Below are 144,179 nucleotides of genomic sequence, written 5' to 3'. Positions count from 1 at the left end.
TTACGAAAAACTAATGTGCTAACTAAAAGAAATCCCTAAAAAGTCTTAGAAAATACATTTTTAAAACTAGGTGTATATACATACTGCAGTTTAGTAGTACAAATAAAGCATTGTTTCTATTATTTTATAACTAATATTTATTTTTCAGCTAACCAGAATAGCTGTACAAACTGCAGTTTTATTCAAATGGCATTTTTTATTTTATATAAATTTATAAAAAACATTTAAGCTTGGCGTTTGTGTGCAAATTATATACATTACGTTTTAGAAAAATAAACGATTTTAAAGTTTGTATATTTATTGCTAATTTTATTGACTATCTTATTTTTTTTTTACCCGTTTTAACTTGTTTTAACGTAAACCTAAATCTTTATTCTTAAAATAATTTTAAATAATTCTTACCACTATGAAACTACTCTGCTTAATTTGACTTCAAACATTATGATTCCATAATTTTCCCCTCATATTTGTAAAACATGTTTCTTAAACTTACTTTAAATTACGTATATTTATCAGCTTTCTATAATAGCCGTAAAAACTTATTATATATAAGCGAGATTCCTGTTACCATTATTTAAAATACTAAATATTTAAAGTTTACTAAATAAATTTTTATTAGCCTACAAGACGTCAGCATTTCCCCTTTCGTTGTTTTATTAAAAAGAACTAATTTTGATTTATTGCGTTAAAAGTACTCTGATATAATTTAAAATTTTAATTAAATAATATTTTGCATGACCTGAATCTTAATTTTAAGTTTTAACTCAAGTAAATATTAAAATAAAACATAAAACAAAAAATTCAAGTAAATTTTTAAATGAAAATTTAATTCAAATTTTAGTTTTCAGTATATTAGATTAAATGTTGTAAAAGAATAAAGTTTCTGAAACAACTTAAATTGGTGTTCAATATAAGGTCACTAAACTATAGTTTTTTATAGCAGATTATGTTAAAAATACTAATAATAATGATAAGATAACAACTGAAAAATTTTTACATTAAAGGTATTTTAAAGACAAATGATATGAAAAAATTATGAATTTATTTTATGTTATAAAAGATCGTATATTTTCTTTACTTAATTATAACAACAACCTCCAAAAAAAAATATTTACTACACGATTGAAAAATATTTTTAAAGTTGTTAAACAAACTTTATAAAAAAAATAATCTTTAAGAATTTAATTTTGTACCATCACGCACTAAATTACATATGATAATTATGATTAGTTAAATATCGTATATTTTCCTAACTTAATTATAACAACAATCTGCGAGACAAGAATTTACTACATCTATGAAAAATAGTTTTAAAGTTATTTAACAATTCTATTTTCAAAAACTTGCTTAGAAATTTAATTTCTTATTATCACGCCTTAAATTACATATGGTGCGAATTATGATTACTCAGAGTATTTTTATTATTTATCTAAATTATGGGTCAAAACTGCATGAAGACACTTTTGCACGGAAAAAAATTTGTACGAGAGTAATAAACAAAAAAAAAACGTAGTTACAAAAGAAAAAGTATTAATAAAGGTACTTGCCAAGGGTAGGGTTAGGGGTAACAATGATAGTATAAAAAAAAATAAAATATCGATCAAATTAAAAAAAAATCTATAAAAACACTAAAAAATTATGAATAAATACATAAATAACTAGTAAAAAAGTATAAATTTTACGACCGAGGGTCTTTGATATTGATAACAGTGATAGTAAAAGTAAAAATAAAATCAAAATAGAAAACAAACTAAAATAAAAGAAAAAAATCGACTTGTGCAAAAGTGTCCCTTTGTGTATATTTGACACCTACCCGTAATAATATATCTTTCAATAAATTTAAGACCTTTAAAAAAAATATTGATTACGCTGTGTTTACATAACTTACTTAGGTTAAAATATTAGGAAGGTGAGTTAGTTTTGTTGTATATTATTATAAACTTCAGTTCTGATTAAGATTTAAAGCAAAATTTGATAATTATGTTTTTAACAATTTAAAAAGAATTGGAAAAAACGTTCCGTTAAAAGCTTTTAACGTCTAAATGTTATTTAGTTAATTTGTATTTGAATTTTCTAGATAATATTTTGCTCTTCTTTTAGTATTACGTCACTTAAAATTATTGACTTCATACATTGTTAAGCACACGTACATAAATATATTTGTATTTATCCCTACTATTTGAAAAAAAAATCTTTAGGTTTTTTAAAATTATTTTATTTTCTTTAAACCAGATTTTCGAAACTTATTTTTCAAATAGCCTCCATTGAAGAAATAAAGAGAAATCTACAAATATAGCCTTTTCTAACAATATTCCTAAAACTACTATTAAAAACACCTACAAATAGTTATAAATTAACAATATTCATCTGCTAAAATAGATATTTAAATATTGAAAGAGAAACTTTAATTTTACAATTAAACTCCTAGTTTTTAGTTCAGTTTTTTGTTTAACTATATTTTTTATTTCTTCTAAAATAGTATATTGTTGATAAAATAGTTTGTGTATCAACTAAGTTTTAAAGAATAAACTTATAGTTAAAAAATTAACACTTGAATCTGTATAAATTTAAGTTTCTAAAAAATAAACAAGTTAAACACAAAAGTTTTTTTTTAATAATTTTCATACATACTTAGTATATTATTTTCATAATCGAAAGTTTTTTCCGAAGCAATTTAAAACATATACTTAATAAAGTGTTATCAAGAAGAGCAATAAAAAATACGCAGCTTAAAAGAAAGAAGCTAAAATATACCTAAAACTTTTTTTTTAAAGGGACAGGAAAAAATATATCAAATGGTCACTTTTGCACTTTCGCACGAAGTGCCTTTTGTACAAAGACACTTTAACACTGGTTGAACTTTTCTTCTTAACTTCACTGTTATTCCTAACCCTTTACCCTTGGTAGGTATTTATTTTTGTTATTAACACATATTCTTTTATATTTATTTCGTAATAAAGTTTTTTTATGCTTTAACTGTTACCCCTAACTCTTATTCTTGGTCAGTAATTATTTTGTTACTATTCTGCAAAAGAATCCTTGTTGCACAGTTGACACGTCCCCGATAAAAAACTAAATTAATATTTTATTTTAGACCTATTTTACAGTTATTGAAAAATATTTACTAAAAATAATAAAAAAGAACTATATAATATTAGAAAATGTAAATCCCTCGGAACTTTAAAGTCAAGTGGATTTACTGTTGTTTATCAGCTTATTCAAAAAGCTGTAAAAGTAGCTGAGGAAGATGATTCAAAAGTAAGATTTCTATTAAGTTTGTTTGTAGTAGCCTTCAAGTATTATTTTTTGAACTAACCGAACTTAAAGTAATTAAATACTATCTATATTTTGGTGACGTTTTCTTATTTTACCACATTTTAAGAGTTCTTGTAAGTACAAGATCTTTAAAGAAGGTAAGGTTACATCAACATATAAAAGTTTGTTTAACAAGCTACTATAAGTTGGAGCCGAAGAATAAGTACCATATTCACATAAATAAACTATATAAGTATTTAATTGTATGCATTGTGGTATTTTGTAAAAAGGTGATAATTAACTAACTTTAAAAAATATTCCCTAACTAAAAGCTTTTCTGTTCAGCTATATAAAAATTGTTTTAAGTACTAAAACTAAAAAAAAATTACTGTATAAAAATTTCTAAGGTATTTAAAAAAAAACTATCTATTTAAAAACTTAGCAAATTTTAAACAAACATAGATAATTTTATTTTCAATTCATTTTTGATTATAACGATCTCTACTTGCAAAAATGTAAGCTAACAAACATAAAATTAATCTAGTAACCGCTAGCTCACTTCGCACATTGTGTCCATAGAAAAAACGCGTAAAGATACGAGAGATCGTAAAGTACGAGAGATACCAATTACACTTACTAAAATGGCTGTTAATAATATTGCTTCTAGTTAAAATCAGACTGGAGACTTTTCCACTTTTAACAATATATTTGCTTTATTTATAAATATGAAAACAAAAGATAAATCTTTAAATATATTGTTAAAAAAATATTCAAATTTATATAAAATAATAATACTTGTAGAAAAATTGCTGTGCAAAGCAAGTAAAACAGAAGAAGAAATTAAACTAGAAAAAAACGTCAAATGAAAATTAGTCATATGTTTACTAAAAAACTAATTTAGATTTGTCTTAAGTGTAAGCTGTATATTCATTAGGTATCACTGCTACTTTTTGCTAGGAAGTTTCATTAGATTTCTTTTTAAGATGATTTTTATATATAGGGCAATAATGCTGTAACATTTATTTTTGTTTTAAACTCTCATTATTCATTATACTTTCTTTATTTAACACAGTCGTATTTCTTTCAGAATTTTAATTTAATCCTTATTACATATTTACAAAGTTTCTGATATACTGAGGTATAACTAAATGTTTATCAATTAGTCAAGGAACATAAATTTACGAAGTCTAATGATATAGATAAGTTAGTTAGCATTTAAAAACATGTTGTAATTTTAAGTATAAAATAAACCTAACTTGTGCAATATTAAAAAAAATCAAAATTTTTACTTTTAATTTTTTAGAAGGCCATAATTAGAATTATTTGTAGTAATCAACATAGAAACACTATTATCAACAAAAATGTGATAATTTTAGCAACAGTAGAGCATTAGCAATTAGTAATTTTTATAAAGAGCCTAAATGTAAGTTTATTTTAGCTTAATTCAAACTTTACTTCATAGCTTACTTTACTTCAAACTTTAAAAAAAAAAAAAACATATTGCGCTGACTTTTAGAGTGGCTCATTTTTTGCTTTTAGGTCAACATTTGGCCCGCGGATCCAATTTTGCCGACCCATGATGTAAGTAATAACGTTATAAATATTTACCTTAACTAAGTAGTATAAATATTATTCGTTTATAAAGCTTTTTATTTATCTGTATTCTAGTAACTGAAACTAGCAATACATAATTGATTGATTCAATTATATAAAAAAATATTTTTTATCAGGTAACTGATGAAGTTTTACTGTAACTAAACGGTTTTGTTAGTTAAAAAGTAAATAACTTTTTTAATTATAGGGTTGATCACGCAAAATCGGTCATCAGACCACATTTTTCGGTAGACTGAGACCGGTTTCGTCCTTTTTAGGACTCATTAGTCAGTCACAACCGAAAACTTGTAGTCATCAATCTACAAACGGTTTATCATGCTTTCACATGAATCAACCATTTGCTAGCAATGATCAGTGACGTCAGCATTGTCATTTGCCGTGCAACGTTTAAAACATTGTCCACTAAGCAAGACATCTGGCACGCTCGTTTTAGTACGATCAACAAAAAACATCGGCGAAAGTACTACTGATGAGTCCTAATAAGGACGAAACCGGTTTCAGTCTACCGAAACTTGTAGTCTGATGATCGAATTGGCGTGATCAACCATATAGTTAAACTTGAGCTTGTCTCACGGCAAACGAAAGTCCAGGCTTCTGCTTTGCTGACTTTCGCCGATGTTTTTTTTATTTAACTATTTTATAAAGTAAAATTGTATTGATATTACAAATTTATTATTGATTACTACTATTTATGTTTATTTTTTTTTTTTAAATGTATAAGCTTGAAGTCTAAATATCTAAATTGACAAATTTAACAGGTTTTTTCTCATTTTCATTAATATCACTTATTGCATTAAAGTTAAACACTTAGTTAAACTAATAAATTTTAATTTGTAGTTCTATTAATTTTTGTTTGCGATTTTTAGATTAAAGAAAAATATAGACATTTAGCTAGTAAAAGCTGTACAAACTATTATGCGACGGTAATGATTTTACTTAAATAACTACAATGAATTTATACTCAGCATTTGACTACAACATTAGTGTGAAACTTTTGAAGGTAAAAAGATATACAAAGCTACGTTTGTCTGTTTATATAACGTTTAAATAGGTTTTAAATGTTTTAAGGGCATTTTTAAGCCTAATTTGTTTATTAAGAAAACTTAAAAAAATCAATACTTTATGTACTTTAATATGTTATTATTTACTAATTAAACTCTTATACTTCAAAAAGTAGTTTTAATAGTTAGTTTACAAAAGTTAATAATTGAATTTTATTTTAAAAATTTGTCAAAGCTCATTGAATGTATTTCATCATTAAAAATAATTAACTTGAATTAAAGTGTTTTAAAACTGCTAGTTTTTTTTTTATTTTTAGTTAATTTTTTAAGGTAATCTATTATCAACGCTAATCTTTTATTAAAAAATATCTAAACAAATATTGTATAAATCCTAGTTCGATAGTTAAAAATAAGAGTTATTAATGCTATAGATTAATGAAATAGTTAAAGCTTAAAGAACTATTTATGTCAATTGAGTAAAGCATTTTTTGCTATTACAGATGATTATTACCTTTTTGACTTTATTGTAGTATGCAGTTTAATAATAGTTTCACTCACAAGAAGTAAAACTATGGTATGGTTAACTTATTTTAAATACTTTGCAAACTATTGTAAAATATGTTGTAAAAAATTATGTTAATCTACCTACACTAAGAAACATTTGTTTTATCATCAGTATACTAGAATACCTGTAGAAACTATGAACGTATCGACTTTACATCGAAAAAGTGTGTAATAAAATAAGAGAAAGTTATGTATGGATTTGTAGGTATATTTTTTAAATTGAATTGTCTTATGTACAATTTTTAACGATTTTAAGCGATCTTACTAAGATGCATACAATCTGCCTGCCGTTATTTTGTTTTTTTAGCTGAAAATACTACTTATACTCTAGATCTAGAATACTAGTTACAGTTGGTCACTAAGAAGACAATTTATAATCTAATTAAAACAGCTGTAAAAGCATCAACAATGACAAATAAAATAATACCCTAATAAAAAGTTCTTTTTTAAAAACTCAGGATGTGATAATATTCTTTATTATAGTTTTTTGATATTTCTTTCCGCTTTAAAAATATATTTTTTTACAAACTGTAGTAGTACATATCAAATCAAATTCAGTTTGAAAAAGCACAAAAAGCATTACCATCCGTTATAACTTTTTCTTTTTACCATATTGTAATTATTATAATAATTACTAAAACAATTTCCAGAATTTTAGTTTTCTAAGATAAACTAATTTTTACAAACTTAATAATATAACTATATAACTTTATGTTTTTATCCTTTAATTAATTTTGTTTTATAAAATAAACTCCTATAATTTTAATTTTTAATATTATTGCTGTTTTATTTTAAGCTTTTTTCCTAGTTTGTAATGTTAATTAAAAATTGATGATTAATTTTATTTGACTTGAGAGACCCAGAATAAGCAAAAACAATTTTCGTAATTTTTTAAAGCTATCCACTAGTGGTGTACAATTTACATTTAATTCACAATTGTATTCCCAACATGATGGAATAGCCATGGGCTCCCCGTTAGGGCCAACTTTGGCAAACATATTTATGGGCTTTATAAAAAGAAAGGTGGTCTCTAAATACAAAGTAACTTGTTATAGATATGTCGACGATTGTTTTGTACTAGGAAAAGATGAGAAAGAGATAGGTGAACTTTTTAATGTGTTAAACAAAACACATTTTTCAATAAAATTTACTTCGGAAAAGGAAAACAATGATGAATTAGCTTTTCTTGATGTTTTAGTAAAACGACACAAGAATCAATTTTTGACAACCGTTTTTAGAAAGAAAACTTTCACTGGTAACTACTTAAACTTACATTCATTCTGTAGCATAAAGAGAAAAACAAATTTAATAAGAACGCTTTGCCATCGAGCACACAAGCTCTGTTCAAGAGAATAATTTGATGATGAAATAAAACAGATAAAATTGATATTAAACAAAAATGGTTATCCACAAGAACTTGTTAATAAAACTATAAATTTACATCTTAATAGTTTGAACAGTAGGGCCGGAAAAATGCTTGATTCCTTTAGTATTGCCTTATGTCAATAAGAACTCAGGAGTGTTAGAAAAAGAGATTTGTAAATTAGTAAGTAGGACGTATCATTCGGCCGAGCCGATTGTTATTTTTATATCGAAACCAATGTTCAGACCTGGAGGAAAAGATCCGATAGCAGAACTTAAAAAAAGTATGGTAGTTTACCAGAACTGCTTCTGTGAAGCTAGTTATGTCGGGATGACCTCAAGACAATTTGGCAAAGGAATAAAAGAACATCTTCCAAAAAGTATTGATGAATTTTGTAAGAGTAATGAGAAAATTAAATCTATTAGAGTAATAAATGCTTCAAAAAGATCTGCTATTTCTGAACACTTAGTAAATAACCTTGATTGTGCTAGTAATTATAATTTAAAAAGATTTTAAATTGTAAAAAATTGTTTTAACATTTCGGATTTAATTAAACTTGAGGCTATTTGTATTTTATTAAGAAAACCTAAGTTGTGTAAACATAAAGATTTTGATTATACTGTTTCGTTGTTTTCTTAAATTGTTTTATAAGTTGTTGCTCTGTTTTATTATTTTTTAGTTGCATTGTAATTAGAAGTACTTATGTATTATTAATTACTCTTTGCTTTATTATTATAATTACGTTGATTGCATTTCCACTATATAATTTAGATTTAAAACTTTATTTTTATTGCTTAGTATACAACTGATGAAAGAAGCATGAAAAATATTTTGTTCTAAAAAAATATTGAGTCTTATTTATATTGTTTGAAAGAATTTATTTTAATGTCAAATAATGTTTAATCAATATTATTTCTCTTAAATTAAATAACAATAACTAAAAAATAATAAAATTAAGTTTTTAATTGAAATTAAGACAAAATTTATCAAAGTTTTTAATTTAAACTTTTTGAATGATACACCGATAAAAAACAAATCATTTTTCATTTTTGTTATTAATTGTACTTTTAATGTAAAAAAACTTACATTAAACACATTTTTAAGAGCTACTTTTTAAATTTCAATATTTTCCGTTATGTGAGGAGTTTTATTCATAAAGTAGAACAATTCCAATATTTTAGAAAACACATAACATTTTATTAATTTAAGTTTTAAATTTAATAATAACTTAATTTGTTATTTAAAGAAGCAAGAATGCTAAAAATTATTAAAAACTAAATTTATTTAAAAAAATTGAAGCTATTAAGAAGTAGTTTTTCATATATGTATTTTTATTTCGTTTAGCATTAGTTATACAATTAAATTACGTTTTAAATTATGCAATTTTGTTAAACTGAAATTTAAATTGTTTAAAATCCCTACTAGTTTGTAAATTTTTTTTCTGTAATCAACTTGATAAGAATCGTTTTATTTATCAGCTAGCTAATATAGCTGTACAGTCTATATCGACATTTAAACATACTGTTTAAATATCTTAACAAGTATAAGATAATACAGTTTTGGCTAGTAGTTTGTGTTAACTTAGAAAAACACAAAGTTGAATATTTTATATTTAAGTATTTATGTATATAGAAAAATATAACTAACTTAACTTGAAACTTTTTTTAATCATTTAAATAATGGATATGTTATGTTCAGTTTCTATCTTTTTATAAAAGTTTCGGTTAAAACCTATAAAGAAGAATAAACAAATCAATTAAAAGTTAAACATTTTATTTTTTCTTACCATGATATCATTGACAAGATTTTTCCCAAACTTACGATAACGCACGTCAATTTATATATGTAGAGGTTTTTATCAATCTGGAATCGACATTGTTATAATGAGTTTGTAAAGTTATTTAAGTTAACTGAATGAAAAATTTATCACTCGATTATTTAAAGTTTCCCTAACTGATTTATGAGAATATTTACTTAAGTTTTTTAGTTGACCTTAGAAATTTTATGTATTTATTACGTTCTTATAATTTATAAATGAATAATAAGTTTTTAGTTAGTAGCTCAATAAATATGTAGCTTTTGTGCAGATAAATTTGTTATAAGTTATAAAATATATAAAGTTACAGCCTAATAAAAAAAATTTTAAATATATTAAATGACAAAAGAAAATTTCAAGTGTCTAAATAACCAAAAAGTTAAGTTGATCATATTAAGTTTAACTTCTTAGTTTTCTAATCTTTGAACAAAAAAAAAATCTAAACTTTTACAAGCTTAATTCTTTTTTTAATCAAAAATTTATTTAAACTAATATACTATCATATTTATTTATCATAAAATAAATATATAATTGTTACAAACTACCGAAAATATCACTAGTACTTAGTTATGTTTACATAATTTTTCTACAAAAGTTTTTTTCTATTTAAGAATAAATACTAAATCTTAACTAAAACTTTAATTTATACAGATAAGAAGATATGATGAACTTTATAATAACATTATCATGTATGTTATGTTATAAACAAATAAAAACTACTTGTAAAAAAGTAACTTGTTTTATATAAAGTCAGAAACTTCTCGTTGAAAAAATAAAATTGTTTTAAATAAAATTTTTATAGTAAACTAAAGTGTAGGTAAAAATTTGTACTTTGTGTTTTAATATCGGTAGCGCCTTTGTAATGCTCCGTTAAACAGCAAGTTTTTTTACATTTAATTTTAAAACTTTGTGACTAAACTTCAAATTTCTCACTTTATATTTGGTTTAAAATGTTTTAAACCAAATATAATATTTTTAATTTTTTTGGGTAAAAACTGCGAACTCAAGAGGAAGCCATAACTATTTTATAGGCATTGTAAAACAACTGACTTAATAATATTGTTATTTTGTTCTAATTCACAGTATGTGTTTTTTTTTTTGTTTTTAATTTTTTTAAGGGTTCCAGAAATTTTCATGACTTTGTATACGTATAATAAGATAAATTAGTCTCAAATTAAATTTTCTAATATTTTAATCTACCTAATAAAGATAAAATTAGAATAAAGACTGTCTAATTAAAATCAAAACTAGTACTTTTTATAATTTAATATTGTATGTTTTTTGTGCTTATATGCTTAAATTTTTAAAAGTATATTTTAAATTTTAAACTAAATTAAATTAATTATAAAAAGGAGAGATAGCTAAGTTCCAATATATTTTTTATGACTGTTTTAATGTTTTACTCCAACCCGCATACAATTCCAAGCGAGTTTTTAAAATGAATTTCCTTAAAATAAAACTATATAAAAATACACACTAATCAGATAACAAGATATATCTTATTTAACTACTACTGACGTCAAAATATGCCTACAATACGATGTAAGATTCAGTACTTATTAAATAAATATAACACTGTTAATGTAATATACATCTTATGTTCAACACAGTTTGTACAGCTACTTTATTTAGCTGATAAATAAACATTTTTAAACAGTAACATGGATAAGTACCAAAATAGATTTTTGAATTTGAGTAAACTTGGTGAAGAAAACTTGACTTGAAAATTAAGATTAAGTTTTTTTAATTCAGTCGATTTTTAATACTTTTTTCACCATATAAGGCTATCTAACTAAGATAGATGTACAAAATTCCAAAAATAAATCACATACTGTCAAGTTATTAACACTGTATAATTTAGAACTAACGTAGAGCTCTTAATATTCGAAAATATTCAGATGTTTATAATAGTTACAAAACATCGTACATCACTAAAATATTATAATATACAAATTGTAGATTTTTTTCACTCAACATTTAATACTAAATAGATTGCTGTGTGTTATTGTTAATTTTTTTTTGTGAATATATTTTAAGATTAAATTTCAAAAATCAAACAAAAATTGGTATAATAAGTATAAAAATAAACAAACTAGATAACGTATAAACTTTTTATGAACATTTAATAAACAAACAAAAAATGATCCCAATTAACATATATGTCAGGTTATGAAATGGTGAGAATGATTCCGATCGTCTATGACCTATGTATTTGTTTAAAAAAAAATGTGAATAAAATTATATAATTTACTTGAAAATAGGAGTCATAAGGACATAATTTTTTTTTCTATATTTTAAGAAAAACAAATTAAACTTTTTTGTTTTAGTTTTATCTCAAAGTCAAATTTTTGATAGTAAGTTAAAAATAGTAAAATAGCAAGATAGAAAGTAAAAGTTTTATGACTGTTAAAATTTTAAAACTTCCCTTCCCCCCTTCACAATTTATCGCCCCCGACTTACTAAAACTTCTCCCTTGGGGGGCGAAATTGTCCACTTTATAAAATCCTGATATAAATACAATGTTGGTATTCAAACTAAAGGGTATAACAAGATTCATATTTTTTATACAGAAAACCTTATTTTAAGTTGCTAAAAAATATCGAAATACGAAAATTTTAAGTTAATTATGAAACTGTACAAACTAAAACAAAATGAAAACTACTTGCAATTATAAAGTTAAACATAATTTACTTATAACCTTATATAGATTTTTTGCGTAATTATGCAGAATTAACAGATTTTTTTTTTTTTCAAATTCTAAATTCTTTTTTCGACAATTAACTTTTGGTTTTGTCTTAACCAGCTTGTTTTAGAAGCTGTAAAAAATAAATGAGTTTGAAGATAGCAAAACATACTTAATTAAATTAGTTCGTGTATTATGTCAAAACTAGAATGTCAGTGGATTCTTCTATGTGACATCAATTATCTAATTATTGAAATTAACTTAATGTCATATTTGTAGTTTAAGCATAGCTGTATTCCACAAATTATTTTTCAAACTGGTATTTCCAAACCATTTGTTTATAGCAGAAAATAAAGACTTAAAAAGTTTTTATATTAGTTTAAACTTAACTTTCTGTAATTCGTTTCAGAATAAATATTTCAAAACATGCTTTGTTAACTCTTTAAAAAAGATAAACAGTAGTTATTAAAAAATGTTTAACTTTACTCGATTTATTAGTGTACAAATATATATATATATATATTTAGTTAATTAAAAAATAATTTAGTTACGAAAAGTACTAACATGTTAATATAAGTTTTACATAAAATTTGTATTTTTAGTGTATGCTATACAAAATCACACATCAAAACTTCATAATCGTATAAAAATATTTAAACTATATGAAACTATAATTAGTATTTCGTTAGTTTATTTCAAAATTAACTTCAATATATTTAAAATAGTGTGAAAGCTTTTTTAAGCAAATAAAAGCTATATGATCATTAAAAAACACAATATGCAAATGCTCTAGAATTTTTTCATATTTAAAAATTTTTCATAAAAAAAGAGTAAATAAAAGTTCTAATAAGTTGAAATCTTAGACTAATGCTTTTTTCATTTTTTTTCTGCTATAAGTGTTATTAACAAACAAGTTTTAGTTTTGTTCCTTCTAACTAAAAAAAGACTTTACTAATTTAAAAAGAGCTCAAAAATTATATTGCTTAAACTTATTATTAGTAACAAATTTTGCATACTAAAAATCGATAAATTATCTCAAAATGATATTTTAAAAAGTTAAATGAGCAACGCATTGTGCATAAAAGTAATAAAATATTTGTATATTTTCTTCTTGCTTTCAACAAATGAAAAAAGCCTTAATGTCAGTTTATGATTCAAGGTCTCAACACGAAATACAATTTTTGGATCTTGAACGATCAATAAATATCTAATAATAAAAATCATATACAAATAGTTTAAATGTACCATTAAATTGCTGAGCAATAGTAAAATTGGTTTGATTAGTACTTATACTCATAAAAATGAATCTAGAAAATTCGGTATTTTTTTTGAAAATCGCGTATAAGTAATACCAATTGGAAAAAAAAGTTGATAAGAGGGCCTACAGTCTTATTAAAAAGCTTTTACGTTACCTATGACTTTTTTCCGGTAATCAGAATACACTGCAAGGACATTAATAACTTTTATTTACTACTTTTAAACAAATAATTAAGGCTTTTTAATTATATTATAGGCAGTCAGTTTTAGTTTTGTTTATATAGTTGTTTTAAAAAACTGGTTAAAAAGCATTTTTTGGTTTTTAATCTACAACATTTATTACTGCTTTTAGTGTTTTCTTTAGTTTATAGAAGGAAAATTAACTTCAATAGCTTTAATACTAACTTTAAGAGACCTAATATAGTTAACTAATTTTTTAAAGTTTAAATGCGGGAACCATTAGAACTTTACTAATTTAAAAAACGTAAAACCATATTTGTGAATAATAAGTAAGAAGATATTCAATTAAAACTTTAACAGTCGTTGTTATTTTACCCACAAATAGAATACACAGCATAATATATATATATATATTAAGACTAAAATATAAGTCAATCAATCGCTTAATTTGAGTTGGTACAGCTGTTCTATTAAGTTAATTAATGGAACTATGTAAGAAATGGACAGGTCACGAAGCGACACTTTTACACCAAGAGTCGCTTCTGCACTGTTTGTTTTTTTTTTTGTTATAAACGCTGTTATATCTAACCCTTACTTGTAGTTAGTAATTATTTTTTACTTCTTTTTTGTTAATATAATTATTTTCGATTATTATTATATTTTTTTCTAATACTCTAACCTCTAACAATCACTGTTAGTCTGTTATTTATTATTAGTTATTTTTTCTTATGCGAAAATGACTAGCTATGTTAGGATATGTTTGAAAAATAAAAGTATCTTTTTTTATCAGCAAGCTCTGGTAGCTGTACAAACTAACAAGGAACTTTATAAGTAACCTTCATTTAGTTTTTAATTTAAAGTAAATCGGGAGCGTATTGTTTGTGGTTAGAAATGTTTATTATATTAATCAACAAAACTTCTAAATATTGATAGTAACTACCAAGTTTATAATAAATGAAACAAAACCTTAATTTATTAAAGATATACACATTGTGTCTTTAACTTTTTGTTAAATAAAACCGTTTGTAAATCTTTACGATGAAGACCTCTCTAAATCAGAGGTCGGCAAACTGCGGCCCGTAAAATACTCTTCAGTTTCAAAGATACCTTAAACAAAAAAGTTACACAAAAAACATTTCTCTTAAAAACTTACAGTAAGGCTATTATTTTAATAACTTTTCATTACTAGTGCATTACTTTTGTTTATTTAATACAATTTTAATTTAAACTTTTTCTAATATGATTACTACAAGTTTTTTGACACAACTGCATCCCACGGAAGACATTTCTTTATAAAGTGCGGCTTAGGAGAAGATTTTCAGGGAAAGTTAAGATTTATAAAAGGCTGCTGACCCCTGTTGTTAATAATTGATAAAAAACAAAAATGATATACAAAAATACGTTAAAAACTATATTATCACAAATTAGATAGGAATTGTTACTATTTAACCAAATGTTGAAATACAACACCAATAAATTGTTTATTTTTACACAGTTTAAACTTAAGCAGCTTGATGTTTATGGAGTTAACGAAGTTCAGTTTACTAAACAAATTTTTATGTTTGAGTCTTTATGTACAGTACGGAGACAATCAGTTTCTTGTCTTTAACTAACCATATTACTGCAAAAGACAGTTTAGTTTCACAGTTTTGTTGGTATTAAAATGTTCTCGAGTTTTTAGAAAAACAAGAAGTGTGTTTTAGTTGTTTAACTAAAACATCTTAGATTAGTTAATTATTTATAACAAAATTATTAAATATAGTATATATTTAAAAATAAAAAGAAAAGTATTTATACCTAAAACGAATTAATTTAATGAAAATTGTTTTTAAAGTATGTTTATGATTGTGAAAATATTAATTTTATATAAAAAAACGTTGAGAAAAAAAGTTGAAGATTATATTTCTAAAATGTAAAAAAAAAAATATTTGAAATATTTTTATTTTAGTACCTTAATTTTGCGGAAGTTAATGTTTTAATGAAATAGGTTATATTTTAATACATGTTTATGCTTAAGGTCTTAACTACGTGATCTCCAGTAACTTACTGACTGCTATACTTACGAATAATAAATAATATGCTAACAGTATAAGTTACAAAACTATTTCCTAAGTTATGAATTTTGAATAAATTCAATTAACTTTATTTTAAATAATAATTTTTAGTTCTGAAGAAAGAAACTATTAAATCACTACACAAACAAAATATTAAAAAAAGTATTAACAATCGTAAAGTTATATAAAATGCTAATATCAACTCCGCGATGTAGTCGTTTTCTTGATTCTCGAAACTTGTTAATATAATGTTGAATTTATTCGTAACTTGATGTAACGCGGAATAACTTATTCACCAACTAAACAACTAACTAGCGTCGAAATAAAATTAACTCCCTAAATAATAATAATGTTGTTTTGGAATTGGTAAAATTGTTTTGAGAAATCTTATCGTTGATTTTATTGTTACAAAAAATTCTATTTTATATCACACGCTTTGAAAAAAGAGAATGAAATGTTAATGTCATTATAATATAAAACTTGTTTATACATTTTTTATTTTTAAATATAATTTCAATACTTTTTCAAAAAACACATTAATCTAAGCCTCGAGTACAAGTGTAAATTAACAAAAATCACTATATGAAATGTTATATATAAATTAACTTGTGGTTTAGTTGTAACTATATGCTATAAATAGTCTTCATGTAAATATATTTTATATTAACAAACATTGTTTGTAACTATCGATTTTGATTTTTTAAGCAATGTAAGTTTAATAAATAAAGAAATTACTAACATATGTAACTAAAATTTTTTGATAAAAGTAAGTTTGTATATCTGATTAAGTATTAAATCTCAACAAAAAAATTTTGTTTAATGAGAGTTGAAGAACATAATTTTTGAGAAATATATACTCACCAATCATTAAACTGATGTAGAAATAAAACGACATATTTTTAATTAATATAACGTTTGTTTTTGTTTTTTGTGAAGTTTGTTGTTAATATCAATAAACTCGTTTTAATCTAAAAAGTTTGTTTAAATCTTAAAGCGTGAACAATGCTGCCAATCGATTTTGTACAAATTTAAAATGTTAACTACCATAATTCAAAATCAAATCACAAATGTAACATTCAAAAGTACGTAAAAATGCTACAATCGAGCAAAAATTTTATCTAGTATCAACTCTTAAAGTTTGTACGGCTATTTTTGATAGCTAGTTGTAATATATTTAGCTATGAATAAAGTAGTTTGCACATATACTATCAGCAATAAATTATAATTTTGTACAGTAAGACTGATTATCTTTACAAGACTGTTATATTTAAACAATATATAACTTCAATAAAATATTTTTATATTAAATATGTATGTATTTCAGCGAGTGTAAATAAAAATTGAAATTGTCATTTATATCGAAAATTAATAAAACACGAGTTGTTTACTTAACTTATTTTTAACATTTTGAGTTTTGTAGTATAATAGTAAGCTTTTCATTAACTATTATGATAATCTAAGTATTATTATGTAAAACTTAATACAATTTAGCACCTTATATATATAAAAATTCTTACTTTTTCATTTTGTATTTTCACTAAGAGTTTAGAAAAACAAGCTCTTGAAAACGTTTACGTATTTTATTTACTGTAATTTAAAGTTTATGTTTTACCTAATAATATGTTTATAAATAGTCACAAATAAGATTAATAATATAAAATATACAAGCTATTTTTTTAACATTATATAGTAGAATATCAACTTTTAAAAGCAACTATTGTTAAAATATTTTACCTGTTTTTTCAATTTTAGTTCACAGTTTCATCTTTTATACTTTAGAAAACTGCTTCTAACATTTTAAACTGTTTGTTTTCGAGACCGTTCAGCATTAGTTTTTTAAAGAAACTGTTTACTTAAATCTTAAACAATAATGGCTTTCATTATGGTGAATGAGTATATTTATCTGTTTTATCTTCTTATCGTATTTTACAGTACTTATCATTTTACAGAACTCCGTGAAAATGTGTTAAATTGAAAGTGAAACGACTTTTAAGTCATTAAAGAAAATCAGTTTGCAATTTAAACTATAAAAAAACAGTTATACTTTTAAACTTATACATAGTATTTACACCTGTCATCTTTTGTTACTTTAACTACCAAAAAATAAATAAACTAAATAAATTTTATAACTAGTGATCTGTTTAACAATTTTTTTTAAATACTTAATTTACACAATAAACAAAAGTTCTATTCAACACCACCAATAAAAAAAAAATTACTTGGCTTTAAAATTTTATTTTTATTTTTTCTGTTATTCTACGGGGGTATCTGTCTAAATTGCACGCGGGGACAAAATTGCATAAGTTTACAAAACTGCACGAAAATACTTTTGCACGAGGGGATAAAGTTGCAAAATGATAAAATTGCACGAAGATACTTTTGCACGAAAAGTCATTTTTGCGCAAATACACTTTCGCACGATCAGACGACTTTGCGGGGAGAAAATTTTGCCTGGATTTTTTTTTTATTTATTAATTTTTTTTAACTATCACAGTTACCCCATACCCTTAACCTCGGTCAGTTAGTTTACATTTTTTTTTTAATTTTTATTTTGGTGTTTGTTTTTCATCTTTTTTTTTTTTATTTATTTATTTATTTTTTTTTACTATCACTGTTACCCCTAACACTTACCCTTGGTCGGTAGCATTTTTTAAAAATTGTTTTTTTTTTTTTTCATTTTTACTTTCACTGTTACCCTTAACCCTTACCCTCGGCGAGTAACTTTTTTTTTTATATTATGTTTTTGTTTTATTTCTGTTTTTTTTTCTTTATTTTTTTACTCACGTGAAAAAATTAAACTCGTGCAAAATTGTCTTCGTGCAATTTTGTTCCTTCGTGCAATCTTAGCTTTTTGCGAATTTGGCTTCGTGCAATTTTTTGAAGTCGTGCAATTTAGTCCCAATGTTTTGTTTTTAAATTATGTTTATATATTAAATAGTTAGTTGAAATTAGAACAAGTTATTTCATAGTTTATTATAAATTCATAAATATTAAACAATAAATATCATTTAAGCTAAATAAGTTACGAAAAAAAAGGATCCATACCTTTTGAACAAATCATACTTAAAGATAGTATTTTGTAATTTCCTTATTAAAAAGTCGAAAAAAAAGATAAAATTTGTCTTGCAGATGTACGGCGGAAAGATGCGAGACAGGGAAACGCAAGAAGCAGAGACGAGTAAGGTCGGCAAACCGAATGAAGCTGAAAAGTGTTTTGTCTTTAAACGAGGATATGAAGACTGCATCGGCAATTTTATTTCTTGGCAATGTTTATAACTGTAGATTTAATGCATAATCAACTGAAAGTTTAGTACTTAGTTAATATTTCTACAAAGCTCTTGAAGCAGTTGTTGCTAACAACTTAATAGCACTTTGTTTTCTATAAACTGTTTCACAATGTTTTTTGTTTTTTTGTATTTATAAATCACGTGCAATAATTACCAGTTTAAGTTAAACTGAAAGTAGTGTACATTTTTAAAAATTTTATGACGTAGTTTGTAGCACCCACAATCACTTCAATAAAACTAAAGTTTAATTTTATTAAAGTTAACTTATTAACAGTTAGCCTAAAACTGTTTTCAACATTTTTCTAGGTCTAATAGCTTATTAGATACTTAACCTTTTATAAATTTCATTAGATCTTTGTCTGTTTGCTTTTTAAAAAATTGTTTTGCTTAAAAACGTAGTTTTTATTTTATATTATTATTATTATTTAATAAAAGTAGTAAAACTTTAAACAATATAATACTCGACTTCTTCTCCCTTAAATTTCTTTACCGGAAAGTGTTAAATTTTTTTTTAGTAAACCTGTATAATTTTAAATAAACTTTGCTTTTCATTTTAAACATATAACAAAAAACACGTATTCCAAGCCTATATAATTAATTGGTTAAAATATTATAAATCCCTTTAAATTACTTACCGAAAGAAAAGTTTTTAATACACATTTTCAAAATCCAATAAAATATATTTTGTGTAATTCAATTACTTTTAAAATGTTTTTTTTAAATGTTTCTGTAAGAACTAACAGCAATGATACAATAAATTTTAGGGATGTTTTTGAAGCTTTTAGCAAAACTTACTCGTAGTTGGTTTTTAAGAGTTAGTTAGCATTCATTTACACGTTTATAATAAATAGTCCACAAATTTTTGCTTCTTTATATATCAGAACTTCAATTAGTTCGTCTGTAAAACTCTTTTTAATTTAACGCTCACTGTTTTAAAAAAAAGATTTGAAGAAATGTGGACTTAAAAAAAAATATACTGTTTGTTAATAAACAGTATAAACAGTATAAGTAGTAATAAATACATAACATTAAATATAAAGTAAGATTTTTAGTTATTATTTTCTTTCAAAATACCTTATAACAATCAATTAAATATATATAGTATATACTTAAAAAGATGGTGATTTTTAAAAGTTTTCTTAAACATTAACTATTTAGATTAGACCATGACTAATTGGTTTTAATGATAATAGGTACCTTAGTACAAAAAGAAATATAATAAATATTGTGTTGTTTCATTTCTTAAAGTGTGTTACATGTAAAAAAGGGTAAAGAAATTTGTAATGATGAATATAAGCAAACTTACTAGTCTGTACACATAAATTATAATGCTTTTTTTTAGTAGAGATTGTTTGTACTTATTTTGAATTTTTTGCTGAAACACTACTTGTACAATAGAATTATAAAACTACTTATTTAAAATATGTATCAGCTCAATATAGTTGCTGTCAAAATTTTAGAATAAAAAGATGTCCTAAAATCTAAGAATGATCAGCTTTGTAAAAAAATCAGTTTTTTATAATGATTGTGGTAATCTTAAGATGACGTAATATGTGAATAAATAAATATTATTACTTTATTACCAACCAAGTTGTATGATATCAGCTTTAATTAACTTAATTATTTTTATTGTATTTTTATTTCCACTTTAAATTAATTACATTAGCAGTTGTAAAATACAACATATAATAAAGTCTATTTAAAATATACCAATTCGAGGAAAATTGCTGCATTTTTTTATATCTGCTTTTACTAAACCAATTACGCTCTATTTTATAATTTATAAACTACCAGAATAACAAAAGTCATTTTAGATAGTCTATTTAACTAGTTGAGAAGAAATTAAAAAAGAAATTATAACAAAAATGTTAAGTAACACCTTAAAAAAGGCTATATTATATAAATTTTTTAAATCGTTATTATTATATGTTAACCTGTAATCAAGAATGTGTTTTGTCGATTTTAATTACACTACTTACATCAAATTCTAAATAGATAGGAAGAAAAAAAACAACGATAAAAATTGTTATTTAAAAGTAAAAAAAAATATATTAAAGCTAGTTTAACACATTTAAACTTAAAACAGCTTCTTAACAACAATTATGATAATTCTTTAGCTTTGCAGTCTTTTAACAATTTTTTAAGAGTAATTTACATTTTTAGACATAATTGCTTATTATAACTATAAGTTTTATCTGAACATAACTTACTAAAATGATTTATTAGAATAAACTGATAAGTAACAAAAAGTATTAAACATCGCAAGATAATATGTATATAAAGCAAAGAAATACTTAAACTTGCAGTAAAGCTACTAGTAAAAGCATTTTTTTGTTAAAGTTTTAATATGGCTTACTTCCATTTGAGATTCTTTTTCCAATAGAACAAACAAGTAATTTATGGTTTTGAAGTCAAAAATTAACTATCAAGCACCATCTTAATATGTTCAGCTAAAAAGAATAGCTGAACAAGTTAATACTATCAACTATAATCAAAAAATGTAATGATTTTCAACATATTTTATAGCAGTTTTATACCAACAAATAAAAATAAAAGCTTGATATGTTATACAGTATTAATTCAAAAAACAATGTGTTTTGATGCTTAACCTTGTAAGCATTTTTAAGAAATTACTGATGTAACGTTGCAAAAAGTTAAGAACGCCGCTATATAATCCAGCCACAGAAAGCAATGGGAGATCCTAGCCATAGTCTGCAGCAGTAAACATTCATGTTGAATAGACAGTTATATTGTTTTCTTGTGTTATTTTAAGTGTTTTGTTAACATTGTTACTTTTAACATTAATTTAGCTTTAAATCCTTAATAATTAGATATTACTTTGTTTTTTATAATTTTAGAGTTCATTCATGTTAGATTGATTCGTGTGTAAATTTTGACCACACTTAAGTAGTTTCTAAAGTATGATGTTTATATATATATATTTATTAGTGTTTGCAATTGTTTTTTAATACAACATGATAATTCAATGTCATGCCTAGTGTTATATAAAGTAGCCCTAAGTATTTTTGAATATAACCATTTAGTATATGTAAAGTTTATTATTAAAGGTAGCTATATCCAAAGGTTACAATGTATAAAGTATGTTAACCTTACACTTTTAAAAGACACACTAAGATAAATTACTAAAAGAAACATTGGGAGTTTAGGTGATAAAATTAAAGGTTCTCTTTAAAAACTCAAATGTTTATTTTAGCAGTATAAATCTTGTCAAGTTATAACTATGTAGTTCTAAAAAATTAAATTACTGTACATAGGAACTAGTGCTAATTTTTACCCCAATTAAATAACTCTTTAAATTCTTTTTGTTTCGTATATATGTATTTATTTGTTTTTTACTCTCGTGTAAAAAGACCCTTCGTGCAATTTTTTTTTCCATGTAAAAGTGTCTTTTTGTGCGTATGTGTCCCCTCGTGGAAAACTTTTTTCACCAATTTTTGACTTGTCCCCTTCTAATAGAACCACCCATGAGTGATTATTGTTATTGTTAATTATTAACATTATTCAGATATTATAAGTATTTTACGGCTTGATAGTACAAAGTTAAATTTTTAAGAAATTATAATATTGAAACAGAAATTGTTTAATAGTTTAAAAACTATTTTTCTTTAGTTTATTAAATTTTGTTGTTCTAGGTTGTTGTTATAATTGAGGGAAATAAAAATACGATTTTTTATATTGTAAAAAATATAATAATTTTCTCACGTTATTTTATTTAAATAAAGCTTTCAATGGAAAATATTTTTTGAATTGTTATCTTATTATTCAGATTTTTAACATAATCTGTTATAAAAAAACTATTGTTTAGTGACCTGATGTTGAACACCAACTTAAGTAGTTTCTGGGACTTTACGCATTTATAACATTTAATTTTCTATACTGAAAACTAAAACTAAACTAAGTTTTTATTAAAATAATTAATTTAAGTTTTATCTGAAAAATTAAACATCCATATTATTAAGAAAATTGTTAAAACAAATTATTTAATTTTTCTAAGAACTCTTTTAACGCAATGAATCTCAAACTAGTTCTTTTTAACAAATCAATATAAAGGTAACTGCTGACGTCTTGTAGGCTAATAACAATTTATTTAGTAACATTTAAACTATTAGTATTTTAAATAACTGTAAAAATAATCTTGCGTTTTTAGTCTAAGTTTGGACAGTTATTCTAGTTAGTTGATAAAAAAATAAATTATTTTAATTAAGTCAAGGAATGTTTTCTTTTTAATATTATAAAATTAATGAAAGTATAATGTTTTAAGTCAAAATAGGCTGAATAGTTTCAAATGGTAAGAGCTATAAAATCAAAGAATTTATATTAAAAAACTAGGTTCAGGTTAAAAAAGTTTAAATGAAAATTATCTAAAATGTATTATAACTGCTGTATAACTAAATCAATCATTATAACATTCAAATTTGCTTTTTTATTCATCAATTCATTGAGCTTAAGTTATACAGTAAATACCGATTTATTTAATATTTTCCATTCATTTTCAATTTACAGATTAAGTTGTTAAAACAAGTCTCTTAATACATTCTTAATATCAACCTAATAGTTTTGAATTTTTTTACGTAATCAATAATCTATACATCAGTTTTACTATTCTATTTTTGTTTGGCAAAATCAGATTTTTTTTACTGAAACCTTGTGACAACCAGAATTACTAATTCGCACTTGTACGTATAGTTTTATTAGTAAATGTATACAGACTAAGTTGTAGAGTTATATCAAATAGCTGATAAATAAACAGGTATTATAACATTAACTATCTATTTAAGTAAAAAAGCTTATAATATCTTAAATCAACTATAAGATTTTGATATAGATAAACTTGTAAAAAAGCTTCAAAAACTACTTTGTTGAAAATTGAACAAATTATGCAAACATCTAATAACAATCATGAAAAATTTCTGAAAAGTTGCTTTAAATACTTTTTTATCAATTAATCAACAAAAGCTTAAATTATTTTTTACAAATAAATTAGTTGTAATGTCATTCTGGATTACTTACATTATTAAACATTTTTATTAAACTCACCACAAACATAGATTTTAACATCAAAAATATATGATTACACTCACTTTTCTGAAATCTGCCATTGCCATGTGTTAGTTTGTACAGCTATTCTAGTTAGCTGATAAAAAGTAGTGAGTTAAACAAAAAGAAATTATGTGAAAGTAAAACAGTATAATAAAATTTGAGTTCTTTTACACATAAATTTTTAATTTGTTAAGAAGGTTTTAAGTTTTTTTTGGAATTTTGTATTTATAAATACTTGGAAAGGAACAATATAAAACTAGCTTAAATATGTTTTTCAAGTATTTAAACATACATAAGAAATCGCAACAACTTTTAATAAATTGTCATGGACAAGACTTTAAACCTATCTATATAAAGAAAATAAATTACATATGCGAATAAGTCTTTAGCTGAAACCTATACTACTATCAGTACAACCAATCATTTTATTAAAGGTACTACTGTTACTTTTACAAATATAAAAGTGTTTATGTATGTAAGCTTGTTCATGAATGAAATGAGTAACTTAAAGAGACGTTTTAGTAAAAAACCGACAAAATAATATCTAAAAAAAGTTTTAAACATAAACAGACTGAAAAATATTTAAACGTCTAAAGCATCAGTTGGAACTTTTTTGTTCCAAATCTTTCTGAGTTGTTGCAAACACAACTGCCTAATTTTTGTTTAACTCTTAGTCTGAACTAAGAGATTATTTTTACAGTTATTTAAAATATTAATAGTTAAATTTTACTAAATAAATTGTTATTAGCCTACAAGACGTCAGCAGTTACCTTTATATTTGTTTGTTAAAAAGAACTAATTTGAGATTCATTGCGTTAAAAGAGTTCTGAGAAAATTTAAATTACATAATTCAACAATTTTCTTAATAACCTAGATATATAATTTTTCAGATAAAACTTAAATTAATTATTTTAATAAAAACTTAGTTTAATTTTAGTTTTCAGTATAGAAAATTAAATGTTATAAATGCGTAAAGTCTCAGAAGCTAATTAAGTCGATGTTTAACCTCAGGTCACTAAACAATAGTTTTTTTATAGCAGATTATGTTAAAAATCTGAACAATAAGATAACAATTCAAAAAATACTTTCCATTTAAAGCTTTATTTAAAGAAAATAACGTGAGAAAATTATTAATATTTTTTTTGCGTTATAAAAGATCGTATCTTTATTTCCCTTAATTATAACAACAAACTGGAAAACAAATACTAAGTACACTAAAGAAAAATAGTTTTTAAACTATTAAACAATTTCTATTTAAAGAAATATAATTTCTTAAAAATTTAACTTTTACTATCACGCCGTACAAAACTTATAATATCTGAATAATAGTAATAATCAACAATAACTATAATCACTCATTGGTGGTTTTATTATATAGCTAAATGAAGGGGAAAAGTCAAAAATTAGTGAAAAAAGTTTTCCACGAGGGGTCTAATACGCAAAGAGACACTTTAACATGAAAAAAAAAAACTTGCACGAAGGGTCTTTTTACACGAGAGTAAAAAACAAATAAATACATAAATACAAACAAAAAGTATATAAAGAGTTACTTAATTAGAGTAAAGATTAGCACTAGTTCCATGTACAGTAATTTAACTTTTTAGAACTAGTTATAATTTGACAACATTTATACTGCTAGAATAAACATTTGAGTTTTGAAAGAAAACCTTTAATTTTTAACACTTAAACTCCCAGTATTATTTTAGTATTTTATCTTAGTGTGTCTTTAAAAGTGTAAGGTTAACATACTTTATACATTGTAACCTATGGAAATAGGTACCTTTAATAATAAACTTTACATATACAAAATGGTCATATTCAATAATGCTTAGGGCTACTTCGTATAATGCTAGGCCTTATAATGAATGAACATTTTGTATTAAAGAACAATTGCGAACACTAACAAATGTATAAATAACATCAAACTTTAGAAACTACTTTAGTATGGTCAAAACTTACACACGAATCAATCTAACCTCTATAAACTTTAAAATTATAAGAACAAAATAATATCTAATTACTAAGGATTTAAATTTAAATTATTATTAAAAGTAACATTGTTAACAAAACACTTAAAATAACACAAGAAAACAATATAAGTATCTACTTAACATGAACAACATGTTTACTGCAGCAGGCTGTGGCTAGATCTTCCAAAACTTTCTGTGGCTGGTTTATATAGCAGTGTTATTAATTTTTTGCAACGTTACATCAGTAATTTCTTTAAAAAGGTTCTTAATTATTTTATTTTGTTTAGCATTAAAATACTTTTTTTTTATTTTAATACTATAGAACATATCAAGCTTTTATTTTTATTTGTTGGTATAAAATTGCTATAAAATATGTTAAAAATTACAAAATTTTTGACTATAGTTGATAGTATTAACTTGCACAGCTTATCTTTTTAGCTGATCATATTAAGATTGTGCTTGATAGTTAAATTTTGACTTAAAACCATAAATCATTTGTTTTTGACATTTTTGACATTTGGAAAAAGAATCTCAAATGAAAAGTAAGCCATATTAAACTTTTTGCAAAAAAATGCTTTTATTAGTAATTTACTACAGGTTTAAGTATTTTTTTGCTTTCGTATGTTTAATACTTTTTGTTATTTATCAGTTTACTTAAATAAGTTAATTTAGTTCAATTATGTCCAAATAAAACTTATAGTTATAATAAGCAATTATGTTTAATAATGTAAATTACACTTAAAAAGTTGTTAAAAGACTGCAAAGCTAAAGAATTATCATAATTGATTTTAATGAAACTATTTCAAGTTAAAATGAGTTTAACTAATTTTAATAAAAGTTTTCGTACTTTCAAATAACAATTTAAATTGTTGCTTTTTTTTATCTATTTAAAACTTAATGTTATTAGTGTTGTTGAAATCGACAATACAATTTCTTGATTACAGGTTAATATATAACAAAAACGATTTAAAAATATGGCACAAATTCTAAAACTAAGACTACCTCTTACAAAAAAATACATGCTCAGTAAGACTGCATTTAAAAAAAAAAAAGTTTAACTAGACTTAGTGCGGCAACCCTAAACCATACTAAAACCTAAAACTTGTTATTGAAAGGATTGCATCTTTTTAGAGCAAGGTCTTTGTTGAGAGCTTAAAAATTTATCCTGAGTCGCATCGAACTAGTCTAGTCATCCTTATTTATTATTTTTAATAAAAAAAATTAGAACACAAATAAAAATCTTGAACAAAACATTTATTTAATTTGTGCTCAAACAACAGATCAATTAGTAAAATAAAGGTAGTTTTAAAAATAAAGTGTTAAAATTTTAAAATTAAGGAATTTAAGTAATTAGAAATTTATTAAGCATACCTAATTAGGTTTAGATTTACAAAAGAACCCTAGAATAAAATGAGCCAGCCTGCGATTTTTAAAAATCTTTAATGAAGTTCTAACTATCCTCAATGTGTTGCAACTCTATGTTAATTAAAGACTACAGTTTTTTTTTTTTTTTGATTTCGTATATACTATTTAATCAGTGATCAAATATATATTGATAAATTTAAATTATTTCAAACTAAAAATTGTTACTTAAAACTTGTTATATACTCCTGCCATGCACCTATTTAAAAAAATTTGTTAACAAACTTTAATTAATATTATCTTAGTTAAAGTATTTTTTATTGAAGAAAAATTTTTAAATTTTTCTGTAAACATAAAAACTAGCTTTAAATTATAAATATTACTGAACTAATAACACCATTACTATATGAAAATCCTTATAGAAATAATTGTTTAGTTTGAAAAGAAGGTAATATTAATAATTAAAATAAGGCAATTTATTAATTAAGCAAAGTATTATTAGTAAATAAAAAAATATTAACCTATAATTTGTACGTTTAATCATAGTAGTAACTGGATCACAGCTTCCTCCACATCAGTCATTTGACATTAAAAGAGCTTTAATCATTTTCATTCAGGTTGTTTCTTTAAGACATTGTTTATACAAAGGATGATTTGTGAAATTAAAAACCAATACAGATCATGAATGTAAAATGGCTAATAAACTAAATGCTAAATTAACCACAATGTTAGGTTTAAGTTAACTATTGAACTATGTCGCATATACTGAGTAAATAAAATAACTAAAATTCTTTTTTTGTGTAAACAAAAAATTCGTGCACCCATAAACAAGTGTCATGTACCCTCTAAAGGCTTCGTGTACGAAATTTCAAGATGGACATAAGTGTGCTTCAGTGTCCACCTTAAAGACCACTGACCTAAGCTATTAGTACAATGGCGTTTTGCAAGAAAGCAACCAACGCTACGTGAAAAAAATTTTATTAAATTAATTAAGTTTTAAGTGTTATCAGTATACTTTTAAAAGCCAGTTTTTACAGCTATTCAATATAGCTGATTAAGATTTAGTTTTATGAACTGTACAATAATGTGCAAATACTACTAAGAAATGATTATGGTCTAATAAAAGGTAAATGTCAGGTGTTCAACTTGTCAGCATCATAAAAGAACTAAAATCACAAATGTGTTCCTATTTTTATAAATATTTTTTTACCAATTTTATACAGCTAACCGAAGAATCCAATAAACTATAGCGATAAATATTTTAAGTATTTTTACTATGTTTCGATGTTTGTAATTTATAAGTAGTACTGTTTTTGTATCTAATCTAATACTAAAAAAAGGTAAATGTAACTTTATGTTTTGATAAATACATTAATAAATGTCATTTAACTAAAAAATATCTAACCTACTTTGATATTAGTAAAAAAAAAATTAATAAAAAGCTGAGTTTATAAAGACTCATATGTTTCTCTTACTACGAAAAAGTTTCTAAACATTAAAAATAAAAAAATATATAATTTTTACACGATTTACAACCGAAGCATACTTATTTCGAAATGCATCTAAAATTTTAATAAACAAACTTTATTATAAAATTAACATTAACCATTAGAATAAATTTAGATAGAAATAACAGAAAAGTAAAACTCGTAACAAATTTAATTTAAGTAGAAAGTAGAAACAATCAGGTAAATTCCAAATTTGTTCTTGTTTGCAAACGTAATTTTACCATTGAAGGACTCTATGCTGCACTTAGATAAAAGCTAAGTTGGATACAGACCCATTTTTTCTATAAAAAAAGGCGACATCTTGAAATTGTAAAGCTGCTAGTCATCTTAAAATAACTCAAAGTAACCTATGGTGTTATATACTAAATAAAAGATGAAAACAATTATTAATGTTGCGAAAAGGTCATCTACAAAAAAACATTTAATTAATGGCATTAATTAAACCAATAAGTATCAAGTTATCAAGTTACCAATATAATAGTTTTATATACCTAGTCAGATTAAAAGCTATTTCATCTTTTTGTAACAAACCGCAATTCATTCAAAAAAAGTTTGAAAATAAAGTGTCTTTCTTGTTGTTTTTAACCAATTCGTTTAGTTTGTTTTTGTTTCTTAAGCTAAATACTTTCGTATTTATTTTGCTCTAACAAAAAGTAAATTATTTTATAAGTTTATTAATTACTTTATAATGTTTAGCTGAAAACTGTGTTTTTTCGAAACGTTTGCAGTACGTTTTTCTTGAAAAGCAATGAATAGATAAAAAATGTAAAAAATAACTTTAAATTACCGAATCCAAGATTTAGACTCCGATTCGGTCGAATCCGACCTTTTTAGACTCGTATTCAGATTCGGCCGAATCCTATTTTCAAAATAAGATTCGGATTCGGATTCGGCCGAATCCTATGTTATAAACTACTGCAACCTGAAAAAATAATTTCATTATGTAATATTAAAGCAGATGCTTGTATACTTTTAGTTATTAATTTTTTATTAATATTTTATCGTTTATTTAAATGATAATTTTTATTTTTGATATATATGTAATAACTTCATACATTTTTTTTTTAATAAACAAAGCTTTAAAGATAAAATATCGGTTAAAAATAAAATCTTATTTCATTTGTGATGAACCGCTGTAAGCACTTGCTTTTTTCATTGTTGGACTCTGATAACTAAAAGAATATTAAGAGCTTTTTGCATTTATGAGAAATATGGCTTAAGATCAATGATGCAACATTTCATCAAAACACTTTTGCCTAGTGATTTATAAAAGTAGTTTTTTTTGTAAAATTGGTTTCGACTCTTTTGTTAAATTTAAATGAACATTTTGTATTTTCCTTTATAATAATCAAATATAGATCAACATTAAAATTATTTACTTTTAAATCCTGCAAATCATTAAAACTTAAATGACCAAAATAGCTAACCTATCATCTTGAGTCAAATTAATATATTTACTTAGCTTACTTAATAATCTGTCTAAACTAATTAATTCATTTTCAACATGTTTACATTTTAAACTCTTAATATAGAATTTACTCTGTTTAAAGAGGTTGTGATTAACTAGGAGTGTTAGTTTGAAGCACGTTTTTTAATTTAAAATTAGTTTAACTGTGTAAGCTTTTCTACAAAAAATAGTTTATGTCTTAAATCTATTGAACAATTAATTAAGGGATAAGTGTCAAGTATACACGAAGGGACACTTTTGCGCGGGTCGATTTTTCTTTTTTTAAGTTTATTTTCTTATTTGAGTTTTTTATTTTATTTTTACTATTACTCTTATCCATAACCAATACGATGGGTAGAATGTTATTTTTTTATTTAGTATTTATTTATAACTTTTATTTTGTATTTTTAGATTTCATTTTAATTTGATGGTATTTTCTGTTATTTTTTGTACTATCTTTGTTACCCCTAATCCTTATCCTTGGCAAAAAACTGTTTTGTACTTTTTGATTTGTAATTAATTTTTTCTTTTTTTTTACGCTCGTGCAAAAATGACCCATCGTGCAAAATTTTTTCCGTGCAAAAGTGTCTTCATGCATTTTTTACCCCTTAACTTTATTTAGATATATAATAAAAACACTATAAATAATCATAATGAGTACCATATGTAATTTGATGCATGATAGTACAAAATTAAATTCCTTAGCAACTTTTTTAAATAGAATTTGTTTAATAATTTTATAACTTTCTTTCATTGGTGTAGTAAATGTTTTTGTTACAGGTTGTTGTTATAATTAAGTGATGAAAATACACGATATTTTATACCACAAAACAAATTCATAGTTTACTCACATTATTGTGTTTAAGTAAAGCTTAAGCATAAGATATTTTTGAATTGTTATCTTATTTTTAGGATTTTTAACATAATCTGCTGTAAAAAATTTTTATTTAGTTACCTAAGTTTGAAAATTAAATAAAGAAGTTTCAGAAACTTAACGATTTTATAACATTTAATTTAACAAACTGAAAACTAAGAATTGAACTAAATATTTATTTAAAAAGTTACTTTAGTTGTATCTAAAAAATACACATTTAGGTCTATAAGAAAACTATTGATTTAGGTATTTTGAATTTTATCAGAACCCTTTTAACGAAATTAATGCCAAATAAGTTTTTTTAATTAGCCAACGTAATGTATTTATTGACGTGTTTGTAAGCTAATAACAATTTTTATAGCAAGTTTTAAACTATTAATATTTTAGACGAATGTATAAATAAGCTGCTTCTTTTTGAACAAGTTTGTACGGCTATTCTAGTTAGCTGATTAAAAATATATTACAATAACTATAACTTAAGGAAACATTTTTTAAAATATGAATGGAAAATTATGGAAATATAATCGTTGATGTCTAAATAAGCAAATCAATTTTAAAATGTTAATGCTTATAAACTTTGATTCACTAAAACATTCTTTAATTTTTTAAATTTGTTTTATTCTTAAACGAAGAATCAAGGTCAAGTTTCTAAAACTTAATACAGTATAAACTAAGTTTTATTGATGTACTCCGGACTACTTTGGTCTCTAGCTTCATGGGAAACCGCCTCTGCAACAGGTTCGGCAGTTTCGACAGGAGTCAGATTAGCAGTAGCTTCGAAGCCATCTTTATTTTTAGTTGCTACCTCGGTCTGCGACCGAGCGCAAGAGTGTGTAAGAGCTAATACCCTATTCATTTCAATTACAATTTAACTTTAAATATAGACTAACAAGTATCTATATGCTTTATTATACAATACAATCAATTACACGATGAGAAAATTCTTGCAATTCACAATTCTAGTTGAGCTGTAACAAATGGTTGCTCGTACAGTTTACTGGTTCAGAAAGTAGGGACTTATACTTCCTTGTTGACACCGGATGTAGCGCGCAAGATAAAAAGATATTCAAATTCAAATAAATATTCAAATAAAGAAAATTAGAAATAAAGTAATCTGTTTATGCCACCGAATGCGTGGGCTTATGGGTCGAGTTCAATGTTCAAAATGATCCAAACTGGAAGTTGTTGCTGCTTGTCTGCTGCAGTATGCGTAGGCTTATGAGTATGGCACGTTAACAACTTAAATCAATTTGTACGCCCCGTCGACGTTGCTAAAGTGATATACAAAATGTATATAGAACAAGATATCAAAACTACGAAGTTATGAAGTTTAGTACAAAGTAAATGTTTCAGACAAACAAACAAATACTTGATTAAGAATGTTTCGTCGGAGTTCATCTAGTTTTTCCAAGATAGCGACTTACACTCAAAGCGCCAAGAGAATGTTTTCCGAGAGTTCAGCTAGCTTTCCAAAGATGGCGGCTTACACTTCGGACTGGAAACTGGCGTAGTGATGCTTCTTGTTAACGTCGAAATCCAAATACCCCCTGCTTTCTCGTTTGCTCTGCTGTTTATATACGTCTTTCTTACATAACAATCGCCTGGTCAAGACATGGTCTCATGATGTAACATGCTGATTAAAGCATGAAACCCGGCGTGATCGGTAGTTAATTCTACATGGCGAAAATGCGTCAACTAGCGGTTGTTATTATTTTTTAAAACAATGTTTTTAAAAACCAAAGTGTTTTATCATTTAAAGAGTTATTAGTAAAAGAAAAGGATTTAAATATATAATTACTTATAAACTCGACTTAAGCTTAAAACAAACCTAAGCTTAAATAGTTAATTGCAAATAAATCAATTGTAATGTTATATGGAATTGTAATTATAAATTAGGAATGAATTTTTTTTTTATCACCACAATTATAGTTGTCAACATCAGCTATATAAACTAACACTCACTGTTATGCTTTCTATAATATCTGCATATGAGTTTGTACGGCTATTCTAGTTAGCTGATATAAAATAGTACATTAGACAATTAGAAAAATTGTGAAAGTAGAATAGTATCATAAAAAGTGATTGTTTAATTTTTTTTTTGACTTTGTTTTTAAAGCTGAAATAAATTTTAGTACATGTATCTAATAAAAACTAAGACACAAACAATATATATCTAATTTACATCTGTTTTTAAAGTATTTATACATACAAGAAAAAATTCAAGAAAATCCGGTAAATTGTCATGGACAAGACGTTGAAAGATATCCGTATAAACAAAAATAATTATATAAGCGAACAAGTCTTTAGCCGGAACTTATACTACTATCAGTACAACTAATCGTTTTATTAAAGGTACTACTGGTACTTATACTAAATTTCAAAAATATTTCTAGAACATTATTTTTTATTTTAAGTTTAAAAAACGAATTCATTAAATTAATCGCATTAAGTACTGAAATCAGATAATGTTTAATCATGTTAGTAATTAAAAAAATCATAAAAAGAAGCTTTAATATTATTATTACAAATGTTTAAAAAGTAAAAATAGTTCATAAGTGTACCGACCACATTTAAACAGAATTGTTTTAAAATGTATTACTTCGGTATAAGTATTATGAAAACGCTTTTACTGCGGTATGTTTTTTTTTGCTTTTACTAATATTTGTACTAAATTGAAAGAACAGTATTTTTTTAAACTTAAGAAAAATAAACTATTTTAACCTAACAGTCTTTATATTATAGAAACATAATATACGCTTTATTGATATCCATACTTTTTATTTTAATTGGTTTCAAATATTTATTTAGAATTTTTTTTTAACAGTTCATTCACATCAGAAAGTTTAAACACGTGTAGTTTCAAACATTTAGTTTTTATTTAAGACACAAACTTATATATCTAAGTAACAGGTTGAACAATGAAAGCATATTCAGTTCGTACAAAACTAAAGTCTTACCATAGTGTTAGAAAAACAGACTAATTGGCATTATTAATGAAGGAAAGTGTACATATAAAAAAGATTATTACTTTAAAAGATAAAAAATAAATTAAAGTTTTAAATACATTTAAATTTTAAATTTATTCTAAATGTTTATTTTTTTTAAATAGGTCCGGGTTTAAAACACATTGAACACTATTTTATCGTTTAATTAAATACAAAAAGTATGATGCTCTTTTTCTCTATCACAGTGTTTATTATAAAAAATACAAAGACGATTTTATTTACATTAAAAAGATAAATAAAAAAAAAAATATTTAAGTTGTTATTACTTATTGAGGAATAAAGGTTTTTTCGAGACATTCGTGACGCCACATTTAAAACATCGAAAACATTACAAACTTTAAAAGATTTTTAACAATTCAATTTGTTTCATGACAAACATTGAATTTGTACAGCAAAACAAATTAGCTCTAAAGGAAAACTTAAATAAATCATATAAACGCAAGTTTTGTTTCATAGCACTTTTAAACTCATATAAATATAAATAAATCAACTTTACACATTGATTTTTAGCGTCTTATATTATGTTATACAGTTAAAAGACTGAAATAAACAACCTAAACAACATGTTTAATTGAAAACATTGTTGAAATTCATTAATGTTAATGTTTGTTTAGAGAAAAAATATTAATTAGTTAATTTATACAAAAACTCAAGTGTACACATTTTTTTTCGGAGAAGCATTTTGTTAAAATTAACGTACTAAGTAAAAAAGAAAGTTACTTTATTCAAAAAAGTACTTTGTGTTTAGAAATTTTTATTTTATTTTTTTAAAGTTTATAAATAGTTTAGTGTTAAGTTTTTAACAATTAAGACATTCTTTAATGCTTAGTTGATTTACAAAGTGTGTTCTAAATAATGCACTTTTTAAACGTACTTATTGTAAACGAATAAAAATAAAAAACTGCGAGTTTGAATGTTAAAATGAAATATATTCTTCAAAAATTCAAAAGTTTTTTTTTCCTAAGTAAAAACATTGTCAGCGTAAGACGTTGATAAAAATAACTTAGCAGGATTTAACTAATTGTACATTTTTTAATTTTCTGGTTTTAAATTAAGCGTTATTGTATAACTTTAATTTTTAACAGCTCCTACTCAATTACTACTATTTTAAATGAAAGTTTAATTTCAAACTTTGGAAAAAAGATAACAAATTTTTATGACAAACAGTATTATCGAATATGATTACAAAAAATTTTAAATTTTACATGATTTCAATAAACTTACTAAAAACTTTTACGTTGTTAAACTAAGTTTTGTTTCTGTTTTCACAGAAAAAATTATTGGTCAAATTTTATTTATTATAATACATGTTTTAAAAACAGTTGATTTAATTAAAAAAGTTAAAGCATTTAAGTCTAATCTAAAGATATTTTTTAACAACATATGATTCATTTTTTAGTTATTTAACAAAGCCTAACAATCAAATAAATGTTATAGTTTTTGAAACAATTCAAAAATAGTAAATAAAATAAATTTATTAATATTTTTAGAGAAACTAACTATAACAAAATAGTAACAATGTCATATTAAAAAGAAATATCTTAAATTTTATTCATTTTATCTATAAAATAAAACTGTATTTGTTAGTTGTAAAAAAATTAAATACTCATAAAAATCATCAATTTATGTTTTCAAATATTAAGGATAAGTATAAAAGTGTAAATGTAAGTGTGCTTGTTTATGCATGAAATGAGTAATTTAAAGTGAAGTAATACTAAAAACTCAACAAAAAATTATGTACAAAAATTTTTAAGTATAAATTAACGGAAAAATATCTAATCGTCAAAAGCTTTGTTTGGAACTTTTTTGTTCAAAATTTTTTTAAGTTGTATCAAACACAAGTGCAAAATTTTATATTTACTCTTAATCTAAATTAAAGTTTATGTATCATACAACAAAATTAATTCATTATTTTGTTATCGTAAACTTAGTAAGTTATATAAACGCAGCAAAGCCAATACTTTTTTTTTCTTCAAAGAGTAAGTAAATTTCCGATGGAAAAGTTTTATATAATGATATATATCTATTAGTTGATTCAACTATACTAGTTATCATAAGTCTTTATACGTTTTATTTATTTATAGTTTTATTTATTGAAATTTTTACTTATTTGCTACCAGGGGCGTCGCGTGGGGTGTTGCACTGCCGCAACTGCACCACCTTGAAATTTTGTAAGAAAAAAAAAAGTATCTATAACGTTTTCGTTATTTTTTAGAACGAAATTTCTTTTAAAACTCCAATTTTGAAAACGACCATTTTGCCCACTTCACTGCCGCAAACTCTTAGCTGACTGCCGCAAATGAACTCAAAAAAGCAAAATTTCTTTAAGAGTTACCGCAAAATCAATATCTTGCGGTAAGCAAGTTAAGTTGAAAATTCCCTAAAACAGGACTTGCTTAAGTATCATCTACAAGCTATTGTAAACATAAATTAAAAACAAAGCTAAGCTACTGCAAAGTGCAAAGGATTAAATTTAAGTTTATGTACCCACATGATTTTTTAATTTAAGAGATCACTTCTATTAAAACGAAACAATAAAAGAACAAAACTTGTCATAAATTACATATCTTGAAAAAAATAGATAAAAAACCTAAATCACCAAAGTCTTAAAAGTTTGATTTTTTATTTTAATCTGCATACATAAACTTAACTGTAACTGATTATTGTTATCATAAAGTTAGTAAAATATTTATTTAAATTATATTTAAATGTAAAATTTGAGTTCTGAAAAAATGTTAAGAAGTTTATTATAGACTTCTAGTTTACTCTTACAGAAAAATAATTTAGATTTATATTAAATAAAAATTAGTATTATTGAAACATTCACATATTTAAATAAAGTAAATAGCCTTAACTTAGAACCTTTGATTACTTAAAGTAGTTTAACATTTTAGGAAAATTGTAGTCTACTTTATATGACTTTTGGTTTAATTTTTTCATAAACAAAGCAAAAATTTTAGATAAAATTGTTTAAACATGGTTGCCTTGCCTCATAATCAGGATAACTTAGAAATTTAAAAAAACTCAAGATGACCCAAGATAAATTAAAACAGGCCAAATTAGAAAAATATTCAGGCTGACTAAAGCAGTTTTAGTTTTATACTCTGGAAATAACAAGCTTATTTAATATTAAAAAATAAGTGTTTTACCCCTATGGCCACATGAAAACTAACTAACCAGTTTTTTTACTGCTATAATGGTTACATATTTATAATTTATCTTTAAAATTATTGAAAAGTCAACAGCCACACCAACCAAACTTAAAAAAGTTGAGCTCCTGAGAAAAATACTGTCATAAAAATGAAAAACAAATTAAATTTAAATAAAGAGAACATACCCTTAAAGAACTATTGAATTTTCAACCTCCAACAAAACAATAAATTTAGAAAAAAAATTAATCTAAATCTTAATGTTTGTAAAAAAAATTGTGCAAAATAGTGAGGGGTAAGGGGGGGGGGGGGGGGTATATAGGCTCTTTTTTATGTTGTTCTTATTTTAACTTTTTCAGAAAGCTAATAGTTACTCTTTAATAAACTTGAAATTTCCAATTAAAATTTTAAAATTTAAAGATTTTAAAAAGAATTTAAAATTAAATGAAAAGAATTTAAAATTTCTAGATATAATTAAAATACACTTACAGCTAAAATAACATTTTGTTAGCTGTTAAAATAAAGCTGATTTATGTATATATAAGAGTTCTCAAAAAATTGAACTAACTAGTTTTAGTTTTATTTGATTTTAAGGTATTATTACTTTTAAAAACTTTTTTATATGCTCAAGTATAAAACTTATAAACTTAAAGGAGAGATATATTTGGTTGTTGTTAAAAATAAATTATTTTTAAATCTTACTAAATAGAATTAACAGTTCGTAGTCACTAACAACAAATTTTTAGTCGTAATTTATGTATATTTTTGTACAACCTTTTATTATTTACAGTTACTATGTTAACTGTACATGGAAAGATAAGAGTTATCTTTCCCATTAACAACCAAGAACAACCGTTGACACACAGAAACATATGTTGGTAGATTAAAGGAAGATTAATGTATAATTTGTTAGTATTTATATATAAATTTCTTTTATAAAATATGTTTTTGTTCTTAAACTATTTTAAACAAAGTTATTTTAAACGATTATGAGAAAATATTAGTTATAAACTAATATACTAATTTTAATTTATTAAGTTATGTGCTATATAAAAGATTAAATAAAATCTTAAACAAAATTTTTATTGTTTTGTTTTTATTATAAAGTACTTTATATTGATAAATATTTAAATACATATAAAATAGTACTAAACTTATAAACTTGAAGAGTACTAAAAATTAAAGTACTCTTACAGAGGTTATATCTTAAAATTGAAATAGTTTTTCAGTTTTTGTTTTTATCAAAAACAATAAATTTCCTCATACAATTTATCTTTTGTTATTGAATCTCAAACATTATAGCTTTTGCTAAATAGTTGTATATATCCTAAATCAGCTTACTAAAATAGCTGTAAAAACTAAGACCCAATACTACTGAATTTACTTTCTATTATGATAAACATTCATTGTAATAACTATTATGTTTATTCGTGGTAAAATTTTGAAAACGTTAGCAACTAACTTTCGAATAAATAAACGAAAATGTTTAATCTAGATTTGTTAAAACTTAATTTTTACATAATGCTGCTTATTACAGAATATTTAGTTGTTTATTTCGACTACAAATATTAAATTATTTTAAGCTCAATTACATTATATAAGCCTAAACAGTTGCTTAAATATAATCAGTAAATGCAAATTAACTAAACGATAAACTAATATCAAATAGTTTATTTTCTGAAACACTGAAAATTTAAGCTTAATATTTTTGTTAAAGTGTTGTTCAATCAATATATAATCCTCATATATTTTTTTAACTATTAAATCCAAATATTTAGTTACACTTTATTAAGCTTTAAGACTAATTGAGAAATGTATTTTCACTTAAGTTAAAGTTTAAAGTTTATAGTTGAATTTTTTCTGATATTGTAGTTAAATCTATAAAGTATAGTAATTCCTGAAGCCAGACAGAACAAGAGAGCATAAAAAATTGGTTTTTGCTCCAGACATTTGGTTGCTAGAGACAAAAATTATGAGTGATATCAGTGAGCGACATGCAGCTTAAAATAGATGACGTGTTGGTTGACACGTGATCCAATTTAAAGCACGACAAGGTGGTTGATTGCTTCAAAACTGAAAGCCAGCAGTTTTCGCTAACCAACCAAACAAGTTTACAATTATAATCACTTCTATGTACAACTTCCAATTGTCAAGTAACTTTCAGTGCAGCCATTCTGAGATGAGCATTAAATGTCCGAGCAATGTTTGGTATGTGAAAAACCGTTGTTAAACTAAAATACAAAAGGTTTTCAATAATTTTGAAAATTGCTATTTATATTAAAAACTATATTTAACTAATCAAGTTATAAAACTTGCTTATTAAAACTACTTAACTTGTTTTTGTTTCTCAGCTAAGTAGAAAAGCTGTACAAACTTAAAAGGGCAAAAATCATTTAAGTACACGTTTGTTGCAACTTCTTAAATAATAGTTTGAAGAAATGGTTTATGACAAGCTTACGAATACGTCAGAAAAACGACATTTAAAGTTTGATTTAATCCTATTTGCACCTATTTACATACACCATATAACTTCATTACTAAAATAGGGTAAAACTTAGAACTATGTTTAGAAATATCGCCTGAAAATTTTATACGGATTTTCAATTTTATATCTATTGTATACTTAAATTTAATTATGAAGTAAGTTTCTTGACAAAAAAATAAAAAGAAAATTAACATTATTCGTACTTCCACTTTGTTTTAGAACAATTTGGCTTTGGTACTAGTTTTAACTAAAAGATTAAAAAGTTCGTTTTTAAAAGGTTATTAATTAATTTCTTTTAGCTCATCATCAGAATAAGCTTGCTGATAACTTACAATATTATAGTATAACTTTAGTTACAAAGAGTAATTTTGAAATACCTTGATAAAAATTGTTACGTCATAAAGTATAAAAGTCTGTTTAAAATATTTATTAGTGTTGAACTATACTTACGAATTTGAAGTTATTTGTAAAACAAAACTGTTAAAACAAAAACATTTAAATTAGTAGAAATTTTACCTGAAAAGCAATTAAATAAAAAGTTCATTACAAAAAAACGAAAATAAACGACAACTATAATACTAAAAACACGCTATTTATAATATTTTAAATTGTAAGAACATTTCAAAAGTTCACTACAAAAAGTAGCCACCAAAATTAATTTGTAAGATTATAAACCCACATCACAATAATCTAAATCAGCCTAAGATAGACGGACAAGTGAATTTCCCAGCAGTTTTAAAACTACCATATATTTGAGAATCGAAATTAAAATTTAACAAAAAATCTTATAATCAAGTTAGTTCAAGAGTCATATATCTCTCAAAACCTTTATTAAGGTGCAGTTGAAGGATTTGATACCAGACCAAAACAAAAGTCAAGTAATGTTATGTTATGACGTTATATTTACCTAAATTCAAATATTTAGTATAAGTACTAAACTTTTCAAAAGGCTAGCTTTGATTATATAGTTAATAATTAAAAGGAAATAAAAAGTAGTTTTACATAATCGTTTTACATATTAAACAATGTCAAAAACTTTCAAGCTACGTTTTTACAGTTTAACGTTTTGAAAAATATCATTAGAAAAATTTACTTTGTTGTACTTAAAAATTCTTTCTTTATGCATTAATTTATAAACATTGTCTTTATCAGATTACTAATAATGCCTAAAAGCTTAAAGTATTTTTATCTGTTTGATGATAATTTTATTATAAGTTTTTAAGTTATTTACCTAATTTTTGGTTAGCTAAAAGAACAAATCAGCATGTTTATAAAAGCGATTAATTGAATAAATTTGGGATTTGTAGCTTTTTAACTGTTTTAAGGAATTTAAACAATTTAATTTAAGTATTTTCTTCGTTATGATCTAAAAGTGGTTTTTTTTACATTATAAATAACTATATTTTCTTAACTGATATTGCCTATCTGAATAAAAATAATGGATTGCTGTTTTTATAACTCGCTTTATATAAAAATGTCTACTTGTTGTACATAGAACTTTAGGTATTCAGAACTTAAACTTCTACAACTACTTAGAAAGACGTATTAAAGTATTATATTACTTACCTAAGATTGACAATTTAAATTTTAACTCAACAACTTTGAAAATTATCTTATTTTAAATTTTCATATGCATGTATATGCTATAGTTACAATTTCACCAATCCCAATAAATTAAAAGTTATTTAATTAATCAACTACAAATATAATTTAATAAATATTGATTAGAGTTTTTCCCACTGAATGCTGATAATAAATAGATTTATTATTTAAAGGATTGTTATAAGGATTATTTTTCATGGTTTTGTTATTTACCATCTAATAAAAAAAAACAAGAAGCGTTGTTTTATAGCAGAACTATCATACCGTAGAATAAACATATATGTTATTATCATACTAAACGATTGAAGATAACAATAACTTTTTTTTATGTTGTTATTATAAAAACAATAAAAGGCTTAGTAAAAAATTATAAGAGGGAAACTATAAAACGTTCAGTACACTAGGATAACTAGGTCGTAAATTTGAAATGATAAAGTAGATTTAATTTTTGACAGCGTCATTTACGAAACTATTATAACAATAATAACAAATTTGATTTACCACTTAATTCCAGATATAACTAAATTTATTTATCAAAGTATTGAAAATTTTACTGGTTACTTTATTAAGCTGATAAAAAAAAGTCATTTTTACTTTAATTTTTTTGTCCAAGGACATGGTGCAAGAAGAACATTTCATTTGTAAACAAAAATTTAAATTTGTAATATATTTGTTAAACTACTTAGACTGAGCGAAACTTTACTAAAACTGTTTAATTATTCATTATTTTATATAACTATATATTACTAAACCCGTTTAAAATAGTTTTATATGTATATCATAAAAAATAGTTTCTTAGTTTTTATCTTTGTTTATTTATATACATTTTTCTAGTATATTTTAATGACTTTACTTTTCCTCGTGGTAGTAGTTAATTTACCTTAAACCACTCAACCAGACTAACATTTTAGTATATCGTGGTTTTATATAAACTTGATGATTTCTTTGTTTTAGTTTTTACTGCTATTAGAATCGGCTGATATAAATTAAAAAAATTGAAATAACTTCAGCATAGTTTTGTGGCTAAAAATATTTATTTTATCTAATTACTACTTAAAAGTTAATAAAACATTTTATCAAACATTTTAGTCTATTTACTTAAGGCTTTTAAAACTATATATTTCATTTTTTGTCATTATATACTTGTTATTAAGAACAATTTTCAAAACTTATATTATTTTAAACAATTTTATTTAGTGTATTCAAACTAGTTCAAAAACTAAAATGATCATTTTTCAACTAAATTAATGCAATTTCCTATGTACTAATATTACATAAGAGATTCGATTTAAATGTCAAATTACAACAATTAGATTTTATATCGTATATTAAGCACATATACATAGATGTACAAATATATGTATAATATTTATTACCGATGTAAGTATTAAATAACCAAAGTTTCCTAGGTACACACTGCCGGTTAGGTGAGCAAATTTGTTTTGGTAAAAAGTGTGTACCTAGTTAACAGCTTACTGTATTGCAACTTGCTTTTGGTGAAGGTAGTTTAAACGATTTTTTAGTACTTTAAATACAAATAATTTTGCCGCTTTTTTTTCTTGAGTTGTATACCTTAAAGAATATTATGAATTTGTCATTTATGCTGTTAAAATGACTTATGTTTGTGATTAAAATATAATTAAAGATTCCAATACTATATTACATTATAGTTTTTTTTTTTTAGTTTTAAACAAATGGATTTGACAAATGCTATGTTAAAAAAAGCTTTTATAAAAAATAAATTTAACTTACTAAATGGTTAATATTGTGCCCTATTTTAAAATAACTTTTTAAATCATTTGAAAAAAAAATAAAATTAATGATTTTTATGCTATAAACCTCTAAAATTGTTATTAGATCATCACAAATGCATTATCTATCTACTGAAAACAAGATCATTGTAAACTTTAAATGTTTTTATGTTGTTTTAGTTTGTATAGCTTCTATAAGTAGCTGAACATTTGATACTCTAGCAACATAAAATAAGGTTTTCTATGTAAAAGAGAAAAGTGTAAATTTTGTTAAACATTCTTATTTGATTACCGAGATTGTGGTCAGATAGATGTTGGATGATCGATATATTTCAAAACATTAACAAGTTTATTAAGTTAATTAAAAACTTAAAACTCAAATATTTATAAACCATTAAAATAGGTATAAAGTTAAATTAAAGTTTTGATTGATACTTAAGATAAAAGAAAAAATACAATTTATTTTTAGAAATGAAGGATTTACGGACTTTATAAACTAATAAAAAAATGTTTTGTTTTTTGTGAAGTCATTAAATTTACTCAAATACTGTAAAACATAGTTACAAAATTTCATCAAAAAAAAAAAAACAAATTAGTATAGCAACACTAGTACTAAGTCAACTCTTTAAAAAAAACAAAGTAGAATAAATCACTAGTACATCTAACTAAATGAATAGTTTTGTTCTTTAAAGTTTTGAAATGTTCAAGTTGTAAGTAACTTATCAAAAACTCAATAATCAACTAGAAAACATAAAATGTTTTTAACTACAAGTTATTTTATTGGTAAGTCAATTAAAAAGTTTGTACGGCTAAGCTAATTAGCTGAAAAAAGATGTTAGTAATTCTAAAACAAAGAAAAATGTACGGCTATTTTTAAAATTAAATTGTTAAGCTTTAGTAATATACTAAAAAAATAAAAACCTATTTTAAATAAGACTTAAAATTCGGTTTTTACACAAAATATACTAATTTTCATAGTGGTTAAACTTAAAGTTTTTAAAATCTTTAACAGAAAACCTAAAAGCAACACGAAATAAAGTTAGCCTAAATTGTATTACTTTTATGTTTAAACGGTAATAGTTTTTTTTATGCTAACTATAAAATTATAAGATTGCTAAAACTCATTATTGGACTTTTTTGAAAAAAGGTATAATACAAATTAAGGTTAGTATAAGCAATATTTAAACTTATTGAAAGAGATTTAACTACAAAAATAATTATTTTCTTATATTCATATTATATCATAAACAGCTAAATAGAAAAGCTGTACAAACTTGTAAGAATTCTAAAGATAAAATAAAATGTTTATATACTGATTTGTACTAAAACTTTATTGAAAAGATTGTGGGTGTACACTGTTTAATAAAAAGTTCATTTTTTTTGTTTTTTTTTGTACTATTATTTTTTTTAAACTCTTTTGCTTTTTATTATATAATTTTGTGATATAAAAATATTTACTTTTTGTTATTGAATATTTTTACTTTATTAGTAATATTTTATTGCTGTTTTTATTACAATTTGTTTAATCTTTAATCTTTATTATCATAAGGTAGGTTTGGCTTAATGGTTTGTTAACAAAATTGTAGCATTTGTCCTTGTGAGAAATAAATCATAACTTTTATATTGCGGTGTAATGCACAAATTGCGTTCTTTTTGAGTCTAAATATTTTTCAAGTTTTTCAAATTCAACAACTATTCTTATCGAAGTTTTTATCACAACCGGTACACAATTGTGTTTACGCACAGAATTAACAATTTTGCAATTAATATTTAAAAATTCGTTTAAGTTATCGAATACTAAATAAACATAGTTGAAAAAAAAAGTAAATTAAGCAGAGAAAATAATTAATAAAAGGATAAAGATAATTTTTTTTTTTATTCCTTTGTTTTATTTATGTGGCACACATGCACCAGTGTCCCTCCCAATGCTACGCCCTTGATGAGCACAAAAATATATTCAAGGCGTGATACTATAAAATTAAATTAATAATCTTTCTTTTTTAAATAGAATTTATTTGATTATTTTAAAAACTTTTTTTATTGGTGTAGCAAATATTGGTCTTCAAGGTTGTTGTTATAATTAAATGAGGACAAAATACGATCTTTATAGTACAAGTTAATTGTAAATTTTTTTTTCATTGTTAGGTTTCAATAAAACTTTAATTTAATTTGTTTTTTTTTATGTTATTATTACGATTTTTGACTAAATCTGCTATAAAACACTATTATTCAGTGATCTGAGATTGAACACCAATTTAAGTAGTTTCAGAAACTTAACGCTTTTATAACATTTAACTTAATAAACTGATAAATAAGAATTAACCTAAGATTTTATTTAACAATTTACTACAGTGTTATCTAAAAAAATACACAATAAGGTCTAGAAGATAATTATTATTACAAATATTTTAAATTTTATCAGAACACTTTTAACGCATTGAATCTATATAAGTTCTTTAAAACAAGCGAACGTTAATGCAACTGCTGACGTTTTGATAAGCTCATAACATTTTTTAAGTTAAGTTCAAACCTATAATAATTTGAAAAAATGTAAAATTAACATTGCTTTTGATAGTAGCAGTTTGTACGGCTATTCTACTTAGCTGATGAAATATATATTACTTTAAGTAAATTAAGAAAAAAAAAATTAAAACATAAATGGAAATTTATGAAATAGTTTTTGAAATCAAAATGAGCAGAATACTTTTAAAATTATAAGAGGTTTAAAAATAAAAAAATTACGAGAAAAATAGTTTGGGTTCAAGTTAAAAAAAGTTTAAATTAAATTAGTTTAAAATGTGTCACAACTTTTGTATCAATACATAATTCTTTATAACTTTTAAATTAAGTTTATTGATAAACAATTCATAAAACTCATGTTTCTAAAATTTTTTACAGTTAAAACCTAGTTAAAATTATTTTGCATGTTACTTAGTTTTACATTTACTTCATTATATTTTATTCGTAGTTAAAGTTAATAAAGAAATGCCATTAGACTTCATTAACAATACGGTATCCAAGTAAGGCGCAACTCAATAACCATTAGGTTCTTTGTACACCAGGTCCTAAGACCAAATATTATAGGCGCTTTTTTTTTGTTCAATAAACCAAATGGTTTTGACTCGTATTACAAAAAATATTCTAAAGTTCAGTTTTACTTCTCTTTTTACGTTTAACAAGGCCAAAATGTCTTTGTACTAAAACCTTGTAACAAAAAGAATAGTTAGTTTGCTTTTACACGCTTGAATTAGGTTTTAGTATATGTACATGAATCGAACTTGTATAATTAAGTGACATAGCGAATAAATAAACATATTAAACATAATAAACTACTTGTTTGAGTAATATAGCATTTAGTTTTTTAAATCAACTATATGATTTAAAATAAATAAACTTGTAAAATTTGATGAAAAAAATTATTCCTAGAAAATCTTACATGCTAAATAAATTATGCAGTAACCATCAAAAAACGTTTCTGACTAGTTGCTTTAAAGATTCTTTAATAAATAAAACAAACATAAGTTTAAATAAATACTTACGAATAAATCAGTTTTAATGTTATTTCGGATAACAAATAAAACATATAACACTATTAAATATTTTTATTAATTTCACCACAAATATAGTTGTCAACATCAAATATTAAAACTAAAACTCACTTTTCTACGATGCTTTATTTCATTGTTTTAGTTTGTATAGCTATTCCAGTTAGCTAATAAAAAGAAGTATTTTAAACAATTAGAAAATTTGTGAAAGTAAGACTAGTATTATAAAACTTGAGTTCTTTAAATTTTGTTTTTTATTTCGTCTTAAAAGCTTGTAAATATTTTAAAATGATTACGAAAAAATTATTAACATAGCAACAATACAAAACTAGGTTACAATTATTTTAAAAACAATTAAACACACTTAAAAAACCACATCAAAATATGTCAATGGAAAAGACGTTGAAAGGTATACGTATAAAAAAAAGTTTATATAAGCAAAAACTATTTTAGCTGAAACCTATACTACTATCAGTAAAACCAATCATTTTATAAAGTTACTACTGGCACTTATACTAAATTTTAACAATATATTAGAACAGTATTTTTTTATTATAACTTTGAAAACCAAAATAAATAAATTTATTTGCACTATGTACTGAAATAAGAAAAGATTTAATTTTGTTAGTACTTAAAAAAATCAAAAAAAAAATACAATATCATTATTACAAGCAGTAAAATAGAAAAATAGCTCTAAAGTGTACAGATCAGAGTTAAAAACATTATTATTCTTAATGTTACTAAAACTATTTTAATCATATTAAATTGGTGTTAGTATTATAAAAACGTATTACTGAGATATTATTTCTTTATGTTTTTACTAATACTTATTTTAAATAAAAGAAAAGTAATTATTAAACACTTTACATATATAAACTTTTTTAACCTAACTGTCTTTATATAATAAAAACATACCTTTATTAACTAGTTTTTACTTATCGGTTTAAAAGTCTTCGTTTGAAAACAAAAATTTAAAATAGTTTTAAACAACTTTAATTCTATGATTTTAATCTAGTGTTTTTGTGTACATTTATGTGTAACTTCAAAGCAAGAACTCGGTGCGAATAAGTAAAAAAAAAGTACCCAAATTTAATCTACATTTAGTTTTTATATAACTGTAAATTTCATAGCAAAAAAAAAAGGAGTTTCATTAAACTCAAACTTTTACCTATCCTCCAATAAGGTTTCTTGCATCTATATAATTTTTGACTCTCCTTCACATACACGGATGACCCCTGACGTGCTATTTGATCGCGTAAACATTTTATAAAATTTTTAAATAAAGTATATTTTTCATTTTGTTGGAAATAAATGTTTAAATACATTTAGTGTTTATATTTAAAATTAAGTTTACTGTTTTTAAAAGCTATGTACTATCAATCGAAGATAGCTTTTTAAGATGATTAGTTATTGTTTAGAAGCTTTATGGTTCTTAAAATTATGTTTTCTAATAAAATACTTAAACAAACAAAATTTATATGATACTTTTTGACCTAGTTCCGTCTAAACTTTTCAATTTATTATGATTATGAATACTTGACTTATTTCTAATAAGGACAAATTCAGATCGTATAATTTCTAAATGAATAAGTAATATTTAATTTTAAAAACTCAATATGTATTGTTTTAAACTTTTCTTCCATTTTTTAGTCTTATTCCACATTTGTTTCGTAAACTAGATTAACTGTAAAAGTTATTAATCATTTTTTTTTTCCATCTATAAAAATAAAATTGTTAAAAAATATTGAAGATAAGAGTTTATCTATCTTTAGAAGGTAATTTATTAAGTTATCCTTAAATGTTCACTATTTACACTATATAAATCTAAAATAAATTATAGGCTTCTCAACAAAACTTACTTTAAATTTTTAATTTCAAAACACGGTAATTAGTTCATATCTTTTTTTAATATTCATCATCTAACTAAAACAGCTGTAAATATTCGGAATTTTATTTATCATTACTTATAAAATATAAAACACGTTTTGAATACACGGTTTGTGTTTTTTTTTTTTTTTTTCAAGTGTTCGTTAATTTATCATGACATTGTATACGTTTAATACAACAATGTTTTGTTTTTACAAAGTTGAACAAACTTTTTATTTGTTTTTCGAATATTTTATATATTTGACTTTATTATGCTGAAATTTATACTATTATCATTTTAAGCTTCTTATTTTTAAAGCCCTCGCAAAAAAAAAAACTAAAGAATAAAACAAAATTAAGTTTTTTACAACAAAACAGAAAAATAATTATAATTTGTTAATGGGAAATGGTATCTCTTATTTTTAAATTTTAGTATTTAAGTGTTCTAATATAAAACACAATGTGTAGTTGTTAAGTTTTGTATCCTTTAAAACCAAATTTTATACCCACCACAACGCAGTGACAATGTTAACATTAAATATCTGAAATTATTACATTATCCTACAGAACATGCTTTCATAGTTTGTAATGCTATTCTAGTTAGCATATTATTTTATGTCTAAATTAGTATAACACTAATTTAAATTTCACCAACTATTAAGAAACAAATTAATTAAAACTATGTTTATATTAATTAAATTTTTGATATAATGAGTGCTTCTTTTGTTTGTACTACATAATTAGAATAGTTTTTTTAAATTTTATAATTTTTATAAAAATTTACTTTTACATTTATAAAAAGTTAACATGCGCGATTTTTTATACAGTTATATATTAAAAATATTAAAATCAAATAGGACTAATTAGTTCTAGTAACAACAAGAATTAAAATGATCTATTAATAAACATCTTCTTTTAATATTATAGTTCTATTATTTTCTATTTTAAATTTTTTAAGAATTATGTACTGTAGTTTTAATAAACTACAGATCATAAAGTACTAGAAAGATGTTAGCTGAGTGTTGACAAAGTCGATTTTTATTTTCTGTTTGTTTGTATGCATTTAATAGAGTTTGTATTAAGTAGTTTGAAGAACTATACTTCAATTAATTTTTATGTTTTATAAGGCATACAAAAAGCTTAGAGGTTACATTATTAACTATAAATTTTATATAATATATTTACTTCTATTATTGGAAAAGTAGTGATATTTATCAGCTAAATTAAAAAGCTGTACAAACTTAAATTGTAAAGTGCTAGGTATAATGCAAATGAAATGTGTTAATTTATATCATAGTAATATGTAACAATTTGTGATTGGTTTAACGATATGTTATTAGTTTTTTTAATTTGCTGTATTTTGGTGGAAATAAAATATTTTTAATTCAAATTAATAAATTTTTGGCCGATGTTGTATCTAAATGACTTACAAATGATTGTGCTTTTTTTGTATTTTTGTGTTTATTTATAATTATTAGTTTTGTTAAAAACAACTTCAAGTTTTAGATAGAGTGTTTTATGCTTTACTTAAATTTTTTCGTACTTTATATTTAATTATTTTAGAATTTTTTTTTTTTTACTTCTAATTTATGAGCTTTAAACAAGTTAAAACGCAGTAAATTATAAGTAAACAGAATTTCCTCGTACTTTAGTTTAAATCTTATATTTAAATTATCATAAGTCTAATTAACTAACAAATATTGCATCGACTATTTATAAAATTAGTTTTACTTGTTTTTAGTAACTACACAAAGTCACTTACTTTTTCTTTTTCTTTTTATGCACATATATATCTTCATACAAAACTGCATGAACATTTTTTAACCCCTTTTACACACAGAAACATTTGTAAGTTCAGTAAAGAGAAGTACTGTATGTAAATTTATATTTATTGTAATAGTGAATGTACTATCATTGATTTAATATACAGTTTTGTTAAACTAACATTACTTTGCAAAAAAGTGTATTTAAACAATTACTTAAGAATTAAAAAAAAAAACAAAAAAAATATACTAAATTGAATACTTTTTGTAAGTAAATACAAAATATTTTCTTATTTTTTTTAATAAAAACTAAACTTTATAACTCGTTTTAAATTGATTCATTGTCATAATAGCTATCATTAAACGAATGAAAAAATAAGTGTTAAATTAAAAAACCTGCTTTTAAAATATATATACTTTTATTCTTTTGGCTGATATGGACAAAAAGTTTAAGTTGTAAGATGAACTACTTTTTTAATTTATATGTTGTTCAATCATAATGATATACTTAAGTCAAATAAACGACTACAAAATTTATACAGATGTTGTTAGAGGTGAATGGTAGTTTAATAATTTTGGCTCGAAATTAATGTTTTAAATCAAAAAAAGTATAATGATGGATGCTTTGTATTGTAGTCTAAAATGAATTTAAATCTTATACTATACATAAATTATACAATGAACACAAATCTTATATGTTATTTGCCTAAATGGTTAATTTGAGTTCGTATAGCTGTTCTAGCTAGTTAATTATTAATAATATGCTGATTAGGAAATGGATTGGCGACACTCCCGCACGGTTTTTTGTGTTTTTTTATTACTAACACTGTTTTCATTACCAACTACTCTTGGTCGGTAACTTTTTTTCTTCTTACTTATTACTATTGTTTTTTTAATCTTTTGTTTTTTTCTTTTTTTATCATAACTGTAACCTATAAATATAACTGCTGGTCTATAGTTTTATTATATATATGTATATATACATATATATGTAGATATAAAATAAGGTTAATGTTAAAACTTTAACACCTTCTACTGAGCCCACTTGACGGGCTTTTAAATAGTCTATTGAAATGACTATTTTAAAAATGCTGGAACATATGTTTCATTAAGGCAAAAAAGATTGTCTCTAATCTTTTGTCAGTTCAAATTTAAAGTCTTTTTTCAACTAAAACAGATAAAACAGATGAGGGATTTTCTTTCGAGAAATTTTTACAAATCGAACAAACATTAAAAAACAATACAAATGTTAATTTTAATTTTAACAACTAAAATTTAGGCAGCTCGATGTTTTTGAAACAAAAAAACAATTTCTTTAAATATAATTTTACTAACTATTTTTACTTGTGAAATTTTCGTATTAGTCCTATTGTACGGAAACGGGTCAGTTTCTGAGTCTACAAATAAAAGTACTACTGCGAAAGTACTTTTGTCAAAAAATTGTTTTTGTATTAAAATTTTCTCAAAATGCAAGAAAAAATAAACAAATTACTTATTTCTAAAAACATCATAAAATAACTTACTATTCATAACAAAAACTACCTAAATAGACGAAGTTAATTTAATAATTTGTTTAGTTTATTAAACATTAAGAAAATTATAATTTAAGTTTTGAGAAGTTTAGTAAATACAAAATTTGAGATAATTTTCTAAGCTGTAATTTGAGTCAAGTTATTTTTAAATGTATAATAACAATAATACAATACTTTTATGTATCTTAATGTAAATCTTGAAATTATTCTTTTACTTATCATTTAAATACTTTTTCAATAACAAACATTAATCTAATCCTAGAATAGAAGTATAAATACATAAAACGCCCTAACTGCAATGTTACAGTTTAACTTACTTGTTGTTTAGCCATTACTATATGCCTTAAGTAATGTACATGTAAATGTATATTTTGCTAGTAAAATATTATTTGTAACTTTCTATTTTGAAATATTAAGCAGTGTAATTTTGATATAAAACTTTTTTTAGTTTTGTAAATAACAGTTGTTTAATAATAATAAACATGTATATTTTAGCTAAAAATCAAACCTTAATAAATATTATTGAGCTGAAGTATGTTATTGAGTTATAAAATCTTTACTTACTATTGTTAAACTTAAGTAGAAAAAAACATAATTTTTATAAGTTAAACGTGTGATTTATAAAACGAAAATATTTCATTTACATCATCAAAGTTGTTTTACTGCAATTCGTGAACAATGCTGCTAATCGTTTTTCTACAAATTTCAAATGTTAACGACCTTACTTTATTAAACAAATCACAAAAATTATCTTGAAATATACGTTATAGTTCTTCAATCGAACAAAAACCTTGTTTAGAACCAACTTTTAAAGTTTAACCGGCTCTTTTAGATAGCTGATTGTAATATTTTTAGTTTTGATTAAGGTTTTTTGCACATTAACTATTAGCAATTAATTTAACTTATACAACAACTTTCATTATATTTACAAAATTTATATTAGAATGTTATATTTAAACATTATTTAGGCTTGAATGAAATAGTTTTATATTAATTATATATGTCTTTAAGTCAGTGTAAATTAATTGAAAATGTTATTTTTATTGACCAATAATAATGCAAGAGTTCTTTACTTAGTTTATTCTTAACATTTTGAGTTCACTGGTATAATGATAAGCTTCTATAAATGTTTATGTTAATCTAATTATCATTAGATAAAACTTAATACAGTTTAGCATCTAAGTATACTATTTGTTGAATTTTTTGTTTTGCTTAAAAGTGTGTCTATTTTTACATTTCCAAAATTTAAAATTGCATTCTTTAGTGATTTTTTTTTATAAGTATCGACTCTGTTACGTAGATTTTAAATTTAGTAACAAAACCAGTCGTTGGTAAAGATAAATCTATTGTTAAAAAAATCTTGAAAGTTTTTTGAGTATTGGTATCATTAACTTTGTATAATAAAACATGTTTAGATATAACTAAACCCAAAAACAAAGTAAGCAATATACTATCTATAAGAATATACTATCTTATCTTATTATAAGCATTTGTAATACAGTCTGCTGTAAATAACTTTATTTAATGACCTGAATTCGAACACTAACTTGAGTAGTTTCAAAAACTTAACTTTTTTTTAACATTTAATTTTATAAACTAAAAACTAAAATTTGAAAAAAAGTTTAGGACAGACTTTCGCCGAGGATTTTGTTGTTAATTCTAACTTTTTAGATATTAGTGGACGAAAGTTACTCAATTAGTAAATTTATACTCAAAAAATAAAATGTGTAAAGCAACCATCTTCTTCAATAAACGTTTGACAAAAGTAGTATTAATTAATTTCGTTATAAATGTAAACAAGCTTCAAATGTTTTTAGTTTATTTTAACTAGTTTGTTGAAAAAGCTGTTTAAACTAATTAAGATGTACAATACAAAAATACTTTAGTTGTCGATGTTTTCAGACTTATATATAACTTATATTATGTTGTAAGAAGTTTGAATAGGTTTGTCTTCAGATTGTTTAAAATATTCTACTAATAAGGTAGAATTTTTAAAACAAAAGTATGTTAATTTTTGTAATATTCATTGATTTAAACTAAAAAACCATTTGAAATAATTTAACAGCAAACATACGATATGTCCTGGACAAAAATTTAAAATGTATCCGAGGTGTGCGACTCGATTACGAAAAGGTTCTTCGTGCACTTCGAAGAGGTCCGAGAACTAAATATTTCAAGCGCCCTTTTAAAGATAAATAATCATCTTAAGACTATATATGTAAATAAATTAAATAAGTGTTACGTTCAAATTATCTTGTAATAAAGTAATGGCCTGAACTTTTATATGTATATGTATGTTTAATGAATGTCTTTATTTATAAGTTATAGTCTAAGTCTGTAACTATAAATGTTAGATAAGTAGTTTGTAATATAGTAAACTAATAAATAAACATTAAAAATAAAAGACATGAGTTTGTGAGAAAATTAAACATACAAAACTAAGTGTTTACCAAGTGTGAAGGTTTTATTGATTAATTTATAAATAAAAAATAAAAATGAGACTTTGATTTAAAAAACCTACTTTAAAAAAATGTTCAATAATTAAATAAATTTTTATAAAACTATGTTTTATTTTGTAATGTGTCTGTTATGTCATGCAGTAAACAAAATGAAATTACAAAAAAAATAAAAAAAAAAGTGATTTAAAACTTGAACATAGTATTGAGTAAAAGATGCAGAAAAAATTAATTCTTTTCGAAAAAAATTACATAACAAGCTTTATATTTAGCAAACTAGCATATATTTAGAAAACATAATATTAAAAAAAATTATAATTTTTTGTTTAATTCAATGAAATTAATATTTAAAATAAATCTAATTATAAAAAAATTAACCTTATTTTTACAGTTTAATATGTGTATTATCTTAATTTTGAGATGTTCAAAAAATCAACAGTAAAAAAATTGTAATAAGTTCTTAATCGCTAAATGCAAAATAAAATATCCTTTTATAATCTGTGTTTATAATCAAAGAGTCGTGAAAAAGTTTCGTATATACTTAATCAATTTCCTAACCCAAACTTTATTAAAAAAATATGTAAAAACAGCTGTTTAATGAAAAATTATGAACTTAAATGGTTTTAAACAAAACAAATTCTTTAGTTAGATAAAATTGTAACTGAAAACTATGAAATATTTTAATTTATAAATTTATTTATATTTTTATTAGTATTTTTAAGTCGATTTCTTTATCAACAACTATGTAAATATAACTTTTTATTACCAAGCTAACTAGAATAGCTATAAAAACTAGGTTGAGAACCGTTACCTATAATACATCAATCACAAGTTAAATATATACTTTAACTGGCCTTGCGTTAGTGGCAAAATTGTAAAACGTCACACAATGTTTTGCTTAAATATTTATTATATATTTAGAAAAAATGGATAGTTTTTAAAATATTTATTTAAAAGTAATTTTTTTAACACCATGTTTTGCTTTAAGGTAAACTCAGGCCCGCAACTTCTTTTCTTAAAGGTGTAAAATCGCATAAATTTAAATAAATTTTGCTTTTTTTAAACATATTACAAGAAACACGTGTTTAAAACCTACATGCATACATGGTAAATATAAATCAAAATGTTTTTTATTTATTTGATTTACTTAAAAATTTTTTTTTCTAATACCATCATGATATCCAGAAAGTCTACTTTATGTAGTTCAATAGCTTTTAAATTGTTTGTTTAAACTGTTTTTTGGATAACTAACAGAAATGATAGTATTAGTTATATATTTAATATAAAATTGTAAATATATTTATAAGTTATTAATAAAATATTATAAAAAACACTTTGATTTTAATTGCTTGATAAAATTTCAAACTTTTTTGCAAAAAATATTTAATTTTATTCTTTTAATGCTTTTTAGCAGAAGTTATACAAAAGTCAAATTTATGTATGCGTTTTATTTGAAGTTTTAGTTATTACTGATATTGTTAAATTTATTTTAATTTAATTTTTACTGAAGTTATATTATAAGAATAATAACAGTCTTAATTTGGAGCAGCAAATGCGAATAATCTAATGTTATGAATAATTCTTATTTAAAACTTGTTGAAGTATAATTTTTTTCGATAACTTTCTTAGAAGAATATTATAAGTATTTGTAATTAAGAAACTTTTTAAACTAGAAGTTAAATGTTTTTGCAAATTTGAATAAAAAATAAAACTGATTTTTTATCAACTTACTGAAATAAAACTTGCTTGATCTTTATAAAATAACCAATTAATTTTAACAGTTGAGTTCAATTTAGGTTTGTTCAAGTTTTTTTTTGTACTTATAATAATAAAAAAATCTTCTTTATAAATTATTTTACATTGAGCACTTTTAAGAACTAATTTTAATTTATTTCAGTATTCAATTTTGTTTTAAACTAATTATAATTTTATTAGTCTTTAGAAAGCTAACACATTAGCATTAAAAAATATATTTAACGTTATATATATTTTTTATAAAAGTTTTAGTCAGCTAACTAAAATATCTGCACAAACTCAAAGTTGAATAGATTCTCTTGTAGTAAAATTATTTTAGTCTTAAAAAGTTTACTCTTGATGATGTGAAGTTATTAGTATTTTTTTATTTTAATTTCCATATCAAATAATATACAATTAATCTATATAATAGACTATTTAGAAAAATTTTAGATGCGATACTATGATATAAAATATCGATAAATAAAATTAGCTACGTACTTATAACAAAAATAATTTTATGAATAGTACTAATTTATAAAATTGTAATAAATTGAAAATAAAACTAAATATTGTTAGATGTTAACTTAAATTGTTTAAACTCTAAGCACGTTGTTTAGTTAGTATACATTATCATATTATAATAACTTTTGCTGATTACAACGTAATATATTAATAACATTTTTCTTTTGGAATCATAGATCTCTAAAAAATTAAAAGAACTTTAGCAATACATATTCTAATTTCTATATGTACTTGACTTTCTGTAAAGTTTTTACTTGATACTATCACGGTTATAAAGCTTTGTATTTTAAGGCGTAGTATCAAAGAAAGCAAAGATAGACTAATAAATAAAATTGTTTTAATGTTATTGAATATTACAAGAATTGTTAAGCACTTTTTTTTTATTTTTTTAAGTTTAAATAATTCTTTTTTATTAGAATATTGTTGTCTATTTCCGTAATTTCATATCAACCACAACACATTTGTAACAATTTTAACATAAAATGTCTATAGTAATTAAGTTTTCCTCGTGGCATTGGTTGTTAGTTTGTACAGCTATTTCAGTTGGCTGATAATTGTTTTAACTTTCATTTAAGTATATAGTATTTTTTTTTCATTGGAGATTGATTAGGAACTTATTTACAACTATATTGATATAAAGATCGTTTTTAAAAACATGGTCCTATTGTTTGTACTTTATACATAAAAAAATAGTTGTTGTTTTCAAATTATGTTACATTAAACTGTTTATTTTCTATTATCTTCAATAAATGTATTATTATACTGTCTTATATACTTTATTTACTTTAAATATGAGTGGTTTAACTCTTTTACTTTTTATAGACTTATTTTTTAATGTTTTATGCTTTAATATTAATAAACGTACAAAATGAAATATATAACAATGTTTCCTATGGCTAGCCGATTAGATTAACGAAATTTGCAGTTACAACATCATATATTAATTTCAAATGAGTCTGTTCATTCAGAATACTGTTAATAAACTAACAAAACTTCTAAAAATTGTAAACTTATTCATGATACAAGTTGAGAATTTGATTTTTGCTTTTGGATTTAACTAAATATCTGCAAAATTTTTCAAACTAAGGTTTATATACTTTTAAGTACTATATATATATTTTTTTTTCTGTATATATTTGTTTTGATGTCACTCATCGGTTAGTTTTATTTCAGCTATTTTAGTTAACTAATAACTTTCAAAAATAATTAGTTTAGATTATTTAAGAAACAATTTTTTAAGAATAACTGTTTAAATATTGAATAAGGTTTTATAATATAAAAAAGTAAATGTCTATTGAAGCTGAAATTAAAGCATTAGTTGAGTCCTCCAAAATTGGGAAACAGCTGAAAGAAAAACTGATTGCCATTGGAAGCAAGAAGGACAATGAATTTAGTTGTTTTCAAGCTGAGATGCTTAAATTGAAGAAAGATTATAATGAAAAAAGTAGAATTATTGAAAATAACATTGATCAGATTCAAAAAGATGAATCCAGCAGTAAGAGAATAGACAATATAGAAAATAGAATTACAGAATTACAAAAAAGTTTCTCAGAATAATTTAAGTCTGATTTTTCTTCTAAATTTAACAAGTTTGAAGCTAAATTCTCCAAATATGCTGATGCTATGCAGAAAAGTGAACCAACAGAATTTATCACAAACATTAGTACCAAATTAAATTTAGTAGCAGAAAAAATAGATGCTGAAAATGAACAAAAACTGAAAGAAAAGAAGGCTTTAAATGTAATAATATTTAACATTCCAGAAAGTAAAAATCCAACTCATAATGCACTAGAAAGTTGCAAAAATGATCTAAAAATAATTCAACAAGTATTAGGAGAAAATAAAATGAAAAAAGAAGAATTTAAGTCACTTTATCGAGTTGGTAAAATTGCAGCTAACAAAATCAGACCAATTATAGTCAAATTAAATAATTTAGCATCCAAACACAGGCTGTTAAGACTGAGAGATTTGAAAATGTTTAATGGTGAAATTGAATCAAAAGTCTACATCAACCCTGACAGAACTCTCTTGGAAATTGAAGCTTTCAGAAGATTGAGAAAAGAAGTTAAAATAAAGCAAGCCATCGCTGATGAGAATAAATTGGACATAAAATATGTTATAAGGAACAACAAGATAGTTGAACTGACAAAACAGCCCTTTCGTTACCGCTCCCAGGACATCTGGGATTAGTGGAGGAAATCGTGAGTCAACGGGTATAAACTTATTAAGTGATAGGATTAATTTTAACACTAACAAGTTTTCCTATATAAATTGTAACAACAACTTTTTAAAAGTTTGTTACACTAATATAAGATCTGTTTTAAATAAATTTTATATTTTAGAGAACTATATAAATTTGAATAACATTGATTTATTTTTTTTGACTGAAACATGGTTGACTAATAAGGTCAACGATGCCACAGTGTGTCCTTTTAACTATAACATTTACCGAAGTGATAGGTCTAGTAGGGGTGGAGGTGTTGCTATCCTTTTCAAAAATTTGCTTAAAGTTATTAAAGTTAAAAACGATTCTATCTCTACTAGCAACATCAATTTTGAATACCTATGTGTAGATGTAATTTTTAAAAAGATGAAGTTAAGATTTTGTTGTGTCTACCTTCCTCCACTGTCTGCTAGATGCGCACTGACTGTTCAAAATGTAATCAAAATGATTAAAATGGTTTTTCCAAAAGAGTGTTCTTTTTATGTTCTTGGTGATTTTAATATGCCAAATATAGATTGGAGGATTCCTAGCACAGATTTCAATAAACCCCATGAGTGTTTTCTTAATTTTTGTACAGACAATTTTTTAACCCAAGTAATTGAAAATCCAACCCATAAGAATGATAACATTCTTGATCTCATAATTTGCAATCATTTTGGTCTAGATAGAATCATATCACACTCAACTAATTTTCCATTAACAAACACTTGTGACCATAACTTGCTTTCACTAAAAATTAAAATTGAAAATAAAATAGTACCTATTGCTAAAGAAGTCTCATATGACTATAAAAAAGCAGATTTTGAAAGCATCAATGATTTCCTGTCAAAAATTAATTGGACCTCTTTATTTAAAAATTCAGAAAATCTCCAGCATTACTACGATCAATTCATCAGCTCAATCCAAATCTCAATCAAACGTTTTGTTCCAATTTTTTCTAAAAATAACAAAAGTAAAAAATATCCATCTCATATTAAAAAGTTATTAAAAGAAAAAGCGAATCTATACAAAAAAAGTAAGACAAATAAATCACTTTTGATAAAATACAAAAACAAGTCTAAAGAATATCAATTAGCTGTTAAAAAATACAACTTTGAATATGAAAACAAATTCTGCAAAAACCCAAATTTAAAAAAGTTTTATAGCTACGTGAAATCTAAACTTAAGTTAAATAATTCGATACATCTTTTATATGATAATGATAAAAACAAAACAGTAACCTCAGATTTTGAAATAGCAACACTTTTTAACATAAATTTTCAAAAAGTTTTTAAAAAAGACGAGAGTTACCAGTCTTTTAAGCTACCCCAAAAGAATTGTAGAAAGATGCAAAATTTTTTCATAACCTATGAAGACATTATAAGTTCAATTAACCACTTAAAAGATAAAATCATAAGAACGCCAGAAAACATTCCACCCTATTATATCAAGCATGTTATCCAATCAATAATATTTCCACTTTCATTAATATTTAATTGCTCTCTAGAACTATCTGATGTTCCTAAACAATGGAAAACATCTTTTATTATTCCTGTGCACAAGAAAGGTAATATACACGATGCATTAAATTACAGACCAATATCTCTAACAAGTGGCTTTTCAAGAATTTATGAACATATTGTATCTGTAAAAATTCTCAATCACCTCTTTGATAACAAATTATTAACTAACAAACAGTTTGGTTTTGTTCCAAACCGCTCATCAACCATTCAACTGTTAACATGCTTACATTCTTGGTTAGTTCCTTATCTCAAAAATGAATTTACTAAAGTAGTTTATACGGATATTCAAAAAGCCTTTGATTCAGTATCACACAAAAGATTATTAAAAATTTTAAATCAGTATGGGCTACATGAAAGCTTAATTGATTGGTTTGATAACTTTTTAAATAATAGATCACAAAGAGTACTCATCAATAATACGCTTTCTGACTCTTTAACAATCTACAGTGGAGTACCACAAGGTGGTGTAGTTGGTCCCCTTCTCTTTTTAATTTATATTAATGATATTTGTTCAAACATTGATATTAAAAGTGAGTTAAGCTTATTTGCAGATGATGCCAAAATCTTTAGTCAGTCAAATACTTCATTACAACTATCTTTAGATAATATTTACATATGGTTAAAAACAAGAAAACTAAACTTAAATCCTAGCAAATGTAAAATTCTAACCATTAACAAAAAAGAATCTTCTCCAACTGACCTCTTAATCAATAACATCAAGTTACCAGAAATTAAAGTTTTTAAAGATTTAGGAATTTATATTTCCAAAGATTTGAAATGGAATGAACACATCAACTATTTATATAAGATTGCAAAAACTACATGTTATCAAATATTGAAAAGTTTTAAAACTAATTCTGCTTCAATTCTGACAAAACTATTTAAAACATACGTTCGCCCTAAACTTGAGTTTAGTACCCAAATTTGGTCACCCCATTTAAAAAAGGATATTAACAAAATTGAATCTGTGCAAAGGAGTTTTACCCGTCATATTTGTAATCGTTGCAACATATCTTACACGTCATATAATGATAGAATGATTAGATTTGGATTGAAATCACTGGAATATAGAAGATGGGAATTTGATTTATTAATTCTTTACAAAATTATCAATGGCAAATATAAAAGTTTTTTTGACCAGTTTTTTAATTTTTCCCAAAATAAATATCAACTAAGAGGAAATAAATTGAAAATAAAATGTAAACATGATTTTCAAAACAGTCAGTGGCAAGGCGCATTTTTTCACAGAGCAAAAGCTATGTGGAACACACTACCTCAGGATATAGTATCTTGTGAGAGGGTAGAACAATTTCGTTTAAAGCTAAAAAGATTTGACTTAAATACGATAAATACCAGTAAAATTAACTAATTTTCCACTGTAACAAAAGGAAAAATATTCGTTTCCCTACGCCTCCCCCCTACAAACTATTAGTTTACTTATATATTTTGTAGTTATGAATATTGTTTTATAAGCCATGATTTTAGACAAACTTCTTTACTGTGTGTACTAAGTAATATATAAATTTGAATTTTTTGAACTGAATTTTCAATTTAGTTCATTTGTTTATCATATTGTGTTTAACTTTGTGTTTCCATTTAAATTATGTTTGTATATATATATATATATGTATAATTTTACTTAAAGTTTTGAATATAAGTTTATTTTCTTTTTCTCTTTTTGTGTGTCCTGTTTAAGTGGCTCAGGTTTTGATGCCTGAGTCCAACATTGCACAATAAACAATATAATAATAATAATAATAAATATGTTTGTATCTGATGCCTAAGCGTAAAATGATAGATAGTGGTACAGTGCTTCCTCGCTAATCCGGTCTTCGCTAATCCGGTTCCTCGCTAATCCGGCCGGTTTTAGTCGAGAAGTCGACTTGTTTACTTTAGCGTTTTTAGTGTTTAATTTCATATTACTTCGAAAAAGTATTCAATTTACGTTTTATAAGTATGCTAGCAATATATTGTTACGTCATAATAAATTATCATTTGTATAATCTTAAATTTCTTTTCATTTTTTTCCCGCTCAGTTGTAACAAACTTGTTTATTATTCATTTGCAATTTTTCTGTCTTTGCTAAGCAAGTTACACTTTAATATACTACAATCAACATATCTGGTTAAAAAATGGATAAGACAGATTCAAAAAAAAAAAATTAGTTTAGTTAAAGTGTTAACAGTGTAGTTTTTTTCAATTAATTTTGAACTTATGAAATTTTGTTTCGTTTAGTTTTGTCTGTTTTAATTCTTTTTTCTTTGAATAAAGTAAAGTAAATTAAAATAGAAGAAATTTTATAGTACGTTTTGTTATATACGTTCATAATATAACTAAGGTAGATAATTTGTAAAAAAAGCGATATTTTGTTCTTATCCGGCCAAAGGCAAATCCGGCCGTATTTTCAAAAACATCTTGCCCAACTTGGCCGGATTAGCGAGGAAGCACTGTATTAGCTAACTAAATAAATAATGAAAATTGTTTAGGAACAAAATAAAGATAAAACTTTAAAACTATATTTAATGTTGTTTTGTGCTCAAATTTATTATTAGTTATATTATTAATATCAAAACTGTTGTAATCGTTGAACTAGTTTATTTTGTTTTTTGTTAATATTGCGCTTTTATATTGTAATAAAAATGTTGCAATATTTTATTTCTTGTTATTTAGAGACACACTTCTGTTACTAGTGTAAACAATTTAAATTTAACACTTTTGATTTCATTAAAACAAAATTACTATAACTATATTAATTTACATATAACTTGTAAAATAAAGCTAAGCTTCAATGTCTTCATAATTGTTTGTTTCAAGCCTACAGTCTTTTGTTTTAACGGCTTAAAACAGTGAAACTTCGTTTTGTAAATAAATGTTAAAATATTTTTAATTTAGGTAGAACTGTACGAAAAGCTTATCATTTTAAAATATCATAATTTTAGTTATAATTTAATAATGATTAAAGGTTTACTGAATATAATAATTTATATTTTATTATATCGTTATTTGATCTAAGGAAATAGTTTTGGGGTTTTATAGTACACATTTACTGAAACAATGTTTACTAGTTTATGTGTTTGTTTTTCTGTTGAAGTTGTTTTGAACTATTGGTTTTCTAATTCTAATATGTTATTAGTAAATTGTTATTGATTTTGTAAATCTTTAACTTTTAATAAAACTTTTGTTTCTGTTTCAAATGGTTTTGTTACTTAAGTACTTATTTTTAAATCTAATTTTAAAAATCAGCTTGACGTTATATTGAACTATTCATTGCTTATTTATAACCATTAAGCTATAAATTTTCCTAGTTTAAATTCAAACAGTAGATTACCTTGTAAGTTAATTTGTACAGCTATAGTAAATAGCTAGTTTTTCTTAAATAAGTATTTAAGTAACTTTTTTGAATATAATAAGACTTAAAATTGTTATTTTTCAAATATGAAGTTTGGTTTTTATTTTTAAAAAGCATGACTCTATAAAATATTGTTTGTATTTGTAAGTAAAAAACGTATATGCAGTTTAAATTATCATAAACTATAATTTTAGATTATATTCTAAATAAATTGTATAGTATATGAAATTATTAACAACTTAGTCACCAAAATTTTGTACTAAGTACAGCAATCTGGTTTATTAAAAATAAAGTGTTTTATTATAAGTAGTGCTTTATACTCGTTTTGTAATAATTTTATATGAGGAATACAGCTATTTTATTTAAATACAGTTTTTTTTAGTACTACTTAGTATATTTTAGTTACACTGATATTATTCAAATGTACCATTACACTAATATTCTCACATGTTTACTTCCTAAACATAAATTTAAAATAAATGTTTTAATACACTGTTTCTAATTTAGAATGAGAAATTTTATGTAGCTGGGATTTAGTTATATATAAAGAAAAGTAACTAAATAATACATTAGTCAAATAAATATACGTGTATTTGTAAACAAAATGACAAAATAATTTTAGTTTTTTTTTTTAAAAGTTATGTATCAAACTTTACAGTCAATATTTTTAACAACGATATTCTAGTTAGCTGAATTCAAGATTTAAAGAAAAATTTACAGAGTTTTATTAATGAAAACTTTGTCATTAAGTTTCAATTTAATTTTTTTTTAAGTACTATTTAATTTTTTTAAATATTTTGTTTATTAATTGTATATATATACATTACTTTAATAACTCATTTTTACAATAAAAAATATTAAGTGTATAACCATTAACATTTTATATTACGAGCGCTTTTCTATTATCAATAAATAGAAAGTAAACATCTAATTTCAGTTATAAATAATACACTATTGAATGTATCATACTAACAATACTGAATGGTTTTCAACTGATAATTAAGTATACAAACTAGTAAAAACAATGGGTGGATATATATATTAAATAACAAGTACATGACCTTTAAATAACATTATGCATTTTTAGTAATATTTTTTATTCTTTTTGTTGATTACAACAATTAATTTATAAATTTAATTAATTAATGAAATTATTAATAAAGTATTATTTTAAGAGTTTAAAGTATCTTCAGCAATACATATTCTAGATTTTGAATAAAATTTGAATTTGTATTTCTCTTAATTGATAGTATCACAATTTTTGAGTGTTTTTGTTTTGATGCCAAATATAAAGTGAAAGAAAGATAAAAACTTATATAAAATAAAACTGTTTTAACGTTATTAAGAATAACAAGGATTTTTAAACACTTTTTTCTTTGTTTAAAACACTCTTTTTAAATATAAAATTTGTAGTCTTTTTTCGTAGTTACATATCAATACCAACACATTAGTAACAAAGTTAATATAAAATACCGGTAACTAATAAATTTTCGCTCAAGACATATATTTTAGTTTGTACAGCTATCCTAGTTAGCTGATAATTGTTTTTTTTTTAATGTAAGTAAAAACTATTTTCTTATTATAATAGAGGTTATAAAAGAAGTAATATACAATTATAATAGTACAAGTTTTTGTTTTAAATGTTCTTTTTGTTGTACTTAATACATAAAAAAATATTTGTTGTTTCAAACGTTGTTACATTAAGTTGTAATAATTTTTCATAACTATTTCATTTAATATATATGTTATATATTTTAGAAATTACAAATTAAATTTTGAGACAATGTTTTACATAGCTTATCAATTAGATTAATGATATATGTAATTACAATTGTTTTTTTTTTAATCAACATGATAATTAAAACATCTTATGTAAAACTTATTTAAATATATGAAACTAACATTTGTACTTTTAATTTTATTCAATTTTTTAACATACAAACTATTTGTATTTAGTACACTTTTATTATATAACTGTATTAGAATAACCACATGTAAATTTTAAACACTTTGTTAGTGTTTTTGTTAGTTGCTTTTTATTAGATTTTTATAAAGATAATAAGCACTGGAAAAGTTTTTCTGAATAGTTCTATCGATATTTTACCTTCACTTTTAGAAAGCAAACTACTATTCGCAAACTTAAAAACAAAAATTTCAAACGAAAAATGGTTAGTTGTGTACCTCTAAAAAATAAGTTAATGAAAAAAAAAAACTTCACTTAACTTTATGGTATTGTTTTCAAATTATTATGTCTAACAACTTTTTTTTAATCAAGTTACATATTTTGAAAAGCTATTAGATTAAAAAAAAAAACCTTTATTAATATTCATGTTAGAGTTTTTCTATAACTGTAACGAAATTTATATGTACATTTTAAATTGATATTAATTTTCTAAAAAATACTTACTGTATATTTTTTATACATCTAGCTATTAAAACTAAAAAAAGTTTAGAAGTAGACTGAGCTTTTTTAATTAAAGTATTTAGTTAGAATATTAAAACTATTTAATAAAACATTTATAAAAAATATTATACTAATCTATTTCAAAAGCTCATCTATGATACGTTTTAAAAATTAGATATTTCAACTAAGACCAGCTAACTATATTAGCACAATAATGTAGAAATTTATTGAAAGGGTAAACATTAAATTTTAATATTGATGAAATTTTTATATTCCTTTTAATGGGCACATTTGTGGTAATTCTAAAAAATAAAAATGTAAAGTTTATAACATAGTTTTCACAGAACTAATTTTTGTTTACTTTAATACTCAGTTTAAAGCAATTCTAATTGTTATGAACTTAATTGACTCTACTTAGCACATGATTGTTAGTAGCCTAAAAATATAGTTAATAATACCTATTATCCAAAACATATAAACTAACATATCTTTTCAAAGTGTTGTTAGTTTGACCAACTTATTATGATATGAAACTACAACCATTTGCATTCATACAGTTCTATAACTTATCTATTAAATTTTTTTTTATGGCCAATATAAATCTTAATATATTCTAGCTTGTTTTATACTAGCTATTCATAGTTAAAATGTAACTTGCTAATGAATAACAAATAAATTTAGACATTCTGTTATAGATTTTTGTCACAGAGTAATAACAAAAATAATAGTTGGATAATAATAATGATATGAACTTTACTTAAAAAGGTACTCAAAAAGTTAATTAAATTAAGCCGTTTCAATTTTCAAAATTTTTAAGGTATGCTTAGATATGTTAAAATTGTATTATAACAACTTATTTTACTTAATGTTAACTGAATCCATTTAAAAAAGTTGTGTACATTTTACTTAATTTTTAAACAAAGATAAAAAATCGATAGCAGTAATAATGTTATTTTAAACAACTAGAAATTAGAAACCTATTAAGAAACACTATTTTTTTTTTTTTGATTAATTTTCAACGTCTAGTTTTGAACTCGAAATAAATAATTATTAAGAAATTAATACTTTTTAGTTTTGTTTTGTTATTTTATAAAAATTTATGAATACTATCTATGTTTTTTAGTATATTGCTGAAACAGTATTATTAGTAACTAAATTTATTATAGTTAACAATAAACGCGTTTAAGTAAAACTAACAGAGATAAAGGGTTGCTTAAATAACTTGTATGGAAAAAATATACTTAAAGTTCTAGCTCTAAACCATAATTTAATTTTTAGTTTGAATAGTAAAAAAAAACTAAATGTAACTGATTAAAAATTAAGGCTATTTTATATAAACTAGACAAAACAATGAGTGGATATATGTATATTAAATAAAAACTACAAGATCTAAGTATAACACTTTTAGTAACAGTTTTAATAATTTTTGGTGATTACACTGTCCTATATAATGTTATTTTTATATTAAGAATTTGAAAAATCTTAAGCAATTTAAATTGTAAATTTTAGATACAGATGACTTTATAATGCTGTTATTTGATAATATAATATTTTTTAACTTTTTTATTTTTATAGCCTAGAACAAAGCAAAGTAAAGATATTAAAATTTTAATACATAAAACTGTTTAATGTTATAAAAAACTATATAGGATTTTTTGTTATTTTTTTACTTGTTTTTTTTAACCACTAATTTAAATTAAATAATAATGATAATTTATTTGCGTAGTTTCATATTAAACACAACACATTTATAACAATGTTAACATTAATATCTGTATTTTATAAGTTCTCTATTTAAACAACTTTCGTTACAGCTATTCTAGTTGGCTGATATTTATTTTACTTTAATCGAAGTTGAGGCTTATTTTTATAAATAGAGTTTATAAAAATAAGTCATTTACAATTATGTGGATTAAAAGCAGTATTTTTATTTTATAAAGAATGTTCCTTCTGTTTGTAATTAGTACAAAGTTGTATTTGAAATGAAATTACATTAAATTGTTATAATTTTGATATCTATTTACTATATTTACCTAAAGTGTAAATGTTTTTAAATGTATAAATTATTTTAAAGTATTTTTACAATGTTTTGAATTTTATATTTATAAACGTATAAATTATATTTAAAATCAATTTACACAAAGCTAATTAATTAAATAAACGAGATATGCAGTTACAATAATGAATCTTTTAATACAAACATTTTTTATTTAATAAACTAAAGATTAAAAACTCGTATAAGTTTTCATGATACAAGTTAAGAACTCTGATTTTTGTTTTGAATTAAACTGAAAGTCTACAAAATTCTTTACACCAATAATTTATATACTTTTTATTAATAATTATTTTGCATTAATCTCCTTTTTTCGTCTTTTTTAAATTTCGATATAACATTATTTTATAAATATTAGTGTTTACTGTAGACTAATGTGATTTAAAATCGAAAAAATAAACAAAAATAGCTTAAAAGTAGAACTTTAACAAAATTAATTCTGGATTCCGTTGTTTTATATTTTTTCACCAGTTGGCGCTATGGTCTGCCGAAATTTTTTCAAATGAAAGTTAAGAAATTGCGAATTAGCCTTTAGCTTGCACACTACGCGCATCTCTATCCTGTTGTTTTTTCTTTTTGATTTTGTTGTGTTGTTACTTACAGTTTTTGTACAGTGTTTATTCTTTTATGTAACTAAAATTAATTCAAATATACTGTAAAAGTTTATAATTAGTCATTAAGCACAGAAAATGTTAATTTGATAAGTAAGTTTAATTATATTCATTAATAAGCATAATCTGTAGTGGATCTTGTAGTAAGGTACTAAATAAGAATTAGCTTCAAAAAATAGAGCTTTACAGTCAGATAAATCAGGCCCATTTTAATATAATGAGTAAGTTAATGCCTTATTTGGTATAGAACTTTAAATATATTACAGTTATTTAAGCAACACAAATATTTTAAACTTTAGATTTGAAACTGATTAAAAGTAATATTAAATAGTTATTTTTTTTTGATCAATATTTGTTTTATTTCGTACTTTACATAATGTAATGCTGGAATAAAAATGCAAATTCAAGTAAACACATAACAAAACCAAATTTACAGGTTTTATATTGTAACTTATTTAGTCCCTACAATATCACCTTACCACAACATCTTCTATCAGGCTAAAGTTAATAAATAAATTAAAACATAATTCAGCAAATTTTTAGTTTTAGTTTTAGTTTTAGCTATTCTACTTAGCTGATAAATAATATTGTGTTTTAGTATAATTATAATTTTTTTTTTATTTAATTGAAAGTTATATTCTTATTAAATTTTTAAACTAATTAAGTTTATACAGCTTAAGTCGTGAGTTAAATAGCAAAGTCTTCATATTTTTAATGAGTTTAAGAAATTTATCAGAATAAAATGGTTAAATTTTTAATAAGTTTTTAGCGTAAACATTTCATTCAAACAAAAAACAGAAAAAGTTAGTAATAAACTTTTGTTAGTGTTTGAAACTAAAGCGATAAAGCATAAACTCATGAAATATTTATGTAATAATGTCCAAAAAGGGTCGTTTTTTAACTCTTAAAGTATCATAAAAAAATTATTTAAAAAAAATACAAATAGTTAAAAAACTTCATGATTTAGACATTAGTCTGTAAATCTGTGCCGAAGACATGTATTGTTTTATAGTTTTTAGAGTTGGTAATAGTTTTAAAATAAAACAATTCGTGAAATTTCTAAGACAAAGCGCTCAATAAATAGATCAACGTTTTATTATAAAGAGTTGTATTTATTTAATTGCATATAAACTTAACTGACTTGTGAGAAAGCGTATTTCGTAGAAAAAAAGTACGCCGAAGCATTTAATGATGATACTTGTTAAGTGATAGAATAATTTAATAAGTTTCGCCAGAATTGAACATTAATTAAACGCTAAACACCAGTGTGAAGCTAGCTTGGTAACGTTTCTCAAAAATTATAAAAAAATGTCCGAACTTTAAACCCAATTATTCTCCTTATCTTAATAGCTAAGTATAACCTTTTTTTATTAAAGAGAACGGTTATTTGTTTTTAATTTAAAAAAATCCATTGGATTGGGGTTTGGTTTTTAGTGTGTTGCCCCTTAAAACCATTTAATTTTGATTCAACATTTTTTTATAAATATTTTTGCTAATTATAGACTAACTTAGTTTAAAATACAATGATAAAAATAAATAAAAGAAGCTTAAAAGTAGAACAGTAAAAATACTTTACATATTAAAGCAACTCAAATGTTTTTTATTTCAAATTTAAAAATGATAAAAAATAGTATTAAAAAGTTAATTTGTTTTAGATCAATAATTTTTTAAATTCATACTCTACATAATTTAATGCTTTTATAAATACAAAATCAAGTGAACACAACAAAAAATTTAGTTTACAGATTTTATGTTTTAATTTACTCATTCCCTACAATATCATTCCCAGAATATCATTCCCTACAATATCATTCCTTACAATATCATTTTACCACAACATCTTCTACCAGACTAAAAACAAGAATTAAAACATATTCCATCAAATTTTTGAACTAAATTTTGTTTTTACAGCTATTCTACTTAGCTGATAAAATAATATTGTGGTATTATATTTGTTATATATTTTTTAAATTTTATTAAAAGTTATAATCTTATTAGATTTATAAACTATATAAAATTATATATATTAAACTAGGACAATTAAAGTACTTAAATAAAACCATATCACTTAAATAGTTTTTTTTATGTTTTGTTGTTTAAAACTAATTAAGAAAATAGTTATAAATATTTAACTATTCAAAAATTTTACTTTTTTGTCTCAACATTTTATCTTTTTTTTTAATAATTAAAAACTTGATTTAAGATTTATTTTTATAAATATTAGTGCTTATTATAGACTATCTTAGTTTAAAATCAAATATTAAAAATAGATAAATATTGCATAAAAGAAGAACAGTAAAAATATTGAAGTTAATAAAGCCACACAAATACTTTTAAATGTAAATTTGAAATTGATGAAAAATAATATTTAAAGGTTAACTCGTTTTTACTCAAATTTATTTTAAATTGCATACCTTACATAATGCAATGCAAGTTCAAGTAAAAGCAACACAAAGCTTAATTTATAACAAAACTTTATATTGTAAATTGCTTATTGCCTACAATATCATTTTACCACAACATCTTCTATCAGACTAATATAAAACATAACCTAAAATCATAATCTAGCAAACTGATAAACTCTAATTAGTTTTTATAGCTGCTCTACTTAGCTGATAAAATAATATTGTGTTTTAGTATAATTATCATATACTTATTTAAATAATAGAAAATTATATTCTTATTACATTTATAACCTATATAAGCATATACAGCTTAACTCGTGAGTTGATTAGCAAAATCTTCATATTGTTTATGAGTTTTTTAATTTTATCACAATAAAATGATTTATTTTTTGATAAATTTAATGGAATAAAATTTTCTTATAAAAAAATGATTACAAAAACTAAGTTATAAATTTTTATTAGTGTTTCAAACTCAAGCGTTATAGAAAAAACCAATGAAATATCAATGTAATAATGTGCAAAGATAGTTATTTTATAAGTTTAAAAATATTATAAAAACTTTATTTTTAAAGAATACAATGTCGTTAAAATGTTCATCATTCAGACAATTGTCTGTGAGTTTGTGCCGAAGACATGTATTGTTTTATAATTTTTAGAAAGAGTATATTTTAGAATTAAAATTAGTTGTTAAAGTAAACATTTTGAGAAGTTTTTAAGACAAAGCGCTAGATAGATAGATTAACGTTTTACTAAAAAGAGATGTATATATTTAGCTTAACTGACTTGCAAGAAAGCGTACTTCGTAGAAAACCAACGACCAAACAATCAATGACGATACTCGTAAAAAATAACTTTATTTAAGTTATTTTTAACATTCCATTCGAAGTGTACATTTACAAACTACGTTACAGGCATACTTAGCAAAAAGCAAAATTGAAACGAGGCTCTTAGCACTATTGCATTCATTGTTATGATAAAAAATGTAATGTTTTTTAATAAATACATTTGCTTTGTTCTTTATTGAGATTTAATAGTTATCAATATTATAAATATAGTACTTTACAATCATTTTAAAAACATTAAAATTTATAACTTATAAATAACACTTATGAATTAAAACTAAAAGTATATATGATCTGTGATTTTATTGTTGTAAGCTACTTGTAAGTAAGGCACGCTGAGATTAGAATTTAATACTATTTCGTCCGATAAATACAATATGGTGTATTATAGGTCATCATTTAAAATGGAACTTTTGCTTATCATCAGTTTAAAAGTTATACAAAAATTATTATTTGTTATTGATAAAATAATTTTAATAGTAACTAGAGTATTTTATCAGCTAACTAGAACAACAAGTTAAACTGTAATTATAAAAAAAAGTTTTCAGTGAAACGACTGAAAGATTTTAAAGCAAATAATTTATAACTTTTAATGTAACCATAAATTCTTTATTTTACGTATAAATTTATATTACTATTTAAATTGTAAATTATATATGAACACTATTTGTTATTTTTGTTTTATGACTGTTTTTGGTGATTAAACATTGAAATTTTTATCATTTTTATTAGAAACGAATGCTATAATTATTTAATTACTTTTATACATAACAATAATTTTTAAAGTATTATGATAAGCTAATTTATCTGTTCTTAATAAATAAAAAAAATTGGTAATGATTACCAGGTTTAAGCAATATAATTTTTAATCTCTTTTTAATTTTATAGTTACTTATCAGTTAGAACGAAGAAAGTAAGTTTTATTTATATTAATAATTCAGTTAAATCAATAAAAATTTAGATATCTAGATTTCGATGTTAACCTAAAAATATCGATATCTTTTAAATGAATATTTTAAATGATCAGCTAACTGTAATAGCTGTTTAAACTAATAAACGACAAGTTGCCAACAACAATTTATTTTAACGCACTAAATGTTTAGTCATTGTTAAAATCATTTGTGTTAAATTTAAATATACGTTTACAGCATGTTATAATATTTTATTATTAAAAAAGTTATTAACAATATAACAGCAAACAATTAAAAAAAAAGAAACTGGTCTTTATGGTCACGAAGAAACTTTAGTACTAAGGGTCAATTTTCACAAGAGTACACTTTATCACGGCTTGAATTTATATTATTATACCACTGTTATCCCCAACCCTTACTCATGGTCATTAACTTTTTTCTTCTTTTCATTTATTAATTTTTTTTCTAACTATCACTGCTACACCTAACCTTTACTCTAGCTTCGTAATTTTCTTCGTGGAAACATGACTAGCAATATGCATAGTTATAAAAGTATAACATATTTTTTTTATCTGACTCTAGTATCAATACAAACTATTGATGAACTTTGTGAGTACAAGTTAACTTAATTGTTTTATTCAAAATAAATGCTAGATTAACTGTTTGTAATTAGAAAAGAAAAGTTTACTTTTATTATCAGAGTTCTAAATATTTTTTAACTACTATATTTATATTCATTAATACATTTCTATAGCTTATAAAACATTTAAACTTTTTATTATTTATACAACCGTTTGAGAATATTTAAATTAAAAATACTCTAAATTAGAGGTCGGCAAACTGCTGGGCAAAAATCAAAAAATCAGAGGCCGTAAAATACTTTTTAGTTCCTAACGTACCTTTTTCAAACAGTTATACAAAAAAATTTGCTGTTAAAAGCTTACATTTAGGCTTTTACTTTAGCAATTTCTTATTATTAGTGCTTTAAATGTGCTTTTTTAGGTTTTAGTTTAAATATCTTTCATTGATTTATTGATTTTGAAACCTGTTGAAGACTTCTCATTTTAAAGTTTAATATTGTACATATTTTTTTTTTAAGGAAATTTTGCCCGCGACTAATGAAAGTCTACCAACCCGTATTCTAAATTATTCAAAACTCAAAAACATTTAATTATTTTTAGAAAAAGTTAAAAGCCTTGTTAGCATAAATTATATAAGGAAATTGATTTTGGAGAAATTCTACATTTTTCAACACAGATTGAAACACAATACGAGAAATTTCCTTAAATTTACATACTTTAAACAGCTGAATGTATATAAAACAATACCTACAATAAACATAAACAACAAGTTCAATAAACGATTTCTTCTTGGAAGTCTTTCACTCAGATGCCTAACACGATGGCTGCTACATAAAACTGTAACTGTTATGTATTGATGAACTGTTGAATCATTTATTTTAAACCTCATTTCGTATAATTTAAGCAAGCTATAGATATTCTCTTAATATTTAACATTTAGACAACGAACAATCCAAGAAATTTGCAGCGTTCATTACATTATTCATTTAAAATCAAGTTAATAGACAAAAAGTATATCAACCAAACTTATAGTTATATTTATATTTTTAAATTAACTAGAACGAACGTAGTAACACTTTTTAGCGCAGAAAAGACTTTTTTAAATTGTGAATGTTTGTAACTATGTTTTTTTTTTGTAAACTTTATTTCTTAATATTTTAGGTTATCATACTTAAATAAATAAAGATGTGCAAATTAAGTATTTTATTTACAACCAGGTTTCGGTGACTAAACAATTGCGACAAAAATTACAATAGTAAACTGCACATAACAGTTTCATATTTAAATGTTTTTATTTTCATAAAACTACATATCAAATTTTAAGACAATGTTTCACATAGCTAACTAATTAGATTAAAGAGATTTGCAATTGAAATAATATTCTTATTTAAAATGAATCTGATATTTCAAACATTTGTTAAATACTTTTATCGAGATTCAAAGACTTGTAATTCTTTTTATGATACAACTTGAGATTTTTGATAAATGCTGTTGAGTTGAACTAAATGTTTGTAACGCTTCCTACACTACTAAATTAGATATTTTTATCAATATATATTTTTTTGTTACCACTAAAATTTAAGACACACGTTTTATAATGCGTACTTTATCAATATATCAACTATATTACAATATAAATACGATTAAATTAAGCTGTAACACTAAAATAAAACTAAACATATTATTTGAATTTTTGTTTCTAAATTTCTTCATTTTTATTATGTTAAATTTAAAAAATAAACTATTTAATCTATAAAAAATACCTTATCTTAATATTTATTATTTATTTTAATAACTAGAATTTTTATTTTGCATATTTTTAGAAATACTAGTGTTTATTATAGACTAATACAGTTTGAAATAAAATAGTAAAAAATATTATAATTAGCTTATTAGTGGACAATAAAAAGATTATATTTTTAAAGCAACATATATACGTTTTACTTTAAAATTGATGCTATATAAAATTGTTATGAAAAAATCATCATTTAAATAAATACTTTTCTTTTTTCATAGTTTACATAATGTAACGATGGATTAAAAAACACTTATCAAGTAAACACTAAACTAAACCAAATTTACTAGATTTTTATTGTAGTTTATTTAGTCCTTATAATATCTATTTTCCACAACATCTTCTATCATACTAAATAATATATTATTTAAGAATACTGTTAGGCAATCTCTTTAGTTCTGCTTAGTTTGTTCAGCTATTTCTACTAAACTGATAAAATTATATTGTGTTTCAATATATATTAACTATTTTTTTTTTTGAAAAGTTTAAATTTATAACTTTTTAAAATTGAATTTATATAAGTTTGTACATTTTTACTAGTAAGTTAATTTAACAAAAAAATTCATTTACGATTTTCTGAAATTCGTCACAACAAAAAGTTTCATCTTATAAAAACAATTGGTAATAAAAAGTTAAAAGTTTTTAATTGAAGTTTTAAACGAAAATGATATAGCATAATCAAATAAAATATTAATGTGATAATGTCAAAAAAGAATTGTTTTTGAATAACTTCTGAAATATTGTAAAATTTACATCTTAAAGTATAATTTACAGATTTATTTAAAATCTTCATGACAAAAATATATTAGCCTGTGCCGAAGACATGTATTGTTTTATAATTTTTAGTAATAATTTATTTATTGTTAAAAATACTTGGGAATTATTTTTTCTAACGAGCTGGTATATGTTGAATTACTTCTGATTACATGTACGTTTAGTAGATATATATCAATCTGTAAAATTAGACAAAATTAATTAAAACTGAAACAAAGCATAATTAAAGTTTACTACTTACTATAATTTACTATAGTAAAAACATTTTCTAAATTAAACTAAGAAAAACATTCAAACATTTGAATAAATAAATTTACATGTTTCCCATGTTATGTCAATTGTATATTTACTAAGCTAAACAGGTTAACTCACATACTTAGGCAACATTGTAGTTTTGAACTGTGGAATTTCTTAACATCAAATATAGCTTTGTTTTAATAAAATAAGTTTTAGTTAAGTAGCTATTCTTTATATCCTTTATTTTACGATTCAAATTGTATGTCTAACAATATAATACAGAAAAAACATTTTAGTAGAACATTATGCATAAAAGTAAAGTTATTATTATTGTTATTATGACATTTCACTTATAGGTTTATAACTACCACAATTTCTGATTATTTATTTTTAAGGCCTAGTACAAAAATAAATTAAAATATACGTAGGTTAAGTTATTCTAATTTTTATAAAATAAAACCTCAGTTTTTTAAAACTACATATTTTAATTAGAAAAAAAAAACTTTATTTAAACTTTATATGTTGTACCTTGTTATTAGCGAAGTTTCATATTCACCACAACGCATTTCTATCAACGTTAAGATTAAATATTCATAATAAACTGAGTCTCTCTAAATGTTTTTCTTTGTTAGTTTGTACAGCTGTTCCAGTTAGCTGATATCTATATTTATTTTAATGCAAGTTTAGATTATTTTATAACTTATTAGATATTATAAGACTAGTTACTTAAACAATAATGATTAAATAATTAATTAACTTTTAGATTTGTTTCAAAAGTTTCTTAACAAAATAATTCTTAAACAACTTATAAAAAATAGGTTGAGAAATAATAATAGACTATAAACTATATATTAAAGGTATTAGCTAGAAGAAATTTATAAAGTTTAGCGAAGAACACTAAAAAAAATACTATTGAAAATCAGTTAGAAGAAAAAGAGTTACATTTAAATGTAATATCGAATAAAATAAGTTCTAAGAGATTTTATTTATTTAATATTTATATTTTTGACAATATTTATTCACCACAATCGTGAAAATGCATGTAAATGTATACATTAATATATGTTTTTAAACTTTTGTCGATATAGTTAATCTGAGTTTGAACATTTATTTTAGTTAACTTATTAAAAAGATGTAGAAATCGATTCTTTTAAGTTAAATATACATTTTTAAATATCAGCTAACTGAAATAGCTGTACAAACTAATATAAGTAGTTCTGCCAAAAACCTTTTATTTAAATCTATTTATGATTTCGTCGTGGTTAAAAACATTTGTGTTAAAAACATATATATACGTTAATATCATGTCATAAAGTTTGATATTTAAAAATAATTATTGATTCTTATAAAAGCAAAGGACTTAAAAAAACTAAAGTGGTATAATGATCATGAAGCGACAATTTTGCACGAAAAGACTTCTGTACTAACGATCAATTTTGCACAAAAAAACTTTTATAAGAACACTTTTATACGAACAAGAGCAAATTAAACAAATGAATATGAAAAAATAAAACTTGATTATTTGTTTCTGACACCCTAATATTTTCGTATAGATGTTTTGTATTATTGAACACTGATTTAGAGTGAGGAAAAGAAAATTAAAAATATAGTTCATGTTTTTTAATTAATCATTTTACCAAGATTTGTAGCAAAACTGTGGTTAAGAGTTAATTTTATTTTTAACTTTTACAATTAAACATTGAATTTTTAATTGTCGCCAATTTATTATCTAACTCGAAATCAGAATAAATATCTTAACATAATTTCAGAAATAAATTTAAATTACATTAAATAAAAATTTCTAAAATGTAAAAGAATAATTTATAAGTTAAATTCATAAAACCATTTGTATTTAGTCTATTTATCTTATAAGTATTACATAAATAGCTTACTAAATCTGAGTACTATTGAAACTTTGTTTTAGTTCACCAGCTGCTAATGTAAGAAGGAAGCTATTATCAAAAATGAGAACAACACTAGTATAATACTTAATTATTATTTTCACAATCAAAGTCTAACAGCGAATTTTGTAATGGTTTTAAAACGTAATACAGGGACTAAAAGCGAAAATAAGCTAATTAAAGAAAATTACCGAATAAAAAATCAACGTACATCATAAAATGGTTCAGCGGGTAATTCTTACATTGTCGCTGGCCGAAAATTTTTTTTTGCTACTGTTGAGATCGATTTGTTTCACAGCTTGAAAAGGTAAAATATAATAAAAAATAGTAAAAAAGCTTTAAAAAACTTCATAAAAACTTTTTAACAAAACTAACTAAAAAATTAAAGCCTTTAACTTTGGTGTTTGAATTAAATAGTTAACGTTATAAACTGAAACAAACAGTGTTTATAAAGGATTAAAAACTAAAATTGTACATTGCTATTACCAGTATTTGTAACATTTATATGTACTGAATGCCCTATACAAAGTTTTAGAATAAAGCTTTTTTTAAGTTTTTTTATAAATAATTAATAGTATAGATCACCAAAAGTAACCGTTGAAGTTGGTTATATTAAATAGTTTTACACTATAAGAAGAAATTAATTTGTTATGAAGTTTTGTTTTTGTTTTAGAAACTTTATATTTATCTAAAACTATGTTTTGTTTACAAAAAAAAACTTCATATGATACTTTGTGACCTGGTTTCGTCTGAAACTTACATTTTATTTTAATTATGACTACTTGACTTATTCCTAATAAGCACAAAAATCAGTTTGTATAATTGCTAAAAAAATAAGTGTTAGAAAAATTTTGATAGCTCAATATGTTTGTTTTAAATCTTATTGCAATGTTTTAGTCTTTATTTTTCTTTTGTTTTAAAAACTAGATTAAATGTAATATTTTTTGAAAATTTCGTCATAAGTAACTAAACTAAATTATTTTTTTTTCTCAATAAACGTTCTCAACATTAGTTATATTAAATATATAAAGCTAGATACGGCAACAATTTCATTTTATTTTATATTATCATTAGCTAAGTAAAAAAAAGGACTAAGCTAAACAAACCTGGAATGTTTTTTCAAGAAGTAATTAATACTTTCTACAAAATATATAACATGTAAGCAATACGATTTTGTTTATCTATAAGTGTAATAAAAAAAAACAAATTGTAGATTGTCTTAATTAGTGTTTGATATCTTGATAGGTATTCCATGTTTTATAAATAAATTTATTAGTACTTTATGAATGTTATATTTTATATATTAAGATAGCTTTTCAAACTTAGAACGAAACAAAGCTGTATATATATTTAAATAGATTTGAACATACTTTAATTTCTTTTTATTTAAAGTATTTTGTTAAACTTTGTCTATGAGCAAAAAATGTTTATAAGTTTTACTTCATAACGTTTAGTAAAATTATTCTTAGTATCTATAAGAATATTTATTTTTTTTGTTTACATTAACTGCTTAAGTTTGAAAAAAAGAGTTTTATTTTATCAAACGTAATATTTTAAGTATAAAAAATACTGAAACAAGTAAGTATTTACCTTTGTTTATCGTGATTGTAGTTCGATGACCGATAAATCTTTTCAACACAAACCTATGGACAATAGGTTAGACAATTGACAACAAAATGAGAATTGGATACGGGTCCGATAAGATCAAAAATGTATGGATTTGATAAATCACCTTAGCTATTTGAAAAATTCTCAACTGTTTGTCATAAAACAGTTTAATTCAATCTATTTAAAAGAATAAAATAACTAAAATTTGATAGAACGTAAAATCTACGTTAAAAAAAGTGGCTAGTATCATTTTTGTTGTTGACAAAATTTATTTATTTTAAACACTTCAGATAAACTATGCTTACCAAATACATTTTATCAATAAGTTTTATAGTGATCAGCTAGATTCAAAACTTTTGTTAAAACTTCTATTTTTATTTTAAATATAAACAGTACGCTTTTTTAATGCAGTTTTTTGTAAGCTTATTACTAATGTTTTGTTAAAAACATTACATTTTTGTAAAATATAGCTCAAGTTTAGGTTAAATACTAGTAAAATACTTTTTTATTTTTTTTATATAGTACTTTTTGAAAATAGTATTTAGAACTTGTTATTTTAAAGTCATAAATGTAATATATTATTAAAATTTACTTTAATTGCATTTTTAAAGAAGTAAATGAAAAAATTAATAAGGATTGAAAGTAACTTAAAAAGTTATGTGATTGTGTATAACTATTGAATTATCAACGATTTTAAACAAACAAATAAGTTTTACCTTACTTTAGTTATAAAATTGTTTGAAATATAGATTTTGTACAACTTTTAATAGCTTTAAAGTTTAACTGTTGTTTTAGCTGATACTTAATAAGCTTATCACAAACTACTTTATTGAATTATTTCTTAAAAATCTGTAAAATATTTAAAAGTTCAACAACTGTTTATGGGAGGTTGTACAGCTAATCTACTTAGTTGAGAAAAAATTGTATAAGATTAAGTAGCTAAACTGTAATTAAAGAGATTTTGATTGATTTAAACAATCTTTTTAATTAAACATATGAAAGCTTCAAGTTTTGAAGCAATGAATTTAAAGTTTAATCACATACTTTAAATCGCATTAACACCGTTTTTGTCTACTAATCATTTGTAATATAATATTTTATTGTTAAGTTACTTTTTGTTTTGTATACTAATTTTTACGTTACTTGATAAGAAGGTCAGTTTAAAATCATCAGTCAATATATGTAAAAATGCAGTATGTAAAATGGCTTAGTTAAACTGTTTTAAAGATAATTACAATTGTTAAACTTTTCATCAGCTAACTACAATAGGTATTGAATTTATAACAGAAAAAAACTATCTATATTTAATTTTATGTGAATTTGTTAATTAATCAGAATATGGTAATAATTGTTATAATCTTACAACATTCGCATATTATATTATTAAACTAATGACTTTGATTTTGTCTGATTTTTTCATCTGAATAAATCTAAAATAAACAAACTAAGTAAACTTAATTTATTCTAACAAAACTTCACGAAAAAGTGTATTTTAACAATCACTCCAAACGAAAATAAAAATTAGTACAAAATTGCACACACTATATTAATAATTGCAAAAAGAAGCTCTCTTAATTTCTTATTTATAACTTGTTGGTTATAAATACTTTTTTATAGCTCGTTCTGAGAATATTTAACGTCATAATATCTATTGTAAAACGAGAAAGAAAAATGAATTTAATCAACACTCAACTTTTTAAGTTTATTTTATTTTTTTATGCTGGCCGATATAGAAAAAAAAATCATGTTTTAAAATGATTTTTTTTAGTTTGTATGATGTTTTATCATGTTTATTTACTTATGACGATATAAATGACTACAAAAATTTATACAGTTGTTATAAAATTGAATGGTAGTTTATACTTTTAATCACCAATATTTTAATGTTAGACGAGGTTTTATTATATTCTTTAAATGTTAGACGACGTTGTAAACTTAAAAGTATGAAGAAATTAAACTTACAATTTTAGTTTGTTATCTTTTATAAGTGTTTTTAAAGCAACTCTTTTATCAACAACTACCTAAAGATAACTTTTAAAAAAATTATAACTGCTAACTAGAATAGCTGTAAAACCTTTTTTAAGAATTGCGATAGATAACACATAATCATAAGTTGTATTACAACTGACCTTGTTTTGATGGCAAAATTATAAACCGTTACACAGTTTTTGATTTAAATTAAATTACGATTGTTGTTAAGTATTTAAAACATTTAAGTGTGAGTAAATGTTTCAACAACTTTTTTTGCTTCAAGGTTAACCCAAGCACACAGCAAAACTTTTTTTTTGTTCCAAAGACGGTTCTAAAATAATAAGTAAACTTGTATACTTTTGATAAACTTTTCATTTAAGTTTGAAGATATAACAATAAACACTTATTTCAAGTTTACATCTTTACATGGTAAAAATTTTACAAATAGATTTTTTAACCACTTAAATTACTAACAGAAAATATAGTTTTTTTTTTCACTACCATCATGGTGTACAAAAAGTCATGCTATTAAATTCAATTGCTTTTAAATTATTTGCTTGAGCTGTTTTTTTGAGAATTAACAGCAATAATGCAATTAATTTTTAATAAGTTTTTGTAGCTAGTTGCAGAACGCTGTCACAGATGATTTTTTATATTTAGTTATCACCAATTTACATATTAAAAATAAATATTTCAACAGATCTCTGCTCCTTGATAACTTCTCATCAAAAGGTAAATTGTTTGTCTTTGAAACATTTTTAACTCAACACTCATTTTAAAAAAATTTTCAGAAATAAGGTTTTAATAAGAATAAATTTAATACTTTATGTTATTTAATTTATAATTTTTAATCACTCAGCTTTTCAGCTTGATTTGTTATGCATGAAATCTAAAATAAAATAAGAGTTTTAGATTCTTCTTTGATTTTTTATGACTTAATAACAAAGGACTGAGTATATCAAATGTATCGTTTAGAAATTAGTTGTTTTTTTAAACATTTTATTAATTAAAACCAGACACTGACTAATTTGTTATTAATGAACAAAGATATTCTAGTACAGAGTATATAAATTTAAAGAACATTTGATTATTAAATTCTGTAATGTATATATTTTCAAGTAAATAAGGGCCTAGCAATTTGTAAAGATTTACTTGTCTGTCTATATAAAATATAATTCATTTATTTAAAACTCGAAGATTACGTATCCGTATTTTTTTTTCTGTTTGAAAGACTAGTTGTATTGTAGAAAGAGAAAACTACTTACAATTTTAAAATTTAAATAAATATCAGCTAACTAATGTACATGTCCACACTTCAAAAGTTTCAAAGTTTTTTTAGCTAACAATAATCAGCTTTAATAAAATTTCAGTTAGTGATAAGAATTGTGTTAAGCTTATAATGACGTTATACGTGCTAGAAATATAGTTAGTAAAACAATACCTAGTAAATTTTCTAATATGTGTTATGATTGACTTGAAATACTTTAAGACTCTTAGAACTTTCAGCTTTAAAATAAAATTAATCTATAAACTGTAAAAGAAATTTTTCAAGACAAAATCAAAAAATAATACTTAAAGGATGAAAACTCAATAGAACAATTGCTGCAATTTTATATCTGGTTCTAGTTGAGCAGATTCAGTCAATTTTTGAATCTTTTGTTATATGTATATTATACTAAAAACAACGTTTGTTTTTTAACATTATATTAATGCTCTAATAGTTTAAAATCACTTATATTTAAACAAAAACAATGTAAATTAATTACTATGAATAGGTAGTCTATTTAGTTCTAAATTCAGATAGTACTAAATTTGTTCTTAAATATGTCTTATATTTGTAACGTTGATTCTGAAATGACTATAAGTTTAAATACATAAGTTTTACAGTCTGAAAACACTCAAGCATTAATTTAAATTGTTGTTTTAAAAGTATTAAATAAGTATATCTTTCTTGGTTGAGTTTATTCACAAACTAATAACAATAATGATAAAGTCTGTAACACAAAACATAACTAAAACTAGGTAAATACTTCTACCTCTCCTCCCAGATTTTATCTATTAAGGAGATAAAGCGGCAAATTTACCTAGCAAATTTTTTTTTTTTAAACAATTTGTTACAATTTTAACGCATTTTTCAGGTTTAAAATTTAACGAAATTAAACTTAAAAAGACAAAAACATTTCAAAAATTACGATTAACTTAGTTAACTAATAAATGATTTGTTAAAACAAACTACAACTTAAACAAACAAACTGTAAAAAAAAAATAGAGACTTAATCTTTACTTTTCTTCACTCAGTTGCTGAATACAAGCATTTAAAAACTCACTTACTTCACCGATTTGAACTTTTCAGCTTTGAAGAACGAAACCACACGTCATTCATCTAACCATCCTGAAACTTCACTTAATTTGCTGATAAACATCTTTATCATTTTTCGACTTTAAACAAAGTAGAAGGTGCATTACTAATAGCATTGAACACTGACGAAATACTGCTACATTTATTTTCCAAATACTCGATACCAACCAACAGTTCGAATTTTTGAAAGTCAATCTCTGCGTCCTCATCCAAGATCACTTTGAACAGATGGCTGTTAGACTAGTCTGCTGCAAAGTCAACTACAAACTTTAGTACGTCACCATTGGACTGAAACTCATTCATTAGACCAGAAGACATTAAATTACAGTGAACATTCCAACTTGACAACAAATGAATATCAGCAACATCGGTGGCACGAAGCTTTTGAAAAGCATCGTAAATTCTTACACGGAAACGCTGCAAATAATCCAATAAATTCACACACTCATCCCGGACACATTGTTGTTCGCAGTAAACTTTGGCTGTCTGTTTGCTTTTCTGTAGAAAAAAAAGGTCAAGAAAATATAGATCAAAGCAAATCCGAGCCATTCCAGTTCAACATCAATTTCGAAGAAAACCATTAGTACAGAAGGAAATTACACAATGCGTCACAAAAAGAATCTTCCTTCTATAACAACATAGAACATTAAAACTTTTCTTGACATTTTTTTTCAACCTTACAGAAAAGACAAACTTTTACAGTGGTATGTTTGCCTTTCTCAGATAAGGGATACTACTTAAAGATTTGCAAACAGGAGGGGTAAATCTTCTCAGAAACTTACGATTTTGAGCAGTTAAGTGACCTGATCAATCAACTTTGACAACACATTGATGGCAGTCCTTCACTTCCACCACCACTCCACTATTCCTCCACTTGCTAAGAAAGTTAGTCAAAATTGTGACTTAGTATCACAACATGATCACCGCAATTCAGTGGTGGCAACAATTTTGTGTTCTCACTTATATTTTCCAGAGATTTAACAAAACAAATACTGAGAGATTCTTCCTTTATATTCATAACGTCAAGCCACATTTTTGAGATCTGCGGGTTATTGTGGGTCATAACACTCTTTCCGACGTAAGGTAATGACTTCTTTAAATTTCATCGCGATCCAGTGTGTAAAAGAACGTTTTTCTGTTCCTGTACCTATTTTTTCTTTTTTACGTTTTTCCGCTCAAACATATTTTTTCTACGACCTCGGCTGCAAAAGCCATCAAAGTTTTGTGTATACAATCCACCAACTAGAAGTGCATTTGACTCATCAGCATAATTTTGATGACGTTGATAAACTTTTTTACGGGACTTTATCCAGCATTTTTTACAGGCAAAACACTCAATATACCTCATATTTTTCTGCTCAAAACAAATTTATCAGTTAATTTATTACATATGCTACAAGTTGTTTTACCACTTGGTTTTTGTGTGGTTTTCTTTGAGGATTTGTATGAGAAAACTGATGCTGTATTAGCGGGTTTTGACATTGCATCACGTGCCATCTCTTTTCCTTCAATAAAACCGATTGTCTCATTGACGCTTTTCTCATCAAGATATTCCCATCCCAGCACCTCTTTACGGATATCCTCATCGGCTAAACCTGTTACAATGACATCTATTAGGATTATGTCTGTAAAATCTACCATTTGATTACAAATCTAGCAAATGATCTAGTGTTTTCAGTCAAATCCTGTCTTGAACTAAGAAAGTCTGATCGTCGTACAACAACTGAAACAGGAATAACTGCAAGCTGCTTGATCATCCTTAAAAGCTCTTGCTCACTTAAATTTACTACATCTTCATGTCCCTTTAGAATAGCATCGCCTAAATCTTCCTCACAGCACTGGTACAGTTGACGGCGTTTTTCTACATTTTTCATCTCCATGCTATCTTTAAAAATAGTCCACTTTTGTACAAATATGTTCCAACCCTCTTCGTTGCAGTCTGTCCCTATTCGAGGACGGTCCATCTTTGGAAGCTTTGGTTTTGAAGAATTTGCATTAATGTGTACATTGTTGTTAATGATAAGCAAAGAGGCAACTACAGAAGCATCGACGTCTGGTGTTTCATATGTGCAACTCTCAAGAGGGCATTTGATCACAGGCATTGTTGATTCAATTCAGCTTGACTTTATCATAAATAAATATATCTTTCTTGGTTGAGTTTATTCACAAACTAATTACAAGAATGATAAAGTCTGTAACACAAAACATAACTAAAACTGATAAATACTTCTACAAGTATGGTAAGTTTTTTTAAAGAAAGTAAAATTATCCTACACGTGCTATTAAAAATAAACTCTAAAAGCTAACAAGAATAGCTGTACAAACTGTTTTTTTAGTTGATTGAACTAATCTAAAAAATTATAAAAAGTTATCACAATCTTTTAAACTTTGCGTTTATGTGTAGTTTTTAAACACGTAATAAGGTAGTTTAGAAAGTTTTTACATCTATCTATTAGTTGCTAATTACATTATTGGTTTTTATACAAATAAACGGTATACAAATAAAATTCATTATTGTTTAGAATGTTACTTAAGATTTCATGCTTTATTTAACTTTCTACGTAATTTTAAACAGAGTTAAAAGGCATATTTTATTAACAAGTTCAAAGACTAACTTTCAAGCTTACTAAAGATCAAAGCATGGTCTTTACAAATATAATAGTTTTATGGTTTTGAACTACGCTACAAAGTAATTTTAGACGAGTAAATTTTTTTCATAGTTTCAATCATTCTTCATAACTAGCAAATTTGTAAACTTTTTTGAGTAGTTTATACCTTAACTAAAATGAGAAAAACTGTCAGTTTCATATAATTAAAAAGAAAATCATTTATAAAAGCAATGACTATACAAGTACTATATGAATTAAAATTCAACCATTAGATGTCCTTAAACATTATTTACTAAATTATTAGTTTTAAAAGTAGTTTGCTTCGCACTATTTAATTTGTTGTTAAGTTAATTAGTGACAATACTTCTAAAAAAGTGTTTTTTTATGAATTTGGAAATGGTTAGATATAATATCAATTTAATTTATTTAAGACTTTTTATATTACTGGTCTAAAAGTTGTAGAAATAATTTTAAGGTATATATTAAAACATTCTAGATTTACGAAAATAGACATTATTTATAAATAGCAGTTGATTATTTTTAGAAACTGTTAATTACAAATAAAGTAATTAAGTAAAGTACTAACTGGAATAAAAGACTGTTTTTTGATTGACAATAAAATAATAAAATATCAAACATACCACAAACACTAGTATCTAATTAAGATGTAAATTATTTCAATTATATGAAACGGTAGATGTAATTTAATAATCAGTTTGTACAGCTAATCCAGTTAGCCGACAAAAGCCTTTTCAAACAATAGTCACAATAATATTGTGTTGGTATAAATAAAACACAACTATTACATACTAGGTTTATGGCTACATTACAACTAACAAAATAAAAAGTTTTAAATGAGATTAGCATACTTATTTTTGTAAAATGTAATTTATTATGATTACATATTAGATTTACACACTTTGTTATACTCAACATATAAACTTCAAACTACTTATTTAAAGTTTTAAGTTAGCAGTATAAAACTGATTCCCATTGTAAATTCTTATTATTGTTTAAAAAACTTTAGAATTTCTTTAACCACAACTTTATAACTGAAAAATTTTAAAGTGCTAATATTAGTTTTAATATATTTACAAAAACTTACGCTTAGTTTGTAGGTTAGTGAAGTATTGTGTGTTTATAAAATAATTGATAACAAAATGATAGCCAGGTATTTTATGCAAAAAAAAGTTTAAGTACAAAAATAAAGCTTTAAAAATTAGATATCATTTAATTTTAACATTAGTAGTATATTTTTACCATTATTTAAAAACATTGTCACCAATTTTTTTGTTTTTAATAAAGTTATTTAAATTGTTTTAACTCTTACTTTCCAGGCTTCTGCTCTGGTAATTTTCGCCGATGTTTTTGCCGATGGTTAAAATTTAGAAACAAGAAACACTTAAAATTTATACAAATATTTTTAAGGAAAACAATGAACAGTGCGGATTACATCTTGAATGATTAAAACATAATTGTAAAGTATGACCAATGTTAACATAAAAATTAATTATTCAAAATTAGTCACTAACTAATTATTATGTAAACTTAAAAGTTACAAGGAAATACAGAATATACAAAACAAAATTGGTGCAATATAAACTTCAATTTAAATATATAGAAACAATCATACATAAAATTTAATATAATCAAAACTTATAATATATGTGTTCACTACCAACAATAATGTTTTGTTTTTATGATAAAAGTTTTTAAATTGTAAATTTTGCTTTAATAGACATTTTTAGCTTAGTTGCCTTAAACATCTATGTACTAGGCTTATGTAAGTAATGAAAAACAAAAATTTCTAGGTTAAAATTATTTTTCTAGGTTACTTTTTAAATTAAAAAAAAGCGTTAATTTATACATAAATAATAAATATACTAACATAAGTAGTAGTTAATAACGGTTATATGTACTAAATACCTAATAAAAGTTTTAGAATAATGCTTTTATAGAAGTTTTTTAATAAATGATTAACAATATACATAACCAAAAGTAACATTTAAGATAACTTTTACTGTTTTAAACAGTACTATGCTATAAATAGAGAATAATTAAAAAAAGTTTAGTATTTTCTAGATACTTTATTATTATTTAAAATTTGTTTTTTCTGTTAAAACAGTAAGCAATAGACTAAACCATAAATAATTCTTATGATACTTTTGTGACATGGTTCCGTCTAAAACTTTCAATTTATTATGATTATGTATGCTTGACTTATTCCTAATTAGTTAAATTATTCTTAGTGAGGACAAAATCAGATCATAAAGTTGATAAACAAATTAGTAATAGCTGGCTTATGACAACTAAACATGTATCGTGTTAAACTTTTTTTGTCTTTTTTTAGTTTTATTTTACTTTTGTTTTTTAAAATAGATTAATTGTAAAATAATTTAAAGGATTTCTTCACAACTATGTTTGTTAAGTTACTAAAGAAATGTAATTACTAAAGATCATTAAAATAGTTAAGACATATAATTTTTAGTTTAAAAACATAATAGGTAACTAGTTTTCAAACTCTAATTCAATTAATTGCTAATCTTTTAAAGTAAAGTGCTAAAACAATGTTAAGGATAAGTACATAACTTGTATTAGAAAGTTAATTGTTTTGTACTTCTTATTTACGCACTGTTTATACTTAATATAAATTTATACCTAAAATAAAATTAAATCGTCCTAACAAAATTGACTTTGAAAAATACAGTTTCAAAAACAGAAATAAGCTTATATGTTTTTATTATATAATATATATATATATATATATTGATATATGTATATTATTTTTATATTTTCTTAAGCTAAGTAAAATAGCTGTAATAAAACTTATAACAATTGAATCAACGTAAATTATTTTTACTTATAGAATATATAACACGTATTGAATACATGATTTGTGTTATTTTATTAAAAAAGTTTTGTACGTTAATTTCTAATGATTTTGTATACGTCTAATACACTAATATATCTATTGAAATGATACTCTAATTTTGACAATCAATAGGATTATTTCTACCAATTTAGTTTTAAAAAGATAATACTAGATTAAAGAATGTCCAATTTAAATCAAAAATAGTATTTTTTATAACGTATTATTGCTTTTTTTTTGCTGTTTTGCCTAATTTTTTATAACTAGATTTTCATTTTATAAAACTAAGTTAACTTATAACAGTTCATATAAAAAGTGAAGACAGCAAAGTTTCATTTTTAAAAATATGTTTTCAATGAATACTTTAATGCTTAATTCTAACTCGGCAGAATTTTAATAAAGTTTATAAAGAGTTTTTGTTTAAATTATCAGTTATTAATCAAATTCTATTTATTAATCAAATTTAACTTTTTAGCTTATTGTAAGTTTTTTTTTGTCATAAAATTTTAGAAACCTTTTCTAAAAACAAAACTATTTGGAAACAAAATATATGTTGGATAAATACTACAGACTTCATTATATGCCTATAACAAAATAAGAGATTCTATTAAGCTTAAAATAAGTTATTAAATATAAGCACAAAATAATGTTAAAGTATACTTAGAAACTTAAGAGTTTTGCGTCACTGTTTATGATTTAGTGAATAAACATTTACTTGAACAAACAACCTTTATTTTTTACATAATTTTTAGTAATTTAACGTTACTTACTAAGTAAAAATAACTAACTTAATAATTTTCTGGTATTCCGAAAGAATGAAACTTTATAAACTCGTGTTAGGTTTAAACTAAAAAAAATTTAAATATTTAAGAAAAGTTATTTATTTTTTTTTATGCAAAAAAAACATTCAAAAACTCAAAATTCATACAGATAAACTTTTGCTCACGTTTGTTATAGTTATATTTCTAAATAATAGTTAAAAAAAGTATTAAAAGTGTATTTAAAATGTATTCATATATTTTTGTCCTGTCCCTTTGATTTCAATTTATAATTGAAAAACTCATAAGTAACCATGGTGAGCATCATATGCAATTTAATGCGTGATATGACAAAATAACTTTATTGATCAATTTTTTTTTATAAAATTTGTTTAATAATTTTAATACTACTTTCGTTTGTGTGGTAATTAGTTGTCTCGCAGGTTGTTATTGTAAATAAGTGAGAAAATATAACATAGACTAAGTATTTCCCATTTTATTGTGTTTAAAAAAAAACTTTAATGTAATTTTTTTTTTGATTGTTATCTTATTATTAGCATTTTCAACATAATCTGCTATAAAAAACCTATTATTGCGTGACCTAAGGTTGAAGACGATTTTAAGCAAATTTAGAAACTTTTTATAAGATTTAATTCTATTAATGAATAACCAAAATTTGAACTAATTAAAAAAAAATAATAATTTTATCTATAAATTATTCATTCAAGTTATAAAGAAAATTATTGAGTTAAGTATTTTAAACTTTCTCAGAATATTTTTAACGCAATGAATGCTAAATAAGTTATTTTTAAGAAGCCAACGTAAAGTTAGTTGCTGACGTCTCGTAGGCTAGTAACAACTTATTTAGTAAACTTTAATTTGTATAAATTGTTATCAAATATTTTTATAGTCTGGCATTCAATTTTTTAAGTTTGTACAGCTAATCTAATTAGCTAGTAAAAAATATACTAGTTTAATTTAAAGAAACATGTTTTACAAATATAAATGAAAAGTTTTTAGAAAAATGATGTTTAAAGTCAAAAGTAGAGTTAGTTTTAAAATGATAAGAGCTATAATATAGTAAAATTTCTAAAAAAAATGTTTAGGTTAAAACGAGTTAAAATAAATTTAATTTAAAATAAGTTATAACTTTTGTATCACTAAAACATTCCTTATAACATATAACTTTGATATATTATTTTACAATTCATTAAGGTTAAGTTTCTAAAACTTGTTACAGTAAAAACACAATAATTTCACATATTTATCTTTATTTTTACAGTAGAGTTTTAATTGATAATTAACAGCTGTTAACACATTAAAAATATAACAATGTAATGGTTTGGAATCTTTATGCATAAAAAACATTCTGTAGAATCTGTTTTACTAATTTATTTTGTTTGATAGAAATGTTATACACTGAAACCTTGTGACAATAAGAATAGCTATACCTTCAAATTTGTTTTTATCACGAATTTAATTTAACGAGTTCCATCATATAACTGATTAAAAAACAGGGTTAAATATCATTAAGCACTTGTTCGAGTATATAGTTTTAAATTTATTAAATCAAACAAGATTAAGGTTTTATTATAGATAAACTTGTTTTATAAGTTTAAAAACTTCTTTGTAGAAAATATTATATCTATTTTGAATATTTAATAACATCATGAAGCTTTTCTGAAATATTTCTGTAAACATTATTTTATTAATAAAACAAACATAATCTTAAATAACTACTTACAAGTAATGCAGTCGTAATGTCATTTGAGACTACAAATAGAAAATAAGAAATAAATTATATTTTTAAACTCACTTCAAGTATAGTTATCAACATTAAATATATAAACTCACTTTTCTGTAATGTCACCTTGTTACAGCTATTCTAGTTAGCTGATAAAAAATAAGTTATTATATATGTATATATATATGAACATTAATCAATTAATAAAGTTAAGAAAGTAAAATTAGTAGAATCAAATTTATTATATTTTACTCTTTTTAAATTTGTTTAAAAAGCTTAATAACATTTGAAATGTGTACTGAAAAAAACTTAGTTACGAAAAACATTAAACTAGTTTACATCTATTATAAAAGTATTTAAAAATACATGATAAACGCAACAACATCTGATAAATTGTTATGGACAAGACGTTAAAAGGTATCCATGTATACAAATAAGTTTAAATAAGCGAATAAGCTTTCAGCTAAAAATATACTACTATCAGCACAACCAACCATTTTATTTAAGATACTACTCGTACTTTTACTAAATTTCAAACAAAACTTTAGAAGAGTATTTTTTATTATAAATTTAAGAAACGAAATAATTTGATTTAATAGTGTTTTTTACTGAAATCAGATAATATTTAGTTTCGTTAGTACTTAAAAAAATAATTAAAAGTACACTTAAATACTATTATTACAAACAGTTCAAAAAAAATACAGCTAATAAGTGTACAGACTAAAAATAAAATATTATTTTTTAAATGTTACCCAAACTATCTTGACCTTATTTAATTGGTGTTAGTTTTATCAAAACGGCATTATTTTTTCTGCGTTTACTAGCACTTATACTAAATAAAAGAAGACTATTTCTAAACATTGAACAAAATAAATATTTTTAATCTAACAGTCTTCATATTAAAGATTATATAGAATTTAGGCTTTATTGATATTTGAATATATGTTTGATTCTTTTAGAAATATTCATTCAATATAAATTTTAACTAAAATATAATCGGTAATTTTTTTTACTATATACTCCCACAAATAAAAAATTTCCACAAAAAAAAACATCACATTCAAAAAAATAATTTCATGTAAATAGAGTATATGTGTTATAGTTAAGATTACTATTTTATACAGCTACTTTAATTAGCTCTTTTTTTTTATTTTTGTTTAATTTTAGAAAAAGTTTAACTTTAAAATATCATTCTAACAAAATATAGTTAAAAAAAGTGAATAGATAAGGGTAAAAATCGGTATATTTTTTCAGAACCAGTTTAAAAAAACTGAAAAACAACTACAGCCCAATGATCTTTTAAAATGTTTCGACCCGTCCCCTTTATTTCGATATACAATTTTAATACTAATAAGTAGTAATAATTAGCAAAATATGTAATTTAAGGCGTATATTAAACTATAAAATTTTTAAGCATTTTGTTTTGTAATTTTAAAGTTATTTTTTATTTGGTGTAGTATCTATTAGTCTCGCGGGTTGTTGTTATAATTAAGTGATTAAAAGATACAATCTCTGACAAAAAAAATAAGTTTATAATTTTCTCACCTGATTTTGTTAAAATAAAGCTTTAGTATAGTATCTTGTTTTAACTGTTAAAAAAACCTGCTATAAAAAACTATTATTTAGTAACCTGAGGTTAAATACCAATTTGAGTAATTTTAGAAACTTAAAATTTTTATAACATTTAAATTAATGAGCTAAAAACGAAAATATAAACTAAAATTAAAAAAAAAATTAACTTAAGTTTTATCTTAAACTTATACATTCAGGTCATAAAGTAAACTATTGAATTAAATAATTTTAATTTTATCAGAATATTTTAACGCAATCAATCCAAATAAGTTCTTTTTAACAAGCCAATGTCTCGAAGTTGCTGACGTAACTGCTGACGTCTTGTAGGCTAAAAACTAGTTATTACGTAAATTTTATCTATTAATGTTTTGACTAAACTTATAAACAGTCTTACGTTTATGGTGAAAGTTTGTACGGTTATTTCAGTTAGCTAATGAAAAATATAATACTTTTTTGAATAGAATTTGTTTAATTATTTTAAAACTATTTTTCATTAATGTAGTAAACTTTTGCCTCGCAGGTTGTTGTTATGATTAATTGAAAAAAATACAATATATAACATAATATATAATATAATATAACATAATATAATAACAATATAAGATAATATAAACTTTTAATTTTCTCACATTATAGTATTTACATAAAGCATAAATGTGAAGATTTTTTTAATTTTTATCTCATTATTAGCATTAAAAAATAATCTGCTATTAAAAAAACTATTACTTAGTGACCTGAATATGAACACAAACTAAGTAGATTCAGAAACCTAACGCTTTTATAACATTTTATTCAATAAACGGAAAACTAAAATTTGAATGTAGTTAACTTAAGTTATATCTTAAAATTGTGCATTCAGGTCATGTACAAAATTATTGAATTAAGTACTTTTAACTATCTCAGAACACTATTAGTGCAATGATTCCCAAATAAATTGTTTTTAACAAGCCAACGTAATTGTATATGCTGACGTCTTGTAGGCTAGTAAAAAGTTATTAAATAGAATTTAAACTATTAATTTTTTGGATAAATGTATAAACAATCTAACTTTTTATACAAACAGGTTTGTACGGCTATGCTAGTTAGCTAATAAAAAAAAAATACTTTGAAAAACTTAAGGAAACATATTTTTAATGCGATTGGAAAACTATGGAAGTGTTATGTTTGAAGTCGAAAAAAGCAGAATATTTTTAAGATGGTAATAGATGTAATAAAATATAATTTTCAAGAAAAAAAAGTTTAGCTTCAGCTTAAAACAAGTTATTAACTTGAAACGTATTAGATCTATTCTATCACTTAAACAATTACAAGAACTTTTCATTTCGGTTTATTGTTGAACATTTCTTTAAGATTAAGTTTCTAAATCTTATCACAGTGAAAATAGAATTGTTTTACATGTAACATACTTTTAAATTTTCCTTCTTATTTTTAATGCCTAGTTTAAGTTGATAAAGGAAAGCTATTATTTCATTAAAAATTTAACAACTTAATGGTTTTGAATCTTATTACGTAAACAACTTTCTATAGCTCAGGTTTACTACTCTGTTTACGTTTGACAAGGCCAGAATGTTTTCCTCCTGAAATCTTGTGACAATCAGAATAGCTAATTCGCACTTTTACTTTTAAATTAGTTTATATTAAATGTAAATGAATTTAATTTGTAGAGTTATATCAGATAGCTAATAAATAAACAGGTTAAATATCATAAACTTGTAAAACAATTTAAAACCTCCTTCGTTTAAAATTAATTTTTATAGTTATACATGCCACTTAAATATTAAATAACTGTAATAAAACATTTCTTCTTATTTGCATTTTAATTTTTTCTTTTAAAGAAACAAACATAAGTGCGATTAATTACTTAAAAATACATTAATTGCAGTGTTATTAGGGATTACAGACAGAAAATAGGAAAGTACTAAATAATTTTTTAAAAACTAGATAGAAAAACACAAATAGAGTTGTCAACATCAAATATATAAACTAGTACTCACTTTCAGTAATGTTACGTTACTTTGCTTTAGTTTGTACAGCTATTCTAGTTAGCTGATAAAAAGTAATACGTTAAACAATAAGAAAATTTTTGAAATTGAAAGTAGTTTCAAAAAATTTGAATGTTTAACTTTTTTATTTTTTCAATTATTTTTTAAAGCTGTAATACATTTTAAAATGTTTACTTAATACTACTAAGATGCTAAAAATATATAACTAAATTACATTTGTTTTCAAAGTATTAAAACATACATGAAAAAACAACAAAATCTGATAAATTGTAATAGACAAGACCTTAAAAAGTATACATATAAATAAAAAAAACTATATAAGCGAGTAGTCTTTAGCTAAAACCTGTACTTCTATCATTACAACCAATTCAATAAAACAGTGTTTTTTATTATAAGTTTAAAAAAAAAAATATTTAATTTGATCGTGTTTAGTACTGAAATCAGATATTTAATCTTGTAGTACTTTGAAAAGTCATTAAAAAAGACTTTAATATTATATTACAAATAGTTTAAAAAAATACACTCACAAGTGTACAGACCAAAAATAAAATAACTTTTTTTATGCTTCAACCAAATTATCTTGATTTTATAAAATTGGTGTTAGTATTTAACACTTTTACTAAACAAAAGAAAACTGTTTTTTAAACACTTAACAACGTTAAATTATTTCAATCAATATCTCTTCATATTATAGCAAAATATAGAATTTTTGCTTTATTGATATTTAAATATATTTTGATTGGTTTAAAAGTAGTCCTTCAAGTATAAATTTTAATTTAAACTGTTTCAGTATTTTATTTACTAGACATTTCCTTACGTTTTTTAAACATTACCACAAATAAACATCACAATTTAAAAATCATTATTTATGTAAATATAATACATGTGTTATAAATGAGATGCTAGTTTGTACAGCTACTATAATTAGCTAATTTATACTTTTTGTTTAAAATTAGAAAAAAAAATTATTCTTTATGAGATTCAACAACAAAAAATAGTTAAAAATAGGGTAACAATCGGTATATTTTTTTACAAACACAGTTTAATAAAACTGAAAAACAACTTCAATTCCATGATCTTTAAAAAATGTTTAAATACATTTCTGACCTGTCTAATTATTTAGATATGCAATTAAAACACTCATAAGTAATCATAATGAGCACCATATGTAATTTAAGGCGTTATATTAAAAAAATAATTTTAAAACTTATTTTCATTGGCGTAGTAATTATTAGTCTCGCAGGATATTGTTATAAGTAAGTGATGAAAGTATACAATTTCTTACAAAATAAAATAAATTAACAATTTTGTCAAATGATTTTATTTAAATAAAGTTTTAAGGCAAATTGATTTTTATTTTTTTTTATAATTAGTGTTTTTAACATAATCTGCACATATATTATTCAGTGACCTGAGATTAAACACCAAATTAAGAAGTTTGAGAAACTTAACGCTTTTATAACACTTAGTTTTATAAACTGAAAACTTAAATTTTAGCTAAATTTTTATAAAAAAGATTCACTTAGGTTTTATCTAAAAATTATACATTCAGGCCATAGGGAAATATTAAATTAAGTATTCTGGCTTTTCTCAGAACATTTTCAACGCAATGAATCCCAAATAAGTTATTTTAACAAGCCAACCTAAGGATAATTACTGACGCTTTTGTACGCTAATAACAAGTTATTTAGTACTGTTTAAACTATTAATATTTCAAATAATTGTAAAAGTAAGTTCGTTTTTTTACAACAAGTTTGTACAGCTATTCTAGTTAGCTGATAAAAGAATATTACTTTAAGTAAGTTAAGAAAACATTTTTTATAAATATTATGAAAAGTATAAAAATGTAATGTTTGAAATCAAAATAGGCAGAAAATTTAATTTTTTAAATGGTAAGAGCATTAAAATAAAAATAGTTTGAAGAAAAAGAGGCTAGGTTCGAATTAAATGAAATTAATTTAAAATGTGTTATAGCTTTTGTATTACTTAAATATTTTTTAAACTTTTTAATTTAGTTTGTTGTTGAATAATTCAGTAAGGTTAAGATTCTAAAGCTTATTACACTACTTTGTAAATCAAGTTATATTAAATATTACTTACTTATACACTTTATCATTACTTTTAATATATAGTTTAAGTTGATAAATAAAAGCTATTTATACCTTTAAAATATAACAGCTTAGAGGTTTTGAATCTTATTACACAACAAATATTCTATAGTTCAGTTTTAATGTTATATTTATGTTTAAACAGAACAGTATGTTTTTCACTGAATTCCTGTAATTTTCAGAATCGGACTTTTACATTTAAATTTGTTTTAAGTAATTTTATTTGAATTTATTTGTAGAGTTACATCAGATAGTTAATAAATAAACTAGACTAAATATCACAAAGTAGTTGTTTGAGTAATATAGCTGTGAGTTTATTAAATAAATTACAAGGTTTTACTATAGATAAATTTCTTAAATAAAATTAAAAAACTTCTTCGTTTAAATATATTTTATTACTTATACATGCTATTTATATATTCAATAACCATCACATTTCTTACTAGTTGCTTTTTGAATTTTTCTAATAATATAACAGACATAAGCTTAAAAATTTACTTACAAATATCAATTGTAATGTTATTTTGGACTACAGGTAGAAAATAGGCAAGTTTTAAATGTTTTTATTAATTTCACTACAATTATAGTGGTCAACATCAAGTATATAAACTAACTTTAAATTTTCTATAATACTTAAGTGGTAGTTTGTACAGCTATTCTAGTTAGCTGAAAAAAAATGGTACATTAAACAATTAGAAAATTTATGAAAGTAGGAATAGTATCATAAAATTTAAATATTTTTTTTAATTCGTTTTAAAAGCTAAAAAACTTTTGAAATGTGTACTAAATAAATACTAAGATGAGAAAAGTATTGAACTAGGTTACATTTGTTTTGAAAGTATGTAAACATGCATGAAACAACGAAACAAAATCTGATAAGTTGTTATGGACTAGATCAGTGGTCGGCACGCTATTTCGAATCCGTGAACCCTAAATCACAAAATTAAAATTCTATGCAACCGAATTTGCATTCTTTAGCGCCGCTAGTGTTTAAGAATATGTAAACACTTTTAATCGTTTTTTTACTAATAAATCTGTAACACCAAATTAATTTTAACACGCTAACCTTTAAATTTACCAGTTTACACTATCCATTTTAATAAACTTTTAATATCGATGATCTAATTTTTACAACAACCTGAGTTTTAGTATTTAAAATTTAACAAGTAAGTTTGACACTATTACATGTTAACCCCTTTTGAGTCAGAAAATAAGCCTGAGTGACTAAAGACTGGACTTAGTATACAAGCTAATCTTAAAGAGTGGTATGTATAGCAAAAAACTATTTTAAATTACAATGAAATTAGACATTTATAGATCTTGAATTTTTTAAATATTAATAATTAGTTACAAGTTATAAAATTTCAAGTAAAGCAACAGTTGAAGATTCTAAAAAGATATCAAAATAAACCCAAGATTTTTAATAAATTTATAATTAGTCTCAGTCAAGCTGAGTTTTTTTAAATATATTAAAACTAGCCTCAGTTTGTCTAGGTTTTTCATGATTTAAAACTAGACTGAATTATTCTTAGAGAGCTAAGTATGTGACAGCCCTGATATTATTGACCCTTCCTATACTTTAATTTTATTATAAGTAAAACATATTTGAATTTTTTTCGCCTAACTAATTTTTTGTCAAATATCAGTTGATTAAGCTGATTAATATAGTGTTTTTAAACAATAAGATCTAATAAAATTAAACATTAACAGAATACTAACCGTTTTATTTTGTTTTAAGAATCTATAAGATTTGGTCACTCCGGTTTTTCTTTGGGCGGTTAAGGGTTGAATAATTTTTACATAAGGTAACAGAATAGAACTACGAGAGTACAAAAATGATCGTTTTATTAACAACAAAATGGTCAATTAGATATCAAGGTTGAATATGTCTTAAATGTAGAAAGATTAAAAAAAACTTTAATTTACTTTCTGCGCGAAAAAAAGTGTAAACAAAAACGTTTTTTATGAGCGAATAAGTCTTTAGCTGAAACCTATACTACTATCAGTACAACAAATAATTATATTAAAGGTACTACTGTTACTTTAACTAAATTTTAAATAAAGTATTTGGGCAGTATTTTTTTATTATAAGTTTAAAAAACAAAATCATTAAGTTTTATCGCATTAAGTACTGAAACTAGATAAGATTTAGTTTTGTTAGTTCTTAATATAATCATAAAAATAGACTTCAAGATCATTATTAGATATAGTTAAAAATAAAAAACAATTCTTAAGTGTACAGATCAGATTAAAAAAATGTCATTCTAAATGTAACTTAAACTATCTTAATCTTATTAAATCGGTGATAGTATTATCAAAACGTTATTACTGAGATATATTTTTTATGGTTTTACTAATACTTATATTAAATAAACGAAACGTAATTTTTAAACACTTAACAAAAATAAAATGTTTTAATTGATTTTTTTTGTCTTAAAGTTTTTGTTTGAAAACAAATATATGAAACAGTTTGAAACAACTTTAACCTAGTGTTTAAGCTAGCGTTTTTGTAAAAATTTATGTATATTTTTTTCGATGAGAAAAAAGAACAAATTTGAAACCAGTATTACAGTGCGAATAAATAAAACAAAAAAAAGTATCTAAATTTAATTTACATTTAATTTTAATGTTACTGAAAAATTCATAGCAAAAATAAAGATAGAAGTTTAATTAAAGTCAAACTTTCTTCGTTCCCCTGTGAGGTTTTCTACATCTATATGATTTTTGACTTCTGTTCCACATACAATTCTGTTCAAACTCCTAAATTTCTGTTTGTTCGCATAACAGTTTTACTTCTTTCAATTTTTTTTTTCTTCGTTGGCAATAAATTGCCTAAACCTAATCTAGATGATTGATCTACAACTGCAACCATATTTTGGTTTTCAATTTAATGTGCTTTAAATTAAAAAATAGCTTAGAATATAAGTTTAATTACATAGCCATTTACGCAATTTTTGAATACTCACAAATCTATTGTACACATTGCAAAATATTTTTATAGAAACTTTCTATTAGATGGATTTTGAGTCACCTGTAGTTTTGTACGGCTATTCTATATAGCTGATAAAAATCATTAACGTATAATATTAGTACTTTTAATTCATACAAAGTTATTTTATAACTTTTATAAGTATAGAAATGAATTATAACTTTTTCTTAATATTTTATGTATAAGCTTCTTATTAAGAACTACGAAAATTTATTAAGTACTTATTATAAAATTAAGTAAAATAATTATCAGTTATATTTATTTAATTTGAATTAAAATAAACTAAAACCTAATGGAAATTTTCGAAAAACGATGTTATTTTAACACTCTCATAACAAATGAATACCGATAACTTATTTTATATCAATATCTTTAAAAAGATAAAAATAGTTTTAGACTACAACTAATGTTTCGTTTTAGAACATACCCATACACAATATATTAAAAAATATTTATCAATATAGGTATCCCAACAGGTGTAATTTAGGTATAATTTTTTAAGGCTAGTGTCTTCGAAAAAATTTCAGTAAAAAAAACTGTGATATAATAAATATTACACATTAAGGTAGTTGTTAATACCTTTGTATAAGACATACGCTAATTTTGATTTATTCTTCTTTTATTGAAACTTATTTCAACAGGTTTTATAAATATTTGATAATTAAATACTTTTTATCAATCAAAACTGACTTATTTTGGTACTTGAATTTTTCTTGAATTAAATTTAAGTAAGAAAATACTGTTTACTAAAAATATATAAAGATCAATTATCAGCTATCTGGAGTAGCTATACAATCTATCTAAACATCAATCTATCTTTGATTTTTGATTAGATAAAAATCTTAATATGAATCGTGTTATAAGCGTATGTGGGAATGTCTTAATAATAATATATATATAAATTACCTAACTGTGGACTATAAAGTAAATTAAAAAATATTTTAGGTTCAAAAACTTTTTAGTTTTACATAAATGCAAATTAAACCGCTATTAAATTTTATACTTTTGTTTAATCTAGTTTTAAGCTTTTGTCAGTTATTTTTGTATGTTGTTTTAGTAATCTAACCCAAATAATAACAACTACAAAAGTAAATTTATAAATGAAATATAATAAAACTAGTACTATTTTTTTGTTTTTATTACTACAGTTTAGATAGCTTCTTTAGTCAGCTTAAAGGTGGTCTCCACACTTTTTAAATTTGACTTGACTTAAAAATCTGATTAAATTAAAAAAAAAAGATAATTAACAAATAAATGACGTTAATGTTCTAAAACAATGTGTTTGATTTTAGAAAAAAAAAATAAATTTACAAGTTTGCTAAACGTTTGAAATATTTAACCTAAAATTATCATAAATACTGAAAACTGATAAAACGTCGTTAACTTGAATCCTAAAATTTTAAAATATACAAAACTAAGCTCAAAAACTGGTGATACAGTAACCTCTCGCTTATTTACGCATATTCTTTCCACAGAAAAAATAGGTAAAGATACGAGAGGTACCAAATATACTGACTATGATGGATGTTTTTCGATATTACTTCTAGTTAAAAGCAGACCAGGAACTTTCCGACTTTTAACAACTTGAGTACTTTAGTTATATATCTGAAAACAAAAGATAAAACTATACATTTTTTAAATAAATTGATTTAAATTTATATAAAACAACAACACTAGCAGAATGTTTTTACAAATTATTAATAAGTAAATTTTATCTTTATCATTATTTATATATGACTTGTTTGATACTTAAAATTTCTATTGTGTTCTACTTAGCAAATTCAATTTATAATTAAGCAATTGTTTACAATTAAGAAATGGTGTTGTGTCTATATTAAAATTTGTTTTTATAGCCTTTTACAAAATATGCATTTGGTGCTGTAATGGATTTCTTATTTTGAACAAAAGTATATAAAATATAAGATAACTGTTTAATAGAAATTGTTTATGTTACTACATACAAAGTCTATAGATATAGAGAGTCGAGTTAGCATTTAAAACATAATTTAAACAAATAATATACAATAAACCTAATTTGTGCAATATGAAAAAAAAAATTATTCACCTTAAATCTTTTAAATAAAATGTCTGTTAAATATATTAGTTTCTACTAAGAACTTTTTACTAAAATAAAATAATTTTAATTATACTCGGTGATTTCTTGCTATTTTGTACCAATAATTTTATGTATATATGATTAAAATACTTCTTAATAGAGGAACTTATTTATAAAAGTTTTAAATTTTTAACACTAGATAACTGAAACAAGACCTCCGTACAAACCTACAATTTAGTATTAATGTCTTTCTTCAAACTAATGTTAAGTTATAAGTATTTTTTATTTTTAATTTTGATCTAATTTTATAGACTTAAATTGTATATTAGTTGTGTGAATTGTGTAGCATTTTGTAAAAAGAGTACCAGAATCTAGAAATGATTTAATCTCCTACATAAATATATAATTGATCAATCTAAAATTACAAAAGAATTTACATACTATATAATGATCCTAAAAGTCATTAAATTATATTTAACCTTCTAGACTCTAGCCTGATATACATTTTAGCTATACAACTTTAGTTTTAGTTTTTATTTTATCAGTGAATAGAACTGCAATAAGAACTAAAAATTCAGCTTACCATTTTAAACAATTATTCAATATAAACAAATTATATTTAAAGAATTAGTAAAACAAAAAGTACGCGGTCAATTCAGTTTTAAATTATAATGGAAAAGAAACTTATAAACTAAATAAGGACTTAGATATTTTGTTTAAAACATATTAAACTGTGTATATATTTACAAATATCAGCTAGCTAGAATAGCTTTTAAAATGTTTGAGATTTTTATAGCAAATTTATAACGAACTTTTATTATTACACCCTTTTGTTAATCTAGGCTTGTGAATTATTTAAAATGAAGTCAGTTTCATCTTAAATATGCCGTATAATATAATAACGTTTTCAAAAAATCAAAATTTGTTTTGCTACTATTTCAAATGATGTAATTCAGTTAATACTATACTCTTTGTCGCTTACCAAAATGTTTAATTAGAAAATTGCAAATTTTAGCGAAGACTTAGTTCTAAAAAAATGCGTATTAGAGAAAAAAATGTTTATTTGTTAGTTGTTATATTTAATATGCGGAAAAGTTTATCAAGATTAATTCTATAAACTAACTAAATACCTGTTATCTAAAATATTTGTTTTATTATATTGTGTTTTCATGTTTTGTTCTAAACTCCAAACACAGTGAGATAAATCTATTAATCAGTTAACTAAACTAATCAGCCAACTAAAATAAATGTACAAACTAAACTACAAAATAAAGTGGAACTTCTCAATTGTTATTGGTATTTATGAAACTTATCGAACACTTAGCTTGTGATTAACAAAACAATAATAATTTATTGTAAAAATATGTCATAAGTAAGTAAAACTTAAAGTTTTGGCCTAAACAGTCTTACAATTTCTAAATATAAATATTAAAGTTAATAACTAAAAAAATGTTAATTTGATGTGGCAAATTTATCTTAGTTTTTATGCTTTGAAATTTCTAAAGTATTTTTAAAATACATTTACATCTTTTATTTTAAGTTTAATAAAATAAAAGGTTTGAAACACATCAATAAAATGGTCTAAATAAAGGGTGAACATTATATGTTACTTTTTGTTTTATAATATTATCATTTGTAATAATATATTATGACATTTTTAATGATTCGAACAAAAATATCTTAATAAAATCTAAAGCAAAATAAACTTAAATATCATAATTAACCGCAAACGTGCTTTTTAAAATCAAATACATATGTATGATAGAACTTTAACAAGCAAAACGTATTGGTTTTCTAAATTTGTAAAGCTACTTTGAATAGCTTAATAGTGTATTTGAACAAATACTAAATTAATTTTAGTTTTTAAGTTTTTTTGCCACCGAATTTAGTAGTGAAGAAAATATTTAATTTTCAATAATATTTTTATTTTAGTTAATGTAATAAAAAAAAAACTTTAAATTTGTAGCTTTTAGAAAGATTTGTTTGTACCTTTTTAAAAAGATAAAATGCGTTGTATTTAATATAGTTGTATATTTAGAGTATTGAAATTGAGTATGACTAATTACCTCTATTAATAAGGAAGATTCTAAATGTTGTATTTTAAATAATATCTTTTAAATGTTATAGTACTATTTTTTACTATTATAAAAATTGTTTAGTAATGTATTTTTTTTTTAATAAACTACAGATCATAAATTACTCAAAAATATTAGCTGAGTGTTAAAGAAGTCTTTTTTATTTATTTGTTTTTTTGTATTTAATTAAAAGTGTATCAGGTAGTTTAATAAACCTTTTTTCAACAAAATTTTTTGAAATTCAAACAGCTTAAAGTTTACGAAATTTAGTAAAACAATTATAAATATATTTACTTCTATTACTGAAAAAATTATGATATTTATCAGCTAAATTGAATAGCTGTACAACTTAAATTGTATTGTGCTAGGTATAATGCAAATAAATTATGTTAATTTATACCATAATATTATGTACACAATTTGTTGTTGGTTTAACAACATGTTATCAGTTTTGTTATTATATTTTGCTGCACTTAAAATTGCCGGTTTTAAATAAACTAATTTTTGGCCGATGTTGCCTTTGTACGACTTACAAAGAGTTGACTTCTTTTTGTATTTTTGTGTTTATCTATTTTTATTAATTTTGTTAAAAAACTTCATTCTTTATATACAATTTTTTATGCTTTACTTAACTTTTTTTGATATCTATTTATTTAGTTTTTTATTACTTTTAATTTATGAGCTTCAAGAAAGTTAAAACGCACAAATAGATAATTAAAGACCATTTCCATGTACTTAAGTTTCAATATTATATTTAAATTATCATTAGTCTAATTATCTAACATATAGTGTATCGACTACTAACATAAATTAGTTCTACTTGTCTTTAATAAATACACAAACCCACTTATTTTGTCTTTATTTTTGACTTGCAGTATATATCTTTATACTTAACTGCATCTAATTTTTTTTAACCCCTTTTACACAAGTACCCTTTTTACTATTTTTTTAATTGTTGAAATCGTACAAGATATATGATATTATTAAATTAATGAAATTATGTGTTGTTTGATTTTTTCCACTTGACTAATTTCAAAAAAAAATACCTAATTTTAATTAATTTATTTTAACAAAATTTTCCAAAAAGGTGTATTAAAAGTTACTCAAAATAAAAAAATAAAATTTTTATGTATAAAACTGCGTTTTACAATGATTGTTTACAAAATGTTAGCATTTATCCCTGTATAAAAATAAATCATAAACGTTATACCACTGCAGCGCACTACAATAGGTGTGTTCTTTTCGAGCCTACCTGCTTTAATAGTTCATAAATTAAATAAAAAAGTCTTTTTGAGATACCATCAAAACACACATTACATTAAAGCTACATAATAATTTCTAAGCACCGGAACCCGGAAATGTATAATTGGTATTCAAAAATTCTTTTAACAATTTGAATACTATAAACATAAATAAAAATTAAACAAGTTAAGAAGGAAAACTAAATATTTAAAGGATAAAAACAAAAAAATTTTAGCCTTAAAATATTTAGGTTGTTTTGAACTTGGAAATTTGTTATTAATCTTGTTAAATAGTATTTAGTCACTTAAAATATAAGTTATTATCCTTTAAGATTATTAATTATCCGTTAACTTTTTTAGCTAAGCTTTTATTTTTTATTTTAGAACATATTAATATTTTGACAGGTAAAAACAACAATTCTAATAAATTATTTTAAAATTTCTTTATTAAATCAATCACAAACACTGTTTAAAAAGATTGCGATATATTTTACAACTAAAAAAAAATTTCAATTAGACCTGACTCGTTTAGTTTGTACAGCTATTTTAGCTAGCTGATTATATGGTTATGGTAATGTATTTCGTATTATAAACACTTATTTACTAAAGCAATATGTTAAGTAGTATTATTTCAATTATATAAAAAATAATAATTTCTATAACCTATCTATGTGTACAAGCTCTCTCATCGTGAATCAAGATTTAATAAAGAAAAATTATATAACCTATATTTTAAAACTGTGTATATAATTGTAGTTATTAAAGTACAACGAAGTCAGGTCTTTAACAAAATTATATGTTAGTAAAAATTAATTAACTGTTAATTTCTTAAAAAAAATATGATAAGGATCGTTTAACTTTTGCTTTGTTTTATATTCAAGAAACTTTTTTGTCTTGAAACTATAATTGTTCAAGAACAAAGTATAATTTTATGACCAATTAAAGATTTCACCTGAACTTTTTTATCAAACTTTGACGTGAATAATATTTATTTAATACCAATTAATCAGTTTCAATAAACATAAAATTTGAAACTATAATGTGTTAGATTAGTTTCCTAAAATTGCACATATTTTTTGTTTTTTTATCAGCTTATTTTAGAAGCTGTAAAAAATAATTAAAGTTCAGGGAAAAATTAATATTTTATTAAGTTTTTTTATAGACATATTTAAGATTAGAATGTCAGTGACTTTAACTATGTGACGTTAATTAATTATTAGTTGAAACTTTAATGTCATACTTGTAATTTAAGCTTGGTTGTATTTTACTTTTTTTATTGATTTACTCATATTTAAACAGTATTTTTTGAAGAAGTTTTTTATATAACAGAGTATAATGACTAAATAAGTTTTAATGTTAATTTTATATTAATTTCCATTAATTCCTTTAAGGGAATATACAAATCAAAGTCTTTTTTGCTAGTTTTTTTTTAATAAGCTTGTAATAAAAAACCTATCAGTAATAGAAGATTTATACATGATGTATTAAAACTTAATTTAATTACGAAAAGTATTAAGATATTAATATAAATTCTATTTAAATAACTATCTTACAGCTAATTAAAGTATTTGTACAAAATCAATTGGCAAGAATACAGAACTGTACAAAAAACGATAAATTTATATTCAAATATATTTACTATTAAGTTAGTTTATGTTTATTAATACGTTAGGTGTATTTACAATTAATATTTTTCTGTGTAAAAATATAAAAGTTTGTTTATAATAATTTTGATTGCCTTAGTATAAGTTATATTATTAGTTTTAGTTTATATGGCATATAGTTCGTATGCCCAACTATAAAAATGTTTATTGCTCTAAAATAACCAGGACAGATATTCTTCGTTTATTTTTCGTTATGGATCAATTCAATGTTCAATTTTTTAAAGAATATTAAGTCTAATTTTTTAATACCAGTTGTAAATACGCGTTTAAACCGTATCTAAACTTAAGACAACCATCGGAAAATAAAACACTTAAAATGATTTGTCTCAAATGTTTTAAATTTTTTTATCGTACTTATTAATTAAAATAAAAAATAATCAAGAAGTAGAATTTGACATTTTTCAAAATTATATGTCAGTCTTTAGTACAAATATTTTATTCAATATACAAAATAGAAAATAATTTTCAAAGTTCTAAATGGCAAAAACTTATGGCTTTTAAGTTTTAACATAAAACATAACTAGATAATTTAAACAGTTTTATACTTAATTTAAAATCTAATAAATCTTTTAGTAATTTTTATTCTATATATTGTACTAAGATTGCGAATTACATGTAAAGTAATCAACAAATATCAGCTAACTTACTTAGCTGTACAAACTAATTTTTTGTAAAATTGCAAAACTTTAGATATATTATAGCTAATGTAAATTTGTGTTTGACAAAATTTTGTTCGAAATAAGATTAACGTCATACTTATTAAAATGTATCCTTTTATAAACTTTTTATATAAAAAGAATTTTACATATTTTAAGGTGTCATTAAAGTATACAAGACGTTAAACGGTATCCGTGGTGTACGACTGGATAACCAAAAGGCTCTTCGGTCTAAGGACTAAATATTTTGAGCGCTTTTAAATTTTCGTTATATGTCCTATAATGTCTTAAAGGAAATAAATAAGTAAAACTATCTTATTGTTAATGATTTTATTTTTAATTTATACATTCACTATGTGAGAATTTTATTTAAAAATTTGTGCTTGCTACTTTACTAATACAGTGAAACTAATTTATAAAGGACTAAATATTAGTTTTGTATGAGTTTGAAAACAAATAAAACATTAAAAATTATGAAATTTAATTAGTTTACAAGTTTAATGTAGTTTTAAAAACTAAAAAAAAAATTACTTTCAAATTTTAATTAATCTCATACATTAAAATATTGTTTTTTATCTAATAAAAAGAAATACTGTTCAGAAAATTAAAGTTATATTGTTATCTATCTTTATAGAAATTTTCAACTATTCTTAAACAATAAATTTCATTTTAAACAACAATCAGTTTTAATTAGTTTTTAACTCTTTAAAATAGTCAAAAACGCAAAAAAGAAATATAACTAAAAGTAGTTTCAACTGTAAACTTTATTAAAAAGTTTTAGTTCTAATTACATTTATAATGGTTATACCGCTTCTTATTACATTAATCTATTTAAAAAAAATCTGTCTCATAAAAACAGTTTATCAATTGTAACTTGTTCATTAGTCTAGAAAAATGTAAGTTTTTATTAATTCTATTTTTTTATCTTTAGTACATTGTCAAATACTAAAGTTCATAATTAAAGAATATTTTACAGATTAATACTTAGAAGTTTAAATAATAACAAAATAAAAATAGAAAAATTTTACAAAGAATTTTTCATTAGAAGTGATTTATGTAAGTTAAAAAGCTTTTTGGTCCTATTTGAAATCAAAGTTTTTGCCAATATTATTAGCTGAATCAGATCTTTCTTCAGTATTTTCTGATAGTAAATGTTAAAAAGAAATCAAAATGTCTTTATACATTAATTAATTAACAGACATATTTCAAGTAAATTTAGAGTTGCTTTTTTTAACACAAATCCAAGTTTAGCCAAACTAAGAAGAAGAGCTCAACAATAAAGACATGGTTAAAATTTCAAATCAGTTTGGTTAGCTATTTCAGTAATCTGATAATACTTTAATTAAATTTATGACAGTGCTTATTCTGTTCTTATTATTAAAACTTAATATTAATAGGCTTATGTCTGATTTTTTCTTTCGAATAGTTTTGTTTCAAATATATTTAAAATTTGTGTGTAAAAGCTACATAGAGTGTTTTTTTTATGCTACAATGAATTTTAAATTTTTATACTTTAGTGTCTACACTATTTTTTAAGTGTCCTATTGTACCTTTTAGTGCAAAAAAAGACGAAAGTTTGCTTACATATGTAAATGAATGAGCAAGTACATGTCTTTTTGTTTTCAAGTTTTAGTATTTAAAAGGTTCTGGTTTAAATTTTAAAAACGATTAACATTCGGTGTACTTTATTATTCAAGTTAACACAACATGACAGTTTAATGTTTATTTTCATGTGGTTGTTATATTAAAAATGTAAATAAAAGACTATTGATACGCATTAAAACGAACGTTTTACTTTTTAAGTGTAATAAGTTTTTATCTTAAATGTATGATATAAAACAATAAAAGACACCACAGGTTTAAATGCTTACAACCAAGACTAATTTGTTTTAACTACTTTATTATAATTTTATCATCGCTATATTATTTACATGTTGACACTATATGTTGATATTAGTTAGATTAGCTAGATGAATATTGAATATTATTGCTGTTCGGTATAAATTGTAGCTGTTCAGCTAAAAATAACATTTCATCAAAATTTAATTTATTTCAGGTCTCATTTCAAACACATGTGGTTGTACTTACGTACTTATTGTTGTCTTTAAATCTATTCGTTCTTTTAATTTTTCATCTTTTTTACTGATTTTTTATAAACTTTACGAAAATTTACATTAGAAAAAAAAATAAAGCGTAATTAGATACTGCTTACAATCTTTTTTTATAAATAACATAACTAATTTAGATAAAGAAGTCGATTATCATTCTACAACAATCGTAAATGATGTAACATAAATTTTCCAACAATTATTGTTATTAATATTTCAGATAAAATAAAAGAAAATTCATATTAAATGTCGGTAGGTTGATCTTCAGTTTTTGTAGCTATAATATTAGCTGATTGTTGAAATTGTTTAACTTAATTTTATTGATTTATAACAGGTTAAATTCACCAATGGTACTATTTTAAAATAGTTGTTACGATCCTTAACTAAGCAATTTTTCAATCTTTTTTATTATTTTTGTATAAGTTCAAGTTTTATAAATTTCATATAAAACGATGGTTTAATATGTGGTTTTAGTTTATAATAAAAGTGGTATACTAAAAATAGTATAAATTTAAACATTTGATTTATAACTTTTTATTATATTTTAAATGTTTGAAACTAATAAAAATCGTAACATAGAGAAAATAATGCTATTTTTATTTACAAAAAAATCACTAAGTACTGTTGTTAGTATTAAAGAAAAAAAGAATAATTGAGCTTTATAAGTCTTACAGAATCAAGTTTGTTAAAAAAAGCTTAGTAAAAGTTTCATTTTTAAAAAGCCTTAACGACTATAATAAATTAAAACATTAAATAATGATATGCATATTCAAACGTTATACTTAAACAAAACTAAATTTAAAAAACATACAAATACTAATTTCAATTTTTCAAATAGTTCATCACGTTGTAGTAAAATATTCTTTTACGTTGTTTTATGCTTATTCCAGTAGTTTTTTGAATCAAATTTAAATTTAGATTCTTAGTATGTTTATATTATCTAAACTTTAACTTTACTTAGCTTTTAAACCTTAGTTTAAAGTTATCGAACTTTTTGAAAGCTGAGATGAACTTAAATAAGTTGTAAAATTACTAACTTAATTCAGTGCAAAATTCAGTCGTAAAAAAAAGATAAGTTTAAGTTTAAAATATTAATTAAACAAAATAACTTAACTTTTATTATTTGAATAACTTTTCAAAAAACAATACTATTTTTGTTTTACAAACTTAAACGAACTTTTTAATTTGTTTTTTGAGTATTGAATACATTTGACTTTATTATGATGATATTTGATACTTTTAATTTCTTTGAGCTTCTTATTTTTGAGCCCTAGTAAAAAATCTACATATTAGAGCAAAATTAAGATTGAAAAAAGATATATGATTATATTTTGTTAATGGAAGAGATAAATTCTTTTTTTTTTATTTTAATAATTAAGTTTTCTTATAGAAATAAAATTTGTAATTGTTTTGTCGCCTTTGAAACCGAATTTTACACCCATCACAACACATTTGTGACAATATTAACATTAAATATCTGAAATTATTACATTTTCCTTCAGGACATGCTTTCATAGTTTGTAATGCTATTCTAGTTAGCATATAATTTCATGTCTAAATTAGTATATTACTAATTTATATTTTACCAACTACAAAAAAAATTATTGATAAAAATTATGTTTATATAAATTAAATTTTTGATATAAAGAATATTTCTTTTGTATGTATTTCATAATTAGAAGTATAGTAGTTGTTTTATAAAAACTTAGTTTTACATTTATAAAAAGATGATATGGGTTATTTTTAATACAGTTATAAATTAAAAGTATTAAAGTTGAATAGGACTAATTAGTTCTAGTAACAAGAAGAATTAAAACGATATATAAACAAACTTTTTTTTTTTTAATATTATGGTACTATTCATATTTGTTTTGTATTTTTTAGAATTGTGCATTATAGCTTTAATAAAATACATATCATAAAATTCTATAAAAATATTAGCTAAGTGTTGACGAAGACGATTTTTCTTTTCTATTTGTTTGTATGCATTAAATAGAGTTTGTATCAAGTAGTTTGAAAAACATTATTTCAACAAAATTTTTTGTTTTAATATGCTTACAAAAAGCTTAAAATTTACATAATTTAGTAAAAAAATTATAGAATATATTTACTTATATTATCGGTGAAATAATGATATTTATCAGCTAAATTAAACAGCTGTACAAACTTAAATGATAATGTGTTAGGTATAATGCAAATAAAATGTGTTAAGTTATATTATAGTATTATGTACACAATTTCTGGTTGTTATAACAATTTTATTAGTGTTATTATTTTTCTGTATTCGTACCTACAAATTAAATATTTTTAATTTTAGTTTTTTTTTCTAGCGGATGTTGCATCTATAGACTTACAAAGAGTGGACCTCTTTTTTGTATTTTTGTGTATACTTATTGTTATTAGTTTTGTTAAAAACAACTTTGGATACAATGTTATATGTTTTATTTAACTTCTTTCGTACTCTAAATTTAATTATATTTAACAGTTTATAGTTTTTTATTATTTCTAATTGATAATCTTTAAACAGATTAAAACACTTTAAATGATAAGTAAATAGCATTTCCTTGTATTTTACTTGAAAATTTTTATTTAAATTATCATTAGTCTGATTAACTAACATTTATTGTATCGACAATTAATATAAATTAGTTTTACTTGTCTTTAGTAACTACACAAACTCACTTACTTTTTCTTTACTATTACTTGAAGTATATATCTTCATACAAAACTGCATGAAAATTTTTGATACCCCTTTTACGCACAGAAACACTTGTAAGTTCAGTCAGGAAAGTACTGTATGTAAATTTATATTTATTCTAATAGTAAATGTAGTAGCATAAATATAATAAACAGTTTTGTTAAACTGTAGTAAAAATGTTTACAATTCTTAAGATATTTATCGGCTAACAAGACAATAGCTTTAAAATTGTCACAGTAAACAAATAGTTATATCATACATTAAGTGATGTTGTAAAGAATTTAGAATGTCATAATAATTATTGTAGTCGTCCAAGATATATTAAATTGAAGACTTTTTACGATCTCAGATTTTTTCTACTTTACTAACTTCAAAATTAACTAAATACCTTATTATTTTAGTTTTTTATAACATAACTTTGCAAAAAAGTGTATTTAAACAAATACTTAGAACTCGAAAAAAAATACATAAATTAGCGTACATTTTGTTAGTTAATGCAAAACATTTTTTTAACATTTTTTTATAAATAGTTTTTTTTATAAAAAACAATTTTATAACTCTTTTTAAATTTATTCAGCGTCATAATATCTTTCATAAAACGTTGAAAAAAATAAGTTTTAAACTAAAAACCTGTTTTGAAAATTCATAAACTATTTTTATGTTGGTTAAAATGGACAAAAAAGTTTAAGTTATAAAATGAACTACTTTTTTAGTTTATATGTTGTTCAATCATAATTGTATACTTAAGTCGAAATAAAAGACTACAAAAACTTATACAGTTGTTATCAGAGATAAATGGTAGTTTAATATTTTTGGTACGAAAACATTAATAAACTATTTATGTTAATTTTAGTTTTTCTTTATGTGTCTTTGAGTTTAAGTGGTCTAAGTTTTGATGCCTAGGTATATCGCATGGACTTTTAAGACTTATAGACATCACAATTACTAGTTTAAGATTAAAGATCTTGAAATTGAAATAGTTTTTCAGTTTTTGTTTTTATTAAAAACAATAAATTTCATCATACAACTTATCTTTTGTTATTGAATCTCAAACAATATAGCTTTTGCTAAATAATTGTAAATATCCTTAACCAGCTAACTAAAATAGCTATACAAACTGAGACCCAATACTGTTGCATTTACTTTCTATTAAGATAAAACATTCATTGTAATAACTATTATGTTTGTTCGTGGTAAAATTTTGATAACATTAGCAACTAACTTTCGAATAAACAAACAAACTGTTTGATCTAGATTTGTTAAAACTTATTTTTTTATATAATGCTGCTTATTACAGAATATTTAGTTGTAATATTAACTACAAATATTAAATTTTCTTATGCTCAATTACATTATATAAGCCTAAACAGTTGATTAAATATAATCAGTAAATGAAAATTAACTAAACAATAAACTAATATCAAACAGTTTATATCTAAAACACAAAAAATTTAAACTTGATATTTTTGTTAAAGTGTTGTTCAACCAATATATAACCCTCATATACTTTTTTAACCATTTAATTCAAATATTTAGTTACACTTTATTAAGCGTTAAGACTAATTGAAAAATGTATTTTCACTTAAGTTAAAGTTTATAGTTTATAATTGAAACTTTTTTTTGCTATTGTAGTTATAAATATAAGGTATAGTATTTCGTGAAGCCAGACAGAACAAGAGAGCATAAAAACTCGTTTTTGCTCCAGACATTTGGTTGCTAGAGACAAAAGTTACCAGTGATACCACCGACATGCAGCTTAAATAGGTGACAGGGTGTTGGTTGACACGTGATCCAAATTAAAGCACAATGGTTTATTGCTTCAAAACTGAAAGCCAGCAGTTTTTGCCAACCAACTAAAAAAGTTTACAATTTTAATCATTTTTATGCACAATTTTGAATCGCCAAGAAACTTTCACTGCAGCCATTCAATATCTTAGATGAGCATTCAATGTCTGAGTAATGTCTGGCATGTGAAAAACCGTTGTCAAACTAAAATACAAAAATTATTCAATAATTTATTAAAATTTCTTTTTATAGTAAAAAATAATTTAATACAAATCAAATTATAAAACTTTATTATTAAAATTACTTAACTTGATTTTCATTCTCAGCTAACTGGAATAGCTGTACAAACTTGAAAAGCTAATGTCATTCCAGTACAAATATGTTGCGACTGTTTAAATAGTAGTTTAAAGAAGTAGTTTGTGACAAGCTTACAAAAACATCAGAAAAACAATAATTAAAGTATTATGCTAATAAAAGTTGCACCTATTTATATACTTCATATAGCCTATTACTAAAACAAGGTAAAACTTAGTACTATGTTTAGAAATATTGTACAAAAATATATAACATATTTTTAATTTTTTATTTATTGTATACTTAAGTTTAAATATGAAGCCAATTTCTTGACAAAAGAAATAAAAATAAACTTAATATTATTCGTATTTCCACTTTGTTTTAGAATATTTTGGTTTTGGTACTGATTTTAACTAACTGTTTTAAACATAAGTCATTCGTTTTTAAAGGTATATTAATTAATTTTGTTTAGGTCAGCAACATAATAAACTTGCCAATAATTTATAATGTTATAATGTAAATTTATTTATAAAGATTAATTTTGAAATACCTAGATAAAAATTGTTACGTCTTAAAGCTTAAAATTCTGATAAATTGTTTATATTAGAGTTGAGTTATACTAATGAATTTAAAGTTGTTTATAAAACCAAACTGATAAAACAATAATAATTAAGATAGTATAAATTTTACTTGAAACAAAAATAAATAAAAAGTATAATACAAAAACACGACAACAAACGACAACAATAATACTAAAAACGTGCTATTTATATGGTTTTAAATTGTAAAAATCTCTTTCTTTGTAAATTTTATGCTCACGGTTTCTAATAAACAAAGATTCTAGAACTGAAAGATGGTAAGTGTTTCTCGCTCTATTTTGAACCTACTATCCAGGTAGTTCTCAGCTCAAACAGGGCTGTCGAGGAAGTGCTATTGGATAGAGGACTGTTTAACTATACAAAAAAAACTATACTTATCCAATGCCAAAGTAGATTTAAATAGTTAGTTAAATGATAACAATTTATAGAAACTTTTTCGTACTTGACATTTCATACATAAAGGTATTGCTTAACATTACAAGTAATAACAATAGTTGTTATTGAAACTTGAAGCATAAAATTTTAAAAATATTTGTTTTGCTCTCTAGATAAAAAGCAGCTTTAAGTATGGTTGGTTTTAATTAGAAATGTATTTTAATAACAGTTTCATAAGATAGTTTTTATTCAAGAAAGTAGTTAAAATAAAATAATGTACAACATGTTTTAACAAAAACTGTATTTAGTAATAAAAATATAAATTTCTAAGAATGTTTTGAATATTTTTCAAACACTTTTTATAATAATGAATTTATTAATCAAATAATACATCAAATTACTCAAGCATTTTTATTAATTTATTTCAGTGTTTCAGCATCAACAAATTAAATACTTAGTCATGACTAATAGATTCAAAGTGCTCAAGTATCATTCTCTGAAACTGTAATTAGTTTTTAATTTTTTTTTCAGATAAAAATAATGTATGAAATGTTTAATAGCTGTTTAATAGCTGCACAAACTATCTCTCATATCAATGATAATATTCATATATCTCAATTTAAATTGAAACCTAACTAAATCTATGATGTTGTGGTGTTGCTAACATTATGCCAGTATTATTTAAAAAAAACAAAACAATTATTACATATCAGAGGGCACAAAGATTATAAACTATTTTTATCCTGAAAGCTCTTCAAATCCTTAGTGCATTTTAAGCTTTCAACCCGACAACATATTTTGTTCTTTGAAAAAATATTAACGTTTTCGTTAACTATTAGCAGAACGTAATCGCGCTATTGAAATTTTGAAAGCTGTTATTATTTTTTTACGTTTAGAATAAACAGTGTAACTTGTTTGGTGATTTTTGCTCCCGTCTTAACGTCGTATGTGCAAACTTTAAATATTTGCTGGAATAGAAACTTGATTAATAGAAGTTAAAAGTTTAGCTTACATTTTCCAAACAAAGGATGTCTAATTAAGCCAATTACTGAGTATTTCAGTTAGTTAATAAAAAAAGAAATTTTAATTAGTTGGAGCATTTTAAAACGACAAACAATCTATTTAACACGAGCTATAAATAATACTTTATATATTAATAGGTATTTAGATTTTTTTTTTGTACTGCTATATCAGTTATTAAAATATTAAAACTTTATAAATTAAAAGTTTGTTTAACATATTTAAACTGTCATGAAATTTCTAAACAAATTTGAAAAAAAATTCCAGATTAAGAAATGAACATTTCGTTATTTCTAGTTTTATAAAAAAATATGCAAATCTAATATTTTATATTAATTTTATTTTTTAATAGTTTTATAAACAATAAAGCAAGATCTTAAATTTACTTGCAGTAAATATGAATCACTATGGCTAAAAATACATGTAGGAATAAACAGTAATAACAGTAAAAACTTCTTAGTATGGCTGCTGTATAGACACCTAGGTTATTCCGTAATTAAATTTAGTAAACAATTTCAGAATTTTTTAAAGTAAACATAAATAGTTATATATATTATTTAATATTATAATAAGGATATATTTATTTTTGGAGACATGAAAATAAAGTCTTTAAATGACAAAGTTAACTTAGTGGAAAATTATCTAAACTAAATTCAGGGGTTTAGCTTAACAAATCTTATCACAGAACCAGATAAATTGCATTGGAGCTACATTGATGTATCATTTTTATTGTTGAAGTCCTGAAAACCTTATTAGTTATTATATATTAGTTTTAGATATATCAGATATATTTCAGATATATATAATTATTAGATTATCACACTATTTTCCACTTAAGATAAAACCGAAAAATTTGTAATCTAATTATAAATAACCAGAAGATTACAAATAAATATTTTTAATTTTTTTCACGAATAAACACTAATAAAATTTTAACTGATACTACTCAAGTTTTTAACAAACATGAAACAGATAAATTTATTAAATTAAAAATTCATTAACTACCAACTTTAACTAATCAATGAACAACATTTAAGAGATTACTAACCAAAATGTTTAAACTAGTCATGAAGTATAAAAATCTGTTTAAAAAGTATTAATTAGAATTGAGTTATCTTACGTAGTTTATAAGATAAAATTGCTAACAAAGAGACATTTAAGATAGTAGAAAGATAAATATTTATAGTTTATATAGCAATTTTTACATTTTTATGCAGAACTTAAAACTTTTTATTAAAAAAAAAACTTATAAAACCTTTATTTCATACAAATTAACTTAGACTGTTTTTTAATAGTTGAATAAGTTTAGAGAAATCTATAATAAGCTTTGTTAAATAATTGCATAAGTTTTCAGTTTCTTTTGAAGTGTTTATTACTATTTTATTCAGATAAAACTTATTAGTGTTTATTTGATAATAATTCTGTGCATTAGTTTAATCTTCTTAAATAGTTCTTTTGTTAAAATTTATACTGAAACAGCTTCTGACTAACTTACTTTACATACTAACAAATATTGTATACAATATTTCTATTATACAATGAAATTCGGTTAACAACGTTTTTAAAAGTTTGTTCAACTATTTTACTTATCTGATTTTAATTAAATTATCCATTATAAATAGATATGTAATCTTCAAATTAAGATATATTTAAATATGTAGTCTTAGTTTTTTCTATCCTAATGTTATGAATGTGTTTTACTTATTGTTTAAATTATTGTTATGGAATACATTTATAAATACAGAATATCCAGAACTATTGTAATATTGAAGCTAAATTAAGCTTGTTATTTTAAAATAAATAGTATTCTAAAAAATGGCTATAGATAAAACTATACGTTTCTTATATTTTAGTTGTAGTAATAGCTTTAGTTAGTCAACTTAAAATTACTATTAAAAGTATCAAGAAAAGTTTACTAATAACGTGAATAATAATTCTGTTATCGTTATTACAAGCATCCAAAGTTATGTTAAAAGATTTTTAGCTGATTTTTATTTTAATTTGTTTAATTTTTATTTGTCAAGTTTTTTTTTTATAAGTGTGCTTATCTTTATTTTACTCATTATAATATGTTTTACTTTATATATACATTTGAATATTTTTTACTTTCGCAGATACTTATTTTGGTAATACTGGTTTGTTTTTCACAAATTCTTTATTTTAAAATATTCACTCAAAAGGTTTATTAGGCTTTACGTAGCAGTAGTATAGCTATTTTTGTTTGTAATAATAAAAAATTGTAATTTAAAGAATTATATTAATTAAACATATATTTTAAAGTTCAAGTTAAATAGTCTGTATGTATATTTTTTTCAACTAGATATCAATACATGTTTTGAAAAAATAATTTTGTACTAAGTTTTTAGATAAAATTTAATTAAAAATAAACACACATAGTATTAAATCTTCAATCAATATTATATATTAGTTGAGTTAGTCTCAAATAGAAAATTCAAAAAGTAATTAACGGAAAACAAAATGTTAAAAAGTTCACAGTTTATTGATAAATCATTCAGAGTACGTCAATGACATTTTATAAAAAGTTTCCGACTATCATTGTATTTTTGGTAATTTGAGTTATTAAAAAGTTGGCAAGCTTCTAAAGAGAAATTGTAAAAGTTACATAAATCTTTGATAGGATGTTAAACACCGCATAACACTTTTCAAAACACTTTGAATAAATTAATTTATTATTTGCGCTTTGCGGTAAAACATCGCATGTTGCGTCACTATGAAGCTGAGATTGTAAATTGTTACGTCACTATGAAGCTGAGATTGTAAATTTGCGTTAAACTGCAATTTTTTTTTGTGCTTCAAGATCAAAATTTAAAATATAAAGCTTATTGTGACGTAAGAAGAAAAAAAGTTACTGAGATTTTTGCTTTGAAAAAAATGCAAATAATATGTGATGTCGACTGCAAAACAACAATTTATTTTTTCGTAAATAAATTTGCTTTACATTTAATTTTGATTATATTTTGAATATAAATATAATAGTCATTTACTAAAGTTTTATGATTTTTTGCCAATTTATAGTCGATTGGTAAGTTAGTTGTTGTACAAGCGGTTTTGCATTATTTTTAACAGTTTTAATAATACCTCATGATGTATTAATGCTTAAGTATTAAATTTAAACTTGATTTTTTTTTTGCTTCATTTTGAAACTGTTTTGCATTTGAAGATTCAAAGGCACGAAGCTCGAGTTCAGCATGTTTTTACATTTTGAAATAAAACATTTTTTTAATATGCCCTTAAGGTAAGTTCGTGTTGATAAATTTAATTTTTTAAGTTAATCAACTTATTTTTCTATATAATTAAAACTATTTTACTTAGGTATTACTTCAAGTAACAGTTTTAAAAATTTCTAAACTTAAAACTTTATCGCAAACTTATCTAAATTCTTTATTTTTTAATAAATAACAGAATTAAAATAGATTAGGAAGAAAATATTTAAAAACAATTTTTAATTGACATAAAACTAATTTTACAGCAATAATAATGTTAAAATTTGTTCTTATAAATGAAAAATATGTTTAATAATAATTCAACTTTCGATCCTAAGTTTATAGCTATAAAACTAGCTAATTATTAAAATTGTTAAACTTGTTTTTATTTAGTTCTATGAAGTTTAAGTCTTTTTTTTGATCAACATCAAACCATTAAAACTAGCAACAAATCTATCTGAAAAAATATCATCTTCTCTAAAGAGAAGTATAGTGTGTCACTACAACAAACCAACATCCGCGTAAGTAATTTTAAGTTCTCCTTAATTAAAATTAAAAAAGATATATATATCATAAAAATAATCTTAAAGTATTACTTAATATTGAAAGCAAGATCATGTATAGATTAAAAAAAATAATTAAAAGCAAGCACTGGTTTACCTATAATGCACGTTCTACCTTTTACATCAACTTATATTTCAAATTTTATTTAGTGCCAAACAAGTATAAAATGCAATAAATTAATTATTTTTATAAATTTGTTTATAATTAAAGAATATTAATTAAATACTAAAGTATACTGCTTAGTTATAAAAACATAGTTATAATACTAGAATATTTAAAACATCTATCTTAAGTAATGCACTTTAAATGTTTTGAACATTTTCATTTGATATGCATAAAATTTTTTATCTTTTTATTTTACATAAATTTCGAAGACTTTAGTACTTTTACTTATTGAAATTATATATAATTGCTTTTATCAGCTACTATAGCTGTAAAAACTTCAAAACTATGTTAACCGTAAAGTTGTTTGTTTATTTAAAACATTTATTAATATATGTCAAGAGAAAGTTTTTGATTAAAAGGTTAAGTAGATTCCAAATTACAATGTAACAGCTCAATATAATTTTTTTGGTTTATAAATTTGAGATGTTTTAATATTCTGCAATACTAAGGTGACTTTAAAAGTTTTTGTTACATTTTAAAGTTTGCTTTGTCACAGTAGAATTAATACAAGCTTATGGCCACCTGTTTACACGATAGAATCATTAATGTACAAAAACAAAATTATAGTAACATATTCTGAAACTGAACACGCGCACAATATTTTAATCATGGACAAAACGCTTTAATTTTTTTTTCTTATTTTTTTTTTTTAATTAATAATAAAGTTTTATTATTTAAACAATTTCGAATTACCAGCGCCTTATTATTGATTATATTATCACAATTTTAATTTAAATATTTTTAAATGTTGATAACTAGTTTTTGAAACAACTGCAGCTTGCGAAAAACTTTTTTTTAATGTGCGGCCTAAGAGAACCATTTTAGGGAAAATTAAGATTTGTTAGAAAAACTAAGACATTAAGGCTGCCGACCCCTGGTGTTAGTTATTGATAACCGAACAAACATGATATTTAAAAAAGATTAAACGCAGTAATATTACAAAATAGGAGGGGAAATATTTACAGTTCAAACAAAGATTTAAATACAACTTTATTTATTTCTTTACATTAACACAGCTAAAATTTTAGCAGCTCGATGATCTAATTCATCAAAATTAACCAATCAACTTTACAAAACAAATGTTTTTGCTTTAGTTTAGTGTTTTACTAATGTACAGAACGGAGTTGTTTAGCTTTTTAGTCGAAAGAAGTTCGTTTCTTTTTACAAGTTTTTTTGTTTTAAGGATTTCATAATAAAAAAAACTGATATAATTGATATATTTGTATAAAAGAAATTAAGTTAGCTAAGTATTCATAACAATCACTATCTAACAAGATCGAATTTAATGATTGATGTTTTTTAAGTATATTAAACATTACGAAAATATTAAACTAATATTAAGAAAATAATAAACAATAAATAATTTTTTTTACAAATTAAATTATGTTTAAAAAATATAATTTTGTTAGAAAATTACTTTTATGTTTCTTAATGTAAACTTTCTTGTTACATTTTAATATCACCAAAAAACTTAACAAACAAAAATCATTTTAATATGCCTAGAATGCAAGTGTAAATTCAAAAAACGCCTTACACATAAACTGACTTCTGGTTTAGTTGTAACAATAAATTAAAAATAGTCTTCATGTAAATGTATTTTTTACTAATAAAATATTTTTGTAACTATCTATTTTGATATTTTAAGCAATGTAATTTTTAATTAATTGTGTAACTAACAGTTATTCGATAATAAAAAAAAATTCTAATCTTGCTACATAAAAAAATCTCATTAAAAGTTTTTGGTTTAAAGAGAGTTGAAGGAGTATTATTTTTGAGCAATATAAAATAATCAATCATTAAACTGATGTAGACCGAAAATAATTTTATCTTTTTAAGTATCTTTGTTTATAATATAACGTATGTTTTTTGTACTAATTTTATTGTATTTTGTGATTTTTTGTTTTTTTTACATCAATAAATTCGTTTTTATTTAATTCGTTTGTTTAAATTTTTAAAGCGTGAAAAAATTTCAAATGTTTATTACCTTACTTTTTTAAATAAACCACAAACATTATATTCATACGTTATTTAATATGCTACAATCTAACAAAACCTTTGTTGTAATCCAATACTTAAAGTTTGTACAGCTATTTTAAATAGCTGATTGTAAAATATTTTGTACATATACTATAAGCAATAAGTTATAACTTCGTACAATACGACTAATTATCTTCACAAGTTTTTACATTAGACTGTTATATTTAAACTTTTTATAAGCTTCAATAAACTATTTTTTATTGAACATATAAGTCTTTTAGTCAGTGTAAACAAAAATTTAAATTGTTATTTATATTAACCAATAATTTTGATATTTGCTTAATTCGTTCGTTACATTTTGAGTTCACTAGTATAATGATAAGCTTTTTATAAATTGTTATGGTATTCTAAGTATTATTAAATAAAACTTAATACAATTAAGCATCTTATATGTATAATAATTGTCACTATTTCTTTATGTATTTTCACTATGAATTTAGAGAAACAAGATCTTAAAAACGTATATATATTTTATTTACTGTAACTTAAAGTCTATGTTTTACCTAGTACTATATTTATAAATAGTCAAAAATAAGATAAATAATATAAAATATACAAGCTATTTTTTAAGATTGTATAGTAGAATATCAAATTTTACAAGAAAACATTGTAGAAATATTTTACCAGCTTTTTCTATTTTACTTCACAGTTTCTTCTTTTATACTTTAGATAACTTCTTTTAACCTTTTAAACTGTTTTTGAGACCGTTCAACATTAGTCTGTTAAGGAAACTATTTGCTATTAATTGAAAACATTAATGGCTTTGATCTTGGTGAATGAGTATATTTACTTGTTTTATCTTCTTATCGTATTTTACAGTACTTATCATTTTTACAGAACTCCGTGAATTTGTTTTAAATTAACATAGTGAAACAGTTTTTATGTCATTAAAGAAAATCAGTTTGAAGTTTAAACTTTAATAAAATTTACTTTCAATCTCATACATAGTAATTTAAAAGTTATCATGTTATCTTTTGCCACTTTAACTACCTAAAAATAAATAAAATATCTAAAAAAACTGTAATTTTTGATAAAAAAGTTAAAAGTTTTTTTAATGTTATTAATTGAACAATGCTGTTATATTTTTTTGTCACAGTTGTTCCTTTTTTATGTAAATTAATTTCTTTGTTAAGTCGTGAATTTAGTTTCCACGTGCAATTTAGTAACCTCAGGCATTTTCGTCTTTGTGCTGTTTAGACCCGTTCCCATTATAGTGAGCTGATTGAAAGGTTGAATTAAAGTATATAACGATTTAACACTTTGTCATTAAGTTTTCATTCAATCGTAGATAAACCTTAACAAAGTTTTAATAAAGCTAAGTGCAATTTGATTTTAAATATGTTTATATATTAAATAGTTAGTTGAACTTAGTTCAAGTTATTTTATAGTTTAATATGTATTTATAAATGAATTTATTCTATCAAAAAGTTATTTAACAAACTAATTATCGGTCAAAAACCTCGTCAGTGCTTAGATGAATCTAAAAAAAGAAATATAAAATTCTAAAAAAAATAAAGCAAAGTTCAACATTATTATTGTTGTTGTTATATTGATTATAAAACTTAAACTAATTTAAAATTTACCTAAAACTCAGTCTTGATATTAAAGTTTGATTTGTTTAGTTTCCTACGTAGAATTTTTGAGTAAAAATTTTGCTTTTTTTTAATATAAATGTTCAAATGCTATTTTTAATGACTATCACATATTTTATTTAGTATTATTAAAGAACTGACATAGTCTATGACCGAAAAATAGTTTGTAAAATAAGTTTTTGAAAGAATAAATTTGTTATTTCTCCTCCAGTAGTTAAGATCTCTCTATTTGTTTTCTTAAAACCAAAACATATAGTAATAATGTGTTTATTTATATTAAACAATAAATAAAATTTGACCTAAATAAGTCACAAACAAAAATGATCCATACATTTTGAACAAATCATACTTAAAAATAGTATTTTATAATTTCCTTATAAATAACACGGAAATTATAAAAGTTTAAAAGTTGTTTTGCAGACGCACGAGGGGAAAGAAGCGAGACGCAGAGACGAGTAAGGCCGGCAAAGAAGAGTGCTTTAAACGAGGATAGTAAGACTGCATCAACGATTCTATTTCTTTGCAATGTTCAATACTGTAGATTAAATGCATATTCAACAGAAAGTTTAATACTTAGTAAACGTTCCTACAAAGCTCTTGAAGCAGTTGTTGGTAACAACTTTATAGCATTTTGTTTTATATAACTTACATCCCAATATTTTTGTTTATTATTTTGTATTTATAAATCACGTGCACTAGTTACCGGATTAAATTAAACTGAAAATAGTATACATTTATAAAATGTTTATGACGTAGTTTATAGCACCCACATTCACTTCAATATAACTGAAGTAAAAAGAAATTAACGTAAAAATTTTTTAACAGTTGGCCCAAAGCTGTTTTTAATAATTTTAAAACTTTACTAGCTTATTATGCACTTAATTTTTTTATTTCATTAGATTTTCGTCTGTTGGCTATTTCAAGATTCGTTTTGCTTAAAAACGTAATTTTATTCAAAAAAATTATTCCTTTTATTAAAAGAGTTATTTTCGTTGTTTAAAGCACTATTTATTTTTTGTAGGATGTAGTTATCATTTAATAAAATAAAATTATATGTAAAGATAAAAGAAGAAATACTAGCAAAATTAAAAATGGTCAAATAAGTTATAGACTTTGATATGCTTAAAAACGTAAACCTTACTTCAAATATATATAGTAAACCTTAAATTTAATTGTTTAAAGTAGCACATCTACGTTTTTTTTTAGAAAATATTTATGCTTCATGAAATATTTAACTTTAAATTTAAGATTAAAAAAAAAATATTTAATCTTATTGATATTCCAATGTTTATCTATTTAAATTTGTTGTGTAAGCTTTATAACAGTAATTCAACTTAAAAAAATTATAAAGTTAGCAAATTTTTATTTAATCAGCTTGTTTTCAGCTGTATAAAATGGCTCAAAAAATTAAAGTTAAAAATAATTAAGTTTAATTTAATTATTAATTATTTTATGATTTGAATTAAAGTGGTTTTAATAAACTGACGTCAAGTATTAATAGTTGATGATATATAGACTATTAGAACTTTACAACTAATCGCAATGCTCAGTGTTTTGACTACTGCTTAGGATTTCTGTTATTAACATGTATGTTGTGTTATGTTATTAAGCTTTTGTCTAAAAAATGATAAGTTTAAAATCTAAACTGTATATAAATATAGTATAAATGTTTGGTTATAAGGTGAAACAAAATGAATTGAAATAAAAATAAGAAAAAATAAATGCTTTTTTTGGCATTTGCAAGTTTTAAGTTTACAAAACTTTAAGAAAGGATAATCTTTACTTTTGCCATATTATAAAATCGTTAGTTTTATGACTTGCCTTATTTATTTTATATTCAAACATACTGAATTTAAATCAAAAAATCTTTAAACAGTATTAATTTTACAACTATAATATTAATGAATTTAATAAGAACTAAATTAAAATAAACTTAAGTTTTAAAAATGTTTATCAAATTGTTTTACAAAGCAAATGGATAAATGGATCTTTTGTTAATTAAAAACTAAATTACTCTAATTTTATAATTTGCTATAATTACTATGTTTTTAAACACACTTGTTTTAAATCAAACATTTTTTAAACAGTATTGATTCTAAAACTTTAATAATAATGAATGAAGTACGACATAATGATTCAAGTTTGAAACAAACAAATTTCTGAGCGGTAATGACTTCCTTTAAAAACCTTAATACAAAAAAAAGTATTGAGCTTACAACCATGTATGTATGTAAAATACATAAAACTCAATAAATACATATATTATAAACTAATTGTGTAGAAATATTTTATTTTTCAGCTAACTAAAATAGCTGTACAAATTAAAAAAACAAGTTCGCTGAGATTATAATACAATAACACAATTTATACTTTAGTTTAGGTTTTGCACTTGTGTTAAGTTAATTACAACGTCAAACTTAGTCTGAAGTTTTTTGAAATAAATGAATGTACTCTATCTTTACACTTACTTCTAAATTTTATTTGTTAGCTTTTTAACATGTTTTCAGGTTTTTTTGAGATATTATTATTTTTTTTTGCAAATAAATATTCAAATAGCGCATAAAACCTTTAAAAATCTCGCTTTATAGTTTTAAACTTTTAAAATAGATTAATGCTATTAAAATGACTTTAATGTTGTTCGTTTATACCCATTATTACTTTGGACAACGTAAAAACACTTTTCTTGTTTAACTTTAACAAACTTAATAACGTTTGTTTTTAGCTTAAAAGTGTTAATCAATTTCTAGACTAGATACAGTTTTTGTATCAGGTTTGCAATAAATACTTATTTACATATAACGTTAAATTTTAATCGAAATCTATTAACTTATAATGGTAAAAGTAGTTAAAACCAAAAGTTCAAGATACCATAGGAATTTATTTAAGAACTAAAAATAAAATTATAATACTTATTTTTTTTAAATATCGCCTATTTTCTTTTGTTTTTTATCATAATTATAGCTTTTTTCTAATTAACAAAATCAAATGTTTTCAGTTTGTTTTAATCTTATGTTATGAGACAAATTAGATGTGTCAATTAAAATTAACATGTAGTAAATACCAGAGAAATCTAAAAAATGTTATTTCAAGTTAACAAATGAAGTCTTATTGATTTTATAACACTGAAAATTTTAGAGTAAACATAAGTAAACTCACGCAACTCAACAAAATTTAGTAATAAACTTGTTTAAAAAAGATAGTTGGTATTAGTTTTAATTCATAGTTAAATTAGAAAAGCGTCATTTTACTTAAACTTTCATACTTGTTAAATTCAGTTATTTACACGTTTAGAAAGAAAATTATTTATTATTTTGCTGCACGAAAATCACCTACAATATACAAAAAACAATTAAAAAAATTTATTTGAAATTATTGAGCTCTTAGTGACGAGTAAGAAATTAAGTCTTTTTTACAAACAAACAAAAGAAAGCTAAAAGTATTAATATTAATAGCTGATTTTGTTTTTATTGACTAGTTTACAGAAATTTGTTACAAAAAAAGTTTCTATGATAAAAAATAAAACAATTATCAGATAACTGAAATAGCTGTCGAAATAGAAACGGGTCGATAAACAAAACCGTTTAATTAAATTAATTGAAATATTTTCGAAACACTGTGAATATGATAACAACTAAATACTGGACCACAAAACTTAATATTTAACGTTATCAGTTTAAAAAAAACAAATTGACTGAGATAAGTAGAAAAGTGATAAACTTGTTGTATAAAACAACAACGAACTTTGAAAGCTTTTAAATAAGCCGTAAATAGTTGAAAAATAAGCTAAATAATTTTTCATTTAGTTATAAAATAGAAAAAGATGTTTTAGTTGAATTTTAATTTTTGCTTTACGTTTATTTTTTTTACCATAAATTGAAAGTGATAAGTAACAATTAAAAATATTTTATTAATATATTCAATGCTGGATCTTCTCTATTGTGTTTGTACAGCTATCCTAGCTAGCTGAAAATGATGTTTGTTATTAGTAAAATCTATTCTATTAGCTTTTAAATAAACATACTTAAAAAGAGCTATATTTTCATAAAATATTTTTTTTAATTATAAGTTAATCAATTTAAACAAAAAAACTGATTATTGCCTATTTTTGAAACTAAATTGATTTCTTAAAAAAAATTTTGTGTGCAAAAAACTAGCAGCAGTTTTTCGAAACTTTTATAATTAACCTTAATATTTGTTTAATCTTTTATTATTACTATTTCTTATAAAACTTTTTTGTATAAGATAATGTTTTTTGTTTTTCATTCATATAATGCATTACTTTTTTAGCTATATTTTGTTTATAAGAGTTGACAGCCAAGGACTTGTATATAAAAGGATCATTTAGAATGAGTTAGCTTAAAGTCTTTTTTAATAAGTTCTACAACTTTTAGCCGACTTTAAGTATAAAAATCATTTATAAAGACTATAAAACTTCTTAACAACACATAATTTCATTAAAATTACACTGTGTTAAGCTTTTTTATGTTAGAGATGAATACTTTTTTAACCTTTAAGTAAAAAAATTCGGTTCAAACAATCATAGAGATTTCTGAGTAACAATCGCAATTTGATTTTAAATAAGCCGCAAACAATTAAAAAAAAAAGTTCATTTATTTCTTTTTAGGAAACGATGTTTTAGTTTTTTTTTTTTTGCTTGAGGTTTCTTCTTTTTACCACAAAAGAAAAGTAAAAAACTTAAAAATATAAATAAAAGATTTAGTTAACTGTTTTCTTCCTTCAAATTTGTACATCTATTCTAGTTAGGTAAAAATTTTATTTGTATGTATAAATAACTTTAATATTAACCTCTTAAATATACATACTTAGAAAGAGTCTAAGCTTTAGAACTTAAATATGTTTGCAAAATTTTTTATTAAGTTACTTCAAGTCAAACTGGTTTAAGACAACTTTTAAGATTAATTAAAAAAAAAGTTTTTATAGAGAACCTGTGGAAGCAGCTTACAACAGTTTTTTAAAATGTTTTTTTTTTATAACCTTCATTTTTTAAACCTGTAAGTAAAACATTCGGTTTAAACAACAAAAAATACTTTTGAATAACAATCACAAGTTAATTAAACTCATTTGTCTCTATTTTTGATTTCATAATTTTATTGAAACTTTATCTGACTAAGTTACTTAACAAACTAGTAAAAATCAATCAGACTTGTAAACAGTTTTAAAAGTGTTAAAGTAAGTTAATTTTTAAATAAAGGTAAACTTTTAGCTAAATTAGGTATCAGATTAACCTTACAACAACAAAAGATCATTACTTCACTAATTGTTTTAAACATTGATGTTAAAGTTAAATTAAGTTTAAGTTAAGTAATAAAGTAAACTACTTTTATGTACTAATAGCTTGTATTATTTCTCATGAGACTATATGCTATATATTTTTCTTAATATTATATAGAATTTTATGTTTTATTAAAAACATTTTGTGATGTTTTTTAAAAATATATATTTAGAAGTACTTTTGTTGTCAGGATGTATAGCTTCAAATAATCTTTTGTCTTTTAGTGTTAAAATATTTTGATAGTAAGCAAAGTTTATAAATAAATTCAAATACAATAAGAATACTTTAATAAAACTATTGATTTTTTTTTAATATTTTTACAATATGCTAAATAATCTGACTGTAAAAAAGTTTTTTATATGTTTGATAAAGTTTAACAATGGATCGTTAGTATTGTTACCACAGACATAACAATGAGAATAAATTTTAAAGATAAAAACTAGATTTATTAACTGCAACAAGATAAAATGCAAGAACAAACTTTAAGTTTGTACAGCTATTTTAGTTAGCTAATTAGAAGAGTTATGTAATAAATCAACTGCGGCATATATAGTATTTTTTTCGTACTTATTTTTTGAATTCAAAATAAAATTTAAAAAAATAATTAAACCATATTTTTTTTGATTATTTCTTCTAAATGAAGTTTTAACTATATAAAGAGTTTTTAATTTTTTAATCAATTTTTTCAATAACACTAATCTTAAAGAGCAGTTATATTTATAGTAAATGGTTTGTTGTTTTATATTTTAGACTAATATCTTAAATTCAAATATTATATTAATTTGGGTTTGTAGGATAGTTTATAATCCAACTTTTTAAGAAAATATTAAATTGTAGATTTTTTACTATCAAAAGTTGCTTTTTTAAGTTAAAAAAAACGTACATACATTTAAAATCGTTTATCACTATTAATATGCATTAAATAGTTTAATAACACAAAAGTAAAATTACACAGAATTGTATTAAAATGTAAAATGTATAAATTGTAATAAGTCATTGCATACTATACTTGAAGTTAATATTTTCCTCATTCAAATATTAAAGTGACAAATTCCTCATTTGTCACTTTAATATCTAACTAGCAATTAAGTTTAAATATAAAGTCGTTTTATAAGTCGTAGACCAATTTCCTTAGAAAACTCGTCGCAGGCCAAACACTAAACACAAAGCCTTCCGCATGCAGCATTTACTTGAAAATACTTTTAGTAATCAACAAAAAAATAATTTTTTCAACTAAAAGTGTGATAAAATAAGCAATAGTAGAGAACTACTGAAGAAGAGTTCTATTTAAATGGATAATTGTAAGCTTTTATAATAAAAACTTTACTATTTATATTTTAAGAAAACAAATATTGTGCTTACTTCTGAAGTTGCAGATTTTAGTTTTGAGGTCCACATTTGGCGCATTTTGTCGACCCATGATGTAAGTAATATTTTTATGACGATTTACCGCAATAAAGTAATAAAACTAGTATTCTTTCAAAAAACTTTTTTCTTTATCTGTAATTTAATAAATATAAAAAAAGAAAGTAATAGTTTATTCATTACATTTATTGTAAAAAATAATTTGTCATTAGTGAAAAACTAAAGTTTTATTACAACAAAACCATTAAACTACTTAAAATATAAGTAACCTACATAACTATTAAACAAAGTAATACTGTATCAATATTAAAAGATAAGTATTGTTTAATGTTACTTTTATTTGTTTCTATTTAAAAATATATGAAATAACTTAAAATACAAATATTTTAATTGACAAGTTTATCAAATACTTTATAATTTTTGATAACACCACTACTTGCGTTAAAATTTTCATACTTTATTGTCAGCTAACTAGAATAGATGTAGAAACTTAAGAAACCGTACCAACTTTTTTCTTAGGAAAAACGGTGTAGAAATAAGTTACAAAATTATGTACCGATTTGTAAATTTTGATAAATGACGTAACTAAGATTACGCATTTTTATAGTTTTCAATTTATTGTTTGAGTATACTTTTTTTCTAGTTTTTAAACTTTATATTTATTTTGATTCAACTTTGTATAGTAAAATTAGTTTTAAAATTATACTTAAGAGAACAGGTTGTAACTAAATACAAGTTCGTTGTAATTTATCAGTGAAACTAATTAACGGTACAAAATTTGAGCGTTATATGCAAGAAACATAAGTTTTTCAAAAAAAAGACTTTACCTATAATATTGTAGAATTGTTTATTTAAAATGAGCTTAAGAATATTATATAATATAAAGTAAAAAATAAATTTTAAACTAAAAATATACTAACAGTTTTATAATGTTTGTTTATTTAACCTAAAAAACACTAACATATAAATAAATATATAAAATATAACAAATTTATCACAAACATTGTATTGAAATTATTTTATATATATTCAAACTTTTCTAATTCTTTCTTAAACCTGGACTTATAAGTTTGTACAGCTGTATGAGTTAACTAAATATTTAATATAAATTTTTAAAATAAAAGTCTTCGCGTTAAATCTATATCAAGCAATTATAATTTTTACAGCTAGGCTTTATATTTTTATAACTTTAAACATAACAAGATTTCTTTAAAATCAGTTTAATATTTAATTATGTAAGTATTTTCTTTCAAAACATGCTTGGTTACAATTTTATAGTATTTTATAACATATACTTTTTTTATTTTAAACTTTATATTTTATTAAAATCTATACAAACCACAGCGAAGTTATTTAGCAAAACTATATTAGTTTATTACTTCAAAACTAAGCGATTAGTTTTTAAAGCCATAAAACTTTGGTTTTTGTTCTCAGTGCAAAGGATTTTTTATTATTTCAGATGTGGTTTAAAAGCTTATTTTTATTTATCTGAATTCGATACGAAAAAGAACAATTTTCAATAACACAAACAACATATTCAGAACAAACTATAAATTGTAAAACGAGACTTAAAATTAGATTAAATTAACGGACCTTAGTTGAACTAAATCTCCTGATCCATAATAATTAATTAAGAAATAAAGTAAGCCGTATCCGGGGTCAGAACAAAATCTTATTCACTATTGTTTCAGACACTTTTACAGTTTTAAATATCAAATGAAAACTGCTATAATAATATTTTGAAATAATATTATATACGGAGTTGCAAAATACAAACTAAAAAAAAAACCATTAGTTTATGTTTAGAGATGAAAACTTAAGAACACAAGCTTCAGAACACAAGTATATTGTTTATTAAACGACAAGATAAGCCATCAAAATGTCTGGTCCTAAGACAAGGTGCACAAAAAAATTTGTCGGCTATTTTATTGTTCACCCATTGAATACCTTTTTACGTCACCTCTAGAGTAAAATATTAAATGTAAAAAGTATTAGATTTAGGCTTTCAGTTTTATTTTCATTATGTTATTAATAAAATAGTACGCAATCAGCTAACTAGAATAGCTGTATAAATTACAATAACTAAAGGGCACGCAATGTAGGAAATCGTGTGTTAATAAATAGTACAAACTTTATGAAGGTTTGCTTTCTTTTAAACAAATACGTAAAATGGTTTCTTCGTATTTTCATTGTGTTGAAATTGACATATGTCAACTTGAAATAGTTGAATAAATTGGTTTTTAGCATTTAAGAATTTAAATTTTTAACTGGGAATAAGTGTTTCAGTCTAATTTGTTTATGTTTTAGCTTGTGACTTTAGTTTGCCACAATATGGTAGTAAAGTTTTATAAACGTATTGTTAATTAGAGTTTAAGTTATTAATTGCCTTATTTTTATTTAGTTTGTACAGCTGGTATGTTTAGCTTATAATAATGCTTCATCTTAGTAAAACATGGATAAAAACAACTTTTAAATTCTTTGTTTAATTTTTTAATTTCTAAACGTTTACAGTAAAATAGTCTTAAGAAACTTTTATGCTTATGGATTTTTAAAAATTTATAAGTTAATTTTATTTAAACAATATACTTTATATTTATGTTATTATTTTAATTATTGTCTTTTTATTTTATCAAACTGTTGTATTTGTTATTTTATAAAGTTTAAAGTAATTTAATTAAAGAAAACATTTATCCTAGTTATTTTTTTTTTCAAGTCTAGTTATCAAACAAACTTATTGTTGTTTTATTACTAAAAAATGTTTGAATTAAAAAAAAGACTATTAACAGTCTTTAGAAAAGTTAGAACATTTTATTTAGCGAATTAATATAAGTATAAGAAACTTACAAATTTTTAATACTAAACCAATTTATAGCACAACTAATTTTAATTTTTGAGATTAAAGTGAAAAAGAAAATTATTACGAATAAAAACATTAAATGTTTTATATTTAACCTACAATTGAAATCAAACATTTAAAAAACTATTTAATAACTTACTTCTCTAGGTTAATAATTAATATCTATACTCAGCTAAATATAATAGCTGTACAAACTCAGACAGATCTTCGAAATTTATATCTAATTTGTTAATGTTATATATATTTCAGTATTTATTAAGAGGTTGTGTTGAAGTCAAACAAGCTATATATATATGAAATTTATCATATAAAAACTGATAAAACTCTGCTGTAGACGCACTTTTATGACTTTACCACCATTTCTACTTCTTTTATCAAAGTATTTGATTTTTTCACGTAATTTTCGTTTAATTTTAACAGTGCTGACAAAATTTATAAATATTAAATAAAAGGTCCGCTAACAGCCAAGATTGGCTATTTGTTATTGTGTATACGGATTACTATAATAAAAAAAATTCAAAGCACATTGTTGCAATATAAAAACAAGCAGACAGTAAATGAAACTATAAGTTAAAACAATTATAGATAAATATATAAATACTTTTATACTAAAATATAAATAGTTTTATATTTGATAAAATAATTATATAAATAAAATATGAATAAAAATATACAAAATTCATTATTCTACTAATTTCTTAGTCTTTTTTAGTTACTTAAAAATTTCTACTATTCTATTATAAATTTATTATTCTACTAATTTCTTCATCTTTTTTAGTTACTTAAAGTTATCTGTTTTTCTTTTGTTCAGTCTTTTGTGTACAGCGGATCTCTGCACAGTTTATAATTTAATTATTTGTGTACCTAGGTCTGTCACTTTAAAAAAATTTTGAAAATTTCGCGAGTTAGCTGAGTTATCGAAACTGTTAAGACTAAGCAGTAATATTCTTTATTGTATTTGTCGTGAATGTTTTAACATAAAAACCAAGTGCGCAACTTTTTCAAATACCTTTCGATGGTAATATAGTTAATAAGCATTTACTAATATTAGTTTTTAATATTAAAAAAATTCAATGCTAAATATTTCAAAGATTATGGATAATGACAATATTTATTATAAATTAAGTTCAGCGTAAACAACAACAATGTTAAAGTTCACAGAGCTAACTAATTAGCTGATTCACAAAAAAATCTTAAAAGAATAAAATGTTAAAATTATCCTAATGGAATATTTAAGTGAAAACATAAAATCACTTAGGTTATTCGTCAAAAATTCAATAAAAAATTTCCCCTACCTTCACAGTTGAAATTAAAAGAAAAATAAAAATCATAATTCTATTAACATTTCACGATGCTCTCTAAATTGAAAATAGTAAAACTTAAAACTTTTTGTTTTGGAAATAAACTTTGTTAATTATGATTATTTAAACAAAAAACGTATATAAGGAAAAAATTACATAAATGAAATTTTAAATTAATCTGGTAATTCGAGAAAAAATCGTTCATGAACTCAATTATAATTTTTTTTTTTTCGAAAAATAAAAATATTTTTTTTTTACATTAATGGCACAGTTATAAAAAGGAACAGTTTAATTTGAAATTTAAAACACCTTAATTTAATTTTTTTTGTTAAATCAGCTTGTTTTATAAGCTGTACAAAGTATAAGCATAAATTTTTATCAGTGAAAATATTTAACTTTATTAGTTTAAAAAACTTTATTAAGATAATTATGTCAGTGGCTTTTAATATGTGACGTCAATTAATTACTAGTTTTAATTTCAATTTCATATTTGTAAATTAAGCATGGTTGTATACTACTTATTTTAAAGATTTGCTTATATATTAACGAGTAATATTGATATGATTTGTTGATAGCAGAGCAAAAAGAATAAATAAATTTTAAATTTTATTTTTCTTAATATTTTTTTTGAATCCTTTAAGGAAATATACTAATCGAAACATGCTTTGCTAGATTTTTCTAAATAAGCTTGTAAAAAAAACGTCATTAGGAATAGAAGAAATACGATATTAAATAAAATTATAAAGAGATATAGTATACATAAGTAGTCTATAACAATTTTGAACAGATATTATTTAAAAATATAAGTATAACATATTATTAATCTGTATAATTATGCACATGTGGTTTTAACTTTTATATTAGTTATAATGATCTGTAAGTTTGTAGTTAAGGTTCTACCGAAAAGAAAAAAATGAACTTATGATAATTGGTTGTACTATAACATTTTAGTTGAACTATTAGTTTAAATTAGTCACAAACATTGTTTCAGAACATTGCACTATATTCTATTACTAAATAAATAATATATTGCGAATAACTTGTTCAGTTTGTACAGCTAATTTAGTTAGCTGATTATATGTTTATGCTTTTAATATTTGTGCTATTAACAGTTATTTGAAAAATCATTTTTTATGTTGAAGACAATCATTTATTTTGTTTGAAACATTATGATTTTCATCAGCTATCTAGCTGTACAAACTTTCTCATCGTGAAGCGAGATACATTTAAGTAAAGTTATGTAATTTTTTTTTTAGAATACAAACTAATATGAAATATCTTCCCTGTTGCACAACTTTGATTTTTTTTCTATTGTCAGTATATAACTATTTCTGAAGTTCTTACTTCAACAATTAATAACGAAATTTGCAGTACTTTATTTGCTGTCTAAACTATTTTCAATTATCAAAACAAGTTGTAGAAGTTTAGTAATCAAACAAATTACTGCGGGTTTCTTTATTGATTTTTTAACAATTTTGAAAAACTTCTTTTAAGAATTTCTCTATACCATTTGCACTTATATACTTTTGTTTTGTAAACTAGATTAAGTAAAAATTATTTAGACAATTTATTCATAGTTAAGTTTTTAAACTTGAGAACCAAATGTAACTATGAAAGGTCATTACAATAGTGAGAACATATAAGTACTAGTTTAAAAACAAAATTATAAACTAATTTTTAAATTCAAATTCAGTTGATTGCTAACCTATTAAAGTAAAGTTGGTACAAAAAAGTGTTAAACATAAAAATTTAACTTGTATTTGAAAGTAATTTGTTTAGAACTCCTTAAAAATACACTATTTATAGTCAATAAAATAAAAATAAAGTTAAATAAACGAAACTTACTTTAAATTTACAATCGTTTTTGAAGTTTTAAGTGCATGGTTAAGGATATATATGTTTTTTAAGCAAACACAGACTGATTTAAAAATTAAGTTTTATGATAATAACATTTATAATAAAAATGGTTCTAATATAAAATAAAGTTTTTGATTTAAATATGTATTGACATAAAAATCTATGTTTTTTTCCGCAATAAAGTTTTGAAACATATGGTTTTCACAATAATTAAATAAAACTGAATTTAAAAAATCTTCTATTAGACTATTATTGGCGTAATTTTATACATTAAAACAATTAAAACATTACAACAAGTATATACCTCTCAATTATTATCCTGTAGATATTATTGAAACTTTTAAAGTTTAAATCATTAAGATGTTTAACTAGTCATGAATTATTACTATAACATCATATTTTATTATAATGTCTTAAAGATATGACGTAGACTATTAATGTAACTAATTTAAATTAATATTTTTTTGAATACTATTAGTTATAGAAAAAAAAATATTAGGAAAAAGAAAATTTATTGTTTAACTAAATACTTTTATTTACAATTTTTTTTTACTTATGCTTGTTGGACTTTTATTTAACCTTGATCTTTCCAGGACAAAGTGTTATCAAGAAAAAGTTCCGCAGATCATATAACAAAGTTTTTGATTTTTGTTTTTGAATATATTTATTCTAACTAACTACTTTAAAGTAACTTGCTATACACAACAACTATTTTATACAGATGAGCAACAAATTATGTTAAAATTTTTTCAGGTATTCAGAAAACCAAAACTCATAATAAAAAAAATTTATTAAAATTCATTTTAGTTTATTTCTTTTTAGCTAAATTTTTAGCAATTTTGATTAAATGTTTTAAAACTATTTTTCATTGGTGCAGTAATTATTAGTCTCGCATGTTCTTTTAATAGTCAAGTAATGAAAATATACAATCTCTTATAAAATAAAATAAGTTAATAATTTAGTCAAATGATTTTATTTTGATTTTAATTTTTATCTTATAATTAGTGTTTTTAACATAATCTGCTATAAAAATATATTATTCAGTGACCTGAGTTTAAACACCAAATTAAGAAATTTGAGAAACTTATCGCTTTTATAACACTTAGTTTTATTAACTGAAAACTTAAATTTAAACTAAATTTTTATAAAATAGATTTACTTAGGTTTTATCTAAATATTATACATTCAGGCCATAAAAAATATTGAGTTAAGTATTTTGACTTTTCTGGAACATTTTCAATGCAATGAATCCCAAAAAAGTAATTTTAACAAGCCAACCTAAGGGTAATTACTGACGCTTTTATAACACTTAGTTTTATTAACTGAAAACTTAAATTTAAACTAAATTTTTATAAAATAGATTTACTTAGGTTTTATCTAAATATTATACATTCAGGCCATAAAAAATATTGAATTGAGTATTTTGACTTTTCTCGGAACATTTTCAACGCAATGAATCCCAAAAAAGTAATTTTAACAAGCCAACCTAAGGGTAATTACTGACGCTTTTGTACGCTAATAACAAGTTATTTAGTACTGTTTAAACTATTAATATTTTAAATAATTGTTAAGGTAACTTCGTTTTTTATATAACAAGTTTGTACAGCTATTCTAGTTAGCTGATAAAAATATATTACTTTAAGTAAGTTAAGAAAACATGTTTTATAAATATTATGAAAACTATAAAAATGTAATGTTTGAAATCTAAATAGGCAGAAAATTTGATTTTTCAAATGGTAAGAGCATTAAAATAAAACAGTTTTGAAGAAAAAGAGCTTAGGTTCAAATTAAATGAAATTAATATAAAATGTGTTATAGCTTTTGCAATACTTAAATATTTTACAACTTTTCAATTTAGTTTGTTGTTAAATAATTCATTAAGGTTAAGACTCTAAAGCTTATTACACTACTTTGTAAATCAAGTTGTATTAAATATTACTTACTTTTACACTTTATCATTACTTTTAAATATATTGTTCAAGTAGATAAATAAAAGCTATTTATACATTCAAAATATAACAGCTTAAAGGTTTTGAATCTCATTACACAACAAATATTCTATAGTTAAGTTTTAATATTATATTTATTTTTAAAAAGAACAGAATGTTTTTCACTGAATTCTTGTAATTTTCAGAATCGGACTTTTATATTTAAATTTGTTTAAGTAACTCTATTTGAATTTATTTGTAGAGTTACATCAAATAGCTAATAAATAAACTAGATTAAATGTCACAATGTAAATTGTTTGAGTAATATACCTGTGAGTTTTTTAAATCAATTATAAGGTTTTATTATAGATAAACTTATAAAAAAAAAAAAACTTCCTCGTTTAAAAATCTCAATCTCAATCTCAAATAGTTAAAATAACTAGCTTATAAGTGTAGATTAAAATTAAAAAACACCATTTCAAACATTACTCAATCCATCATGACCTTATTAAATTGGTGTTAATATTATCAAAACGGTATTTTTCTTTCTGCTTTTACTAACATAAAAGCAAATAAGTTTCTGAACACAAAACAAAAGTAAATCATTTTAATCTTACTGTCTTTATTTAAAGAAAAAAAGAGAATAAATCTTTTTAAATATTTAAATATATTTTTGTTTGGTTTAAAATAATCGTTTAAATATAACTTTATATTTGAATATTTTCGGTAATGTTTTTACTAGATATTTCTCACGTTTTTGAAACATCACCACAAATTAACATCTCATTTTTCATATTCATATCTATTGTAAGCATAATATATGCGTTAAATATAATTTTACTAGTTTGTACAGCTACTTTAATTAGCTAATTTATAATCTTTGTTAAAATTTAGAAAAATTTGTACTTTATAAAATTCAATAAGAATAGATACTTAAAAATAGTTAGTAGAATATGGTAATAATCGGTTTTTTTAAGTAAAACATCTTAAAAAACTGAAAAACAACTTTAATTCCTTGATCTTTAAGCTAGTATTTCTATGTAATTGTCTGTGAACTTTCAAAGCAATAATGAATTTAAAACCAGTATCACATCACGAAAGTAAAACATAAGTAAAAAAAAGTATTCGAATTTAATCTAAACTAAGTTTTTATATTACTGCAAACTTCATAGCAAAAAAAAGTAAAAGTTTTATTAAACTGAAAAAATGTTTGTTCTTCTTTTGAGGTTTCATACATCTATATTTTTTTCCACATACACAGAGGAGCCCTGTTGGATCAGTTCTAAGATTGTAACTCAAGCACCCTTTAAACTACCTCATTAAAAGATAAGTTTTATAGAGATTAAATTGTTTCTATGAAAATTCTAACATTTAAATTTTATACAGGCCATTAGACATCTTAAAACGAGATGAAACAATCTAATACAAAAATAATTTAATAAAATAAATTAAGAAAAACAGTTATTACTCCGGCAAAATGGTCATCTACAGCGTAGTGTATAATTACTAACATAAATAAGCCAATAACTAAATGCTATCAAGGTTTACAGATATTAATAATTGTAGTGATGCTTTTGACCTATTCAGATTATAAGCTATTTTATGTTTTTGTAAAAAAAAAATAAGTATATTTAAAAAAGAATTTTCTAAGTAAAGTGTTTTAACTCAAATGTTTTTCATTTTTTTTTAGTTTGTATTAGTTGTTGATTAAAATTTTATCTTTATTTTCTTGTTAACCACTGTATTAGTTTATTAAAAACAATTTTTTTTGTCAGTAGTTGTAAAACTGTGTTTTTCTTTTTAGTAGTTTGCAATAAGTTTTTGTTGAAAAGTAGCTAAAATATATAAAAAAGTTAAAAATATTTTTAGAGTTATATACTGAAGTTGTTTTAAGAACATTTTTTATAACATTTTCGTATTATTATTTTGCGATCTATAAAATAACATCACCGCATTATTATTTTGCAATGTATAAATAACATCATCGCAATATTATTTTGCAATGTATAAAATAATATTATCGCATTAATGTTTTGCAATTTATTATATAGTATTGTGGCACTATTATTTTGCAATGCATAAAATAAGAATATCGCACTATTCTTGTTCAATGTATAATACAATATCGATGCATTATTATTTGCAACGTATATTATAGTTTTAAAGCGTTATTTTTTATAGTGACACATTATTGCTGATGTCATACCACAATACAATGGTATCACCAATTTTATACTTAACACAATTGATGCAATAAAAATATTCAGCAAATACTTCTAAATTTTTAACTCATAAATTATGCGGTCATATTATTTTTATTTGCATATGAGGTGTTTAATGCTTAATTTTCGTAATTATTATTTTTTTTACTCAGTTGTCAATAGTATTTAAGTTAAGTAGCTGTATGTTTTTTCTTGTATACTAATATGTAGTTTAATATTATTCGGAAAAAAAATAAAAGCTATTAAAACAAAAATATCGTCAAAATAGTAAATTTGATTGGCTTTTAGTTTTTTACTTTTTGTTGTAATAAAACGAAGAAGCTGATGCACAATAGAATTATAAATATTATTTTTATTCTGAAACTTAAAGTAAGTCTTGTTGAACTTTTTACTGTAAACGTATTCGAATTTAGTAAAATATATTTAATTGTTTAACAATTGTTACTTTTACTTAATTAATATCAACTAATTTAAATAGCTGCACAAACTATAAAATGTCAACTTTCTTAAATTAAAACTCATTGTTAAAATATATTCTTAAACATTAACTATTAAATTGAGGTAAAAAAAATATTCTTAACATTTACCGAAACCAATTAAACCAAACTATATTTTCAAACCTCTTTTATTTTTATTTTTTCAATTTAAAAAACATGATAACGTCCAGACTAAATATAAAGTAATAATTATTATAAATAAATTTAAAAAAAATAAAAAACAAAATAAAATAATAAATCCATGAATATACATGGAATTTAGATAAACTCTTAACATTTTTTAGGATGAAAAGTTTTTAAATACATTATTTTATTTGTTTTTTTTTTAATTTATTTTAAATTTTTACAAATTTTTATGTTTTTTACTGTATATTTTTACAATTTTGTTAGTTTAGTGTATGGAAAAATAAATTTATGAATTTTATAATATTAAAGTTAATATCTATTATTTATTAGTGTTCTTGTCATGATGTAAGCAATGATTTTATAATCTAACTGCTCAAAAATTTTTGTCCTAAATCTTTTGTAGTACTACACTTAAGTTAGTGGTACTAAACACTTAAGCTTGGGCTATTATTAATTAGGATGTTTAGTATTAGGTTTTACATACTAAATATACGGTTTTAAAAAGTATTGTTTAAAGAAAAGTATATTTTTTCGCCAAAAGCTAACAGTAGAAAATCTTTAGAAAGAAAAAAAGAATCTTACAACAAATATTAAAATAAAAAACAACTAAACTTATCTAAATCGAATAGCTGTAAAAATATAGAAGTTTATTACAATAAGTTATAATAGAAGTTATTTAATAAATATCGCAAGTTAATTACATGCGATTACTTAAACAAACATTTAACTTTTTGTTATCAAGTAAAATTATTAATAATAAATATAAACAGTTATTCGTATTACATATTCAAAATATTTAAAAATTTGTATGTAAATTTAAAAAAAATATTTTTATTTTTTATTATAATTAGAAAGTTTTTTAATCGTAGTTAAAAAAGTAAAAGTAAAAAGTAAAGTAAGTAAGTAAAGTAAGTTAATTATTTCCGTTATTTTTTGTTAAATTTAAATTTACAAACAATATTTTTAACTAAACATAGAGTTATTAGTTTAAATATGAGCCCCTACAAACATTCATTAATTATATACATTTTTTACTTAACTGTTTTTATTACAATACTACTAAATTATTCAATTAAAGAGCTTTTTGTTTTTAATTCTGATTTTTAGAAATAAAAAAATATATTCTTGCACAATCTTTGTTTTGTAAAATGAACAATCAAGACTAACAAATATTTTCAATAGATAAAACTAAAAAATTTTATGTAATTTATTTAGAAAGAAACTTTATAAAATTTTAAATCACTCTGTTTCACAAAAATCCCTTCTAATTATAACAAACAAAAAATATTTTAAAAAGATTAAAAAAAAATTATGTTGTTTAGTTATGACAAAAATAATTAAAATAATAAAAGTGTTTTATTTTTCTATATTTATTTAGATAAAATACTTCAAATATTTTCCTAAAATTATTATTGTTCATTGTACATACAAAGATTTTTTATTTTCACTTAATAAGAATTATTAAAACATTTGTTCTTTCAAAATTATAAGTTCTATAACCTTATAACATCGACTTTTAATGTAATTTTATCGAATCATTAACAGTTAATCTAATTTATCAAAATCATTTCTCCTCTCTCCCTCTCATTAATTACTTATTTCTATTTTCACGCATGAATAGTTAGTTTTTGTTAACTTTTTAGCCTAAAATTTGACATTACTTTGTTAACACCTTAACAGAACGACCACTAA

Source organism: Thalia democratica, chromosome 1 (genome assembly GCF_965202585.1).
Source record: "Thalia democratica chromosome 1, ktThaDemo2.hap1.1, whole genome shotgun sequence".
Classification (NCBI taxonomy): domain Eukaryota; kingdom Metazoa; phylum Chordata; class Thaliacea; order Salpida; family Salpidae; genus Thalia; species Thalia democratica.
This window is presented reverse-complemented; position numbering follows the sequence as displayed.